The 140,305-nt window shown below is 50.7% G+C and overlaps 3 protein-coding genes and 1 pseudogene across 8 annotated transcripts; all 4 read left to right on the top strand.

Moving 5' to 3' along the window:
- The first annotated feature begins 25,977 nt into the window (after positions 1–25,977).
- Positions 25,978–28,458, top strand: LOC114507332 (annotated as a pseudogene).
- Positions 28,459–37,934: 9,476 nt separating this feature from the next.
- Positions 37,935–54,350, top strand: IMPDH1 (inosine monophosphate dehydrogenase 1). 5 transcript variants are annotated; one of them, XM_036010874.1, is made up of 16 exons: positions 37,935–38,222; positions 42,617–42,718; positions 45,020–45,068; positions 46,998–47,099; positions 47,234–47,308; positions 47,616–47,822; positions 47,958–48,045; positions 48,865–49,064; positions 49,718–49,808; positions 50,070–50,165; positions 51,485–51,628; positions 51,739–51,883; positions 52,180–52,323; positions 52,453–52,536; positions 53,083–53,099; positions 53,738–54,350. In XM_036010874.1, exons 1-16 carry the CDS (start codon positions 38,053–38,055, stop codon positions 53,836–53,838), a joined length of 1,815 nt encoding a protein of 604 aa, XP_035866767.1. In that variant the 5' UTR covers positions 37,935–38,052; the 3' UTR covers positions 53,839–54,350. The 5 variants fall into 5 exon arrangements, with proteins under 5 accessions (XP_035866767.1, XP_028381635.2, XP_028381634.2 ...); XM_028525833.2 differs by having other exon boundaries at positions 38,053–38,222; positions 42,620–42,718; XM_036010875.1 differs by lacking the exon at positions 37,935–38,222 and adding an exon at positions 41,039–41,055.
- Positions 54,351–75,375: 21,025 nt separating this feature from the next.
- On the top strand, positions 75,376–85,455 carry PRRT4 (proline rich transmembrane protein 4). 2 transcript variants are annotated; one of them, XM_036010873.1, is made up of 5 exons: positions 75,376–75,632; positions 76,893–77,615; positions 77,700–77,804; positions 78,162–78,281; positions 83,124–85,455. In XM_036010873.1, exons 2-5 carry the CDS (start codon positions 76,961–76,963, stop codon positions 84,947–84,949), a joined length of 2,706 nt encoding a protein of 901 aa, XP_035866766.1. In that variant the 5' UTR covers positions 75,376–75,632; positions 76,893–76,960; the 3' UTR covers positions 84,950–85,455. The 2 variants fall into 2 exon arrangements, with proteins under 2 accessions (XP_035866766.1, XP_028381692.2); XM_028525891.2 differs by lacking the exon at positions 75,376–75,632 and having other exon boundaries at positions 75,833–77,615.
- Positions 85,456–96,281: 10,826 nt separating this feature from the next.
- On the top strand, positions 96,282–124,042 carry RBM28 (RNA binding motif protein 28). The gene is made up of 19 exons (XM_036010871.1): positions 96,282–96,519; positions 99,653–99,811; positions 100,130–100,224; positions 100,620–100,695; positions 101,257–101,349; positions 102,355–102,431; positions 103,242–103,447; positions 103,612–103,754; positions 105,643–105,715; positions 108,439–108,548; positions 111,358–111,431; positions 112,212–112,347; positions 113,551–113,615; positions 115,560–115,718; positions 117,543–117,692; positions 118,028–118,102; positions 120,444–120,700; positions 121,299–121,398; positions 122,558–124,042. Exons 1-19 carry the CDS (start codon positions 96,402–96,404, stop codon positions 122,690–122,692), a joined length of 2,301 nt encoding a protein of 766 aa, XP_035866764.1. The 5' UTR covers positions 96,282–96,401; the 3' UTR covers positions 122,693–124,042.
- Positions 124,043–140,305: the final 16,263 nt, after the last annotated feature.

The raw sequence follows: 140,305 nt of genomic DNA, 5'->3' as shown, positions 1-140,305 counted from the left end.
GAGGGAGCCTTTGGGTCCTCTTGTCCTTGAGCACAGCGGGCTCCCTGACAGTGGGGGCGCCCAGGCCAGTGGAGCCAGCCAGGCCTAGAGTGAGCTTTTTGCTACTTGGCAAGTGGCCACAGGAGCTGCCGGAGGAGTCAGGTGTCCTGCAGTCTTCTCACGGAGGTGGAAGTCGGTATACAGGGCTCAAGAGGCAATGGGGTGCTCCTGATTTCTGTGATGTTTTCATTCATAATTACAACCCCTACTTCCCCCGCTTCTGTGTGTGGCCACACTCACATGCCCTATATTTGTACACACACGTGCACACAGTGGCTTATTCTGCCTCTTCCTGGCCTGCTGGCACCTTTGGCCTAGACACGGATGCCCGAGCATTTCCGCTGCCAGCTGACTAACTCCATGGCTGTGCTCCCAGTTGGCTAATGGAGGGCAGGGGGCCGTCCTGCTGCCTCCGATCCCAGCCAAGAAGGGCAGAAGCTGCTTCCAAGCAAAGACTCGTCAGTCAGAGCCTTTCCCTCCCCAGGTCCTCCTGAGCCCTGCCCCCACCAACCCCTCCTCCGGGGATCCTGAAAGGCAGCTAACACCCCTGGGCATGTTGGGCTCCCAGATCTCTCACTGGGCCCGGAAACCTCCCCAGTGCCCCCTCCCCTGGTGCTTATGCATACTGAAGTATCACTTCCTGACATCGTATCATTCCAGGTTTACTTAAGTCTCTTGGTTGATAATTATGTTCTGCCCAGAGAAACTCCTGTAATGTTCTTAAATGTTATTACAAACATTTTACTTGTCTCTGCTGTTAGATGGTAATCACTTTGAAAAGAAGCGTTATTTTAAGATTTAAAAATATATTATCCCTTCCTATATATATATCACGCTCTTACTCCTTGCCTTGTACAAGCCTGATACTCAGAGGTCAATCTCTTGTCACTCACAAGCACTAAAGGTCAGTAAGTCCCCTGGATTCCCTGAAACTTTTAGCGGGACTGAACCTGAACCCTTTCCACCCATCCCACCCACATCACCAAACTGAAACTCAGCCACACCCAGCCAGGAACAGCGGGCGAATCTCTTCCCCTCTCCAGTCTCAAGGTCCTCACTGTTAAAACAAACTGAGCTCCATAATGCTTTCACGGTCCTTCTAGTGGGTGAGATTCTATAACTCTGTGTTTGTATGGGGTCCTGGCCGCTTCCTGTTTCTCAGGCTGATATAATGAGCCTGTGTAGCTGTCCCTTGCCTCTTCTCTCTCTGCAGAACAGGGAGAAGTCCAGGAGGAGGATGAAAAGAGGACTGTGGAGAGTCTTCTTTCATAGCAAAACAAACCAGCAGCTCTGGGACTCACTCAACATGGGGGCTACCCTACAGAATGAGCTTGGTGGATAAGGGGATGTGTAGAGCCATGGGGGCTCAGAGTGTGTACATTGGGACAAGTGTGTGTACATTGGGACAGGTGTATATGCGTCAGGGCAGGTGTGTGTACTCCAGCTGCCTTGGCACTGTCAAGGCAGGTGTGTGTACTCCAGCAGCCTTGGCACTGTCTGTGGATTCGAGCCTATTGATGTTCTCAACGTCAGTGTGACCTGGTGCCCCAGGGGGCTTGAGCATGTGGCTTTCACCACCTGCTGGTGCAGGTCACTTAGTCAAGGGGCATGTGACTATTGATGTTTTCGTGTACGTGAAGCTGTGCTGGGTTCATACTGCAGGAAGTTCAGGTTCTTTGGTTGAATCACCCAGTAAACAGTAAGCACGGGCTTACCGCAGCTCCCTTCCTTGCTCCAAGCCAGGAAAGAGAGGAAGCCATCGTCATTTCCTCCAACTCCTAGAGACCAGCACACCTGCATGTCCCCTTCCCACAAAAGGGGTGCACTGTGAAAGTAACCCTATGTTCTGTGGATGAGGCCTCATTTATGAGGCCCTTAGGGGAAAAGCCATCAGGTCAAAGTCATTCCACAATCTGGAGACAAGACGAGGGCCTGGAACCAGCTTAGTAACCAACCCCGCAGTTGCTAAGCCCCAAGGTATATCACGTGGTTGACCATGGAGAGGGTGTTTTCATGCACTGAACAGGGCTGAGAAGTTGCTGCTATCATCAGAGCCCAGACTTCAACTTCCCTTGCTCCTGAGGCTGGGCTCCCCTGGCCTGTCAGAGCAGGACAGAGCTGGCTCTGGTCTGTGGACAGTGTTGCGTTCCTCCTCCCAGGGTCTTCTTCCCAGGACTGCTGTCCACCCGCCAGAGTTGGATTTCTTCCCCACAGGGTCAGTTCGCCCTCTAACTCCTTCCCGGTAAAGCCACACTTTTGCTTCCAAAGCAGAAAGTTCACCAGCGTACACTTCTGATTTTACTGGCTGCTTTCCCAGCTTGGGCCATCGGATCCCCGGGGTCAGGTCATGCAGCAATCTCCCTCCTGCCCTCCTGCTTGTCTCAAAGAGGTCGAATCCAGCTCTGCTGCTAAGCATTGTGCATTGCCTGATGCAGTCCCCTTCTCACCTACCTGAAGTCCACTTGTCCTCACACGGTCCCCATTGCTCTCTGGAAAAATTAATATGCTGAGTTCCGGGAGAGGTATCTCTCTCTCTAGTGGACCCCAACCAACTGTTCATTTCCTTGGCATGTCATTTTTTTATTAAAGAGTTTATATAATTCTCATCAATTTTCTGAGCTCATGGGATATTGGGATGAACCCTTTCCTATTGTACTTTATGAAAATATTTCCCTAAAAGCTAATTAAAACCTATTAGCTTTTAATTTTGTTTACAATTATTTTCCTCTTTTTATAATCATTTATTTAACAATGGCTTATTAAATGTCACTACAAATAACCACTTGAACAAAACATTTGGAGACTAAACTCCTTGTCTTTAGGACTCTTCCTCCTCTCTACCCTCCAATTATTCAACTTACAGGTCTAGAAGCTTGATAGTAGAGTCATACTCTTAGTTGATAAGACTCTGGGTCTTACCACTTACATTTTTATAGCCCTGGCTGGGTAGTTCATTTGGGTAGAGTGTCGTCCTGATACACCAAGGTTGCCGGTTTGATCCCCGATCAGGGCACATAAAGAATGAACTAATAAATGCATCAATAAATGAAACAACAAATTGATGTTTCTCTCTCTCCCTTCTCCTCTCTCTCTCTCTCTCTCTCTAAATTCAATAAATTAAAAAAATACATATAGCTCACATATAAAATTAATAAGAACTTTACACATGCAAATAGGTAACAGTAATGCAATATTACAAAAACTCATGAAATTGACATATAGACAGTAACTAACTTCCTCTCATTAAATCAGTGAAAAATAACCCTTTCAGGCCTTGGACTGAATGGTCAATGAGTGCTTTTTCTCCTCTGTACAAAAGTCTACCTGGGGCCCCAAAACGCAGCAGTAAGTAGCTGGTGGGAGAGGGGGGTTGGAAGGATCAGAGCTGGGGAGCTGGCTGGGGAATCCAGAGTGACCATCGTCAAGCTGCACCAGCTTGTTGTCCTCACTGTCCCTCCACACAGAGACACAGGAACAGGACCGGATGTTTCCACCTTGCTAGTTCAGGGTTAAGAGCAGCAGCTTTCAGGTCCCTTGGGCCGGATTTGAAGCTCAGCTGCATTACCTACTGATCGAGTGACCTCTGACAAAGCTACTAAACCTGCCCGGGGCTCAGCTTTTTCTCAGTTTTCTCAGTGGGGATGATGACACTGTCCCCATAAGCTTGTTTAGAAGACTAAACAGAATTATGTAGGCAAAGCATTTGGCACTGAAGTGCTGAGCAGATGTTAGTTATGTTTTATTACTATTATCATTGCCACTATTTTTATTATCCCCATGTTATGTGCCAAAGGCTGTACCAGGCGCTGGGGATGCAGCAGAGGACAAGACGGACAGTGTTCCTGCCCCAGTCGACCCTCAGGAATCTGATACCCTGATTCAACTCCCTACACCACGCTCAATCAAATGAGGAGTTTTCCGGCACCGAACTCAGCCTCCATTATACACGCGGCCTCATTGCATCCCATTTTGTACTGCCTGGTTGAGAAAAGTCACCTTAAATCAAGGAAAAATGTTAGCTTATTTCCTGTTCCACCAGAGTGCAACAAGGCACATTTGGAAAGTTGGTGAGTCATAATAATCCCTTATATACAGGGATGGCGGTCGGTTGTCAAAGCACTTTCATGCGTACTTCGTCTTGGACCACGGACGACCTGGTAAGTTAGAGAAACAGAAGGCATTTAAAAGATTACCTAGTAGAGAAGAGTCAATAAAATAACCTTAGAAGCTGTGATACCTAGAAGAGTCTATTAACCAGAATTCAATTACACATCTTCGTTTAGCTTTTTATTATGAAGAATTTGGATCAAACACAAAAATAGACAGAAGGGCCTCTATGCATCCAACACTCAGCCACAGGCATGGCCTTACCCCGTGCCCAGTGCCGCCCCGTTCCCACGTCCACGCACCTCCTCCCTCCTGTATTGTTACAGCTTACCGACTCACCTATAAACATCACGTATTCGTCTCTAAAAGCTGAAGACTCATTTTTAGCAAAGCCGCCCCACCATTACACATTACACATCTGAATACCAATAATTCCTAACATCATCAAACACTCAGTGTTCAGATTTCTAGTTGTTTCATAAAAAGACATTATTTTTGTATCTGCAAGAGTTGTGTGGTTCTGAGAAAAAACTTATAGGTGAGAATAAAGAAGTGAATGGAATTACCACCTCTTTAAAATCAAATTAGTTCTCTTTATAGAGGTCATTTGGAATGTTTATACTTTTAACTACTATAAACAAAGCTGTGATGAATATCTTTACACTTACATTTTTATATACTTGTCCAGTTTTTTCTTCAAGAGCAACTCCTAAGAGTGAAAACACAAGGGCATACCTTTGTCACTCGTGTTACATACTGTCAAAAAGCCCTCCCATCCCACTGTATGAAAATGCAATGTTCCATGCACACACAATCCAAATAGTATCATGTCCTTTTGCACATGAGGAAATGGAGCGGAGGGACAGAATCCCTTATGAGACCAGTAGGGCTGGGATTTAAGTGCAGGGTTGGGCTGCCCAGTTCGAACAACCAGGGTCACAGCGGGACGGGGCTGAACCTGGCTGCACCATCTTCTGCTGCTTGTGCGATGCACCGCCTTCCCACCTTCCCCCTGTAGTGATATATGTGCGGAGTGGGCAACTCTCAGGGCAGAAACTGAAGCAGTGAGTCAGAACCTCCAGGAACTCACGGTTCAGACCTCAAAAGGGTCATATAGAAACTAACCTCCAGGGTGATCTGATTATAAATTCCTAACTGGGCACGTCATTGGTGGTAGTCATGCCTCAGGCATATAATTTTTTTAGTAAGAGATTTATTTTTGCCTTAAGCAAACTCTGTGCCTTGTTTTCCAGCATCTAGGTTATCGCACCTTTGAAATTAGCATAGCCACCCTCAAGATAGCACATAATCTTAACTATCCTATAATCCAATTTCTCCTGCCTTTGCTCTGATCCTTCTTATATTACCTCCTTGATCTCAAATGCATAAAAATAACTATGAACCGTCATTCTTGTCATTCTTTTGAGCATTTGAAATCTTGCTTCCCGACAATTGTTACCACTTTTGGCTCAAATACACTCATAAAAATTCTCTGAAAGGTTGAATGTTTCTTAACGTCAACACTGTCAATCCTCCAGAGATTCTGGGCAAAACTAATTCCAGTAATTCCAGAAAGCAAATTAGGATGGTGCTTTGGGTGGAATGGTGTTTTGCGGAAATACATGTTGATGCCATAACTCCAGGACCCTGTAAATATGATCGTGTTTGGAAATAGGGTTTTTGAAGGTGAAGTCAGGTTAAAATGAGGTCATACTGGAGGAGGGTGGGCCTTACTCCGATGCTGATGCAAGTGTTTCATGGGTCTGGGGAACGGATAGTCCAGGACCCATGTGGGTTCTTGGCTTTGTGCAGGAAAGAACTCGAAGATGAGCCAGCACAGAGTTTCAAGTGAAAGTGAGTTTATTAATGAAGTCATGAGACAGAGTGGGCTACTCCACGGACAAAGCAGCCCCTGTTTAGTGGGATTTGCTTCCTCTGTTGGATTTCATTTAATTGCGGGGAGATAGGGTTTTCTATAAGCTGGGAGGGCATATTCAGGATCTTCCCAGGAAAGGGGTGGAGATTTCTCAGAGGAGCTCCGTGGGTCATTTTTCGATGGGCTTTTACGTTTAGTTCAGGGAGATGAGGGGTGTGTTGTTTAGCAGACTATTGTTCAGGCTACTGGTTACCATAGGTGGAATTAGTCACCATGTTGGACTGAGCTGGTCTCTGCCAGTGTTAAGTCATAAATCCAGTGTGCAGGTCATCTTCCTTGTTAACAGCTCCTGTAGCTTTTATTGATTACGGCTATTTCGTTCACCGCACACACTATCTCAGTGTGACTGGAGTCCTTACAGGAGGAAAATTTAGTCACAGACAGAGGACAGATGGCCACGGGAAGGCAGAGGCAGAGCTGGAGGCAGGCTGTGCCACCTCAAGGGATGGATTGGCGTTTCTTTGAAGAAACTTTGAACAAAGCTTCTCTGGAGAAGCTGCTCTCACCCCAGGCTTTGCAGGGATCTCGCACAAAAAGTGAGGACAAGTAAAGCTCAAATATAAATAAAAACTAAAAACAAAAACAAAGAAAAAAGCGGGAGGATTTGAGATCTTGATTCCCAGCAATTGTTGGTTTGGGCTCAAAAAAACTCATAAAAACTCAAAAAAAAAAAAAAAACCAAGGAAAAAAATCTCCATGAGCAAATATCAGCATACTCAGTAGACAGCTGCATAAGACCCTTACTAGGTACAAAGTTAAAAATAAGAAATATTTATTTATTTATTTATTTTAATTTTAAGTTATTTTTTTCAACATATGGCTTTTTGCCCTGGCTGGTGTGGCTCAGTGGATTGAGCACCAGCCTGTGAACCATAGTGTGGCCAGCTGGATTCCCAGTCAGGGCACATGCCTGGGTTGCAGGCGAGGCCAGGTCCCCAGTGGGGTGCGCAAGAGGCAACCACACATTGATGTTTCTTTCTCCCTGCCTTCCTTCTCTCTAAAAATAAATAAATAAAATCTCTAAAAAACCCCCACAAAACAAATAGAATTGAACATCTAAAAATAAAAGCCATAATAATCAATATTAAAAACTAAATGGACAAGTTAAACATCAGATTAGACAGAATGGAAGACATTATTGGTAAACTAAAAAATAAAATTAAAAAAAAATAAACCTAGCCCTGGCTGGTGTGGCTCAGTGGATTGAGTGCTGGCCTGCGAACCAAAGGGTCACTGGTTCGATTCCCAGCTAGGGCACGTGGCTGGGTTGCAGCCTAATCCCTGGTGGGGGTGTGTTGTGTGCAAGAGGCAACTAATCAATGTTTCTTTCACACATTGATGTTTCTCTCCCCCTTTTTCTCCCTCCTTTCCCTCTCTCTAACAAAATAAATTAAATTAAATGGGCAAAGGAGTTAAACAGATATTTCTTTAAAAAGATATACAAATAGCTAATATACATATGAAAATATGCTCAACATCATTAGTCATTAGGAAATACAAGCCAAAACCACGATGAAATACTACTTCACAACCACTAGGCTAGTGGAAAAATTAGAGCCTGATACATTGCTAGTGGGATTCTAAACTGATGGAGCCACTTTGGAGAAAGAGCTTGGCTCTTCCTCAAAATACTGAACATAGTTACTAGCCTGGCTGGGTGGCTCAGTTGGTTATAGTGTTGACCTGATACACCAAGGTTGCGGGTTTCATCTCTAGGCAGGACACATAAAATAATCATCCAATGACTGCATCAATCAGTAGAACAACAAATCAGCGATTCTCTCCCCTATCTTCTCTCTCTAAAATCAATCAATCAATTAATCAAATAAACACAATTACCATATAACCCAGAAATTCCACTCTTACATGCCCAATATGTTTGTATAAAAACCCGTGCACAAATATTTACACCTGCAGTATTTGTAGTAGCCAAAGAGAGGACACAACCCAAATGTCCATCAGCTGATGCATGGATGAATAAAATGTAGTATATCTATACAATGGACATAAAAAGAAATGAAGCTATGATGTACGCTACAACACAGATGATGAACCTTGAAAACATTATACTGAGTGAAAGAAGAGGTGATATACAGGCTTGAGCAAAGTAGCTTTACTGTTGTTCGTATGGAAAACAATACCGTAATTAATTATGTTACAAGAATCCACTGTTTTGTGTACTTACAACTATAAACCTACTTTTGACCCATCCTGTATTGCATAATTAATTTATAGGAGATGTCCAGAATAATATTCCTTTGCATGAAATTTTTAAATTGCACAAAAGATAATATCTGTGTATGTAGGTATGTATCTATAGATATACAGCTTTTCTCGGGGAAGATGCACCAGAAACAGTTACCAGTGGTGGCCTTTGGAGATGACCACCAGAAAACCTGTTGGATAGAGCACAGAGATGGGTTGAAGACTTTCTTTTTTTATTACTATTGAGATACAATTCACATACAATAAAATTCACTCTTTTAGTGTACAATTGCTGGGTCATATAGTAACTCTGTGCTTAATTCCTTGAGGAGCTAGGAAACCTTTCTCCAAAGCAGGGACATCACTTACATTCCCACCAGCCATTCACGAAGGTTCCACGTTCTCCACATCCTTGCCTAACCTTGTTATCCTCCATTTCTGTTTTTGTTGTTGTTGTTGTTAAATATTTTGTTTACTTATTTTTAGAGAGGGAATGGAGGGAGATAGAGAGAGAGAGAAACATCAATGTGCGGTTGCTGGGGGTCATGGCCTGCAACCCAGGCATGTACCCTGATTGGGAATCGAACCTGCGACACTTTGGTTCGCAGCCCACGCTCAATCCACTGAGCTACGCCAGCCAGGGTCTGTTTTGTTTTCTTATGGCCTTTGGGCCTGACAGTCTATGTGAAGTGACATTAAATCTTGCTTTTATTTTATTTGCACTGCAGGGTCCACAGGGGTAGAAGACAAGACTTCGTTCTCTTCTCACCCTTCTGAGTCAGGAAATCAGCTTTATCCGCACTAAAAAGGTCCCTGGAGCTATTTTCAATATTTCAAAAACCTGATGCAACCCATACTCTTCCTCTCAAGTACCGTTGCTAGGCTAACTGAAATGTCAAGTGATTTAATTTTGACAAGAACTATTTAAATTAGGTTTAGGCTGCTTAAGAAAAGAGAATGCAATTCCTTCGGGTTTTATTGCCACCTAGCAGCGCAAACCTGGCACACAGTAAATGCTGAAGTGAATGAATCAATAATTATTAGTTCTCACTTCTTAACCCAATTCTCTTCATGAGCAAAATTTTTTTGAGACAAAATCCAAAGGTGGATTCCTGGGTACAGGCTAATTAATGAAGTCCTTGGTGTGAGGATTGAGAACCTCTGCCTTTGGGGAACCCAGAAGTGTGGCTCATCCCCCAAAGTTGTTTCCTGGGCAACACTGATGGGGAAGCTTCTCTTCTAAGGCCTCTGCCTTCCCCTGGACCTCTGGTCCCAGCTCCACCCTGGTCTGACCCCAGATAGTGTCAACCCTTAGAAGCCCAGTGTCCCACAGCACTGCTCCCCATCCCTACTCCATGACCTTGTTCCCACCCCCTCCCCCATGATCCAACACAGCTTTCTGGGGTCCTAAAATGAGTTAATCTGACATATTCCTGCAAATGTGTAAATAATGCCAATTTGTGTTAGAATCTTTTCATCCCTATCTACACACCGCTCCACTCCACTGGTGTGAGTTTCCTAGGGCTGCCGTAACAAAGGACCACAGACCGGGTGATGGAAACAATAGAAGTTTGTTCTCTCATAGTTCTGGAGGCCCAAGTCCAAAGATGTCGGCTGGGCCGTGCTAGGGGAGAATCCTTCCTTGGCTCTTCCAGCTTCTGGGGGCCCCCTGCATTCTTTGGCTTGTGGCAGCGTACCTCCAATCTCTGCCTCTGTTGTCACATAAGTCTTCGTGTTAATCTTCCCGTGTTTGTTTGTTGCCACTGTACATTTCCCTTTCTTTTTTTCCCTTCGAGCTGTGCTATGCATTCAAAATATGTTTTTTAAAAAGGTATTTTGTAATTGGGAAGATTGTTGCATGGTCTAGTTCTTACAGCACCTGAAATAGAACTCCCGGGGGAAATGCACAAAAAACACACAACATTCAGTGCTCACAGGTCCACTGAAGTCCTTTATGGATCCCAGAAGATGAGTTGATCAGGTAATGGAATTCCTACTGCTGTTAGGTGGCAGATCTATTTCAGGTAACCTAGAACCTTGACAATCAGAATGTGTCACCCTTAAGAGGAATTTGATGAAGTGAAATCAAGGTAGGTAAACTAAAACAAATTATTCCACCAAGTTAAGCCCTGACAGAACTACGGCAATTACCAATAGCCCATTATATATAAAACAATGGTCCAGGAACTACCTTCACTTCTTTTAAGCTTGCTTTGTAGATCTAAAGCCAAGCCATCGATCACAGGACCAACTCAATACCTGGTTGGGAAAGTCCCTTCCTGCATCCCATAAGCACAATCCCAGAATGCTTCACTCCGCTGACATACGAGTATACCTGGACATCAGTGTTCCGAAAAAGAAAAAGCCTGCTAACCTACTCCCTGGTTGGATGACCACAGCAACTTCCGTGTTCCCAAGCCATAAAACCAACCCCTAAGCCCCACCAAAGGAATGCACAACCTGGGAACATATCTCGGCGTGCTTGCCCTCTGCAGAGCCTCAATAAACCTGCCTTTGCTTTTATCAGTGTCCCTGGTCTAAGTTCTTTTACAATCAGGAGACAAGAATCCAAACCTGTTCATAAAAACTTCAGTGTTAAATCCGTCAAGTAGTCAGGAAGACAGACATTAGAGACGAAGGTTGGTCTTTCTGAGACCTCTGAATCAGTCACCTTTCCTCCAATTCTCCCATAACATGGGGCTCTAGGGGAAGGCTTGTGCAACATGGTGCTTAGGACATAGTAAGTGCTCAGTAAATATTTGCTGACTAAATGTTGAGTGTGTTAGATGAGTCATTGCATCACAAGACACCTCCTTGGTTTGCTGCAGTAAACGTCCCTCTCTGTTGATGTGACCCACCTCTAGGCCAATGTTGGAGGAGTTAAAACACTGATATGGAGAAATGAAGTGCATTGGGGTTGTGTGCAATGAATAGTCATTTCAGGTTATTAAAAGGAAGCTTCTTATAGAGGGTGGACTTGGGGTTGAATGGTGGAAGAAAAAGGGGCTGCTCCAAAGCTTACATACGACTTGTAAATAAAAAATGTCTAGGAACATTTTGGATCTTGCTTCTCTGCAATTGTCATCAGTTTTGGTTCAAATAAACTCATATAAATTCAAAAAATGTATCTAGCATTTATGGAGCACCTACTATGTACCATTACTGTTCTATGTTCTCTTCATATGTCAATTTATTGAATCCTCCCAACAACCCTAGGAAGTGGGCACTTTTATGATCTTGCTTTACAGATGAAGAATGGAGGCATAGAGAAATTAGGTAGTTTTCTAATCAGCGATAGAGCTGGATTCAAACCCAGGTGGCATATGCCTCCCGTGGGGGCTCAGTCCTTGGACCCCAACTGCTTATGATGGGTACCGGCCTGGACTTCCTGCTTTTCTTTAGACAGGCAGCTCACTGGGACCATTCGTCCTGCCCCAAATTGTCGCAATCACCAGCTGGCCGTGACCGTGAAACACTGCAGATGGCTCGTCAACATGCGAGAAAAACATACACTGAGACAACCAAGTCCTGTGGGGAAGTAGGAATGGAATGGCCACTCTCTCCGGTGGGGAGAGCGCCCCGTTTCCTGCCCCCCCCCACACACACAAAGAGGCTTTTTATTGGTTTCGTTTGCATTAGAATTCAGGTAAAGGTCATTACTCATTGCTAGGAAGTAAGGATCAAACAATAGATAACAAGGAAGTCTGAGGGCGTATTTTGAGTCAAGGTCAAGGAGCTGTAAAACTTTGAGGAACAAACTTACTTATTCCTTGGAACCTTATCAGTTAATTGAGAGCATTCTAAACAAAGCAGGTTTCACAGGATTTTACATATTCTTTCTTAGGCCTGATCACCCAGGGAACCCGCCCTTTTCAGCACAGAGCTCCACCATCCTGTCATTGTTTCAGGCTTAGGTGGAACAAGGGAACTAAGGCAACCAAGAGATAAGGAGATTTTCTCCCGGACGATGAGGACTCGGGTTATGTCAAAGCCGAGGGGTGAGGGTCCATCACCCTCTCTTGCTGTAGCCCCCAAAGTCCTTTCTTAGGGGCCTCCCATGTGATTGTGCCTGTCTTAGGTTGTTCCCCCCTTGGGGAATCTTACCCATCATTGGCTAACCGACCAAGCATTGGGGCTCAGTTATGAATGAAGCAGCAAAAGCAGCGCTCCTGCCAGGGAGATAAGCTTGTCTTCTTGGTGGTTTTACAGTCCAAGGCCACTCCCTCAGCCTTAGCCTTGGCAGGGGTTACAGCTTCTGATACCAGGCAGGGTGGTCCCCAACACCAAATGATGGACCCGCCTCTCTCCCAGGACAAGTAAATCTTCAGCATCTATTCTAACACTTTTTGTTCCGTTCTAGGCCTCCAAAGTGGTTTAGAAGTGTGAGGCCTACCTCTGGCAACCCAGATAAGTGTGAAATTGCCTTTTTAAAAAATGTATTTAATTTTTTGAAATTGCCTTTTAAATTAAGATTCATCTACAGCCAACAATGCTGCATTTACTTCCACTAGAAGTTTTTCTGGAATCAATTATTTTAAAAAGCAACAGATTTTATGTTATTTCATAAATGTGTATCCATTTGCCCTATAGAAAACATAGTGATTAAAGAAAAACTGCATTATTAAAAAAAATCAAGCCATGTAGCCTGGGAGTTCACGAGCTGAGCTACTGTGCCACAGCGCCTCAGCCGGGACCTCGGTTCCCCCACACAGGGCTGCTTGTCGCCCCACAGAACGTGTCTTGTGACGCCACTGAGCCTTGACTGCGCTCCTCTCAATACCTGAAATTACCGATTCTTTCTCTACCTGTGCACTCTTATTCACCGTTTCAGGCTCCGCTGAGATGTTTGGTGCCTCCAGAAACCGACTCTAGTTTGGACAAAGGCAACAAGGACAAAGAGGAGGGGATGAATCTATACTCTATGATTTAAAAAAAAAAAAATCAGTAGAGTTGATCACATCAAGCCAACCAGGAGACATCCGTGCTGCCTCTTGGCCTGTGGCCCTGGGGTCCGGGCTGTAACCTTGAGTGCCTGTGCGCGTGCGGGCATGCGCAGATGGGAGCTGGGGTCTGCAGGCTTGAGGAGTTTTAGGAAGCGTTCTTCGCATCCCGATTCCTAGCTGGCCTTCGACTGGGACTGTTTTGTCCAGAAGGGAAACAAATAGTTGGTGGGAAGCCAGCCATGGTTTGCCTACTCAGTATGATTCGGATGGCGATACAGACCCCGCTTGCCCAGAGGTATTTTCCTTTTTGGGTGAAATTCCTGGCTTTCGGGGTAAAGCGTTGTCCCCTGATGGGCACATTTTACAGCCATGCACTGAGTACATGCTGTGTGCCAGATCCCATGCTAAACACATTCCATGTTTTGTCTATCTCAGTCTTCACCTTAACCCTAAGAAACAGGTGCAATGACAATTATTACACATTTTACAGATGAGGAAGTCAGCCTCTGACGGACAACGGGAACACAGCTCCAAGTGAAGGAATGAATGAAACCCGGCAAATCAGGACTCAAACCCGTGCTCTTCAAGATTCCTCACCTGCCCTCTCATACTTAAGCCTCCCGTGTACATATCCTTTCCCCGGTGCTTCCAGACAGAAGGGGCCGTCTGCAGGGACAATTCCTTTCTCAGCTGCAGGAGCTACTTCACTAGCGAAGGTGTGAGCGGGGGAGGAAGCGCTCTTTAACGCAAATTCCCCAGGGATACTAAGTTCGTCCCAGGAGGGAAGGGGAATCGAAGCCAGGCCCGAGACTTGCTGGGGTCAAGGGTTCGCCGCGCGGGATGCCGAGGATCTGAGAGCGCAGGACCCACGCGCCGGCTCTCAGCCCTCTGCGCAGCGGCCCCTGCTCGCTCCTCTCCCGCCGGTGCCAGCTGCTGCCCCGCTGCTGGCCTTCGGGCCATCGATCAGTCGATCAGTCTATCGGGTCCTGGGGCCACCGATCACGAGAGCACTGCCGCCCGGGGTTGCCCGGTGTGGGAGGAAGTGCGAGGGGAACTCCCTGCAGCTGAGCCTGACCCCGGCTGCGGGAGCCGCGCGCTCTCTCTCTCGTACTTGGCTGACTCAGCCGGAAACGACCGTGCGCACTCCGTAATGGGAAGGGAGGGGCCTGTCCTCACCTTGACCCTGGAACAGAGGCGAGGAGGCCGGGGCAGTCCCGGCAGACAGACCACAAATCCCAGCATCCCTGCTGGCCCGGCGGGACAGGGCTGGAGGTTTGGAGATGAATGGAAGCACCAGGCCCCTCAGACCGCAGGCCTGCCCCCTCCAGCCCCGTCACCTCCAAAACCACCTTTTTCTCAGGTTTCAGGAAAAGCCTCCCCCCCTCCCCCGGGGCCTGACTTAGACTGTCCTCCACGTGGAAGGGCCTCCAGAAGGCGATGGTCCCGGAACTCAGTGAGACAGCCGCTTTCCCTCCTTGAGGATGACCACACGGCAACCAGAGGGGGAACCCTAGGGAGCCCCCCAAAGCCTGGGCTAGTATTGTCAACCCCTCAGGGTGGCAGAGTCCAGTCCAGCTCAGGCTTCCGCCACCAGAGGAGTCCGGCTTTGTGCTGACGCGCGGCTGCTGCAGGGAAGTGAGCGCGCAGGAAGGGGGTGAAAGGTCCTTGTCCAGCTAAGCCTCCACTCACCTGCGCCTGTGAGGTCAGCAAACCTGGGCTGGGCAGGGAGGGCCAGAGTGACTGAGTCTTTCCCAAAACTGGGAGGGGAACAGGTCTTGCCCTGGTCACAAGCAGGTCAAGAGCTGAGCAGCTGGCTTGAAGCCTTCAGTGGCTTCTCAGAAGCACTGTCTCCTTGGGGATACTTCTATCCTGGCTAATGTTGCTGATGATAGTTTTTTACAAAGATGGTGGGGTGGTGAGGTTGGTGTTTTAGGTAACTCTGAATCCCAGGGTGGGGATAGGTGTGAGCATCAGGACTGGCCTGGACTGTCGTGCTCAGGAGCCACGGTGAGATAAACGGTAATGGGAAAAATACAAGAAAAAAGAATGCAAAGTAATTAATGATAATAATAATAATAATAGAAGCTACCACATGCATATTAGTGGGCAAGCGCATTGAGATTGGCTGCCGTGACACCACCCAGCCCAACCTCCAGCCTTGCACAACCTGGGGGCTCCGGAGACTTAAACGGAGTAAGCCAGTCAGTCATCCCCTCAACCTCAGACAGAATTCCTGTGTCCAACCCCCAGCTATGAAGTAAATACCATGTTCGCCACCTTTCTCCATCCTTAAGGTTCTGATAGGAGCAGTGAGTCATCTCCAGGTCTCTGAAACTCATGTGGAAGTAAGAATGTCCAAAACTGTAGGGGATTTTTATGAAAATTTATTTGAGACAAACAGAGAATACCCTGGAAGCACCATCTCAACAGACAAAAAAAAAAAGCTTCCAAGAAATACAGTTCGCAATTTCTTTGATGCATTTGGCATTAAGGAGGGAACTAAGCAAGGCGGGGATCGGGTTACAGGGCAGTAAGGATCTGTGCTCTCTTGAGGGTGGCCGTGCTTTAGGAGGGGCCCGAAAGGGGGCACGTCAGATGTGTGTTAACCTAGATGTGCAGAAACAATGGACAGGGCTTGCTTAAGGCAAAGGTAAACCTTTTACTAAAAGGTTATAGGACTAGGGCGATAAAAAGTTGCTCACCAGGACCTGCCCAGTTAAGAATTAATGATCGGATAAAACTACGAGGATACATAGGGTAGAACCGCTTTTCTGTCCACACTCAGGCTGGGTGTAGCGCCACCTTGCTGTCGCCTCACTTCTGACCCACTGACCCTGGTGGCTGAGGCGTTAATACAAGTACCACCCAAGACCAGCACTATCTCACCGGGGCTGCTGAAATGCACAGCATGGGGCGTGGGGAAGAGTCAAACTAGGCCTGCCAGCCAGGAGGGACTCCAGCCTGGGATCACGAGTCTTAGGAAGGTAGTGTCTAACTGCAGGGGGATAGGGAAGATGGGGGGTGGGTGGGCTGAGGCGGTTGTGGTGTGCAGGCGCCCCCCGCCCCTCCCCCACCCATGCACTTCCAGCAAAGGCTCCTTATACATCTAGGAGTTCAGTAAGTAGTAGTTAAATGAAAAAAATTGGTGAGGTTCTGGATCTAAAAGCAGTCATAAGTGTGCCCCAACCTTTTTGCATAGTTATGAAATACACCTAATTCTCAGAGATTTTGTTTTCCACCCCCGGACCTTTTCCTGTGCTGTCTGTTCTCTACCGAGAATGATCCCTGCCTCCTTAACTTGGCTGATTCCTTTTCATCGTCCTCTACCTTTCAGCCTAGGTGTTGCTTCTTCCAGGAAGTCTTTCTTGACCCTCTGAGTCTGGATTCTGTGCCCCTGTTAGGTGCTCCCATAAGGTCTACCCTTCCTTCCTGCATTAGCACGTATCACGTGGGATTTGTGGTGTCCTTCATTAGGCCATAGCCCTTGAGGGCAGTGGCTGCGTTTTGTCCATGTCCATGCCTTTGTGCCTAGCCCACAGTGGACACTCACTAGATATTTATGACATGAATGTGTGAGGGACGCTATTGCTTCTTTCACTTCCTCCCCAGAAGCTGACTTTGATTTCAACCACCTGCTGAGTGAGACACAGAGCCACCTCTTGCTGAAAGAGATCTATTTTATAAAAGCCTTCAATACCCCTAAACTCACATCTAAAGATGAAAACTCAGGCACCTAGGCTGGTGGAGGGCCTTCCTCCTGCAGATGACACCTGGGCCCGGTGGTTATCTGTTCTGGGGCTGATGTTGCTAAGAATGTGTGTGTGTATGTGTGTGTGTGTGTGTGTGTGTGTGTGTGCGCTGAGATGAAATGGAGGACATTTTCCAGTCATTTCATTCCTTCGTCTGGCAGCGTTAGGTGCGGTGATGTAACGAGCCCCTGGAAGGTGTGTGTGTGTGGGGGGGGGTGACCATGGAGTCTGCACAGCACCACAGGGCCGGCAGAGGATGCGTCAACAGCAGCAGCTATGCAGGCGGGGTAGGTGGAGAGAGGAGAGCGAGTCCAAGAATTTATTTTATTTGCCTCATTGTCCTCTCATTTTATTTTATGCCAATTTAATCAACCAAGGTGGTGAAATTATAGGGGGTAGGTATGTATAAATAATGTGCTTGAGGTTGAAGACTGGGCATACACAGATGGTGAGATAGAGTGTGTGTGTGTGTGTGTGTGTGTGTGTGTGTTTCACACCTCCACGGGCAGTCGTGTGTCCCTACGATGCCTTTGGGTCAATCATGGCAGTGAGGAAGGGTGACAGGGAAAGAACAAACACGTGCTGAGTGCAGATCTTATGATTTTTATCTCGTCTAACCCTCGCAACAGCTCTGTAGTATAGATTTTACTACCCCTGTTTTACAGACGAGGAAACTGAGAGTCAGGGACCGTGTATAACTTGCTAAATACATTGTAACAATTTGTGGTCCCGATAGGAAAGTCCACTTTATCTCTGCTCAATCAGTGCTGGATGACCCCTAACTCGATGTGTAGGGTTTAGCATCGAGGACAGGACCCAGAAGAAAAGCCCCGGCTGATCCCAGTTAAGAGGGATGGTTGGTTAGGGGCTCAGGCTCAGGTCAGACTGACCAGATTCAAACCTTCCTGCTTCTGCTTTCTGTGTGACCTTGGCATTGGGGTGGTGCCCTTAGTGCTTCAGTGCCTTTTTTTAAAAAAAAAAAGCCATAAAATTCCCTTTATTAAGTAACCTGGTCCAGACAACTTAACAAGTATTTATGTCCTAACAACATAGCCATTTGTAAAAACAATACACATAAACTGAAAGAAAAAAATATTTTAATTCTATTTAAGTTACCACAATTAAGTTAACACAATTAGATTACCACAATAATGAACGGGAAGTCTGTTGGGCACTGCGTTACTTTCCCAACTCTGTAATCAGATCCAGCACCGCCCCACGCATTTCCTCTTCCACAGTCGAAGGTGGTGGAAAAACCCAATTTCGCAAAGCCATGACAGACATCACTGATGGGACTATAGCACCATCTACTGTAGAAAAGGGGAACTGCCTTGAGCGAGCGGCTCACAATGTCTGGTATTGCGGTTTCCCTGAAAATTTACAAATACACTGCGGACCCCCACTGTGGCAACTCGGAACATCTTGGTGCACAGTTTGGGAATTGTGGTATCAGTTGGGAAATGTACTTACCCTTCCTGCAGCTTGGTTTCCTCACCTGAGACATGGAGATAATGCTACCTAGCTGATGGGATGGTGATGAAGTTTAAATCAGGTGTTTGTAAAGTACCCACACAATAGCGCTTGAGGCTGTACATTAGAACCCCCTGGAGAGTTAATAAAAACCACAAATTCCTGAAACCCTACTTACAGATTCCCTTGTAATTGGTGTGGGTGGGGCTCCAGCATGGGAGTTACTTTTTTAAGTACCCCAGGGGATTTTAATGTGTAGCCAGGGCTGAAAATCACTGACCCAAAATTTCAAAAATTTTCAAAATTTTGAAAAAGCAATTTCAAAAATTACTTTTTGAAAATAAAAGTAATGATTTATTAGGGTTAGGCAGAAAGAACACAACCATGGGTGCCCAGAGGCCTGGATTCCAGAACGTTTTTCTGCTTACCGGCTGTTTGATCCTGGGCAAATCACTTGCTGTCTCTTAACCTGTATTCTTCCATGTAAAATGAGGATAACGTCTGTCCAGCCTTAATTCACAGGGTTATTACCATGACGTGAAATAATGTGTGTGGAGCGGCTCTTTAAATTGCATGCATTGTTGGGAAGGAAAAGATGTGCTCTCTTTCCTCAAAGAGTAACAATAGCCCAGAACACTTAAGGGCCACTGCCCCCAGCTGGTCTGTACACCGCGGGGAGACCCTCGCACTCGCGGCTGAAGAAGATGGAAAGAGGTGGCCTTGATTCATCCAAGGCCCCTTCTTCTCAGCTGTGGCTGCCAAATAGCCCGCCCTCCAACGCAGCCACTGCAGTACTGGAAATTCCCAGAAGGGGGCAGCCTTGCCTCAGACCCAGACCCGGGTTTGCAATAGCCACCCAAGCCAATCTGTTTTGAAAAAGTTTACGTGAATGTTTCCAGATTTTGCGTTTTGATTAGCCACTGTATTATAATACATAAAGGAATTACAAACTCAAGAATTAAAACCACAAAGTGAAACTGTAAAAGAAATGAAAGCTTATTTCACTTGCTTAAGGCTCTTTGTAGACCTTAGCAAAAAGTTGTTTAGATTTCTGTTGTAATCATCATTTGGACTTTTGATGATTATATCTATATTCATGCTGGGCTTACATTTCATCCATGCAAGTTAGGTATGCATATATAATAAAAACAATAACAGTGCACTAGTTTTAACCAATTAACAATAACGCTTCATCTTTTCACACTAAAATAGTCCAAGGTTAAAGGAAACTAAGTCCCAGACCTCCAGAACTAGCTCTGCAGAGTTTGGTGAAAGTGCACAGGGCTTCTATTTAGCTCCAAGGATCACAATAATAGCTGCCATTTAGTAAGAAACTTCTATGTGCCAGATGCTTCATTTACAAACTCTACTCTTCATAGCACACTAATAGAGGTCATAGCCATCCTCATTTTTTCAAATGAAAAAACAACCCAGAGCCCTGGCAAGGTAGCTCAGTTGGTTGGAGCATCATCCCAATAAACCAAGGTTGCAGGTTCAATCCCTGGTCAGGGCACATACAAGGAGCAACCAATGAATGCAGAAATATAAGCGGAACCACAGACTGATGCTTTGATGTCTCTCTCCCCCACCAACCCCCTTCCTTTTTCTCTCTAAATTAAAATACATAAAGAAATAAAGAAAAGAAATAACTCAGAGAATTTCTGTCCCTGGTCACACAGCGGATATAGGGGAGCTGAAGTTCCCAGCAGGGCCTTCTGTCTGCTGAGCTCATGGTAACTCACGATAGCACTCAGTTGTTCTAATCCCCAGAGCTTTGGCTTGGAGACCCTCTGAAGTCTAGTCGAAGGCCTCAGGCAGGACTGTTGAGAGGAGGTGCCCTTGCCCACAGCTCCCTGCTCTGTCCTGCAGGAGCTGCCCTAGAACATGATGGCCCTGAGGCTCAGGGGTTACCTGGCACCCACTCCCAGAATGAAGGGCCATAGTCACAAATCAGAAGGAACTGGGGCAGGCTGGGATGTCAATATGAATCCTAGGAATGAAGTAAGGGACAGGGGCTTGAATTTTCAGTCTATTTAGGGACCTTAAGGAAATTACATTTATAAGCAGCATAGGCTTTTCCTGAGTTCAGGAAATAGGGCAGCTGGAGGGTCTGTCTATATAGTTGCAGGGCCTCTGCATGCGGCCAAGGCTTTCTGTGGCTACTGGCAAGAGGGTGTTGAAAATCCTGGATGGGACTAATCTTTAAAATAACGCAATGTGCCCTGGCTGATGTGGCTCAGTGTGTGAATTGAGTGTTGGCCTGGGAACCAAAGGATCGCCAGTTCGATTCCTAGTCAGGAACTGAGTCAGGGTACATGCCTGGGTTGCAGGCCAGGTCTCCAGTAGGGAGCAAACAAGAGGAACCACATGTTGATGTTTCTCTCCCTCTCTTTCTCCTTCTCTTCTTTCTCTAAAAATAAATAGACATCTTCAAAAAAAAAAAAGAATAATGCAATGCTTTGTATGAACGGGAACCCCTTTTCACTTCATGTTGCCCTGCACCTTCTAAGAAATCAACAATTATCTGTAATGCATATGGTAGGTATTACAGTTGTTCTCCAACTTGTTCCCCCTCCCTGTCTTCTGGCCCACTTCGGATTACGCTGCCTGGTGGCTGGTGACAGGGTGTGGCCAGTGGGATGGAAGTGGGAGTGGTAGCACCCCTTCCAGGCTGGAGCATGTAATTGTGCTGTGGCCGTTCTGAGCCCTCTTCCCCGCTGTCACAGCAAGTAGCCACGCTCCAGCTGGTGGCTGCTCCATTGGCCTGGGTTTGGGGTGAGGAGAACATGGAGCAGAGGCCCCATGTGACCCACAATGGATATGCAGGACACATGAGAACGAGACTTTGGTATTTGAAGTCACTGGGAGTTGGGTTACGGTGATGCAACCTAGACTGTTCTCACTGTTAGAGTGTGTTTCTAACGATGCATCACTCTGCCACGAGTCAAGGTGGAGCAAATGAATTGTTTTTTTGTTGTTTCATTTTGTTTTTAATGCTTGATGATCTCTGAACTTTTTATTGGCCTCCTGCCTCCCAAGGGGTGCCCCATTCTGCTGCCTCAGTGCCTCGGAACTTAGGTGTCGTTGACCCCAGACACCAGTTCGCCATCGCTAGTCCCCAGTCCTGCGGGTGGTGGTCTTTTGGACGGACTGCAGGGAGTTGCTGTTGCCTAGGGCATCAATGCGATCGAAGTCCTCCCTGTCTTCCAGCAGGTGGAGGTAGTTGGCGATCCCAGCCACCAACCTGAACTTGTCTCATGCTCCTGGGCCTGGTGCTGCCCTCTCCCCAGCTCGGGCTCCAGGGGCAGCAGGATCCCATTGAGCTGTTCCATCGGCCTGGCGCATTCTGAGCCAGCTCATCATCCTGGGCCCGGATGTCCACATGATCTTGCCGAGGTCCTGAGACTTGGGGGCACCCAACTCCACGGTCAACCCAGAGGTGGCAATCTGGTTTTGTAGACCATTTACTTTCTCCTCCTGGTTCTTCTTCACGAAGACCAGCTCCTCCTTGAGAGCCTCGATCTCTGTCTCCAGCTGTAGCCGAGTGATATTGATGTCATCAGTGACCTTTTGGAGCTCATTGATGCCACTCTCCACAGACTGGAGCAAGGCCAGCTCCGTCTCATACTGGACTCTGAGGTCACCTGCAGCAAATGGGCACCGTCAGTCTGCAGAACAAAGCAGGCACTGTCCACAGAATTTGTAAAGATCTGAGTCCTCGGGCCCTAGATTGCCTTGAGATAATGCCCCCAGTCTGACCAGGGGTCCCTTCTTCTCCAGGTGTTCCTGCGTTTTGCTCTCCAGTTGCCGATTACCAGCCTCCAAGCTCCTGAGCTTCTCCAGATGAGAGGCTAGATGCTCATTCAGGCATTCTATCGTTTCCTTCTCTCCTGGATTTCCCCCATGCCCACCAGACACCCAGCCATCCTCGCAGCCAGGCTCCTGAACCACAACTGCCCTAGATGCTGGAGGAGTGGGACACAGAGATCCGGGAGCGTGAGCCTGCATAGAGGCTGACCACGCTGCTGGATGGCCAGGCCTGGTGGCTGGGTGACTGCATGGAGTCCAGAGTCCAATGGTTGGTGGTGAACCTGGATCAGGTGCCGCAGCTCATGTTGTCGGGGTGGCAGTGGAGAACCTGGAGCGGGTACTAAATTCATGCTGTGGGGAGGAAGGCGAGATGCCAAGCCTCGGGTTTGGGCCACTGGAGTAAATGAATTGTTTGAGGAGCAGTATGTGCAGAATGACAGATAAATGGATTTTGGAGATGGACAGACAACAATGAAATATTAGTTCTGCTGCTCACCAGATGTGTGATTTTAAACAAGTTTTAAAATTGTTTTTATAGTTCTTATTCGAAGGGCAAACAGACTGCTCGTACCAAATGCAGAGCAACTAGAATGAAGGATGCAAAATGGTATGGATACTTTGGGAAACAGATGGGCATTTTCTTATAAAATTAAACATACACTTACTAGACATCCCATCAATCCCTCTCCTATTTAATCAAGGGAAATGCAAGCTCACGTTTACACAAAAACCTGTATGTGAGTGTCTATAGAGGGTTTATTCATAACCGCTCCAAACTGGAAACACCCCAAACACCTTTCCACTGCTGGGTGGATAAGCAATCTGTGATGCAACCACACAGTGGAATACCACTCAGCAATGAAAAAGGAACTACCGATAAAGGCCACAATAAGGATGACTGTTCAAGGCACCATTCTAAGTGAAAGAACGCAGACTTGAAAGCCTACATATCATTTGATTCCACATATAAAACCTTCTGGAAGAGGCAAAATTACAGGAAGAGAAAGCAGGTCGGGGCTGCTCGGGGTAGTGTGGCGGGGAACAACTGACTTCAAAGGGGCGGCACGAGGTGATGGGGACTGTTTGGTTTCTTGATCGTGTTGGTGGTTACGTGACTATACGCTGTCAAAACTCGGAACTGTGTGTCGAACTGAATTTTCCTGTATGTAAGTAAAAACTTTAAAGTAAATTAAAATCCAGACATAAAAGGCCACATATTTAGGGTCCCGTTCATATGAAAAGCCCAGAATAGGCACATCTGTAGAGACAGAAAGTAGATTAGTGCTTGCTGGGGGCTGGAGGGAGGCAGAATGGGCGGGGGGAGGTGACTGCTGGTGCGTGCGGGTTCTGTCCAGGGTGGCGGCAGAGTTTTGGCGTTAGTGGTGATGGTCGTCTAGTCCTGTGATTGTACTAAAAGCCACTGAACTGTATCCTTGAAAATGGTGGATTTCCTGATATGTGAATTCTATCTCCATTTTTAAAAGTCACTTCAAGATAACCTTTCTCAGTCAGTTTTCCCGCGAGTGGGGTCATCAGGCGCACCTTTGTACCTCGGAGGGAGCAAAGAGGCTGCTTCCCCCATCTCGCCCCCCAGTTTGCTCTTTCTGGTACTTTGGCACCATAGCGGTCCCCAGTGACTCCGGGCCAAGCTGCAGCTGCACCTAAGGGAGAGGAAAGCCATGCTGTGGATACAGCTCCAGCCTGCAGGTAACCAGGTGGGGCTGGAGGCCTGCGCAGGGCCCTGGGGGCCAGCCAAGAGGCTCAAGTCTCCAGCAGGAAACCTGAGCAGCCCTCGCACCTACCCTGAGGACCGAGCTAGGGTCTGAGTTGTAGTACTTGGGGAGAGGAGTGGAAACAGGAGACCTGATAGTTAGTTCCTCTCACGGGTCCCCTTCAGGTGGGTCAGAGGGGAGTGAGTGGGTGAGGAAGGGGCATGTGGGAACCAACCGGGTCTCCAGGCCTGGGAGCAGGGTGGGGAGGGGATGCTTCCAGAAGTGCCCTTGGGTGGACTGGGCAAGTGCAGAGAGAGGTCGGGGGAGTGAGGAGCATTGGGACTACGTCTCCCGTGACTGCCCTCCCTGCAACCTCCAGGCTTTCTCTGTAAAGAGGAGGCCCCTGTTCACGTCTCCTTCCCGCCCTCTGCCCTGCGCGCCCACTCTGACCTCAGGCAGGAGAGTCAGGGGCCTAGGCAGGCAGGGAGGGTGAGCTCTGTTCACACTCTCAAACCCTCATGGCATCCCGGGGACTGTAAAGTACCTGCAGCCGCCACTCCCCGGGCCAGGCAATGCAGTGACCAGGATGGGGGCCTGCCCTGGTGGCCTGGCCTGCACTGGCAGCACCAGGGCCCTGTCGCCTCTGCTCCCAAGCCCTGGGCAAGAGGCCAGAGTGGCTTGGGGTCAAGGTTGGGGTTTGTTGTGGCTGTGATAATGTCAGGGCCTTGCAGGCGAGAGAAGAGTGAGGTTTGCATGTTGCTTACACTCTTCTCATGAGGCCAGGCCAGGGAATGGTGGGAAATAAAAGTGGGGGAGGGTGGGTGGGCTACCCTCTTGTGTCATGTCTGCCCCGGGGGTGAAGGGCCGAGGATGTTGTTACCGTGGTGCAAGGAGATGCTGCAGTGTTGGCCCAGATGTTTCCGTGACCCCCACCTAAGGCTTCACTCCACCCACTCCGCTGCTCCAGCTCTGCACGACCCCAGCCTCATCCTCACTGGAGAGGCAAAAGCCCTGGAGGCCAGGGCTGGGACAGAAGGGGCGAGGGAGAAGAGTCTTAGGACCATGCCTCCTTACTTCTTTCTCCCATTGCCGCCATTGCTCGGACATGGTGGCTGGCAGGGGTGGGAGTGGGACCCAGCCTTGGGCTCCTTATCCTGCAGGACCTCTGATCCCTCCTCTCCCTGGCTGCTCTTTCCCACCTGGCCTCACCCCTCCCCAGTGTCTAGGGCACAGGTGGACGAGTTCTTTCCTCCGAGGAGCCTGTGGGCAACACCTGGCATCCCACTGGGTGCTCTCCCTGAATCCCAGGCCCCGCATTGTCTCCTCTGGCCTAAACCCCATCTCGTTCTTTCTCCTGCCCTTCACTCTCCTTTCCACCCCTCTCTGACCCTGCTCCTGGGTGCGGCTTCTGGATTCTTCCCGGGGCCTGGCTGCTCCCTCCTCAGGTGCACACCAGCCTTTGCCCCCCTGGTACCTTCACCTGGCTCCTCAGAGTGTCTGAGAGGGGAACTCCCCTCCTTGTCCTGCTCTCCTGTGCTTGTGGCTTCTTTGCCCATGGTGATGGTGCAGCAGCCGCCGCAGGCTGTTGTGTTGACCGGCGACATCTCTTCCCCAGCTCGTCTGTTAGCTGATGTCCGTGTCAGCTGTGTGCTTGTGCTCTTGGGAATGCGATTCCTTTTTCTACCAACTTCTCCATCTACTTCCTGCTTGAGAAGTGTGTGTGTGTGTGTGTGTGTGTGTGTGTGTGTGTGTCTAGGTTTCTGGAAGGTGTCTTTTCAAGTCAAGAGGCAGAATAGGTCAGCTGGATTCAGGGCAGAAGGGAGTTTTTGTTTGGGTGATGCCCTGCTGGTTCCATTTGGCTCCCGGGGGCAGATAGCAGGATGAGGTGGGGCCCAAGTGGACTCTGGTGGGGACAGCCCGGGTCCCAGGCAGGAGGAGGACCGGCTCCTAGCCCCAGCTGAGGGACCACCTGAAGCCTTCTGTGCTTTGGTCTCCTTATATGTCACATGGAGATGCCACAAGATGCTTGCCTGACCCGGCCCGCAGACTGTGGGGTGGACATAATGCTCTGTCAAGGGTGGCCTGTCCACTGTCCCAGAGCGTCCTGTCTCACTCAGCACTTTTGCTCTTGCTACAACCCCTGCTTGGAATGTCCCCTCCAGGCCCCTCCCTCCTTAAATCTTAACCCCTTTGAAGACCTACCCATTTTTTTCTCCTCTGTGAGACCTTACCGGTCACTCTGGCTGTCAACATTTGGTCTCTTCTGCCACCTCCCATAGCTCTCAGAGTTAGCATTACCCAGCTGCATGTAACTGCGTTAGATCAGGGCTTCTCGACCAAAGCACCGCTGACACTCTGAGCTGGGTAATCTGTTGGGAACCGCCCTGCCTGGTATCAGAAGCTGAAACCCCCGCCTAGGCTAAGGCTAAGGGAATGCCCTTGGAACCATAAGCCAGCAAGGAGACAAGCTTATCTCCCTGACAGGAGCGCCGCTTCTGCTCCTTCATACCTCACCCTGCCTGGACCCCAATGCTTGGTCGGTTAACCAATGACAGGTAAGATTCCCCAAGGGGGGAACAACCTAAGACAGGCACAATCACGTGGGAGGCCCCCAAAAAAGGACTTTGGGGGCTACGGCAAAAGGGGGTGATGGACTCTCGCCCTTTGGCTTTGACAAAGCCTGAGTCCTCCTGCTCTGCAAGAAAATCTCTTAATCTCTTGGCTGCCTTACTTCCCTTGCTCCACCTAAGCCTGAAACAATGACAGGGTGGGCTGCCCTGTGCTGGAAAGGGCGGATTCCCCGGGTGATCAGGCCTAAAAAAGAACATGTAAATTCCTGTGAAACCTTCTTTGTTTAGAATGCTCTCAGTTGAATGAGAAGGGTCCAAGGAGGAAGTTAGTTTGTTCCTTAAAGTCTTACAGCTCTTTGACCCTGACTCAAAATAGACTCTCAGAGTTCCTTGTTACCTATCGTTTGATCCTTACTTCCTCCCAATGAGTAATGTGCTATACCTGAATTCTTATGCAAAATGAACCCAATAAAAGCTGGTTTGGACGGTAAATCAGTGCGCTCCCCACTAGAGGGGGTGACCGTTCTGTCCCTACTTCTCCACAGAAACTGGTCTGTCTCTGTGCATGTTTTTTCTTGAGTTTCGATGAGCCATCCACAGTGTTCCGTGATCACTGCTGGCCTGTGACCCACGCATCAGTAATCCTTTGTTGTGAGGGGCTATCCTGCGCATTTTAGGACGTCCAGCAGTATTACTAGTCTCTACCCACTAGAGGTCAGCAGTACCCCTTCAGTTGTAAGGCTAAAAATGCCTCCAGATGAGGCTAAAGGAACCCCTGGGGAGAATTATGGGGGACAAAATCGCCCCAGATACGAACCATTACCTTCTCCACTATTTGGCTTTTAGTATTTCGTTGTCCTGGCTGGATTCTTTCATGTGCCCTAATGTGCCCAACACAGTTACCCATGTCACGTGCTCCATGACTCTGTTGAACAGACCAACAGATGTGTTTCAAGTGTTACAAGTACAAGCAGAAGTTATTATTACAGCTGACTTTAGGCTTCTTTGATACTTCTACAGGGTGGAGGTAATTCATATCTGCCCCTAAAAGGTCTGTCCGCTCTATTCCCGCAATCAGGTCTTAGGAACAACTCATTGTTAGCAAGGAACTTTGCTGTATCTACTGCAGAAATTTTGTTACAATAGGCACCTGTATTGTCCAGTTAAGCTTGAGCGGACCCAGGCTCTCCCAGCCGCCACTCACCAAGAGTGGAAATCCCACCGGCCCACTACCCAGCCCCCAGGGTGGTCCTGGTGGTGGAGAGCCACATCAGCTGTCAGCAGGGGCCCCCATGGGGTGTTTCTGGTCCAACAAGCCAGCACGGAGGACATTCCAGGACTTATGTCCTCCTGAGGAGAACATAAGTATTGCCTTAAGTTTTCTGTGGAAGGAATTGTCCAAAGACAAGTGACGGTGAACTGCTCAGTCAAAGTACTTTACCCACCCGTGGGACAGAGATTCTGTACCAGAGGCCACCTTCACATTTGAAGGAGAAATTGGGAAGAACCTGGAGGAAGAAGCTAACACATTTGATCAAAAACTCCAGTCCATGAAGGAACCACTGGAAGCATGAAATATTCCAGACAGTTTTGGAAATGTATCTCCAGAAATGAAGCCAGGGTTTCATTGAAACCTTTAGCCTGGTGGTTATATGGTGTGGCAGCATTCTACTGAAAATGCCTGGTATAAAATGGTAAAACTTCCAACTGTCAAGCAAGTGCAAAGAAATGAGGGCTTCTTGGAGTTAGACTACACTGTGCTGCTTCAGGACTTTGTGTCTCAGGAGGTCATGTCTTGGCAAATGTGAGTTCTCTGGTGTCCACAGCATGGCACTAAAGTAAAACATCACAGCTGTCCACCAGAGGAAGCATGACCGGAGTGACCAAAGACCTAGGCTCCCTGATGACGTGCACGTTCCTCTCACTGACGTCTAGCGGAAGGGGCCGAGCAAACCCCAGACGGTCACTCTGTGCAGATGAGTACAGCACAGAACTGTATAGCTTCCAGAACAGAGAGGGCCATGGTGTAAAAGCATCTCAATAACAGCAGTAGTGCTGCGTGTATCCCATAATAAAAAGCTCCTACTCCGGCCTCAAAAAAAAAAAAAAGAAATTTTGTTAACAATAAATGAAACCCACAACAAACATATTTCCAAGCTAAACTCCACATATTGCAAGCCACGCTTCTTCACATCGAAATCTGAATTACAAAATAACCCAGACCATCCTTCGAAGGCCACTGCAGCAGGCTGGGCTGTACCTTGTGTTAGAGTCCCCCGCAGAGGGTGTCAGCTTCCTGATGAGGGGAGAGAACACCAGGGTTACTAAGACGAGTTCTAAAGGCTCAGGTGGTGGAGCAAACAAGCCCAGGGCCCTAAATGGGCTCTGATAATCATCGCTCTCTGACTATGGACTGATGGCTTAACCTTCCCGAGCCTCAGTTTCCTTGCCTGAGAGAAACAGGCATAAATCATGGGAAGCGAGGGTTCATGAGAAAAGGATGCCAGGTGCCTCTCTTCGGGTCTGACACATATACACTCGATCTTGGTCTCCCTGCCGTTAGTTTCAGTCTAATATTATAGTTTTCCTTCCCTCCTGCACTGTGGGTAACTCAAGGCCAAACACTGTATCTAATTCCTCTTGGAGTGCCTCTAACGCTGACGCATGGTGCCTTCCCCACAGAGAATTTTCCACACGTGGAAGTCTGGAAGGTGAGGAAGTGCAGACAGACTAGTGCCTGGACTGACTTCCATCCCTCGATTTTATAGCCCCTGTATTAATTAATTGTGTCCTAATCCTATACATGTATTAATTCGTATACTTTGTTTTAAGCTGGAAGGGACTTCCCACAAGGTCTAGTCCCACGGTCTCACTTCTCAGGTGAGAAGACAGTCCAGGTGAGGATGCACAGCTCCTTCGTGGAAAAAAGCCTGCAACCATCCCTGGTCCTGCCAGCTTTAGGAAGATGAAATAGTTTTGATGGGAGAACTCAAGAGATGAAGACTCCAGCTTCAGTCATAGGTGACAGGCTCAAGTGAGTAATCCACGTGGAAAGCTGTTATTCCAGGAACTGGTATTCACGACCTACTTGATTCCAGGAGGTCGACCAGAAGTTCAACCTCTGTGCCCCAGGGGGTCTGCAAAGGATCCAGGTGGTACCTGAGCCCTTGGGTTCCAGGGAGGGAATGTTTGTGACACAGATGAAGAATTGTTGAACTCCCTGGCTGGCGTGGCTCAGTGGGTTGGGCGTTGTCCCACAAACTGAAAGGTCACTGGCTCAGCTCCTGGTCAGGGCACATAGTTGGTTGAAGGTCAGGTCCCCACATGAGGGCATGTGAGAGGCAGCCAATCAATGTCTCTCCACATGCTGATGTTTTCCTCCCTCTCTTTCTCTCTCCCTTCCCCTCCCTCTAAAGATAAATACATAAACTCTTTATTGAAAAAAGAATTGTTGACCCACAGGTAAAGAAGTACCAAGAAAATTGCCTCTGGACTGCAACTCTCATCCCACTAACCTTTTCCCAAACCTCTTACCTACCCTTTGTTCTTCTTATAGAGAGGTCGGCTTGCAATGAGGTGTTTAGACAGATTTTATGGTACACAACCCACCATCTTCTCAGATCATGTCATCTGAATAAAGTGCCCATAAAGGTTCAATCCTCGTCTCTACTTACTAGTTCTGGTAATGACAGACACACGACCGCCAACTTTCTGGTTTCACATTCTGGAGACTCTGGTGGGACACTCGTGGGACTCTTCGGTAAATCTGGGTATTTGGCAGGAGTCCCATTGGCTGTCTGCACTGGGGGTGCCACGGCGTCTAGATTTGGAGACTCCCTAGCAGCCGCCAAGTGATTCATGTGGGGACTCTCCTCCAGTTCTTGGCACTCCCTGTCACCTTCACTTTTGCCTGAATCGCTGCCCTTTCTGGTTCAGGATCACAGTCATGGGTTACAACCTAGAACGCTCATCAGGGATTAAGGCGCCTTCTGGTTTGTGTGATATCACGGAGCTCTGTCTGGTAGAATTGGGGGAGGGGAGCCTGTGTTCTGGGAAACGGCCCTTTGGGGTAAATTCTGGCTGATGGGTTGACCTTGCTTATGACCCCAAGAAAATGTTTTTTTTTGTTGTTGTTGTAATACTGCTTGGCTTATGTATAACCTGGACTCAGGAGAATACTGGCTGCTGAATGGGTCTTTAAACTACTGTACGGCAATTAGAATTGTTTTGTCAAAGATCAGGGAAATGGGACAAAATACCTTGTGTACAGGCTTTTATACCTTTGTATCATAAAGATGCAGAAGTGAAAGGAAATAGACTGATGGCCCGGAGAAGAGCGAATTTGCTGTGGCAGATGGCAAAAGCGCGGAAGAGAGGGACCAGGAAGATCAGGATGGCCTCCGGGAGCAGGCTTAGGGCTCCCATGGCCCCGCCAGCCCTGCGGGGTCCTCCCCCTAACTTGGCAGAGGGAGCCGAAGGAGGTGAGGCTGAACTGGTCTCTCCATCCCGAACCCATCAAGAAAGCACAATTGGTGGAGGACAAGCCCTTCCTGGCGCAGAGCAACCCCATACAAGGGATCAGGCCACTGAAACAGCGAGTGCCCCGAGCGAGGGAAAAGGGCACTCAGAGTCTGAGAACTCAGGTAAAAGCAACAGTGGGGGGCGGGGCAAATTGACTGATACCCTTTTGACTGACACCAGCGCAACGTATTCTGTGGTCAACAGATCACCAACTGATCTGGAACTGGGATTTCTGGAAGCCCTCAGAGCCACTTTTTCTTGAAGCCATTAGAATGTGCTGTGGGAGATACGATTTTCACCTTTTGGGAAGGAATTTCTCGTCAAAACTCCGTGCTCAAATCACTTTCTCTGCAGAAGAAAGATAGCTCCACCTACAGTTCCCTCCAGAGCATGCCTGGCAGTTCCGTATAAAACCACAAGGAGAAGGAGAAAAGCAACCCTGGCCAGAAGAAATTGAGAAGCAGGCAAGCCCCATGGTGTGGGCTGCTAGAAGGGTAGGGAGGGCTAAACGAGCCTGCCCTGTTAGAACTGACCTCAAACCAGGGGCGAGGACTCCCAGTGAGAAGCAGTATCTCTTGCCAAAGGAGACCCTAGAAGGAATACACCCAATAATTCAGAAACTTCAGGCATATGGACTCATTTGGCCCTGCTGCTCCCCATACAATACAAGCTTTAAGGGCCATGAATGACGTTGTACAGAACGGTACACCCAGGACATCCTCTGATATTCCGTGTTGGACTTAAAAGATGCTTTCTTTTGCATTCTGGTTCACCAATACTCTCAACCACTGTTTGCTCCTGGATGGAGGGACTCGGAATCTCGGGTCCAGGTTCCCTACTGCTGGACAGTCTCACCACAGAGTTCAAGGACTCCCCAGTAATTTTTTTTGGGGGGGAACCCTGAGCCAGAACTTAAAAGCTCTAAAACCAGAAGGAGAAATTCTGTTACAATATGTAGACCCATTATTTAACTAATAATATGGCTACCTGGAACCCTTTGGCATTTTGTGGCCATGAAGTATCACCAGCACAGAAGGCCCAGATTTGCCAATAAGCAGTGAGGTTTCTTGGGTTCCTGCGTGCACCTGGCAAAAGGAGTCTTACGGGACTTGCCAGAGAAACTATAGCGCAGTGTTCCCGGTGGCCGCCTGCTTGACAGCTGTGGCCGCCACCTGCAAGCTCTTACAGGAAGCTGGAAAGTTTTTCTTGGGACAACTTATTCCCATTGCGCACGCCACCAAGTGCTGGGCTTGCAAGAGCAAAAAGGACATTGGTGGCTCACTGCTGGGAGGATGAGCAGGCACCAAGCAACTCAAAACTATAAGTTAAATCCTGCCTCCCTCCTCCCGGAGTCTGACTCGAGTGCGCTAACGCACGACCGTGCTGAAAAGAGAGGGAAGTGCGTCTGGAAAGAAAGAGGGCGATTACCCTTCGGTAACAAGGAAAGTAAACGTGCAACAGAAAGTGTAAATTATTAGAGGCTGTTCGGGGACCTTCACAGGTGGCAGTGGTGCACTGCCCCAGGCGCCAGAAAGAGGACCCTGAAGTGGCCAAAGGGGACAACCTGCCCAACGGAGCAGCAGAAGAGACTGCTAAAGGGACACTTACTTTTTAAAATTTAATCTTTATTGTATTTTTTTCCCATTACCATTTACTCCCCTTGTATATCCCTGCCCCTAGCAATCACCACATTCTTGTCCATGTCCATGGCCAAAGGGACATTGAAATGCTTTTGGTGCCTATCCTAGACTTGTCCCAGCCCAACCCTGAATATGTGACTGCAGACTTAGAGAAAGCTGAGAGCTGGGGTTCTGAACCACCTATATCAACCGCAGCTCACAGGTCCTGGGATTTCTAAAGCCCCGTGTGCCAGAAGAACAATCCCAACACAGATGCCCATCAGAAAGGAAGAAGGGAAACGATATCAAGGGCAGTGCCTGAGTGAGGACCAGCAAACAGACTTGACCCAGATGCTGAGGGTCCAAGGGTGGAAAGTATCTGTGAGTTTTCATGGATACTGTTTCCGGATGGTAGAGACCTATGCTGTTGGGACTGACAGATCCCCGGAGGCAGTGAAAGCCCTACGAGAGAAATAATTCTTGCTTTGGTCTAACCAGCAGCATCCAGAGCAATAATGGACCTGCTTTCGTTTCAGAAATTACTCGGAAGGTTATTAAATTTTTAGGGATTAAATGGAGACTCCACACAGCACAGAGACCTCAGACTTTTGGGAAGGTAGAGAAGATGAATCACACCTTGGAGAAAAATGTAGCCAGACTGTGTCAAGAAACTCATCTCCATTGGGATCAAATTTTACCTATTGCCCTCCTCAGGATGAGGGTGGCTCCTCAAAATGGGGTTCGATTGAGTTCTTTTGAAATTGTGCGCAGGCGACCTTTTCAGGCTGTGATTGGAGTGGGAGGTATGTATGGAGACTGAGACGTGAAGGTAAAGAACTCTGTGCAACATTTAAGTCAGACCTTAGCTGTCATTAAGACCTTGCTGTATTGGAGATCTCTCCCCCACAGGTTTGCTGCATTTTCTTGAGCCTGGAGATAAGGTGCTACTCAAGACTTAGAAAGCATGGCCTGACTGGTGTGGCTCAGTGGGCTGGATGTTGCTCCACTAATTGGAAGGTTGCTGGTTTGAATCCTGGTTAGGGCGCAGGCCAGGTCCCTGGTCAGGGACATGTGAGAGGCAACCGGTTGATGTTTTTCTCCCTCTCTTTCTCTCTTCTTTCCCCACACTCTAAAAATAAATAAATAAAATCTTACCAAAAAAAAAAAAAAAAAAAAGGAAAGGCTTGAGGACAGGATCCCCAGAAAGCCAGCAGGAAGAAAAGAGGACTGGAAGTTGTGTTGAACACACTTTCATTTCATGTCTTGCAGGCATTTGTTTCCCCTGATAAGGTCACTGGAGACCTGTGGGAACTCTAAAGGACAGGGAAATGTTTTCTTTAAAAAAACAAAACCAAAAAAATGCTAACATAGCCCCAGCTGGAAAATGTGCAACTGTTGTCAACCGTGCTGAAAACTGTTGTAGATGAATTGCAACACCACCACTAATGTATCTTATGCCTTTAGTCACATCAAATCGCAGGATGGTTTCTCATATGGGGAAGGACTATTTTTTCAACAGCAAAGTGATTTTAAGTACTCTTACCTGCTTTTATGTTGTTTTAATTTGTATTTCTTTAATTAAACTAATCTTATAGAAATAATGTAATTGGAAACCAACGGGATAAGGGTGGAACTTGAGTTAAAGCTTTAGCTTCAGTCATAGTTGATAGATTTACGTGACGGAGGCATGTGGAAAGCTGTTACTCCGGGACCTGGAATGCATGACCTGTGTGACTCCTGAGCCATCGTGTTCCAGGGAGGGAACATCTGTGACGCAGACAAAAAACCGTTGACTGGCAGATAAAGAAGTACCAGGAAAATCGCCTCTGGACTGCAACTCTTTTCCTACTAACCTTTTTCCCAAATGCTTTACTATCCTTTCTTCTCCTTATAGAAAGGTCGGCTTGCGATGAGATGTTAAGACGGATTTTAGGATACACAACCCACCATCTTCTCAGACCGCTGGCATCTGAATGAAGTGCCCGTACACTCAGTCTCTGTCTCTGCTTACTGGCTCTGCTTTCTGGTAGTGACAGGCAGCCCAGATGCCAGCTTTCCTGTTTCAGCTTTGCTTTAGTTCTGGCTTCTTCAAATAGTTCCTCGGGATCGTGCTTCCCTCAGCCTCTGCACCACTGACTTTTGGGGCTGGGTGACTCTTTGTTGCAAAGGGCTGTCCTGAGCATTGTAGGCGTTTAGTGGCGTTTCTGGCCTCTACCCACTAGACACCAGTGATATGCCTCCTCCCTCCACCTGAGTCATGACCATTGAAAATGTCCCCAGACACAGACAAATGTCCCTGTGAGAACCACTGCTTTAGACATCACTACAGGTAAAATCTTCATATGACATGGCAAGGCCAGCCCTCGGGTTATCCCATCGAAATGTGATTGTTTTAATGAATGGTCTGCTAGCAAATCTCATTTGCAGTCAACGCACTCTGGGGAAAAGACAGAGCCACTCTATGGCGAGCACCAGGTCTCGACTGGGACTCGGGCCCACGCATTCTGTGTCATTTATTTACCGTATTCTCTCTCCGTCCAGGGGCCTTTGGTGTGGAGCCTGACTCATTTCCTTCTCAGAACAACTGCCCATGTTTTGCGTGGTGCCCATGAGTCTGGGCTGTATGGAGGGGTGTCCCCCCCACCAGAGCCTCCTCACATTGTCTTCCGAGTGCCGGTTTGTCTCTCTGCCCCAGTGGACTTCAAGGCCCATGACCGCAGAGAGGATGACCATCTTGTTCACTGTTGGACTCTCAGCATCTAGGTGGAATGTGGGAGGTACCCAATAAGGACTTGTTGAAGGATGATGTAATAGGAATGATAATATATTGCATTAGCTGTGAGTCGGAAGTACAGAATTTAGCTACAGCTTACTTTGTTTATAATAATCATTACTTCTGTTTATTAGGAGCCTACTACAAGCCAGGAATGTTATGTGTTATCTTGCTAATGGTAAGTCAACCTTATGAGATAGATATTGTTGATCCCATTTGAAAGATGAGGAAACTGAGGCTCAGAGGGAGTTCACGATTTAGGTGATTACATAGTAAGAAGCCCCGATTTGGACCTATGCTCAAGTAACTGCCAGTCGAGTCCTCTTTGATAGGTTCTAGACCACCCTTGCCCAGTCAGAAACCTGTGTGTCAACTCTTTTGTGTGTAGAATGAGTGGTTCATGAATAGGAACCAGAAAAATGACCTTATCATTCTATACAACTTAGATCTGCCCACTTCTGCCTCTTTGAGAGATCTGCAGGGACGTGGAAATACTCTCGTCACGCAAAATTGTCTTAGTCCATTTGGGCTGCTGTAACAAAAACACCACAGACTGGGTGACTTCAACAATACTTACCTCTCACACTTCCGAGGCTAGGACGTCCATGAGGAAGGCACTGGCAGACTCGGTGTCTGGTCTGAGCTCACTTCTTGGTTCATAGAATTGTGACTGCCTGGCCAAAGGGGCAAGGCCACTCCCTGGGGTCTCCTTCCTAAGGGCACTCATCCCATTCAGGAGCGCTCCATTCTCACACCCAAAGCACCTCCCAAAGGTCCCACCTCCAAATGCCAATGCACAGGGCACTAGGTTTTAACGTATGAATTGTGAAGGGTCGAAAGCATTCAGGTCAGGCCCAACAGCCTCAGCACAACGCATGGTGAGTTCTGAAGCTGGGATGGCCCAAAGCACTGTGTCATGTTGAGCCACAAGGGCCAGGCCTTTAACCTGTTTTGATTAGAAGTGGGTCACTCCCAGAAGAGGATGGGTTCCACAGGTGGGCCCCCACAGGTGAGGCAGTCCTAGGAAGGGCTCACAGCTGAACACTCCCAGCTGCCAGGACAACAAGGCCTTCCCTGAAAGAGCTCCACGTCCATCACCTTGAGGAAATGCCTTTATGCTTCTTACCAGCCAGTGCTCACCCCACCAGGGCAATGGCTGTTTTGGATATTTATCACCATGAGTAAGTTTGGGTTAATCTTGAACTTCCCATAAACAGAATTACAAACTAAAAAAAAAAAAAAAAAAAAAAAGAAAGCATTCAGGTGATAGCAAAAACCTTGTCTACAATAGCAGTAGCAGTGACGAGGTTTCACAGGGGGCCAGAGTCAGAGAAACTGCTCTAATCTGGAATCTGGGGAGTGGGTGTGTACCTGTGTAGGAAAAGAGACCAGGTGGGGATAAACTTGAAGATCTTACCATTGCATAAATTCCATTTCTTTGTGATAGAGTTGCTGATTCGTATCTCTGCCTTTTTGAAATGCATTCTCAACCATCCAGTGATTATCATTTGCTTCCTCAGATTCTCAGTTTTTTAAAAAGAAGATGGTGTAAAAATTGTTAACTTTATTTTATCCATTGTCTTCTGAAAGAAGTTGCCTGACAGCAAGGACTTACTTCTGTTTGTCACCTCTGCTGGGTCATGGATCACCAGTCAACAATGATTAACAACGGTGTGATAGGAAAAGGTGTGCTTTCCCGGCAGTAGGTGGCCAAGTCCGAGGCCCTGTGCGCTCAGCCCCACTCCCTGGTTGTGGGGAACCTCGAATGAGGGCAGGTTCGGCCCTTTCCTTAAGGAGTCTGCGGCCTTATCTCTTTCTTCCTCAGGTAGTGGCGGGTAAGAATGGAGGAAAATCTACTTTCTTCCTGTTTAAGGATGTTTGGGGTTTTTAAAAAAGATCTTATTTATTTTTAGAGAGAGGGGAAGGATCTGAGAAAGAGAAGGAGAGAAACATCGACGGGACACCCTGACCTGGGACCCGGCAGCAACCCAGGCATGTGCACCAACCGGGAATCGAACCTGCGACTTTCTGCTTTGCGGGCCACACCCAAGCAACTGAGCCACACGGACCAGGGCTAAGGATCCGTGTTGAACAGGCAAAGGGGGCAGAAGCAGAGGGAAGTGAGTGGTCCCCGCCCATCTAGCCCTGACCAGCTGGGCCTGCTGCTAGCTGGTCCGAGGCGCTCCAAAGGAGCAGGCTCACGCTTGTAACAGGCACAGGGGCGGGCACAAAAACACGAAGAAAACCCCGGGCTCTGGAGACACGTTGCCCTCGTTTCCTTTTCTGGTTTTCCTCGGAAGGGACCAGGGGAACCTGGAAGGCTTGGAAGGCGGGGAAGGGGCAGGGGTCTCCTCACCGATTCCTGGTTGGGAGAGACCGGCTGAGCCTGTGCAGACGCGTGGAGGGCCCCGGAGGGGCACCGGCCGGGGCGGAGTCCAAAGGACTCCGGATCCTCCCTCCCGGGAGTTGCCCCGCCCTCGGCTCTAGATCCCCGTCCCGGGAACCTAGGCCCCGCCGCAGAGGCGCGCTCACTCCCCAGCGGGGCCGGGGCAGCCTCCAGAGGAGAGGCTTCTACCCTCCCCAAACCGTGGGCTCTGCATGGAGGGGCCGCTGGCTCTGCCCGCCGGGTCGGGGCCACTCCCGCCGCTGGTGCCGGGAGGCGGAGCCGCCGCTGTTCCGGAGCCTGGAACTCTGCAACACCCGGGACCCGAGACGGTGGCGCAGCGGTGCGGCGCCCGCCGGCTGGAGGCCGGCTACGAGCCCGAGAGGTGACGCCCAGGGCGAGCGCGCGGGGTGCGACCGGGGCGGGTGCGGCGACTGGGGAACCGGCAGCGCTGCGGGGAGGGGAGGGGAGGGGAGGGGAGGGGAGGGGCAGACCCCACTACCCTTGCCCTCTGAACGGCTCTACCTCTAACTTCTGAAACCGGGCTCAGGTGCCGCGCACCCAGCTTTGGTCGGGGCATGCAGGCGGGCACTGTGCAAAGAGTTCGGTGCGGCTTTGCACCGGGGAGCAAATCGGAAAAACGCTCCTGGAATCTTAGCCCTGGATCAGACCTCGACTACACACCGGACGACACCTGGCCCAAGTGGCTTCAACTACAGGGGTTCAAAAGGGCCTTGTTGGAGTCCCTATCCAACTTTGCTTACTCCTTCTTAGCTGTTTCCTCCTAGAACTATCTTCAGAGCCTTCTCACTGGCAAGTGTAGGTGTCCAGATGGATGGCTTCCTCAGAGCTGGGTGAGGATACAGTCCCCTCCCCACCATTCACTGAGGTCTGATAAGGCTGCGGGCGCAGCTCACTTCACGGCCTCTCCTTAAGCCTCAGGACCCTCTCCGCTCCTCAGTCTGCTGGGGCTTGTAAGGAGCATTGGAGGAAGAGTGGGGATGTTGAGCTGGGCGCGGGGGGTGGGAGGCTGGCTGAAAAGGAGACAGTAATCTCTAGACTGTATCACAGCTTGAAATGCAATCCCACTATCCTTCCGGTCCAGAGGATTTGGACTTCTCTCTCTGCTCCATCTGTTGGTGCTCAGCAGCCTGGGGAGGTGACCTGGAAGCTGGGTTTGCGGCTGCGGGGGAGGGGGGGGGGGGCGGGGGGGGCGTGTTAGGGCGGAATTAGCCCCGCAGCTCTGCCCAGGGGCTGGCTTATTATGTAAGAACTTTTAAGGGCTTAAGGGGCTGCTGGGCGAAGCCTGGCGGCTCTTGCCTCTGTAGGTAGGCTGCCTCTTTAGAACTGATTCAGGTTTGGGCAACCTTATCCTTCCTGCCAACCGAGAAACCCAGCTACTAGGGCTCAGGGTCCAGGGAGATAGGGAGAGGCCACGGGAGGTGAGGGAGTGGGCTGGAGCACCTGGAGCCTGATGGAGGCCGTGCCTCGGCCACAGCAGGCATTGTAAAGCTATCATTTCAGAATTATTTCAGAATTCAGACCCGGCCCACATAGGAGCATCCCTTCTCTGCCCCCAGCGGCCATCCCCACCTTACACCAGGCTCCACGTAGCCTGTGTAAAACCTGAGCCCCAGGCAGGTGGTGTAATGAGATTCAAAACCTGCTGGCTAGACTTCCATCTGCTGCCACTGGCTTAGAGCTGTGGCACCCTTAGAGCTATGGAAGAGGGCAGGGTTCCCTGAGAAGTCCGGGGCTTGGGGTCGGAATTGTTGCACTCTGGCATGTGCTTGGGCAGCCCTGTCCCCTGTTCCAGCTCAACAAGGCCCATGTTGTTATTGCCACCCCTCTCTGCCACCTCCCCACCCCCCTGAACTCCCCCGATCCACCTCTTAAACTTGTTTTGAAATCTTATGCATTCAAATAACCCAGACCAGATAAAGACCCGCATGGACCTTGGTGCCCAGCTACACCAGTCCCCTGCTACCCCGAGGAAGGGGCTGGAAGGGGCTTAGGCTTGCTATCCTGCCCTGTTGCCCTCACAGCTGCTAGGTGGGGAGTCTCAAGGGACCAGCAGCCCTTCCTCGGGCTGAGGAGGCCCACTGGTTGCCTGGGTGTCTCCTCCCCACGGAGGAAGTAGCTAGGGAAGATCAGGAAGAGGGAGGAGGAAAGGGGGGAGGAGGGGGGCAGAGTGGATTAACAGTCTCTGGAAACGGACAGCCTAACCCAGGGCTGAGCCCAGCAGCTTAAGAGTAATGAGGAGCCTTGACATAGGTCAAAGCTGAAGGGAGTGTGGGGCAGCAGAAGGGGACTAAGGCTGCGAGGTCTGTTGTCACCAGGAAGGAGACCCTCCCCACAACTCAGCCTAGCAGCCTCCTCCCCTGGGGCTGAGTTCTAGGCTTGGGCACATGTCGCTGGAGATGGCAGAACCCAGCTGCTGTCCTGGACTGCAGCTCTGGGGGAACCCTGAATAGGACCCTAGCCATTTCTGACCCAGAGCGAGTTCCTCAGAGACCCAGGGAGACCTCATGGACAGCCTGGGCTCTGTGCCTGCAATGCCTTTACCCGGAGTAACTCTGACTGGCCAGGGTGCTTTCTCTGGCTGGTCCCACTACCCTGCCTCCATGTGACCAGTAAGAGGTCCTAGAGCTAGTCCCCTTAGGACAACCCCCGTCCCACATATGGCACATGCCCTCTACCTGGGTCTGTAAGAGCTGAGGACTCAGAAGCATTCCCCAGGCGTCCTTGGCAAGCTAGCCTTGCAGAGAATCCCAGCAGGCTGGCTCTCTTTCTGCCAACGCCAGAGGGCCTTCAGAGGCCCCCAGTAGGAGACCTCCTTGGAGCTCCACTCACGGGTGGGGATGGTGTGCACTGTTGCCGACCCCCCAGTAAGAGGGAGGGGACGCTGTGGAAATCTGTGAACTACTCCAGCACTCCTGGCCTCATGGGCCTCATCGCCCTAGCTCTGTGGGAAGCCTCCTGCCCCCTCTGCATGCAGCTGGAACAGTCAGTGTTTTCCTGGTGGGGTGGGGGGTGTCACTGGGTGAGGCTGGGCATCCCAGGGAGCCTCCCCCGGGCCTGGCTGCCACCACACTGCTGAGAGGTAAACAAACCCAGCCTCCCAGGGCTGGGGTGGGAGGGAGGGAGCGCCACAGACAGCCACCTTGCCAGGGAGAGGACTGTGTTCCTACCCAGCCTTTCTCTCACCTTGACAAGAAGTGAGCTGTGGGGACCACAGGAGGACGGGAGAGGGAGGAACAGGGGAACTTGGGTGGGGGATATACCCTCTAGCTTTGGTCAGAGAGTAGCACTGGCAGTTCTGGTCACCTGGGAGCACAGGTGGCAACACAAGCCGAATTCGGCCCTCCACCTTGCTTTATCCACCCCGGCACCTTGTTTCTTCCCGGTGGTAGCGCCGAACTCTCGCTTAACTGTTAAGGAGTAATTGCCTTTATACAGTCCTAAAATTACATTCGGCCCTTTGACGGCAACCACGAGGCTGATGTGGCCCTCGGTGAAAATGAGTTTGACACCCCTGCCTAAGAGGGAAGGGTCTGTCCCCTGCCACCTCACCTCCTCCCGTGTGGATCAGTTTGCTGTCTAATCTGCCTGCCCCCTGGTAGGAGTCCGAGTCTTGCTGGGCCCATAGGACCACCAGATGTCAGCTTTGACTACTTCTCAAAACTTCTCTAGGCTCTGTCCTGATTTGTGTGCATACTTACCTGCCTAAGTCAGACCTGCAAGCCTCCTTCTTTTCCCACCACTCTAACCTCCCAGGAAACACATTTCTGCCTCTGGTGTTCATACTGCTTTCTGAACTGGGGACAGGGATGTCAGACTGAAGAATTGGACAAGAGTCAGAGGCAGTATCCCCCACCTCCTTGCTTTCTGAACTGTGGTTTTGCATCTGTAAAGTGGGGATACCTAATAATTAACAATTAATAGATTATAGAATAAATGTGATCATTTATGAAAAACGCCTTGTAAACTGCAAAGGGCTTTCAAGGCCACCCTAAGGTCAGGGAGTGTCATTGTTAAGAGTGTCTTTCTTCTAGCAATGATGTAGGGTTGATTGCCGGGGTGGGGGGCGACGGCGGGGAGCGGGCAGGCTACACTGCAGGGAGTGTGCAACCTCAAACTCCTGTGTGATGGGCAGCTGTTGGTCCAGGCAGTTCCTCGGGGCTTCGGACTTCTGATCAGAGTCTGGGCCTAAGTCTTGGGGAAAGGCAAACCTTGTTAGAGGTACCCCTGGGGGTGGGGAATAGGGCCAGGGGAGATGGAAGCCGGGTGGACTGGGGTGGCCCAAGCAGGAGGCAAGCCTGGAGACGCGCTGCAAAGGCCTAGGAGGCGGGACCAGGAGCGCTGAGGGGGCGTGTCCTGCCCTGGCTCAGCCCCCACCCCCACAGGACTCGCATCCCTTTTCCTCAGCCCCGGGCCCCCGGGCCACTGTGCCACTGCAGGTGGCTCAAAGTGCGCGCGCGCTGGGCGGCGGCTGGGCCGGGTTCCTCCGGGCCCTTTGTGCGGCGCTGGGCGGAGGCAGCGGACTCCCAGGGGAGGGACTAGAGCAGAGGGCGGTGCCCAGGCCCCGCCCGGCCGCTGCCGCAGCCCCCGCCCCCGGCCCGCCCGGCCCGCCTCGCCCGCGGCCGCAGCGTGTCCGCGGCGTCAGCAGCAGCAGCAGCAGCAGCAGCAGCAGCACCAGCACAGCAGCAGCACCAGCACACAGCAGCAGCGGCGGGGCGGCCCGCGCGGATGTTTATGTCGGGCCGCGGTGTCTCTCAGCAGCATGGCGGATTACCTGATCAGCGGAGGCACCGGCTACGTGCCCGAGGATGGGCTCACTGCGCAGCAGCTGTTCGCCAGTGCCGACGGTCTCACCTACAAGTAAGCGCAGGGGCCTTGGCCCCACTTGGGTTCACGAACCAGCCCCGCGATCCCCCGACTCCGGCCCTGCACATGCACCGCTCCCCCTTCGGTGACAACCGCGTTCCCGGGCCGGATACGGGGCCCCTTGGGCGGGGAGGGGCAGTGGGGAGGGCTGAGCAAGGGAAGGAAGGCCGCGAATGCAGAAAGCAGACAGACGTGGCAAAACGACAGAGCGGCCCTAGGTGCCATGCCCCGTTTCTGGCTAGATCCGGTCCCCTCCCCCTCTCATGGGCATCTTGTCTGCACAGAGGGGCCTTGGGGCGCGTGGGAACACGAGATGTGGGAGTTACAGAGACTTTTACCAGACCTTGGTCCAGGACATCCTCTCTCTGTCTCACTCGCAGCGTTGTGAGGAGGGGAGGGTGGTCCTGGGGCCCAGCTATGACAGCTGCTTGGGTGTAGCCCCCAGGAGATACCCTGCTGGATAGTAGGGATGGTTCCTTTTTTTCCCCACTGCCCAGCCCTCTTTCCACTTGGTCCACAGGTTAGCACTACTGCCCCCACGGGCATGAGTATTCTGTAGCTGCCACCCCCAAGCCCACCCCACAGGGGAATTTGGAAGAGATGAAGATCTATTTGCCTCTGGCTTAGTTTGCTTTTCCATGGGCCCTGGGCCAGTTGTCCTGCCTGCTGCAGGCCTGGCACTAGGTCTCCTGGCTGCAGGACTGTGCCCATGCCAGGAAGGAGCATCAGAACCTCGGACCCGGGTGGAGTGGGGATGCTGGCCAGCCAAGAGCACCGGCCACCCCTGTCTCCTGCCAGTCCCTGACCTTGCTTGTGAGCACTCCTGCTGGGCAGGCAGTTTCCCTAGACACCAAGAGCCCCAGTCACTCCTGAGGAGCGTCTCCTCCTGCCTGCCCGTAGCTGGGGTGCGGGCCAGGTGAGGGGTGTGTATAATACCTAGAAAATGCTAACCGGTCCAGACTCTTGCATTTCTTCTCTGGCCTCTAAGTGAGCCGCACAGCTTCTTCGCTGTGCAGAAAGAAGGGCTCCCAAGGGGCAGGGGCAGTTAGGAATTTTTTCTTTGCTGGTCTTTGATGAGCAGGGAGAGAGTTATCTCTTTGATGTGTTTTTTCACTGGAGTCTGCCAAGGAAACCCCCTGAGGAGATTTCTAGGAGTTGCTCTTGGCCCTGAGGCAGGTTAAAGACCCCGCCCCTCCCATTCACCCTGTTGCTTTTCCTTCCTGTGCTGGGGTGCCTGCTGCTTTGCTTAGTCAGGTTGGGAGCATTCCTGAAATGTGGAGCATTTGCTTTGCAGTGTGTCTGTCAAGGCCTTGTGATTTCAGGTGTATTGAGCCCAGGGGAGCCCCTGGGCTGTGGCACTGTGCCTCGCCACACCTGCGCAGGCTTCCACCCCGCTTCTGGGGCTTGCTGTGACGACCGTGGCCCACTCTTCGGCCGGGGCCCCAGAGTTCTGGTCCTAACCGTAAGGCCCCTTCCTCTCCTTTCCCACCTCAGGCCACGTCTGTTGGTGGCTCCAGTCCAGCTGGGCAGGCCCTCACCGATGCCTGCTCTGTCAGAACATGCCCTGCCCTGGTGCAGCCTGTGTGAGCTGTGCAGCCCTGACCCTCGTCTGCACACTTCTCCTGCGTGGTGTTTGTGTCCCGCTGCACTTCTGAATTGTTCTTGCGTTCATTCCGTGTTGACTTATAGTCCCTCCCTATCACGACTGAGAAGTTTTGCCCTGGCTGGTGTGGTTCAGTGGGTTGGGCATCATCCCACAAGCCAAGGGTCACCAGTTCAATTCCTGGTCTGGGGACACATGCCTGTGTTGTGGGCCAGGTCCCCCAGCTGGGGGCATACAAGAGGTGGCCCGTCAATGTTTCTCTTGCACATTGATGTTTCTCTCCCTCCCTTTCCCTCTCTTTAAAAATAAATAAAAATTAAATAAAATCTTTTAAAAAAGATGGAGAAGGTTTCAAGGGCAGGCCCTGTATCTGCCATGCGTGGCATTGTGGGAACTTCTGTGTCCCTTGAGGAACTCTGAGCCCCGGAGGCAGTGGACGCCATGGGCAAACTGCCTTGGTGGCGCCCTGGGCCCACAGGCCTTCCTGTGGCTGTAGCTCTCTGAGCTGGAGTCAGCAAGATGTTGGTGGGGGGAGCACAGGGGTGCTTCAGCCCTAAATGGGCAGCGGGGGTCAGAGGGTCCCAGTGTCTGCCCCTCTCCCCAACTCCATGCTGCCTCCCACAGTGTGGCAGGCCCTGCCCCTTTCCGGTACCCCTTCTCGCCCAGTAACACTCACTTTTCTCTCTTCATAGCGACTTCCTGATTCTCCCAGGATTCATAGACTTCATAGCTGATGAGGTGGTGAGTACTTCTTCTGCTGACCAGGAGGAGAGGGGCTGTGCATGCGATGGAAGAGGCTGATTTCTTGCTCAAGAAGGGGGATGTGGGAGAGACTTTTCTTGGGAATGTGGTGGCTGTATCCTGTATTGCTGCCAGAGAAGCTGGCACAGTGCAATAAGTTATGCTCAATGGGGCAGGGGCAGCTGTGGGGACGCAGGGGCATCCTGAGTGGTGGGCCTGGCCTAGGGCCAGAGGGTTCTCCTTCACTGACAGAGCCAGCCGTGAGGTGCAAAAGGTCCCAGGAGGGGGTGGGCATGCACATGGCTGCCTTATTATCATAGACCAGAAGGGTCTGGTTTTGCCTGCAGTGCTGAGTAAGGACATGATAGAAGTCAGTAAAATTATGGAGACTTTGAATGAGGGGGACAGACTCGTTCATGGATCCAAATATGTAAGAACTGGCAGGAGGCCGAAGAAGTTGGATTTTCGACCATTCCAAGGAAACAGGGGTCCTTGCTCGCTGGAGGGGCTCAGCTGTAAGCCATGTGAAGGGACATTGCCCTTCATGTAATTAACACATGACAAACTCGCAGAATCCAGGGGGTAGTGCTCACGGCTGTAACTCATCTCACAGCAGTCAGCCTATGCTGACTTCATACACACGAAAAAAAAAATCGTTCCCCTTGTCGCTGTTACCGCTGATGTTTACTCAGGTCTGGTTCCGTGAAAGGGCAGAGGGCCTGCGTGTGCCCGGGTCACTTACATGCCGGAGAAGCGTACTCCAGGCTGTGTAACCGGTGCTGACATGAACAGATTTTTAAAGGGAAATTTGGGCTGTTCTTGATATTTGCCTTATGACAGCAACCAGGAAGCCTTCTTGGCTCAGCTGTTCAGCTTAACAAAGGTTACCGAGCACCCTGGCTTTGTGCCAGGCCCTGGTCAGGGTGCTAGGAAAAGAGAGAGAGAAAAGATCCCTCCCGGCCATCGACGGTGTCCTGTCCTACGGCCTCTGATGGCAAGGCTGTGCTCTTCTGCGGTGTGATGGAAAGGGACAAGGAGGAATTTTCTAGACTGTGGGTTCAGGGTTCTGAACCAGGGATGTGGATGGACTTCAGGGGCTTGCGAATTTCCAGAAATTATATACCAAAGTCCGTGTCTGCGTTCCGGGGTCTGGGATCCATAGCTGATGGCCTGGGTGCCAGGATCTGGCCCTACCTACCTCTCGTAGGCAGATGGCTCCCGAATGTGTACTTGCAGCCTTGACCTTTCCTTGAACTGCAGTGCCTTAGTCATCTACTCTCCTGGCCGCCTGAAGTCTCCCTCTCCTGCCTCGCCTTCCCAGGCATCAGCATTTCCCGCATGGACCTGCCTCTCTTCTTCCTGAGACACCCCCCACCCCCCCAACCCCGTGGCATCTCTTCTCAGAATCTAATCTGAGCTCCTGCCCTTGGCTTTCACGGTTACAGTCCCTTGCCCCCCACCCTCACCTGCCTCTGTTCGCCCCACAGCCCCTGACTCTCTCCCTTCCCTCTACTCCACCAGCCCTTTTCTTTCTTAATCACACCGCGGGGAGACTTGGACTCCGAGACTGCTTTCACAAACGGCTCCCTCTGCCAGGAACGACAGTCCCTCAGACTTTGACTGGCTTTTACTTGTCATGTTCCCAGAAAGAGGCTTCCCTGGCCACCACATTCCTCTTCCAACGAGCACTCCGCCTTCTTGCTTTTCTTTGGAGCTTTCGTCCCAAAGGAAATCATTTTGTGCATGTGTTTCATGCCTGTCTTCTACTTCCAAGAAGAATTTAAGCTCTGGGAGCGACAGCAGGGGCCTCATCCATTGTGTTCACTGCTATATTCCCAGGCCTGTCCTGGTGCCAGGTGCGCGCAGAAGCTTGGTAAGTGTTTGCTGAGTGAATGATAAAGCTCACATAGACCGTGCCTTTACCCCCAGGACCTGACTTCGGCTCTGACTCGGAAGATCACGCTGAAGACGCCGCTGATCTCCTCCCCCATGGACACTGTGACAGAGGCCGACATGGCCATCGCTATGGCCGTGAGTTGAGCACCTGGGTGGGGATCCCAGGGTTGAGGGGGGGCCGGCATCAGAGAAATGGGAATCAGAGGTGGGGTGTGCAGAGCGAGGAGGGTGGGGCCCCTGGCTCTGACCCTGCTTCCCCTCCACCCCAGCTGATGGGCGGTATTGGTTTCATTCACCACAACTGCACTCCGGAGTTCCAGGCCAACGAGGTGCGGAAGGTCAAGGCAAGTACCAGACCCGCCCCCAGAAAGGAGATGCCACCTGGCGGCCCCCCAACTCACAGACCCTCCCGGCCTCCCTTGCCAGCCCCGCAGGCTGGTGCATTCCCTAGCTGATCACAGTGGGGTCTTGTCTGCCCTTCTCCATGTGGGGGCACAGGGCCCAGCCCTCATTTCCCATGAGTCCCTCATCCCATCGAGGGCCCTGGCTCCTCTGTGGCGAGGCTAGGGGTCCCTCTGCCCACCTATGACCAGGCCGTGCACCACCTCCAGCTACCTCTCAGCCTTTTCCTTCCTCTGCCTCTGCCCACAGAAGTTTGAACAGGGCTTTATCACGGACCCTGTGGTGCTGAGCCCCTCGCACACTGTGGGCGACGTGCTGGAGGCCAAGATCCGGCATGGCTTCTCTGGCATCCCCATCACGGAGACAGGCACCATGGGCAGCAAGCTGGTGGGCATCGTCACCTCCCGAGACATTGACTTTCTTGCAGAGAAGGAGCACACCACCCTCCTCAGCGAGGTACCTGCCGGGCAGGGAGAGCGTGGCTGGGGCAGAGAGAGGACCCCCAGGTGTCTGTGACCAGGGACCAGAGGGAGGTCTGGCTCCCTTCTCTCTCACCTGCCAACCTGCAGGCAAATGTTCCTGGCCCCACAGGTGATGACAACGCGGAATGAGCTGGTGGTGGCTCCAGCAGGTGTGACGTTGAAAGAGGCAAATGAGATCCTGCAGCGCAGCAAGAGAGGTACCAGGAAGTAGGCCGGAAGCCCGAACTCCCCCCACCCCCCAGCCCTGGCATGGCTCCCTGTGCTTCAGGCCCCCAGTTCCTTCGCAGCCTTGCAGGTTGCAGCCTTGTGGGTTGTCCCAGCAGCCCGACCGGGCCTTGGGGAAGGTTTCAGTGACCGCAGGCTGGAGTGTGATTCCTGAGATCCTTTCTTTGGCTTAGGAAAGCCTGCCCCTTAAGCTCAGCATCTTCAGAGTACATCTCGAAAACTACTCCTGTGAAATGTTCATCCTGAAAAAAAGGGCTCTTACAAGTCTGAAAAATGCCCTTGTCTCTCTTCCCCATCTTTCGTGAAGAACTGTCCATTCACTTATTGAAGGCTCAGAGAGGTCCTGCAGTTGGATGTATTTGACAATATTCTCTAGGTCCCTGTGGGCCGCACTGGGACATGCTCCCCTGGCCCCCACTGGAGTGTTCCCTGGGGTTGGAGTTGTACAGGGCGCCTGCTCTTCCCTGCAGAACGGCCTCACACTTGTGCCCTGGCTGGGTGCTTTCAACCACGGTGGCCCAGCAGGTGAGAGGCGGCCGCTGTCCAGGGGCTGCCCACCCACGCCTGGTCTGGCCGCAGGGCAGGAAGAGCTCCAGGAGCACACTGCCTGCAAGGTTTCTTTGCTCCCGGTTCCTAGAGAAGAGGTCCGGGTCCCGAGGAGCGTTTGATGAGTGGGTGCTGTCACCTAGTGGCTGGTTTGGGTACTTCAGTGGAATCTCTGGCATGGGCCACTGGCCACCCCTCAGCCCCCAGAGGCTGCTCCTTCATCTCACCTCTGCATCCCCCCTCAGGGAAGCTGCCCATCGTCAACGATCAAGACGAGCTAGTGGCCATCATTGCCCGCACCGACCTGAAGAAGAACCGGGACTACCCCCTAGCCTCTAAGGATTCCCACAAGCAACTCCTGTGCGGGGCGGCTGTGGGCACGCGCGAGGACGACAAATACCGCCTGGACCTGCTCACCCAGGCGGGCACCGATGTCATCGTGCTGGTAGGGGCACAGCCCTGGGGCTGGAGGGCTTCAGTGGAGTAGAGGCCTCGGGAGACCGGGTTGGCCTCTAGTTAAGCCTGGAGTCAGAGCGAGGGGAGTCAGCGGTGCTCTGGCAGCTGCGGCCAACTGCGGGCCCCCTGAGGGCCGCCGGGCTGCTCCCGAGCCGACCCTAGCGGTTATAGCTCACATCACGGAGAACCTCCCACTTGCCAGGCCCTGCAGGCAGACCCTGTGTCTCATTGAATCCTCCCAGCGGCCCCCTGGGGTCCAGTCACCACACCCCTTGTCAGATGAAGAAACAGGAGGCTGAGGAGGTTAAGCACTGGCCCTCCAGGTGGTGGGAACGCGATAGGCCCCAGGGAACCCCGCTGTGCTGTGCGGCGGGTCTGCGGGCGGAAGGTGGGCGTGGAAGGGCTCGTCTGCCCTCCAACCCTCCACTAATGGTGCTTAACCTTTTGGGGAAGTGGGCTCTTTTGAGAATCAGCCGAGAGCTGTCAAACGCCTTTCCAGGGGAAGAACGAAAAGATCATTCTCAGAATACTTGTTACGCGATTTCAGGAGTTTGTCCACTCAAGACACTCAGGAGTCCCCCCCCACCCCCAGGGCAGACCCTCAGCCGTCATAGCCTGAGCTGTCCTGTCCCCTCCTCCCAGGACTCGTCCCAAGGGAACTCTGCGTACCAGATCGCCATGGTCCACTACATCAAGCAGAAGTACCCCCACCTTCAGGTGATTGGGGGGAACGGTGAGTGTGGAGCCCCCCCTCGCCGCTGGCCCTTGCCCCGTTTCTGTGTGACTTCCTGTCCTTCCGCATCCCAAGGGGGTGGCACCACTTCTTCAGGGGAGGCAGGGGGCTGAGTGAATAAATGAGTGGGCTTTGGTCACCATGAGTCGGGGAGGGGGGGCCAGACTGGGGGGCCGGGGAGCCCCGGGGCAGGGCAGGGCAGGGCAGGGGCATGCGGTCCTCACACTGTTCCTCTTCCTCTGGCGCTCCCTCCCACCACAGTGGTGACGGCCGCCCAGGCCAAGAATCTGATCGACGCTGGTGTGGACGGGCTGCGCGTGGGCATGGGCTGCGGCTCCATCTGCATCACCCAGGAAGGTGGGTGTCAGCAGCAGAGTGACTGCCACTTGGAACGCCCCACTGGCTTGTCCCATGGATGTATGCTGGGCGCTTGCTCCGCCAGGCCCCTTCCTGGGACGGTGGGTTCAGGGGTGACCGGGCCTCGGACTCCACCTGTCTGGCCCGCTCACTTGGGAGGAGCGAGGGTAAGAGGAAGTCGCTGAGGGATTTAGGTGTGTGCCAGCCTGCTTTGCAGGTTCTGGTCACGGAGGCCCAGGCTGGAGGCCCGAGGCTGGTGTGACTGCTCCTCTGAGGGGCTTGTTGGAAGCCTGCTCAGGGTTTGTTTGGAGCAGCTCTGGGACAAGGCAGATACTTAAGCCAGGGAGACAGCATGTCCTTGAATGCTCAGGTTATACACCTTATCGCCATGTGGTGATGGGGAGGGAGGGGTTCCACTAGTCATCAGGCCCCTTTGCAGGAAAGATTCCTGGACATGGAGAGAGGGAGAGTGGGACCCTGACATGGGTCCCCATGTGGCTGAGGGGTGCTCCCTGCAGCCCGGTGCCTGACCAGTTGGTCCTTGTTTGGCCCGAGGGAACGGGTCTGGCCCCTCCAGTCCCAGGTCATTTCTCCAGAACACGGGGTGACCCGCATGGGCTTCTCTGCGCGAAATGTCCCCCTTGCTGGTCTTCAGAGCCTCTGCTTCTCAGTGTGTGCCCTTCACCGTGGCTGGCCACCGTGGTGACAGCGGGCCTTCCACTCAGTCACTTAAGCACTAATTGGGCACCTGCTGTGTGTCAGGCCCAGTTCTGAACCTTGGGATGCAAGAGGGACAGAACGGAAGACCCTCTGGAGGAGGCCTCTGCCCTGCTTTGTCTGGCCTCGGGCCCTTGCCTGGATAAGTGCTGGTTCTTAGAATTCCCACTTAAAACCTCGCACTTAAGGACCTTGGGCAATTGAACTTAAACAAATGAAGGCTGATAAAAGCCAGAGGAGAACAGAGTACTTAGTAGCAGGCTTCGCATGTGAAAGCCTTGAAGGGGAGCTTGTATATGGAGAGAGGTGAGGCCGGGGACCACTGGGCCTGGGTGCGCCTGTGTGGAGGGGGCACTGCCCTGCAGGCCAGTACAGACCCCTCCCCCATCAGAACTCCTCAAAACGCCGTCCTGAGTGGGGTGGCCTGGGTCCTTGGGATGACAATCACCCTGGTGTTATTTGCTGCCCCCTGTCTTGTGCCCAGGAAACATCATCCAGCCCCGCCCCTTTTCCTCCCCCTGGAAGAAGGGCGCAGGGAGGAAGGGGCCTGCCCCGGCCCCTCCGTTGCCTCTGACATGTCTGTCTTGTGTCCCATCCCACAGTGATGGCCTGTGGGCGGCCTCAGGGCACTGCCGTGTATAAGGTGGCCGAGTACGCCCGGCGCTTTGGGGTGCCGGTCATAGCTGACGGCGGCATCCAGACTGTAGGGCACGTGGTCAAGGCCCTAGCCCTTGGAGCATCCACAGGTGAGGGGGTCTGCCGGGCACTGGGCAGGCCCGTGGGGGGCTGAAAGCTCGAGGGGCAGCAGGAGGGCTCTGGGCTGGGGGCACTGACCCTGCCCCTCCCTCCCCTGCAGTGATGATGGGCTCCCTGCTCGCTGCCACCACGGAGGCGCCCGGTGAGTACTTCTTCTCCGACGGGGTGAGGCTCAAGAAGTACCGGGGCATGGGCTCCTTGGATGCCATGGAGAAGAGCAGCAGCAGCCAGAAGCGATACTTCAGGTGCCCTGCCCCTGAGCCCTGGCCCCAGGCAGATCTGCCCACAACCCTTCAAGGGTCCATACGTGCCTTGGACTTCCCAAGATGGCACTGAATCTCCGTATTATATTTCTGGAAACTGAGTCACAGGGTACAAGTAGCAGACCCGGGACCATACCTGGGCCTCCTGACTTGGTTTTTCATGCTTTAGCCCAGGGAGTGGCTGCTTTGGGGGTCCTTCTGGGCGGTACCCCCGAGAGGTGGGGTGGGGTCCCCTGAGCCATGGGCTGCCTGGCTCAGTCTCCCCGCCCTCCACGCAGTGAGGGGGACAAGGTGAAGATCGCGCAGGGCGTCTCCGGCTCCGTCCAGGACAAAGGCTCCATTCACAAGTTCCTGCCCTACCTCATCACAGGGATCCAGCACGGCTGCCAGGATATCGGTGCCCGGAGCCTGTCTGTCCTGCGGTGAGTGCTGTGACCGGAGGCAGCCGGTGGGGGGCGCCTGGGCGGCTCCTGGCTGCCCATCCTTACTTCCCTCTCTCTCTTTCTCCTCTGCCCTTGGTGCCCTGATCTGCTCCGTCGACCTGCCTGCAGGTCCAGAATGTACTCAGGGGAGCTCAAGTTTGAGAAGAGGACCATGTCGGCTCAGATTGAGGGCGGTGTCCACGGCCTGCACTCGTAAGTGGTGGCCCCTTGCCCCAGCTGGCTGGCAGGGGGTCAGGCAGGTGGGCTGTGGTGCAGGGACCCCGTGGGCCATCTGCACCAGAGATGGGTGCTGCTGCAGGATGTTCCCATCACCCTCTCCTACAGGGCCCAGCCTGCCCTCGAACCCTGCCCTGTGCCACTAGGCAGGCCGGCTCCTCCCTTCCCCTCAGGCATCCCCCCCAAGCAGGGCACAGGAGATGCCCTCCTAGGCTCCTGGGCCCCTCCTAGGCTCCCTGCCCCTCGCTCGCTTAGAAGCTTGGTGGCTGGTGGCAGGAGCTGGCAGTGTTGTGTTCTTGCTGGTGGCGGCCCCAGGCAGGCAGGTATCAGCAGGGGCGTGATCCCTCCGGCAGGGTGAAGGGCAGAGAGACAGATGCCAGGGCCAGCGCGCAGGGGCGACCATGGGTGGGGGCAGTGCTAGTAGCAGGCATGCGGCCCCGCCTGGTAGAGAGGGCCTGTCCCCCGAGGCATCGGCGGGCATCGCATCTAACCTGTGTCTCTTTCTGCCCCATCCTCCCATAGATATACCTTTCTGCCGTGTAAGTAACTGCGCTGCCCGGGCCAAGCGTAGAGTAGAGCAGGGGCACTTCGCGTGGGGGCCTGGGCTGGGGCAGGGGAGGGGCACTCCACTGGGGGTGACACCGGGGTGTCATCATGGGACATGGACCCTAGGATTAGCCCCTTCTAGCACAGCAGCGGCCCCTCCTCCGGCAGACACATCCCCTTCTGGAGCACAGACAGATGTCCCTGCCACGGGCCGGGGCTGCCCTGTCTTGGACTGGACCTGGTGACCACAAGGGGCCTGGGCCACTGTGTGTGCAGGGGTTGGGTGGAGACTTGGGCAGCAGAGGTTCAGCTTGGTCTGAGCTTGCTCTGTGAGGATGGGCCATGCCTTCCCGAGCGGTCTCTCCACCCCAGTACCGAGGATAGTCCGCTCTGCTGCGCCTGTGGCCAGAAGGAGCGTGGCTGTCTCAGGACGTGGGGTGGACGGAGGCACAGGGGCTGCTGTCTCCTCCCTCCCTCCTGCCCTCCGTGGCTGGGCGGCCGGGCTTGCGGTGCACTGCCTCTCCTGTATCTGCGGCCCCCGGCACCTCTGGGTGTGGGCTGGTGGGAGGATCTGGGGAGAGAGCAGGGTCCAGTGCCCACTTTCAGTTCCCCTCTTGCCTTGTCCCCACAGTTACGAGAAGCGGCTGTACTGAGGACGGTGGTGGAGGCCGAGGTGGTGGAGGGGGTGCACCCCAGGGCCCCGCTTTAGGCACAGCCTCCCTCCATAACTGAGGAGTCCACAGATTTGCACTACAGGTTCCCCAGCTCCTTTCAAAGGAGTGAGGAGGGGAGGCCCCGAGGGTCCATGGCCTCTCACTGGGCCCCCCCCACACACACAGTCGGGACTGCTCCCAGGGCCTGGCTGCCCCGGGAGCCTCCGGGGTCTCCCTCCTTCAGTCTCCCTGAGCCCACCAACGGGGCTCTCAGGCCCCGTGCCTGCCTCAGGTCTTTCTCGCCGCAGCCTGCTCCGCCCGGCTCCCTCCCCTGGGGCAGGCGGCCCCCTGGCTTCTCCCGTAGGGTACCTCCCTCCCCACCCCCTCCCCAGAAATGGTGCTCTCCTGGCCCTGCCTCTGGCCCCTTCCTGGGCTGCTGCCCCCCCAGCCATGGGGCATGTTTGGGCTCCTTACCTAGGCCAGAGGGAGGTCTCTGCCCCCTTCCCCTGGCCCTAGGCTATCTGCTCCTCAGGCCACACCCCTGTTCCCCACCCTGGGGAGGAGGCAGCCGTCATTCCCGACTCCCTGCCATCCCCGACTCCCTGCCATCCCCGACTCCCTGCCATCCCCGACTCCCTGCCATCCCCAGGCGTACCATGCCTGCCCTCTCCTCTCAGCTGCAGTCGAAGGCTTTAACTTTGCACACTTTGGGTCACAGTTATGTCATTGTATATTAAATAATCTGAATAAATCAAGTGGTCGCAACTCCTCTGCCATCCTGTTTTTGTCCCTTGTCCGCTGGGCAGCTGGGCCCCACGTGCTGGTGGTGAGCTGGAGCCCAGAGCTCCATCAGAGTTGGGCCATGGCGGGGTGGGGAGCAGGCCCAGCCCCCTGACCTGAAAGGTGATGAGGGCGTTTTGGTACTCCAGGGGCTACTGGTGCAGGTGGGCCACACGGCAGGAGGTCCCCAGACCTGCTGCCAGCTGGCCAGCAGCTCGTGCAGACGGGCAGTGCTGTAGAGGGGGTCGTCGAGGCTGTGGAAGACAGGCATCGGGGCCTCCCCTCGGCTTCCAGAAAGCACTCAGCACCGCCTTGTGATGGCAAACAGTCCAGCCCAGCACAGGTGGGGTTGGAGCATGGCTGTGGCCCTGACCGCCAGGCCTAGTGCCTCGGTGTCATGCACTGAGACACCCCTGTGGGTACCAGTTAGCGGGGGTGAGCTCCCACTGTTCCTGGGCAGCTCGGGACCCGCCACCAGCCCCGAACCTCTCTTGGTGGGGCAGCCCTAACACGTGGGCTGCTGAACGTCCCTGGAGTTGGGGGTCCCAGGACTTCCACATTTTCTTCCTCTGCCTCCGATGTTGTAGTTGGGCAGTTCTCACGTGGCTGTCCCATTGAGGTACAGACACCACTTGGGCAGAAGCGAGGAAGATGGCCTGGGGTGTTGCTGGGAATGAGCAGAGGGTGCAGACGGCCCTTGTTCACAGTGAGGAGCCAGAAACATTCTCATGGCTGCGGCGGGGGTAGGGGCAGGGCTGCCACGGCCCACATGTGGCCTGCATGTAAGTACCTGTCCACGCCCTCCCCCCCACCCCTTCCTTTCGCTGTGGCACTTTCCAGCTTGGTGGCATCATCAGGGGTGAGAGGGAAAGAGTGGATGGCTGGACTGTTGGGTGGGTTCAGAGCTGGTTCAGAAACTGCTCTAGGAGAGGTGGCAAAGTGGGGGGATCATTGAGTCCCCGGAGGCCCGGTGCCCCGGAGTCCATGGCTTCTGTGAGCTCCTGGAGTACAACGTGATCCAGCTGGGCGGGAGGAGGATGCCCGGAGACCAGGGGATGGCAAAGATGAGGGGTGTTGAATCAAAATGAGGTGGTGCTTCATGGTTTGCCTCGTACACTGGCTCACCAGAACCGTCCAGGGAGCAGCCTGACCAACCGCTGGGGTGGGAAAGGTCTGAGGCTTTTTAGAGAAATGCTGTGTCTCTCTCCATCGAGGGTGTGAGTGGTTCAAAGGGAGAGTTTTCCTTTTGAACGAGACCTGATTGGCCGATTAGAGCCGCCCAGCAGAACGGTTTACCTTGTACTGGGACCTCGCAGTGACCCAAGGGATATTAGCGTTGGTTGGGCCCTTCCAGAGGAAGTTGAAACACCTCAGTGCGGGTCAGACTCACCTGAAAACCCAGAGGCCTGGGCTTACAGGAGTAGGATGGGGTCTGGGCCCCGGACTGCCCCTCAGCCTCAGGTGATCCTGATGCACACCGAAGTTTGGGAATCACTTTTTTTTTTTTAGCTTTAATTTTAATTTTTTAAAATATATTTTTAAATTTTAATCATTGTTCAAGTACAGTTTTCTCCCTTTTACTCCCAATCCAGTCCACCCACCCAACCCCCTTCCCTCCCATTACCACCCTCCCCCTAGTTTTTGACAATGTGTCCTTTAAATTTGTTCCCTGTAAATCCTTCCCATTGTCCCCTGAAATTCCCTCTTCTCTCCCCTGTGGTCACTGTCAGCCTGTCCTCTATTTCAGTGTCTTTGGTTATATTTTGCTTGTTTCTTTGTTTTGTTGTTTAGGTTCCTGTTAAAGGTGAGATCGTATGGTATTTGTCTTTCACTGCCTGGCTTGTTTCGCTTAGCATATGCGTTCCAGCTCCATCCACACTGTTGCAAAGGGTAGGAGCTCCTTCTTTCTTTCTGCTGCATAGAATTCCACTGTGTAAATGTACCACAGTTTTTTGATCCACTCATTTCCTGATGGGTACTTAGGTTGCTTCCAGCACCTAGCTATTGTAAATTGTGAACTACCATGAACATTGGGGTGCATAGGTTCTTTTGGATTGGTGTTTTAGTGTTCTTAGGATAAAGACCCAGCAGTGGAATTGCTGGGTCAAAAAGCAGATCCATTTTTAGTTTTCTGAGGAAGTTCCATACTGCTTTCCATAGTGGTTGTATCAGTCTGCAGTCCCACCAGCAGTGCACTAGGGTCCCCTTTTCTCCACAACCTCTCCAACACTTGTTGTTTGTTGCGTTGTTTATGATGGCCATTCTGACTGGTGTGAAGTGGTATCTCATTGTGGTTTTAATTTGCATCTCTCTGATAGCTAGTGATATTGAACATCGTTTCATGTGTCTTTGGGTTTTCTGTATGTCCCCCTTGGAGATGTGTCTGTTCAAGTCCTTTGCCCATTTTTTAATTGGAGGGAATCACTTTTAGAGGAGCTTTGCGCGTCCACTTACCTGACTGACTGCTGAAACTCTTTCTAAGGCACGTGCCCTACCGCATGGCTCCACGTAGGGAGAATGTGAGATGACGCATGAACGCTCGTAGTTGCTTGGTAAACTCGTCTTATTGTGTACCGTTTGGCTTCCCCTTCCCCAGAGAAGGGATGCCAGGCTGGGCCCAACAACACGCTCACTCTGGATTGTACATTCAGCCACAGTGGTGGAGGTCCAGGTGGGAGAGAGTGGAGGAAGGCGACAGCGGGTGGTGGACATTCAGAGGCAGTCCAGAGCCACATTTGGGACCAAGATCACGGACCGCACGGTCAGCAAAACATGTCCACTTGGAGTTCAGCCTGGTTCGTGTGGCCCGCACGCCCTCTTACCCTCCCCCAGCATACTCCTCCCGTGCCAAGTGCAGCCTGCCCACCACTGGGCTGTTGAAGATGTGGCCCGGCAGGTGTTGGGCTATGTCTGGGTCCGGCCCCTGAGCAGCAGCATCTGCACAAAAGTGCAGCCACCCAGGGAGTGGGGCGTTCAGCCACAGAAGGCACTTGCCAGGGCCCCAGGCCGAGGCAGTGCCAGTGCTGGTTGGCCTGCCCCAAAAGTGGCTCAGCTCGCTCTCCATGCTGGCTCTCCACGCCAGTGAGTCAAAGTCTCTGGCCAGGTACCCCTGCAGGTACTGGGCTTGCAGGAGCAGGAGAAGCAGCAACTGTGGCCCAGAGGACCCTCGGAGGTCGGGCTTGCAGTACAGGTGGGTGGACTGGGAGAAGACCGTGGCTGTCACACTCTGGAGGACAGATGTAAGAAAGTGGTGGGTGGCCTTTCACAACAGGCCCGACTTCTCCTTCCACATCCCCAGGCCGAGAACAGGGGCTCTCAGGTAGCAGGACCAGGCAGCTCAGCAGGCGCCGGACGAGCCCTTTGAGGGCCCTTTCAGCTTCTCCTTCCACCCTTACCCTGAGCTTTTTGTCCCTTCAGAATTCCTCCTGGCTTGTAAGGACCAGCCTCTCTGGGTCCTCTCCTGTTTTACATACAGGCTCCCTTTATTATGGGGCGAGGGGCCAGTTTTGTCTACCTTCCCCCACCCCCCCAGCAGCTCCTCTGCCTTTAGCTGAGGAGACTTGATCAGCAGGCCGCCTGGTCAGAGGGCAGTGCCAGGGTCAAAGCGTACAGCTCTCTGGAACCTCTCTCAGGCTCCAGCCCCACAATCCTGCTCCCCACACCCGCTGGCCTCTGGACAAGGCCTGTCACCTGCCAGGCATGGGAGTCTCCTCCACCAGGCTCCTCCTTTACCTTCCATCTCAGCTCAGGAGGGAGACCCAGGAGCCTTTGGTACCCACTCTACCCCCTCTTAAACCCATCAGATACAACAGCCTCCAGGTGCCTGGGTCCCTCCCTAGTCAGCTGTGCCTCCATCCAGCCCAGCTAGAGTAGGGGAGGTAACACAGCACAGTGCAGTCAGCCTGAGACAGATACAAGCCAGCCTTCCTCTCTCTGTGTGCCTCAGTGTCTCTACCTGTGATCCTCACAGAGGGAAGAGGAACAATCCCCACTGCCCTGCTGGAGGCATCCCAATAGCTTCCTGTCCTTTGACCCCTGGCAGCAGCTGCTCCTCTTCGCCCTGCCCCTTTCAGGGCGGGCTGAGCTCCGGGCGCACCAGCCGGCATCCCCCAGGAGGCCTGGCCTCCCGCAGCGGAGCAGCCTTCTGCTTCTCCCTAGCGCTCCCTTTGAGGCGGGATGATCTCACAAGCTGTCAAGGGGCGTGGGAAGGTGCTCCCCAGAGAAGAAAAGCGAGGTCAGGAGTAGAGACACCACGGAGCAGAGCTTCGGGGAGGCAGGAGGGAGCCAGCAGGGTGTAAGGACCTGGCTGTGACCCCGCACGTCACTCCCATCCCCAACTTTAACCTCTTCCTGCACACCGCTCCCTCCCTGTGCAAAGCAGGCTGGTGGGGAACAAAATGTGTGTTTGCACTGCGGACTCCGACTTCAGGAAGTCGGTCGGGGGAGGGGACTTCATGCAGACCCCACACTGCCAAGAGTCCTGCTCCTCTGTCCTCAGGCCTTCTGTGAGGAAGAGCATAGCTGCCACCCCTCCCTGTGGTCTGTGGTGCTTCCAATTCCTTTCCCTGCCTCTGGTCTCTGGCAATATCTAGGGACAAAAAGGAGGAAGGATCTTTTATGATGGAGACGCTGCGGGGAGAGCCGCAGCGGGGGTAGAGGGTGTTCCCAGCTCCCGGCGCGGACTCCCAGGTCCGTGTGCTGTAGGAGCAGTGTGGCACTGAATCCAGCAGGTGGCGCCAGGACCCATCGACCTGTGGGACCCCAGGGAATGGGAGCAGGGCAGTTTCCTAGGCAACAGACAGCCTTTCTAAGAGCCCTGCCCTTGGCAACCATTCCCTGGTTGCCCACATCCAGAGTAAAATATGGCTTCTGAAGAACAGGGGAGGCATGGGGGTACAGTAATCTAACCTCTCAGAAAAGAGAGAGGCTGGCGGGGGTGGGGAGAGGAGTCTGAAAGACCTGCTTTCCTGTCTGTCTTGTGTCACTGAGCCCCAGTCACTGACAGGTGCGGCTCAGCGCATGTGAGGCAGTGGCACGTATGGATTTATTGTGGGTGGGAAAAGGATGCTCAGAGCCTCAGAGTGACTTCCCGAGTGACAGCTGGTAAGAGGTGGACCTGGTGAGGAGCCTGGGCCTGCCTCCATGTCCTCCCGTCTGTCCACTCCACTCCACCTCCTGGTGGGTGTGAAGTGTCCAAGCCCCCACGGGGCAGAGAGTGAGGCCCTCTGTTAGGGGACTGGGAGCAGCATCTGTGGATCAGGACAGACAAAACCAAATCCCTCTTTCCAGCCCAGTTTTCCTTGCCCTGCCTGGGGGGTGGGCGGGGGCAGGGGGTGCCCCTCTGTCAGAGGACCACTGAGTTGGAGGGGAGGACACTTAGGAATTCCGGAGCTTATGTGAACCCTCTGAAGAAACCAAGGACACGAGAGCTCTCCAAGAAGGACACGAGGCTGGAGCCCTATTCTGGGCAGAAGAAGCAGGAAAGGATTCCATTTCAGCAGTTGTGTGAGGAGAAAGCCGGCTTCAACTGGGTCAAGGGACTGAGCTTTGGAGGATTCAAATTCAGTTCAAGATCTAATCGACCCTCACTCCCTTGTGATCACATCGCCTTGCTCACTCCACCTCTCCACCAGGATCTCACGCTGAACTCAGCCAACGCCGAACTTCTGACTCCCTGTATTAGTTTGGCTCCCCAGAGAAACAAAACCAATAGGAGAAATAGTATAAATATATGGGTGTGTATATATACATATATATATAATATGAATATATGAAGTGGGGGTTATTGTCGTCTCCATTTCCAGAGGAGAAAACGGGCTCAGAGATGCAAAGTGATTTGCCCAAGGTTGCCCAGCCACTCCACGCTGCACTGGGACGAGGTTGTAACCCCGTCACTCACTCTCTAGCCCCAGAGTACCTGCTCTGCCCACTCTCCCAGGGGCGAGACCAGGGTTGGAGAGGGAAAAAGAAGAGAGGAAGGGAGTGCTTCTTGCCCAGCAGGAGAGAGGTAGGGCAGGACTGAGCTAGCAGGGGCCCTGGGCGACTCAGTACACTGCTAACCCCCTGCTGGCCGCCTCCCTCCACTCATGTGGCCTCTGCAGCTCCGGGGCTGATTGGGCTGCCTCGCCTGGCACCAGCCTTCTTTGCCACATCCCACCTTCGCCTGGGGCCTGGCTACACTGCGATCCCTTTCTGGCCCAGTGAGGCATGTAACCCCGAGCTGACAGGCGTCCGGATGCCAGGGCAGCTGTGGCTGGCCAAGGCTGAGGTCACAGGCTGAGCACCCCGTGCTGGCCTCTGTTCGCAGGCTCACTCCTTGCCTTGCCTGGCTGCAGAAATTCCCCTCTCATCTCCCTCCTGCTCCATAGTTTCACCCTGGCAGGCTCTGCCTCTTCCAGCAAGGCCCAGTGTATTAGTTCCCTGCTGCTGCTGTAACAAATTACCACAAATTTGGAAGCTTAAAAACACAAATTTGCCCTGACTGGTTTGGCTCAGTGGAGTAGGCGTAGGTCGTTCTGCAAAGCAAAAACCTGCTGGTTTGATTCCTGCTCAGGGCACACGCCTGGGTTTTGGGTTTGGTCCCCACTTGGGGTACATGTGAGAGGCAACTGATCGATGTTTCTCTCCCTCTCTTTTTCCCTCCTTGCCCTCTCTCTAAAACATAAATGAATAAATAAAATCTTTTAAAAGCACACTCGAATCATGAAAAACACACACACACGGATTTACTATCTTACAGTTCTGAAGGTTGGAAGGCTAAAATAGGTCCTCCAGGCTGTGCTCCTGGATGTCATAGAGGAGAATCCTGTCTCTTGCCTTTTCCTGCTTCAAGATGCCCCTTGAATTCTTTGGCTGGTGGCCCCTCCCTCCATCTTCGCATCTCCCGGTCTTTCTGACCTCTGCTTCCATTGTCTCACTTACTGTGACTCGGACCCTCCTGTCTCCCTGTATAAGGGCTCTCGTGATTACGTCGGGCCCACCCAGATAACACACAATGGTTTCCCCACCCCCAAATCCTGAGCACAGTCACATCTGCAAAGTCTCTTTTGCCACGGGAAGTAACTGTACAGGTTCTGGAGATTACGACGTGGACTTTTCTGGAGAGCCACCCTTCAGCTTCCCACACATAGCTAGGATGCTCACCTCCTCCATAGTTAGAGGGAGTATTTGTGGCACATTTACCACCATCGGCATTATGTCACACCATCCTTAGGGGGTGGGCACGGATCCCCACTGTGAGAGCCTGGCCAACTCCAGGGCCTGGGGGCTTGCCGTGATCCCAAGACTGCTCCCCGGACTGGGGATGAACCCCTCCCTCCTGAGAACTCTGCACAGCCACCTCGGCTTTGGCTTTGAGTCCTTCAGGTTTGCCTCTCGGTCTGGCCTGTAAGCCCCCCGAGGCAGAGCTTGTGCCTTAGCCCCCGGGGCCCTGGCCCGGGGCAAAGAGGAGCAGGTACTCGGGCAGTGTCTGGGCAGAAGGAGAGAGGATTTTGTGGGCTGGGGTTCACGGCTGGGCTCTGGAGGACCCAGGGGCCCCTGCCGTGTATGTACAAGAGCGTGTGTCTGTCCACGTGTCTGGGCACAGGGAGCAGAGCTTCCACCGGGTTCTCAGGAGGGGTTCCACACCCCGGGATCAAGAAGCCCTGTTCTAGGGTCTGCCCTCACTCCCTTTCCGGGGCTCCCTTCTCTGAAGCCGCCTTTTACCAAAGCTCACTCGGCCCGGGACAAGGGCAGGGGAGGCTGGGAGGAGGTGTTCAGGGAGGTGCTGGCCTGCTGGCCCACCGAGCTCGCTGGGAGTGGCGGGGACCGAGGGGACCCACCACTGCCCCCTTCTCCCCTGCATCCACTCAACGAGTCAATATTTTTTTTGCACTCTCACAATGTCACCTCTCCCCACCCCAGACAAGGCAGTGAGGGCTTGGGCAGGAGCAGCTCACCCACGTTCCTCACTGGGCAGAGTCCGGCCCCTCAGGGAAGTACACAGCCTTGCCTGGGGTGTCCGGATGAAGCAGCCTCTCCTCCCCTCAGCTCCTCAGTGTCGGCCTCTGGGTCTCCTCAGTGCTTCCCAAGCTCCTGCCTGCCCCGAATCTCCCACGGTCCCCACCCTCCAATCTCTTCCTGTCCTTGCCCTGGCAGACATGACTTCACCTTCCTATCAGTGGTGACCCCTGCCGTGAGAGAAGGGGTGGGACCTTCTTCACAGCGCTGCTCCAGACGGGACCAGCGGAACACAGGCCTCCCCAGTACGGCTGATTCAGACTCATGGTTAGGATTTCAGAATTTGGGATAGAGTTCGATGAATGGCTTATCTCACCTGGTGAAACAAGAAGTGTGTTTTAAACCATCTGCTCCAGTAGCCAGAGGCAATGGCGTTTCTAGTTAGGCCCCTGCCCCCGAGCCCTTGTTCCTGGAAAGGTTCCAGGAGGTTCCAGGTCCCTTCCAGAGGGGGTTCCTCTGGCCCCCGTCCTATAGGTAACCCCATCCGGGGCCACACTTGTGGTGAGGCAGGAAACACGCAGGACACGAGCCTCTCGTCCCCACCACCTGCTCTCCAGATATCAAACTTCCCACTCACTGCCGAGGACAGAGGGCGAGAGGTGGGGAGGATGAGGGAGAGAGAGGACCTGAGGGCACCCAGAAGGGGGCCTCTCTTCTCGCCAGCAGCCCCAGGCATAGAGCATGTCCCCTCCCTCGTTTCTGGCCCAGCCCGGGCCCCTCTGGTAGGTGAGGTCCTTGAGTGTCCTCAGCATCAACTTTGCCATTTAGTAATTCTGCCATTTACCTCCCGGAGGCCTCAGGTATCAGGACACAGGGAGAGGGCTGAGATGAGGACCAGAGATTGCTGTGAGGTTCCTCCTGGCCGGTGGCCGCAGGGAGCAGGGAGGCCTGCACAGGTGGGCTGGGGGAGCCGCACCTGTACTGGGGCTGCTGGGTTCCCCCCTGGCAGCAAGGGGAGAGGGTCGTGCCTCCCCCCACTGACTGCACGCATGACACCTGATGCCGTGGCAGCTCTGTTGTCGTCCTCCCCCAGCCCGACAGTCCCTTCAGCTGCTCTTCTCTGTCCTCTGTCCTGGGAGCACCTGACAGATGAGGACATTACCAAGGAGGGAGGGTCACAGGCCAAAGCATCTCAGGGCAGTAGGTCTCCAGGCCCCTGCTGTGGAAGCAGCTGAGTTCCTTAGGCACTTGTGGGAAGGCTTCAGGCTGTCAACAGGCAAAACCCAGCTGGGGTTTGCTTGTACTGGAGTCGGCGTGGGAGGAGGGGCTTGGAGCAGGGCAACAACCCCCCTTAGCCGCTGACCTATCATCCGCCCCACCCCCAGTCCTTATCCTGGGTGGTCCGTGGGTCTGCCCAGGGTGGCAAGTTCAGATGAGGGGACCTCTGCTCTAAGCAGGGACTGTGCTTTTTCACAGGGATGTGAGAACCAGGACACTTTTCCCTGGGGCCTCCTCTGCCCTATAAAACTTAAACAGATCAACTTTGCAGATGGCATCACAGCTTTTACCAGCCACAGCCTCGTTCCCTTTACCCTCTGGCTGGAGCGTGTCTCGCAGGCCGATCCAGGCAGGAGTCCTTCTCTCCCGGCCACTGTCGTCCCTTCCTTGCCCCCACCCAGCTCCTGGTCCCCCTACTCCCCACCAACCTCTTCTGTTTGCTGCCTCCCAACTTCTCTGCCTCCTCCAGGACCCTCGGTGGCTTTATTTGTCATCACTGCTGGCACCGTGACACCAGAGTAATGTAAGAGCAAACACGTCCTCCGTAGGATTTGTATGCGCCAGTTTTGTGTGTTCAAAGCACTTCGTGTACATGAACGTTTAGTGTTCCTGATGGCTCTGTGAAGGAAGGGCTGTTACTATCCCCATTCTGCGAATGAGGACTCTGACACACTGGAAAGCAGTAAGGTTGAGTTACATCTGAGGGCTGCAGAAGCAAGGAGACCGAGACCCACAAAACAGACACTTGGAACAGCTGTCCTTGTTAAAAGAGGAAAGCATCATTTTGTGTTGTTTTTTAAATTACAAAGCAAAGTGTGCATCAGAGCTCCCTGACCCTTGCCCTATCCACTGTAATCCCCCAGGGCTAGAGACACAAAGGGATGAAATGCTGGGACTGGCTGGAGGGACCCTCTGCCAGCCTACGCCTTCTCTCACCACGCACCCCACTCCCACCAAGGAGCCAGTCACAGGAGGGAGCCAGGGTGGGGACCAGAGCAGGGGAGGGCCCTGGGTTCCCATCTCTCTTGCTCAAGCCTCATTCCTCTCACCACTCTGCTTCTCATGCACCCCCATTTTCTCCATCTCTCTTGGAGAGAGCAGGCAGTCACCTGCAGGCACTGCGTTCTGGGTGCTGGGAAGGCATCCCGACCTCCTGGAAGGGGATAGCCCCACCCCAAATCTGTCTCTTTTTTGTTAATTCCTTCACCCTGTTACTCTTCCCTCTGCCTCTCAGGGCCAAACCAAATTCCACTCCCCAGTGGCTAATGCCTGAGTCCCATGCTGTTCCTGGTCCACTGTGCCCTCCTAGCCGTACCTTGGGAGGTGCACCCTCTGTCCTGGGAGAAGGGGCAGGAAGTCTCTCAGCATGGGAGAGAGGGCGTGAGAGAGAACAGCGAGCTCAGGAAGGCGGGACAGGAAGTGGCTGCAGGGAAGGTGTTTGCCAGGCCACTGGGAGGAGGCGAGGGGGATGCTGGTATGGGATCCAGGAAGACAGACAGGATTCTTGGATGATGGAAGGGTTCAAGGTGTTGAGACACCCACTTGGGTGATGTGTGTTGTATTAATTAAAAAGCAGTCTGTGGACAAATCACAGACTGGGAGAAAATTTCTACAAAAGACATCTAATAAAGGATTGTTATCCAAAATATATGAGGGAGATTCCCCCCAAATGCAATTCATTTATAAAAAATTGTGCATTTATTCTTACATGTTTAAACTTCAGTCACCTGCAAAGTACTCTCCATTTGATGCAATACACCTATCGAGACTTTTTTCCATTGCTTGAAATAGTTTTTGAAGTCATTGATTTTGATGCCTTTTAGCGCTTCTGACATTTTTTTTGTTTCACCTTTTCCATATGGGCAAATGTTTCACCTTGAGGACTCTTTTCATCCAGGGAAACAAACAAAAAAAGTCACTCAGAGAGAGACTGGGTGAATAGGGAGAGTGGGGCATGGGGGTTGTGCTGTTTGTGGTCAAAAACTGCTGAACACTCAGTGCAGTGCGGGCAGGTGCACTTGTAAATTACCCATCACGGGCGAACGCATTGAAAGAATCTTTTTTAAAAATTTTATTTTAATTGTTGTTGCAGTACAATTTTCTGCCTTTTACTCCCATCCTAGCCCACCCACCCAGCCCTCCCTTTCTCCCTCCCATTTCCACCCCCTCTAGTTTTTGTCCTTGTGTCCTTTATACTTGTTCCTGTAAACCCTTCCCCTTTCCCCTGAAATTCCCTCTCCTCTCCCCTCTGAACACTGTCAGTCTGTTCTCTATTTCAGTGTCTTTGGTTATATTTTGCTTGTTTCTTTGTTTTGTTGTTTAGGTTCCTGTTAAAGGTGAGATCATATGGTATTTGTCTTTCACCACCTGGCTTATTTCACTTAGCATAATGCTTTCCACCTCCATCCATGCTGTTGCAAAGGGTAGGAGCTCCTGCTTTCTTTCTGCTGCACAGAATTCCATTGTGTAAATGTACCATAGTTTTTTGATCCATTCATTTACTGATGGATACTTAGGTTGCTTCCAACACTTGGCTATTGTAAATTGTGCTGCTATGAACATTGGGTTGGTGTTTCAGGGTTTTTAGGATATAATCTTAGCAGTGGAATTGCTGGGTCAAAAGGCAGATCCATTTTTAGTTTGAAAGAATCTTTAAAAAAATTTTTTTGCTGAAACCAGATGCAGCCTCTCACAGCAACACCAGTTGGTACACTGATACAGATGGGTTCCCAGAACACTAACTTAGTGGGGGAAGCCTATATACTATAAGGGCCTGCCCTCCAGAAAATAATTCCATTTTTTGGGGGGTGTCCCCTCGTACAAGAAACTCTTAGAATTCGACAGTAAGAAAATGAATAACTCAGTTTAGAAAGTGGGCAGAAGACTTGAACAACGGCTCACCAAAGAAGATGTACAGATAGTAAATAAGCAGATGAAGTGATTCTCCATATCATATGTTACTAGGGAATTGCAAATTAGAACAATGAGATATCACTATGCACTTATTATTATGGCTAAGATCCAAAGCACTGACACCACCAAATGCTGGCAAAGACATGGAGCAATGGGAGCTCTGTGTGGGAGTGCAAAATTGTGCAGTCACTTTGGCAGACCGTTTAGCAGTTTCTTACACACTAAACATACTCTTACCCCACAATGCAGCAATCTTGCTCCTCAGTATTTACCCAAAGCAGTTGAAAGCTTATGCCCACAAAAACCTGGTGTGGATGTTTATAGCAGCTTTATTCATCATTGCTCAAACTTGGGAAGCAACCAAGACATTCTCCAGTGTTGGGAACCACCCTGCCTGATATCAGAGGCTGTAACCCCTGTCTAGGCTAAGGCTAAGGGAACGCCCTTGGAACCATAAGCCAGCAAGGAGACAAGCTTATCTCCCTGACAGGAGCACCACCTCTGCTTCTTCATACCTCACCCTGCCTGGACCCCAATGCTTGGTTGGTTAGCCAATGACGGGTAAGATTCCCCAAGGGGGGAATGATCTAAGACAGGCACAATCACGTGGGAGGCCCCCAAAAGAAGGACTTTGGGGGCTATGGCAAAAGGGGGTGATAGACTCTCGCCCTTTGGCTTTGACAAAGCCAGAGTCCTCCTGCTCTGCAAGAAAATCTCTTAATTTCTTGACTGCCTTACTTCCCTTGCTCTACCTAAGCCTGAAACAATGACAGGGTGGTGCCGCCCTGTGATGGAAAGGGCGGATTCCCTGGGTGATCAGGCCTAAGAAAGAACATGTAAATTCCTGTGAAACTTTCTTTGTTTAGAATGCTCTTAGTTGAATGAGAAGGGTCCAAGGAGGAAGTTAGTTTGTTCCTTCAAGTCTTACAGCTCTTTGACCCTGACTCAAAATAGACCCTCAGAGTTCCTTGTTACTTATCATTTGATCCTTACTTCCTTGCAATGAGTAATGTGCTATACCTGAATTCTTATGCAAAACGAACCCAATAAAAGCTGGTTTGGATGGTAAATCGGCGCGTTCCCCACTAGAGGGGGTGGCCGTTCTGTCCCTACTTCTCCACAGAAACTGGTCTGTCTCTGTGCATGTTTTTTCTCAAGTTTCGACGAGCCATCCGCAGCGTTCCGTGATCACTGCTGGCTGGTGACTCACACATCACTCCAGTAGGTGAACGGATAAATTGTGGTTCATCCAGATGATGGAATATTATGTAGCATGAAAAAGAAATGAGCTGTCAAACTGTGAAAAGACATGGAGGAACCTTAGAACTTAAGTGAAAGAAACCAATCTGAAAAGGTGACATACTGTATAATTTCAACAAAACGACACCTGGAAAAGGTAAAACTAGGAAGACAGTAGAAGGACCAGCAGTTGCCAGGGCCTGGGGAGAGGAAGCAGAAATCTCAGTGAGACGATGATGGTGATGGAGAGCAGTGAGGGGCAGTGATGTGAGAATGTTTTTGGAGAGAAGGCTGCCTGGACTTGCTGATGAATGAGATGTGAGGCTGAGAGCAAGAGAGGGATGGGGCACAGCAGCTATAGTTTTGGTTAGTCAACAGAGTAGGGAAAGGTAGTACTGTTAAATAAAATAGGAAATAATGGGGAGGCCGAAGGGAAAGTTCTTTTGGTGACATTTTTTGTGGGGGAAGAACGGTTGAGGAAAGAATTCTATTTTGGACAAAAAGTTTGAAGCATCTCTTAGTAGAGATGTTAGGTAGGTTGCTGAACAATAAGAGTCTGGAGCTTGGAGGTCAGAGTTGGTATTTAAAGCTGTGTTACCGGAAGGGGTTACCTGGGTGAGACTGCATGCAGAGGAGGCAGAAGGGAAAGGAGGAGAACCAGGCAGGTGCAGTGTCTCCAGAATCAATAGGAGTGAGTGTGCAAGGAAGAGAAGTGACCGATGGGTCCATTATGTCTGGAAGGTCAAGGAAGAAGGCTCAGGCTCTTTGGACTGGGCCATCTAAAGGCCATGGCGACTTGACAAGAGTTGTTTTGGCAGCGCTGGACAGGACGAGTGGACGGGAGTGGGAGGTAAGAAAGTGGCCAGGATGGTGTGGACAGCTGGGAGACTGTGTGCTGTGAGGAGCAGAGCAATAGGGCAGCAGTCTGGGCGGCGCCTCTTCCACTTCCTGTGACCTTCCAGAATCACTGTTTCGTAAAAAACCATTGTAGCTATGTAACATAGCCTAATATTTATTTAAGTTATTTTTAATTATTGTAGCTATGTAACATAGTTTAATATTTATGTAAGTGAATACATACCCAAAAGGAACAAGTTTTTGCCATACATTCTATTTGTCACTTTTTTCTCCAAAGGTTCTTTTTCTTAAAAAAAGATTTTATTTATTTACTTTTTTAGGGAGAAAGAGAGGGAGAGAAGCATCAATGTGTGAGAGATGCATGGTTGCCTCTCACACACGCCCCCTGCTGGGGACCTGGCCCACAGCCCAGGCATGTGACCTGACCGGGAATTGAACCCGTGATCCTTCCATTCGCAGGCCAGCACTTAGTCCACTGGCCACACCAGCCAGGGCTTTCCAAAAGTTCTTAAGAATTTTTGCCTGTTAGTCTTCCAGATGTGCTTTAGAATATTTAATCCAAATTTTACAAATCTCATTGATGTTTTATTTTACTTGGAACAGTACTTAACATATAAATCAAGAATTTGATGACCTCATAAAATATTGAGGAACTGACCCAGAAACAAGACCTGTTTCTCCATTTATCAAGACCTTTTCCTTTTTTCAGCTTTCCTGAGGTACAGTTGACAAACAGAATGATAATATATTTACACCGTGTCACGTGAGGAGTTGGCACACACACACACATTGTGAGAGGATTTACTGAGGCCTCTGTTATATCTCTCAGTGAAGTCTCACAGTTTTTCTCCACATAGATTCTTTTATTTTGTAGAAAATTTCTTTCTTTCTTTAATGTATTTTGCCTATGTAAAATATGACTTTTCTTCCAACCCTTGTATAGAAAAGCTATTGATGGGGATACTTAGCCTTAATCTAATTACATTTTTTCTAACGTTTTCCAAGTGTTTCACAGTATACTGATATGTTCGCTTCTCCTTTACTCTTTTCCAATATTTTATACTTGTTATTACTTCTCCTCCTGCTTTTCTTCTCATCTTTTTGCTTTGGCAACCGTGCACAAATCGAAGCTAAATGTCAGCGTGAGGGCAGAATTTTCATTTTTAATTGTAAAGGAAATTTTTTATTTCATTGTTAAGTATAGAATCAGATATTCTTTTGAAATAGAATTTTTGTCATTTTAGGAGATAGCCTTTCATTATTAATTTTTGAATACAACTTTTAAATCTCTATTAAAATGATTATGGTTTTCTTAGTTGGCCTATTGATATATTATTTAATGTATTTAAATTGATATTGAAAAAATGTACCACCATTCAGAAGAGTTCATAACAGTGTATATATATATATATATATATATAATGTATATATTTTTTTCTTTTGTTACTGATTTGAGACAGACAGACAGACAGACAGACATTCATTGGTTGATTTTTTTTTAGGGATTTTATTTATTTTTAGAGAGGGGAAGGGAAGAAGAGAGGGAGAGAAACATCAATGTGTGGTTGCCTCTCATGCGCCCCCCACTGGGGACCTGGCCTGCAACCCAAGAATGGGCCGTGACTGGGAATCAAACCAGCGACCTTTTGGTTCACAGGCCGGCACTGACACTCAATCCACTGAGCCACCTCAGCCAGGGCTCATTGGTTGATTCTTGTATGTGCCCCGACTGGGGACTGAACCCACAACCTTGCTGTATCAGGACCAATGCTCTAATGAACTGAACTGCCCACCCAGAGAAAAATTATATATATTCTTTAAAAAATAATAATAAAATGAACACCCATGTATCCACCACAAAGGGTGAGAAATATGATAGAACAGCACCGCGATCTTAGAAACCCCTCCCCCAGCCGTAACCACGTCCTTGTTGCCTCTCCCACTGCAGGGAAGGAGTCTCTTGACTTGTAGGTTAGTCCTCCCCTTGCTTTTGTTTATGGTTTCAGCACATGTGGGTGTGTTCCCACACAATGCTAAGAAGCGAGTATAATCCTAACTGTGAAAGGAAAGGACGGTCTTGTGTGTGCTAGATGAAGACTTAGGGGAGGAAAGATGCTACAGAGCCTCTTCTTGGTGTGGCTTTGGCTTCTATGAGAGCTTACAGGGGCCTTTTCTGGGACTGTCAGTGGGCGAGGTCATCAGTGAACCCCGGGAAACAGAGAGCTCACTGACGCGAGGGCTGCGGTGTCTACCAGGCGGTGGATGTCTGGGTGGAATCCTGTCGGGGGCAGTGGGCTGCTCTGCGCTCTCTGCTTCTGAGCTCACTCCCATGTCCCTCTCGCAGGAGCAGGTCAAAGTGGGGCATTGCCTGAGCGGGCAGCGGGGCACGGAGGGGAGAACGGAGGCCTATTGTACTTGGTCAAGACAAGGCAGGCACCAATAAGAATCAGAGCAGCCTCACCCAAACATTTGGACCTGAGGTTCCAAAGATGGTACCTGGCATCAAGGATCCTAATGATGACAGTCATCAATGTCTCCTGAGTTAGTCTCACTGCTCCAATCTGAACTGGTGTGCTCGCGGTGGACTGCTGACCTCCCGGTGTCCTCTCCCCGCCTTCGGCGGCGCTATCTGCCTCCGCCTGCGGTGACCTCCTGGGACTGCATCCCACGCTTTCCGCTTGCTGGGTTTCCTTTCTGGTTTCGGTGGAGTGCGCTCTTTAGTAGCTTTTCCAGAAACTATGCCTGGAAGGTAAACATTTTGAACTCTTCTGTGAGTGAAAATGTATATATCCTACCATTTTACTTGATTGATGGCTTGAATGGATATAAATCCTAGGTTAAAAGTCCAGCCCATTTTTTTCAGTATTTTGAAAGCATTGCTTTTAACTTCTAATGTTGCTGTTGAGAAATCTAAAGACTTCCTGACATCTAATCCTTTGTACATTACTTATTTTTTTCTTTTTTTTTTTCTGGGGGTTTCTAGATTCTTCTCTTGAATTTGCATTGGTGTGTGTTGGTTTTCATCTCCACTTCTAGGCCTTAGTGGACTCATCTTATGGTCCTGTGATTCAAGTCTTCATGTCTTCATGTTCGAATTAGTGCACCGGAGATTTCTACCCTTCAATTTCCCAATTTTTTTTTTCTTTTTCGAACTTCTATCTGAATTCCTAGAATTGTCCTCCAATGTCTATATCTTTTCTCTCCTGTATGTGCTACCTCTTAGCACATTTGCTTTACTTTCTAGGGAGATTTAATCGACATTACCTTTATCTCTTTCTTTTGATGTGTTTGTTTCTGCCATTGTGATTTTATTTTCCAGACATAATCGTTGCCGTTGCTGTTCTTGGAATGTTCCTTAGCATTGCACCTTGTTCTGGTTTCATGGACGCTGTACCGTGTCTTATCTGTCTAAGGCTATTCACGATGGTCTTTTTGACACTTTCTTTTCTCTGGAGAACTTGCTCACTCCAAGTTGCTTTCTCTGGTTGGTTGTTTTGTCTCTCTCTTCTGCATTAGAACATTTCCTGGGCAGCTGGGAATTGTTGGCCATGATGAAGGTTGCAGGGCTGGGAAGGTGGCTAGGCAAAGACTGAGCTCAAAGGTTGGGTTTGCCACCTTGGGAGAAATGCCTGTGTCGGCATCCTCAGGTCTTTCCCTTGGGCTAGCGGCACACCAGCACCCCCCCCCAAGGAGAGGCTTCCAGTTTCACAAAGGTCCTGCCCCCAGTGCTTTGAGAGCCTGGTGGTGGGAGAAGGCTCAGGGTCTCTGCACTCAGCATTTTACCTGAGGTCATGTAATCCTCTTGCTTTCACAATTTTCAGTGTGGTACCTCCACTCATAACGGCACTTGAAGCTTCTCCAACCCAGGTACCCTCTATCTTACCTTTGTCAGAGGGAAATGCTCTGGTGTCTGGCTAGGATAGGGGACCGGCTGTTCCCAGTGACTTGGAGTTGGGGAAGAGATCTAGAAATCTAACTCCTCTTCCTGGTTCTATTTGTTGTTGGTGGTGGTGATGACGTTATTACAGATGTCCCCCACTCCCCATCCTTTGTCCACCCAGCTCCCGGCCCCTTTCTGGCCCTCACCACATTGTGTCTGTGTCCATGGGCTTGACACATGCGTATATGTTCTTCGGTTAATCTCTTCCGTTCCTCCCCTTGCCCCACTCCTGGCCCTTATAGTAGCAACCTTTCCCACAGTTCCAGAGGTACCTTGGATTGCCAATATCTGTGTCTTCCGAGAACCTTGCTATGTAAATCAAGCTGGTTCTCAATTTCCCCCACTGCCAGCTGATATCTTTTTCTTCAGGGCTGATAAGTCTGTAACTACATGGGTGTTTGCCATCCTGTTTCAAAAATTTTGTGGCTGCTGTCTCTTTTTCTGTTCTCCCCATCCTTGTAAGTTTATCTCTTGATTAAAAAACCTCTTTATTAACCTCATTATTAATATTAGTGGAGGTTTGGGAGGGAGTGAAATCAGAAGTATGCATTCAATCACTATCTTAACCCAGGGCCCTAACTTCCCTTTTCAATATATTTTTAAAAAAATATAATTCCTGGGAATAACCCTACTTGGTTATAGAGGGTGGCTATTTTAATGTGCTGGGGTTTGTTTATTTCTGTCTTCCCATTTAGAAGTCTTTAAGTGACTAGCAGGAAATGAGCCATTCTATAAGGAGGGTTGAAGGAAAATGTCTCTAGTGGGATAAACTTCATTCAGTGTATACGAGAAGACGGATGCCAGTGTGCAGGCTCCAGGAAGCCCCCGAGCGGCCAGACCCTACAGTGAACGCTGAGGGCAGACCCCCTGAGTGTGTTGTCCAGGCACCCAGAGTCCATCTCAGGCTTCACCACTGAAAGTCCCTGGAGAGGGGTTCAGCTGGTGGGCTGATGTTATCTTTTATCAGTTGGGGGAATTCTGTGAAAAAAAACAAAACAAAACAAAGCAGTTCTGGGTGCCTTTTTTAATTTAAAAATCCTGTTGAATTTATCGGGGTGAATTGGATAATAAAGTTATATAGGTTTCAAGTATACATCTGTATGTTTCGCCCAAAGTCAAATTGGATGCCTTTCTAAAATGCAACCCTTGCCCACTTGGGCCCCAGAATTAATTCATTCGTTTGTTATTCGCTTATTTAATATTCACTGAGCATGCGCTGTGGGCAAAGTGCTACGTTAGCTTTCTATAGCTGAGAAAGAACATGCCCCCTAACTACTTAAGCACCGCCTCCCCCAAGAACCTTGGAGAGCAGCTACGGAGGGGGAGATGGAAAGGGGGGGGGGGCGTCAGGTTTACATCCAAAGCTGTAGCATGGTGTCAGTAATTTTTCTCTTTCTGTGGCTTGTGGCAAGGAATAAGTGAAGAGACTCCTAAAGCATCCAGCATGATGTTTGGCACACAGTAGCATGTCCGGATTTGGGGAGCAGCTTTACGTGGTGCAGGAGTCTTGTTTTATGTCCCCACAGTAGCGTTTTTTGGAGGAACATTTTAAGGAATTTAGAGACTCGAGACAACATAAATGAGGCAGTCCTACTTAAACCGGTCACGGTGGCAGCCCAACAAGGGCCATGAAGTATTCACAGTGCGCACCCAGCCCCTCGGTTGCTGTCACCCGGGCGGCAGCCTCGGCCAGGGCTCTCCGGTGCGCGAGGCCGCGCACTCTCTCTTTGACTCCGCGGTTCCCCTCCTGCCCCTGGTCGGAAACAAGTTGTAAGCCTCCTCTCACAAGCAGCTTAGCTCACTATTCTCTCTGGCAGACATTTCTGAAAATCTAAGTATTTCTGAGAAATCAGTTTTAGCAAAAAAGAAAAAAAAAAGTTACACATAGGAAGCGACCATCGCCAGTCCGCCCTGTCGGAGGCGTCCCCGCAGCAGGGCGGCCGCTGGAGCTCCAGGTGGTGGGTGGAGAGGGCAGCAGAGAGGCTGGGGTCCAGGCTCCGCCAGCTGCGGAACCTTGGGCGGATTCGTTACTTTTCTGAGCCTTAATTCTGTGAAATGGGGACACGCACAGGGTTGCGGTGAGAACTCATGAGAAAAAAGGTGAAGTGCCTACTACACTTTAACTCGCGGCTTAATAAACGTAGTGGGGCCTCTGGCTTGGGGTGCCATTCTGGAGCCAGCGGCCGTGTGTGTGTGTGTGTGTGTGTGTGTGTGTGAGAGAGAGAGAGAGAGAGAGAGAGATAGGTTGTGAGTCTGTGTACACGGTACACGAGTGCGCGCGCGCGGTGCTCGGCCCGCGGGTGTGTTTCCCGGGGAAGGCGTGCGTGTGGATGGATGTGTGTGATGGGCCGCCCTGCGAGAGTGTGGCTGCCGCGCCAGGCTGAGAACGAGGCGCCCGCGCCCGCCGCGGCTGATCGGCAGCCCTGGGTGAATGAGCGCGCGTGGGGGAGACTGGCACAGACGTGCGCGCCCGCCTGCCGGCCGGGGTGGGGGGCGGACCGCGGACCGCAGACCGCGGTGGGGTGGGAGGAGGAGGGCAGAGGGAGGGAAGGGCGGGAGCGAGGGGAAGTGGGCGGGAGGGCAGTCCGAGCGTGGCTGCCGCGGAGCCCCGGCGCGGGCTGCTCAGCCGCGGAGCCAGGCTCACAGCCAGGAGGCGGCGCCGCGGGGAGCGAGCGCGGCGCGGGCCGGGCCGGAGCGCCCGCCTCGGGACAGCGCTGCGGGCCGCGGGTCGGGCCGGGCCAGACCCCGGGCAGCGCGTTGGTGAAGCCGCAGTTGCCTGGACGAGCCGAGGGGCGTCGGGAGCGACCGAGAGAACCCGCGAGACCCCGCGGATTATCGCCCTGCTGGGCGCCAGGGCTGCCGCGACCGCCCCTTCTCTGGGGACTTGGCAGAGGAGACTCCCCTTCGGGAGGGGGCCAGAGGAGCAGGTTGGCCAGTCGTGCAGGGTGTGTGTGTGTGTATATGTGTGTGTGCACGCGCGCGCGTGCTCTCGCGCCTGCAGGGTGTGTATGCATGGGGGGTGTGTGTGGGGGTGGGGGGGGATGTTGTGTGGAATGTGTCTCTGTAAGGGGTGTGTGAATGTGTGTAGGGGCGTGTGCCTCTCAGTGTGACTGTACATATTGTGTGTGTCTGTGAGGTAGGGGTGTGTGTGTGTGGGTGTGTGAGTGAGACAGCCGGGAGGCTGGGAAGCTCACGGAGCTCCGTCTGAACATATACAGGAGGGAGGGGGCCTCGGCAGGACTGAATGTGTGCGCGCACTTGTGAGCAGGGCTGTGTGAAGGGTGAGTGGGTGAGTGTGTCATGGGTGTTAGGTGTGGCTGTGTGTATGATGTAAGGGTGCCAGGTGCACGTGCATCCCTGGCTCACCCTCACCCACCCTCACCAGATGTGTGTGAAGGGAGGGGGGTCTGGGCAGTGGAGTAGGAGTCTCCTACAGCAGACTCCTGCCCAGTTTTTTTGCCTTGCCATCTTTCCCAGGAAGCCAGAGATAGCCAGGCTGCCCCTCCCCCAAATACTCCCCTAGGGTTAAGGGGAAGGGAGCAGGCCCAGCCCCAGGAAAGAGGGGAAAGGCTGAAGGGACAGAGCTTCTGCCAGACCAGAAAGCAGGACTGCCTTCTCAGCCTCGGCCAGATCACTCAGCCCTGTGCTTGCTGCCCCGCCCCCCTCAGCGGCCCCCAGGGCCCCCGTGTTCCTGGGTCTGAGTGAATAGAGGGCCAGCATCTTAGGCAGGGGCCCAAGGTGGGGGTGGGAGTAGGCTGAGTCTCATCTCTGAGGGTTAGCTTGTTCACAGTTGTATTACCAGAAGGGTGCTGGGCACCTAGTAGCCTCAATGCATATTTGAGGGTGGGAGGGAATGCTAGAGGAGAAGGGAGGGATGGGATCTGTGAGTCTGGCAGTCAAGTCTGTCCCATCTACTATCAGTCAAGGATGAGAGCAGCTGGTTGCTGTCATACACCAGCGCCCAAATTGAACAGGTCGGGGAGGCAGGGACGTAGGGAGAGGGAGCCTTAGGGAGACTGTAGGGAGAGATTTGTACTGGGGCCTGAATGGAGGAAGGAGCTGGCAACTCTTCCTGGGCAGAACCCTTTGCATCCTGTCACCAGCACCTGCTCCTCTGTGATCAGAAGCGTCTCTCTGAGGCACTCTGTCCAGGTAACCAGGGCTCATGGCGCCTCTCCTCTCTCCAGGACTTTCGTGCTCAAAAGGTGCTGGAGAGTCCCCTGCCTGCCGAGGCCACCTGAGACCAAGTAGGGCCATGGCCGGGCATGGCTGTCTGGGGCTGGGGCTATTCTTCGGGGTCGTGCTTGCTGTTCCTGTGGGCCCCCAGCCTGCTTCCTCCGTCCCAGGTCCCCCTCTCACCACTTTGACCCCACCACCTCAGAGCGAGGACTCGATGCTCTCTCTCAACCTGGGACTTAACTTCAAATTTCACCTTCGGGGACCGGCTGCTGCCTGGGGGAGCCCTGTTACGGAGACCCAGCCACTCTCTCCTGGGCTGAGCCAGGAGCTGGAGGAAGAGGTGGTCAGAGGACTGAGGACTGACCCCCTTTGGGAGCTGCTGGTGGGCTCCCTCGGGAACTCCCCCCCAGAGTGGGGCTCTGCTGAAGGCAGCCCTACTACTCCCTGGGCCTCCTCCCTGCCTCTGGAGTCCACATCTCCCCTCTCTGAGCCCAGCGACAGGCCTACTGCTCCCTTCCGGCCCAGGATGGGCACTGTGACCTGGGATACTGCTCTGACAGCCACAGCACCTTCATCCAGTGTCCCCAGGCCCCACCAGACCGAGCTGGAACTGAAGTTTGACATGGCGCTGAGAGCAGGTGCCGCCCCCACACTGGGGCACCGCACGTTGCCCCTGCTGCCCAGTCTGCGGGCCAGCCTGGCAGAGATCGCCGGACGCCTGGGGCCCTTCGGTGAGTACCCGCTCCATCCTGAGGAGAGCCCCTGCTGGGCTGCCTGGCAGGTAGAGAAGGCTTCAGCCAGGGCTCCTTTTGCAGGGTTCTTTGGCACCACTCTGTCCCCACTTCGGAACTTCTCAGGTGCGAGCCCCCCAGGCCCCACTACACCCCCAAGCTCTGCCTCCAGAGTCTCGGATTCTCCAGGTGGGTGTTTATTTCATTGCAACAAATGTTTACAGAATATCTCTACACTTCAGGCACTATACTAGGGGCCGAACCAGCACTTGCCTTTCCTTTTGTCCTTGACTCAAGGGAAGGTCTGCGTTGCTTCCTCCAGGCCCCGGGGCCTGGGCCACTGCTCCCAGGAGGAAATGCCCTCTTTGCCATAATGAATCTGGTTTGGCCCTTGGAGTTAAGCTCCTGGTGGATATGTGGCTATAATTCCTGGGACAGTGGCTCTCTTAGGGCAAGTTCTGGGGAAGGACAGGCTTTTCACCAAAAGTCCAGAGGCCAAGGCTGGCTGGTAAGGTGGCACTCAAACCCCATGTGCTCTCTTTGCAGGGTTCTTTGGTACCACTCTGTCCCTGCCCTCATCCTTCCCGGAGACAAAGCTCCCAGGCCCAGGCCCACTAGACCCAACTGCTTCCCTAAGCTCTGCCTCTGTTGCAACAGCATCACTAGGTAAGTGTCCCATTCGTTTGAACTTGACAGTTACTTATTGAGCACTTACTACATGCTGGCCACTAATTGGCATTCCGGGACCCTTTTGTTTCATTGTCATCATAATTATAATCACCGTTCCCTTCATCATCGCCATGGAGATACATATTAATCATGCGAGAACAAGTGGTGCTGGGGATAGTCCCACGCAGAGTTGAGTAATGGTCCTCTGGGAGCTCTGCAACCGCAGGCAGAGCAGGATTAGACGAACGCATCAGGGCAAATGGACACACAAACTACTTTGAGATGTTCACAGCCTCAGCACCAACCCCACGCCCCACTGCAGCCTGCCTGGTCCGATTCCCACCCCCACCCCAGCCTGGGGGCTCTCTCCCTTGCTGTCTGATTTGACATGACGTGCTGTCTGATTTGACATGATGTGCTGTCAGATATGGGCAGAGCCAGGCTCCTCACTGGGAAGAGGCTGAAGATCTTGAACAGACAGACGCCATCCCTGTTCAAGAAAGCACAAAGACGGGCTGGGGGCGCAGAGGACAGCCCAGGGTCTCCAGAATCTTGAGACTTGGCTTTAAATCCTGATTCACTTACTAACCAGCTTGGTGACCCTGGGTCAGGTTATTTGGTGTCTCTGCGCCTTCATTTTGCTCACATATCTAGGGTTTAATAATAGTACCTATTTTGTTATTGTGAAGCTTCCAGATACTGTAAGCTCCTGGCATGAGGCTGGGCACAAAGTAGAAGCTCACTAAACAGTAGCTGTTAACCTTGCTTCTTCCCCCCCTGCATCTCAAATACACTTCCAGACCCTACCTCTCAGTCACCGCAACCCCAGGATGAGACAGGATAGCATTTAAGCCACCGGACAGAAGGCACACTGCTCGGGGAGAGGTTCTGGTGGGTGAGGCTGAGGGAACCATGGAGAGGGACTTCCAGACCCAGCTTTGCTCTGTAGGGGGTTGATGGTGCCTGTGAATCCTCTCAGCCACCACACACTAGGAACCACCAGTCTCCCACTTCTTGCAGATCTGGACTTGACATAGCACCTGCCTCTGGCTCACTCCTGCACGCTCACTGCCCTCCCCGGCATGTGGGTCAGGAGGCTGCCATCTCCTCCCGCTGCAGCCCAGTGTGTGGCAGTGGCAGAATCTGCTGTGGGGTTGGGGCCAGGCTCTGTGGCCTTGGGGGAAGGATACTGGCTCGCAGTCTGTCAGCCTGGGGACAGACAGCACTGGCCAGGCAGGTTTAATGAGTCTGGACAGTATCAGAGGCAGCCCAGCTCACCCGCCCCACCCGCCTCCCCCTCCTCACTGGCTGCTGCAGGAAACCAGCCTCTCCCTGATCACTCCTCTTGGAGAAATCCCAGAGAGCTACGGTCCTCTTGGAGAGCAGGCCAAGGGGCCCTGCTCGAGTCAGCAGCATGTGTGGGGAGCAGTGTCAGTTAGGGGACAAAGGGAGTCGCTCTGAGTCTCCTCTAGCATCTTTCTAACTTACGAGCAGTTAACCTTTGACCCCAAGGCTTCTGTTCTCTTTCATTAGGTCCCTTCACCTTGGGCAGAGCTCATATTCAGCCAGTCCACCCAGAAACCGTTGTATAGGTTGTTAACACATTGAAAGGCCTTTACCCCACTTGATAAGTACCCACTGCCCTTCGCCCCCTGAGCACTCCCCTCCACTCTCTGACCACCCTGGCTGGCACCTGTGCCATCTCCAGTTGTTCAATATTTCAAATGTTATCCTCACAAAAGTTATCAATCCTCCGTAACCCTGGAGGTGGGGGTGGGGAGAGGGACAGCGCCAGGCCACAGAACAGGCTGCCGCTGCCGGCATCCAGTGTGGAGCCTGGGATCCTCCAGCCCTTTGATCTGGGCAGCTGGTGGATAATCAGGCCTGACTTTCCCATATATCCGGCCAGCCCCTCTCTTCAGCTCCTCCCCAGCTAGCTCCGACCTCTGCAATTACATCGACCGACATACCATCTCCTCCCTGTCCCTGAGGTCAAGAGGGGCCACAGGGCCAGAGTGCGACCATCTTGTCAGGGAGGCCTGCTCAGGAGAGGGATCCTAGGAAGTCACTGTCTTCTGGGCTATTCTGGGGGAAACTGAGGGAGGTGCTTCTAAAGGGGAGACAGGGGCTGAGGTCAAGGGGACCCTTTTAAAGGCAGAAGCTGGGTCTTCTTCACGGGTCCCCACCCACACGTGGCCCAGTTCTGGACAAACGGGGCATGTCCTGCCCCGTGGGAGCAGTGTACCTAGTTAGAACTCCCCCCTCTGACACCTGAGCTGTGCCTATACTTTGCCTACTTTCTGCTTTTTATTCTTTTTCTGGCTTCTTCGGAATACTGAAACTTGCTCTAGTTCCCATAGTGCTTTGGGACAGAGGTGAGAGATGGGGCTTCCTGTGGCCCTTGGGTAAGAAGCGGAGCAGATCCGAGAGCTGCGCTTGTCTGCACAGGGAGCGAGGTGAAGGCTTACCGGGTGGCAGGCTGGCTCGGGCTGTGGGGTTCCTGGGTGCCGTCTTTCCCTGCAGAGCCCACCAAGGCCAAGGAAAGACCAGGCAAACTCACCCACTTTGTGGGTGAAGAAGTGGGTTGGGCACGGGCTTCTGAGGGGACCAAAGAATGAGGACGAGGGAGGGTGCACGTGTATCTGGTCCTGCCAACATCAGACGGATGCCCGCCACTCATCTGCAAGGCATCTTGGCCGTGTCTTTAACTCATGGCTGTGTCTTTGTTAGGTGTCCAGGGATGGTCAGTCCATCTAAACAGTGTTCTTCCAACAGGGTTCACACAGTGAGCACGTGTCGCTGTTCATTCATTTGACTAATTGTCGATGAGTGAGTAAGTTCAGGATGTGCTAAGGGACAAGAGTCTTTTGTTAGTTAAATCAAAAACTAGTTTGAGGCCAGAAGTGGTCACAGTCTCACAAACACCAACTGATGATTGGTGATAGACATTATCCGATAATGATGACACCGATGACAGTCATATTTTCATGCTTATTATGCACCAGGCACAAACGGCTGTGCACACCACCCATTTAGCCTCTAACAGCCTGTGCGGTGGGCACTCTCCCCACTGCAGACCCGAATGTGATGGAAGGGGAGCCAGGGCGCCTGCTGCCGTTCGCAGGAGGCGTGAGCGGTGGATATCTACTTTTTTGGCTGCTCCCTCTCCACCCTCCACAGTTGTCTGCTCCTGTCTCACCCTCCTCTCTCTCCAGAGCCCCTTTCTGCCCTCCTCACTCCTTTTCCTTGCTCTCAGGACTGCTCCGTTCTGCATGTCCCAGCCTGAGCAGGCATGGCCGTGCTCCTGGGGTCTTCCTGTATTGCCCAGTGAGGCATGGTTAGACAGGGCCCAGTTAGGCAGTTGGCGCAGGAGTCTGGTTGTCAAGAGACCCTCCCCCTCATCCCACACCTGCCTCCTGTGCACCTCCCTGTTCCCGCCAGGCTGCCTCCGTCCTTCGCCACCATCGTCTGCTTCCATCCTCGCCTGCAGCTACAGTTCTGCTGAGACTGCCAGGTGGAGTAAGGAGAGGCGTCCTCCCTTGCTCCTTGGCCACGGGGAGAATCCTTGGGTCTAACTCCTTCTAACTCCTCTTGCTCCAGGGGAATAGAATTGGAGATCGTACTCCTCACCCTCTCTTGCCTGACTGTCTAGCCTTCAGGAGGTGGGGAAGAGCGCAGGGTGAGGCTGGGGAGTCTGAGTTAGCGAAGCCCAGAGCAACCCCCGAGGGGCTCACTCACTCCCAGGGCACTTTATCCCACTGTGATCTCTGCAGCTGGTCTCTTCTAGGAGTTCAAGGGTAGTCCCAAGACCCAGGGCCGTTCATCTCAATGTCACCTTCTATACAATGGGGCTTGAAGCAAAGGGACATCTATATTAAGAGCCTTAGACCGATGGCTTTGTGACTGAGTCAGAATGAGACCACCGCCACGGGTAGGCCAAGCTGGGGGGCAAGGCAAGCAGGAGGGCCAGTGACCAGGAAAGGTGTTCTCCTCAGGGTGCTGGGTGGGGACACGAGTGTCTCACCTCTCCTCCTGCTGCACGTATGTGTTTGCCTGCACAAGAGTGTGCCCGTGTGTGTGTGTGTGTGTGTGTGTGGAGGGGCTTTTCCTGAAGAGACAGGGAGAAGCGGGGAGATCTGAAAAGGGTCGGGGGAGCTCCTCGTGGCACCAAGGCGGGAGCTGGGAGTTAGAGCTGCAGCACGAGAGGTGAGCACACTAGTATTAGTCACGGGCTCTGGAATCACGGAAAGGGGCCCAGACTTCGGCTCATACATGGATTGTAGTAACAGCTCTGCCATTTGTGACCTCGGACGAGCCATTTTGCCTCTCAGCGGACCCTTACTATCTTCATCTGGCGAATAAGAAGATGCATTGATTCACCTGCTCAGTGCCAGTTCCGTGCCAGGGGCCTCCAGGCACAGGGATTCACATGTGAGCGAAGCAAACCCAGTTTTTTCTTTTGAAGCTTCCTTTCTGGTGCAAGATTTGAACTAGAGGGGGCTTCCACAGTCCCTCCCAGTTGTAAAATTCTGGGACTTCTTCAGGAAAACTTTTTGCTGTGGAATCGCAGAGCAAGGAAGGGAACTGAACGCAGCAGGGACCTGGGGGTGGAGTAGGGAAGGGGCGATGAGAGAGGAAACTACTTCTTGAAGTGCTTGGTGGGGGAGGGGAAGGTGGGTTGCCGAGAGGAGAGAGGTCGGTGAGCCTCTAGTTTAAGACCAGTGTGTCCTGGATGCTATGAGGACTCTGGCTGGCAGACAGGCTCCTGGCTGCGTGGGGAACAGGAGTGGCAGGGGGAGGGCTGTGCAACTGTCTCAGACAAATGTTCTTTGACCACAGACGCCACCGTCCCCTCTTCTGGCCCAGATGACCCCTCTCCTGCCAGCCTCGGGAACCCTTCTGTGCAGCCAGAATGTGGACCAGGGTCCTGCAGCGCCGGAGAATTGCCTGAACGCGAGGGGCAGCCTCCTGCGGCCCCGCTGCCCCTCTTTTTCCTCACCTTGGAGGCCGACTGGGCAGAGGCCAGGGCTCGCTGGGGGTTGGCCTGGGAGGCCCATGTGTACGGGGTAGGCGCCCTCTTCGGTCTGGTGGCCGTGCTGGCACTGCTGGCTCTGGCCCTCTTGCCCTGGCGCTGCCCGCCCGGCGCCCCCTGCCTGGCGCTGCTGGACGTGCTTCTGCTCTCCGCCGGGACCACGCGGGCTTTCCCGCTTTTCTACGACGCCTATGGGCATCGCGACCGGCTGCCCGCGCTCGCCTGGCTGCTACTGCAGGACCTTCCGCTGCCCTGCCTGGCAGCCGGCCTGGGCCTGGCCTGCCTGCTGCTGGCGCGGCCTCGCCCGCCACGGTGTCCCGCAGGCCTGGCGGCGCTGCTGCTCCTGGGTCTGGCGCTGGCGGCCGCCGCTGCCCTCGGGAGCGCCGCCCACCGCCGGCTGAGGCCCCTGCGACTTGCCTCCCGCGGGCTGCACGCCTTCCTCGCTGCCCTCCTATCCGGGCTCCTCCTGGCGCTCTCCTGCTGGAGGGGTCGGCGGCGACGAGCCGGAGCGCCCCTGGGAGGGTCCGGCTTCAAGGGGGCCACCCCACTCCCGCAGGTGCGCAGCCCCTTCGCCCCGCGCGATTCCTGGCGGCGCGCAGCGCGCACGGCCCCGGTGGCTGGAACCTTCGGGCTCCTGAGCGGAGCCTTGCAGGGCTACGAGGTGCTGCACGCCCTGGGTTACGGCGGCCAGCCTGGCCTGGAGGGGCCCTGGCCCTGGTGGGCCTTCCAACTAGGCCTGCGTCTGGGCGAGGTGGGCGTCGCGCTCCCGTTGGCTCTGCTGGGCCTCTACCCTGCGCTCTGCAGCCGGCGCGTCCCGCCGCGCTGCTGGGCCAAACTCTTCCGCTTGTCTCCGGGCCACGCGGCTCCGCTGCTGCCTGGACGCTGGGTCACCGGGCCCCCAGACAAGGAGCCTCTGGGTAGCGCCATCGCGCGGGGCGACGCAGAGCTGCTGCAGCTGTGCGCCTTGGCAGGGCCTGGCCCGGACCTCCTTCTCCAGGGTGGCGCCTGCCGGGGCCTCGACGGGGCAGCGGCCAACCCCGCTCCTTCCCCGGCCTCCTCCCCCTGCAGCGACTACACAGTGGACTTCCGCCCGCCCTCCCCAATCAATCTGAGGCGCAGCATCGAGGAGGCCCTGTGCAGCGAGGCCTTGCTCACTCCGGGCCTCTTTCAGGGCCCTGCCTTCGAAGAAGCCCTGCCTGGGCTCGGCCTCTATGGCACCACTTCGCTGGGGGCAAAGACCGAGGCTGTGCTCAGTGGGAAGTCGGAGGAGGCCCCCGACACCCTCGCGCCCCTGGAGCTTCCCTCTCCCGGGGCCTGGCCCGCGGGCAGTAGCGCATCGTCCAGCTCCCTCTGCGGACTCTCCCGGGACAGCTCGTCCATGCTGCTATGCTCCAGCCCAGACAGGCCCCCGCGCTGTCCGCTGGTCTGCGTCCTCAGTCCCCCACGGCCCTCAGGAAGTAGCCCTAGCCTCCCAGCCTCAGGATCCTACCAGGCCCTGTCCCCACCCTCTCGCGACTCCCCAGAGCCTGCCTCTGAGCTGCAGGGCGAAGAGGCCTCGCTGCAGGAGCAATTCCTGGACGCCTGCCGACAGATCGACGAGCTGAGCACGGGCAGCGACACCATAGACCTGTGAGGAGGAAGCCCCTCCGCGCCTGCTCCTCCGAGACCTGCACACTGTAACCCTTCCCCCGTCTTGCCTGGTTCAGATACCTCTCCCCGTCTCCTTCCGGGTCCGGGGGCTCCTGGGTGGGTGTTTTAGCAGCCAGGCTCTGTTGATTGGGAATTAGTGCCACCTTCTCTGGAGCCCTGGGTGCTGATGCCCTCAGCTACAGTTCTAGGCTGGCAGGGGTCCCTCTTTCCTTGGCATTCACCAGCAATAAAGCTCCAAGGTGCTCCACTCCTGACCACCACTCCCCACTCCTGTGCTGAGTGAGAGGAGCTATCCTCAGAAGACCTCGAGATGGCCCTCAGTCCCCATACCCACCTCTGCCGTGCCCAGGAATCCCATCCCTGAGGGAGTGAGACTTCCTGTTCTCCACATGACCCTTCCCTACAGAAGGGTCCATGACAGATCTAGGAGACTACAGCTGTTGGGTGGGAGGTGAGTGCTATTAGAGTTAATTTATCAATAAAATATTTTCAGAGGAGAAAGCCTGACCTTCTTGGAAAAGCTTAGGTGAGGCCACAGCAGCTTTGGTTCTAGAAGAGAAGCAGCGTTTGTGTGGGGCGGGTCTATTTCAGACCCCAGGGACCTCCATTCTCAATGGCAAAGAGTCATGTGCTGTGGCTGGTTGAGTGAGGGTCCTGGGAGCAGCCCCCCGAAGACCCGTCGACTCTCTGGGAAGTGGCTTTTGCAGAGACAGAACATGGCCCCAGGAGGTGATGCAGAAAGTCTCCAGTGTTTGGTGGAAGTGTCTGCTGTCCTAAGACAGCAGGCCCAGGTGGGCAGGGGGCTAGGGACTAGTTAGTGGGAAAGAGCTCCATGGAAATGTTGATACACATATCAAGGGCTTGATCACCTTGAACTGGGAACCCCAGCAATCTTTCAGCCACATTCCCAGAGGAATTCACACCAGCTCCACCTACTAACAGGGCCTCTTCAAGGTTAGATATGCAACCCCCCTACCCCTGCAGGACGCTTATCTTCCACAGATGCAGATCCCCCTGAAGAGAGCCTGTCTTCCCCAAACTCCAGCCCCATCCTACCTTCCAAAGCATAACTCACAGTGTGGAGACCCGTGAATATATCCAAACCACCAGCATTCTGTAATCCCTCCCTTGTCCAGGGCATTTGGCTCTGAGCTCTGGAGCGTGCATTTATTATTTGGCTAAGGTGCAGAAAGTTCAGAGTGGCACTAAAAGAGGGCCGTAGATTAGGTTTGAAAATGAAAATCTGACAGTGGTTTGGCAGCTGTCCTGCACATTACAGAGAGACCTACAAGGGAACACATGCTAGACTTGAAGAGGAAAAAGAGAAATAGGAGTGGTTTTTCTTCCAACTCTGCCCATCAGCTGGTGGGGATTTGAGAAGGGAAGGGGGCGGGGGCAAGAGGAAAGCAGGCAGAGAGATCGGGTCCAGTGCACTAGTGGAAGAATTGAAATACTGCTCCCCTTGCACATGAAGATCTGTTCTGGCCGAGAAGAGGGTTCAAGGCCTGGGACCTCAGAATGCAGAGATGAGTCACTGACGTTTGGGGGGTGGGCAGTGAGGAGTCACATTAGGGAAGAAAATGAGAGGGGGCAGGCATGGCTGAGGGATGGGACTGGAGTGGTTCTGACTGCATCTCCTCCATCACCTGGCTCAGCTTGGCTCAGAAATTCTTGCTGCATCGCCACTCTGGGCTGAGGCCCAGAGAACTGCCAGCCTCCTAATTACAGGCATTTCTCACTGGTGTCCCGGTGGCTGTAGCGCCCCAGCATCAGAGCTGCTTTGTGTCATGGAGGGAGTGCTTGCTGTTTGCCTTTGCCCACACTCAACTTCTCTCTGCCATCTCCTCCTCACCCTACTCCTCGACAGCTGCTCGCTCACTGCTCCCGTCAAGGGTTTTTGGGTTCATGCACACACCTCATGACAAAGCAATCCAAGCCTAATGTACCCCAGTCAGTCTCTGTCTGCTTCTCTCTCTCTCTCTCTCTCTCTCTCTCTCTCTCACGCACACACACAGCTTTTCTGTGTGGAAGCTCTGAATGGGGCTGATGAGACGAGGGGTCGGTAGGGGAACACAGCTGGTTGTTCACCAGCTCCAACACTTTTTCCCAGAGAATTATCTTTGCTTTATAAAGGGGCTGAGATTTTGGTGAGACAACATTTCCCTTTTGTCTCATAACTCAGCCCTTAAAGCAGGTTTTCCAGAGGAGTCCAGGTAATCCTGACACATACATACACCCTTCAGTTCCAATTCTTAGTACAGTAGAGAAATGAGAGACAGACAGCTTCATTCATTCAATTTCTGTAAAACATTTTATTGAATATGTACAATGTGTTAGGTCCTGGGGCCAGACAGGTGAACAAGGTGATGCTGGCCTTGAACTTAACAAGTGGAAGATCCTTTGGGGAAGGCAGACAATAAAGAGTTACTCTTAAAATTATTACAATAGAACAAGTAACTAGTAACAGTTGTGAAAACTGCTAAGAACAAGAAGTATGCAATGATATAAGAAGGTTTTGTTTGCAAGTGGGAGTGCAGCCAGAGGGATGGGACTTTTGGAGATGCTGGCTGAGAATAGCCCAGGCCCCTCGCACTTCCTTTCCTGGCTCCTGCACAGTGATGGATGAGAGAGAGGCCAGTAGTTTATTTCCCCTGGCAGCCGCTTTGCTGGTATGGTACAGGGTACCACAACTCCTGCTATTTAATAAAGAGCCCTGCATGTGTCCTGGGGAAATGGATGAGCAAATATTTCTGATCGAAGAACCATGTGGTGTTCCTGATATGAATGGACAGGAGGGGAATGGGGCTGAGGCTGAGTCTGGGAGACCAGGATGGGGAGCCTGGTCTGAAATCTGGGAGCTGTAAAACGTGTCAGCTGCGGTGTTATCCTCCGCTGGGGCACACAATTCCTCCACACTGTGGGTGGCTGCTGCCCCCTGATGGGCACAGGGACACAATATCATTTTGTCCTTTAAGGAAGGTTTGGGTCCTAAGTACTTAAAACGTGGCATTGTAGGGGGTGTCCTAAAGGAATGTTGGATCAGCCTTCTTTGGGTTCTTTCCTGGTGCACACTGCAGCCGGAGCTGGGAAGGCCTCCCCCTAGCTGGGCCCTGAAGCTTGTGCTGAAATCTCTGGGGATGGAATTTTGATTGCTAAAGAGGTGAGGGGGCAGGAGACGAGGGGGAAAAAAGGGAGGAATATGGAATTTCACCCCATCTTTATTTGAATAACCTATCCCATTTCCTTTGTTTATTTCTGTCTCTTTATCCTGGATAGGATTAACCCTATAGCCTTAAAAATTTGTCTGGTATTTCAATACTTTCTCTCCTGAGTTATGTATTTCAAAACATCTGTGACATTTTCTTTTAAGTATATATTTATTACTTACTTGGAGCTAGGGGGTTGTTAATCTGATGTTGTGTTCTCCCTTTCCCCCCATTACTATCAACCAGCCATCCATCCACCAGGATTTACTGAAAGTAAATGGGGAAAAGGAAGTTTACTTTTCACTGTACCGTTTGTACTTTTTGAATTTCACTACCATGTGTTCAGGTTATACTATTAAAAAGTACTTACACCTGGCTGGCGTAGCTCAGTGGATTGAGCTCAGGCTGTGAACCGCAGCATTGCAGGTTCGATTCCCAGTCAGGGCATGTGCCTGGGTTGCAAGCCACAGCCCCCAGCAACCACACATTGATGGTTCTCTCTCTCTCTCTCTTTCTCCCTCTTTTCCCTCTCTAAAAATAAATAAATAAAATCTTAAAAAAGAGAATATATTTAAAAAAGTGCTTACTAAAAAATGCACTGGGCACTTTTAAGCTGCATGTTCTGCAGGGTGCTGCAGCCTTGCCCACAGGCCAGTTTCCGAGCCCAGTGGGATAGCAAACATTCTCTGTGTTTCAGGGTCCAGGAGCACCCAGATCCCCTTACCAGTGAGATCCCCTTAGCCTCGTGTCTGTCTGATAAACTGACTTGAGAGATCTTCCCCTCTCTCCGGGGGGACCTAGTTACAGGTGTCTGTCTACTCACACCGACTGTATTCTCCCTGAGGGCGGGGACCCTGTCTTTTGTTTTCTCACCAATTTTATCCCTAGTGCCTGACACATAGTAAGAACTCAGTAAAGATATATGGAAAGAGTGATTGCGTACGATCCTTTTCTATGTGTACTTTAGCAGCTGTAATTTGTGAACCGTTATAAGCAGTGTATAGTTCTCTGTTACAGTGTGACAGATGTCTCACATTCTCTGAGAACTTGAGAATTATTTGATGTTTGTGATGTACTGTGTCCAAGTGCATTCCGGCTACTGTAAGATTTTTCCGCCGAGGAAGAAAGTCAAACCAGCCACAAAGGGGGCAAAAGCAGGATTTTATTGGGGTTGCGCTTCCCCGAGAGGTTCTCTGGTCCAGAGTCAGGGGGCCAGAGAAGTCGTGCCCCAGGTAGAGCGGGGGACATTTTTATACATCTGGGTGGGGCAGGCTTGTCGAGTCTTAGGCGGATGAGGTGCTGTAGTCTCTGTGGCAGACTGAGAATGGCTGACCACTTAGGCACTTGGTGCCGGGAAGATTTTGGCGGTTGCTTAGCTTGCAGTTTTCTTTGTTTGGCACCTGCGGTGGGCGTTAACCTTTTTATATCCTGTCCAACCCAACATTCCTACCTCTTTGATATGATATGGAGTGACGTTTCTTTCTGGCTACTTCCTGCTGACCTGGGGGCGTCGAGGGGATTGGGGCTCTGAGGTCAAGGTTCAGTTGGGATAGGAGGATAGGGGTGAAAGAGCATTTGACCGAAAGCTACCCGGGAGCCTTCTTGAATTTGTGCCTGTAAAAACTCTAAAAAACAGGGACCAAGCATTAGTAGTATGCCATTGATCAGAAGGGACCCCAGAATTGGGGCCAACCAGGTGGAAAGGAGGTTTTTCCACCATGGGGTAATATGGTTTGGGAATTTTCCCGGTGGAGTTTGTCCCATAGATTTTGTAAGGTGTTTATGTTTTTTTCCACTAGGCCGCCCTCATTTAAGTAGAAGCAGCACAGCTCCTGTCTCTGCAGAGAGGCCAACGAGGTAACTGAGGCATCAAGGGTCTTCTCCAGTTTAGGCCATGGGCTGGCTAGTATCGTCTGGTTAAGGAGAGGAAGGAAGAGAAGGGTGGCCCATAAGGGAGTCATGGTGGGAAGCCGGGTTCTGGGTGAAACCGATCCTGGCGTCTCCCAGGATTTTGGCCGACCACTTGCTGCCAGCCAGGCCTAGTTTAAGGCGGGAGACATGAACCCAAGAGGGAAGGTCTAAAAGCTTGGCTGCTGTAGGGGTGGTGAGTATTACTGTACAGCGTCCCGTCCACTTAGGCTGGAGTGGTCGGGCTTCAGCTCCCTGAGCAATACCTGGTCCCCTGGTTGGAGAGGAATTGTGTGGTCTGCTCCTTGTTGTTCTCCTACCGGGGGGAGGGTTCGGTCAGCATGTTCTCTAAGGAGATGTCTTAGGAGGGAAAGGTAGGGCAGGTAGGAGGCCAGAGGTGGAGGGGAAGCTGGCAGATTATTGTTGATTAGAAAAGGCCTACCGTAAAGCAATTCGAACGGGCTCAATCCTGACGGCTCCCTGGGGGTGGCTCTGATTCTAGCCAGGACTCATGGGAGGAGTGTAGGCCAAGAGTTTTTTGTTTCTAGGGTAAGTTTGGTTAGGTGTGACTTGAGAATCCCATTGGCGCGTTCAACTTTCCCCGATGACTGAGGCTGGTATGGGATGTGAAACTTCCAGGTGATGCCCAGCAAGGTGGAAACCTGTTGCACAACCTGGGAGACGCAGGCAGGGCCATCATCTGACTGGATGGAGGCAGGCAACCGGAGGCGCGGGACAATGTGCTCGATGAGGAGAGCAGCAATGGTGTCAGCTGTTTCCCGAGCAGTAGGGTAGGCTTCCATCCAGCCTGAAAAGGTATCAACAAAGGTTAAGAGATAACGGTATTTCTTGTGTGGAGGCATGTGAGTGAAGTCGATTGGCCAGTCCTGGCCAGGGAGAGGTCCTCTCATCTGGTGAGTTGGAAACCAGGGTTTAAGGCCTTCCTGGGTTGACGTTGTAGAGCAGACCGAGCATTCAGCATGCACCTGCTTGATGGACTGGAGAAGATCTGGGAAGGAGAAGAGGGGATCTAGGAACTTGAACAGAGCCTTGGGGCCCATGTGCAGTGACTGGTGGATTTCTGAGAGGAGGGGGACAGCCTGCTGCTGGGGAATGGCAATTTTTGCATTGAGGAAGATCTAACCTCCATCGCCAATGCAGCCACCCCTGGCATACAGGGAAGAGTATTCCTGAGGAGTATAGGAAGGAGGTACAGGGGTGGGCAGGAAGAGTATGGGGGAGGGAGAAGCTCCAGTCATCAGTTTTTGTGCTGCGGCATCAGCCCAGGCATTGCCCTGGGAGACGGGGTCTCGTGAGGTTTGATGCCCCTTGCAGTGAACAACAGTTACTTTTGCAGGTAATTCTAAAGCTTGGAGGAGTTCAGGGATTAGAGACGCATTAATGATGGGAGAGCCTTTAGATGTGAGAAACCCATGTTCCTTCCAGAGTAGAGTGGCTGTGAACAATGAGAAAGGCGTATTTGGAGTCTGTGTAGATGGTTACTCGCTTGTGGGTTTTTTTTTTTGTTTTTTTTTTTTTGTTTTTTTTTTTGCCAGAGAGAGCTCAGGTGAGAGTGATTAGTTCTGCTTTTGCGAGGTGGTGACCTCAGGCAGTGGTCGTGCTTCTAGGGTGGAAGCAAGGGTGACACCGTGTAGGCCACTCTCCACCTTCCGTCGGCCCCACCACAGAACTGCCATCGACGGACAGAGTGAGGTCAGCATCGGGGAGTGGAATGTCAGACACCCTGTCTAGGGGCTGCCCAAGAAAGTCAAGATCTTCGGGACAAGAGTGAGTGGGTTCAGGGTCAATGGTAGGCGCTGGTAAGAGGGTGACCGGGTTGAGCCGAGGGGAGAGGTGAAGGGATGAAGCGGTATTCTCTATAAACAGAAGGTGCAGCTCTTGGAGGCATGAAGGGCTCAGCAGTGAGAGAGCCCGGTGTGAGGGCAGATCAGTAAGGCAGTGGGGTGAGAAAATGACCACCGGCTGGCAGGGAGTCAGCTTGAGGGCCTCCTTGCTTAACTCTGTGGCACTGCCCAGGGCACAGAGACATGGCTGCCACCCCCGTAAGGTTGCACCCAGCTGCTTGGAGAGATAAGCAACCGGATGGTAGGAGGGGCCAACAGGTTGGGCCAGGACCCCAATTGCCTTGGCATTCATTGGTGAAAAGGTGAAATGGACAGGTGGGATTGGGAAGGCTTAGAGAGGGGGCCTGCAGGAGTCTGTCTCGTAACATGGTGAAGGCTTTCTCTACCAGCTTGGGAGAAGTAAGGGTCCCCATAGGAGTTTCTTTTGCAGCGTCGTACAGGGGCTTGGCCAAGAGGGCAAAGCCGGGAACCCAGTGTCTGAAGAACCCCACTAATCCCAAGAAGGAGAGAATCTGATCTCCATTGGTGGGGGGTTGGAGCTCACAAAGGAGGCGAGTGCGGTCTGCAGCGAGACTCCACGTGGTAGGGGTTATGGACAGGCCTAAGTAGGTGTCGGTCTGTGTAGAAATCTGAGCCTTGATGGGGAAACCCGATATCCTTTGTCTGCTAACAAGTTAAGGAGGAGGGCTGTGTGTTGTTGAGACTCTGGTAACGAGGGACTGCACAGAAGGAGGTTAGGACAGTGCTTGAGCCTAAATCACAGGCAGCAAGATCCCGGGCAAGAGCCTGCCCAAAGAGATGGGGGCTGTCTCTAAAGCCTTGGGGAAGGACTGTCCATGTCAGTTGTTGTGAGAGGTTGGTGTCAGGGTCAGTCCAGGTAAAGGCAAAAAGAAAATATGAATCCTGGTGGAGGGGGATAGTAAAGAAGGCGTCTTTGAGGTCCAGAACAGAAAAATGGGTGGTGGTAGGCGGGATGCGGGAGAGGAGAGTGTAGAGGTTTGGGACCACCGGGTGGATAGGGACTACTGCTTCATTAATGAGTCTTAGGTCTTGGACTAACCGGTATGCTCCTGATGGTTTCCGAACTGGAAGAATTAGGGTGTTACTTGGGGAGTTGGCCAGAATTAAAAGTTCCTGCCCCATAAGGCGGGAAATGATAGGTTTGAGACCTTTATGATGGGTTTCAGAGATTGGGAACTGGGGTCTAGAAGGAAAGATGGTGGGGTTTTTCAGCGTGGTGGTGACGGGGGTACGGTGAGAGGCCTCAACAGGCTTGGAGGTGTCCCACACCTGAGGGTTGACTGGGGTGGGTGAGATTGGAGGTTGGGTTAACGGGGTAGGGTCTTCGAGCAGAGGAAGGAGAAGGTGAGAGGAGGGGTTTAGGCTCGCTGTGACCTGTAAGGAGGCCCCTAGGAGCTGCAAGATGTCTCTTCCTAGGAGTGGAATGGGGCAGGAGGGTATGACTAAGAAGGAGTGTGTGAAGGGGACATTATCAAGGCTGCAGTTTAAAGGAAAGATACGAAGGGGGCGTGATGGAGTTTCATCAACCCCCATGACCGATATCTGGGAAGGGGTAAGGGGACCAGAATGTGATGGCAAGACTGAATAGCTAGCTCCCATGTCCACTAGGAATGAGATGGACTTACCCACTATCTGTAGCATTACCCTGGGCTCAGCGAGGGTGATGGGAGTCCTCAAGTCTGGGCCGCATCAGTTGTCCATGAAGCCAAGGAGCTCTAAGGCCAGAGAGGAGTCCTCACCTTGGCTGCCTGGTCCCCCGCGGGGAGGCACCAGGGCGCCAGGAATGAGCCTTTAAGGGGACAAGCATCTCTCCAATGACCGAGCTGCCAGCAGTTGGAGCACAGTTTGGTGGGCGGTTGAGGGTTTGGACATTGGCGGGCCCAACGTCCTTCCTTACCATAGTTGAAGCAGGCTCCTGGCAGCATTCCTTTTGTGGCCCAGACTTTGACTTGGCCCCTGGGTTGTGATGTCCTGGGTCTTCGGCCGGCCTCAGGGTTGCTACTATAGCCTGGGTCTGCAGGGCTACTTTCTGCTGCAGGTGGGCTTGGCGAGCAACCTCAGCATTTTTGTCCCAGTTGTTAAAAACTTTAAATGCCATGTTTACCAGATCTCGGATGGGGGTTTGAAGACTGTCCTCTGCCTTTTTTAGTTTTTTTCCGAATGTCTGGGGCTGACTGAGAGATAAAGTGGGTGGCCAGCACAGTGGCCCCTGCATTGGATATAAGACCTGAGTATGGAGAACCATAGCCTCAGTGAGGCGGTTAAGGAACAGGGCTGGGTTCTCTTCCGGGCCTTGGGTAATTTCTCTGAGTTTGTCATAGTTAACTGCCTTCTGAGCTGACTGTTGCATTCCTGCTAACAGGCACACAACCATTTGGTCACGGCGCTCCTCTGCCCACCTGTGCCGTCTGAAAATCCCACCCGGGGTCTGCTTCAGGGACAGCATCCGCCCCAACCGGCATGAGGGGGTTGGTAGCGTGAACCTGGTCGGCGTGTGCCCCAGCCGCCGTTCAGACAGGGTTGCGCTCATCTGGGGTTAGGGTAGATGTGAGAATGATGTGTAAGTCATGCCATGTAAGATCATAGGCCTGGACCAAATACTGAAATTCTTTGATGAAATCTGTAGGGTTGGTGGAAAAGGAACCTAGACGTTTTTCGATAGAGGAGAGAGAGGTCTGACAGAGAAAAAGGTACATGAACCCGGACGACTCCTTCCTCCCCGAGACTTCCCGGAGTGGGCAGAGGAGGGAGTTTGGGGGTGCTGGAGCCGAACAGGAGCGCGTGTGTGCGCTAACCGGAGAGGATAAGGCATCCTCGGGAGGGAGAGCGCCCGCGGGCCGCGGTGTGGGGGCAAGGGGTTCGGAAGGAGGCGGGTGGTAAGGAGGCAGAGAGGAAAGGTCTTCGGGTGGGTCAGTTAAAAAAGAGAGGTTGGGAGTGGACGGTTTAGAGGGGCACGAAGGTTCGGGTGCGCTCCTGGCCAAGAGGACCTGTGCCAAGAGGACAGGAAGATTAACCGCTCTCGTTTCAGACCTGGGTCAATTACGGGCAATTTTCAGCAGACACCCTAAAGGCATCTTGGGGTCTATTTTGGAATCCTGTCCTCCCATAGTCCCTGGCCCTACAGCGATTGGGGATTGAAAATTGGCGTCCCGCAGATCAATGCACTAACCTTTCAGGCAGGCTGGGGTTCGGCGCCGGGGACGTCTCCACAGGCAGCCGGTTACCCCGAGAAGCGGAGAGCAGTCTCTCCAAGGACTGGGTTACCCCGACGCAGCTGCGATTTTCAGACGGGGGCCCGGAGTCAGAATAGAGTCAGGGAAGAAGGGAAGAGGGACACTCACCCTGGCTGTCCGAACTGGTGGAGCGGTCGCAGAGGCTTTCCTAGGGGAGACGGGGAAGAGCGGCCCCAGTGGACAACTCCTCCCGGGTTTCGGCACCAAAATGTGAGATTTTTCCGCCGAGGAAGAAAGTCAAATCAGCCACAAAGGGGGCAAAAGCAAGATTTTATTGGGGTTGCGCTTCCGGGAAGGTTCTCTGGCCCAGAGTAAGGAGGCCAGAGATGCTGCGCCCCTGGTAGAGCGGGGGGATTTTTTATACATCTGAGTGGGGTAGGCCTGTGTCTTAAGCGGATGAGGCGCTGTAGTCTCCGTGGCAGACTGAGAATGGCTGACCATTTAAGACACTTGGTGCCGGGAAGATTTTGACGGCTGCTTAGCTTGTAGTTTTCTTTGGCGCCTGCGGTGGGCATTAACCTTTTCATATCCTGTCCAACCCAACAGCTACATTTTATGTACGTAATCTGGGAGTCTGTGGCGGCACTTCAGAAGCTAATATTTATTTAAACATCTATTATATGTCAGACCCTAGGTTGACCACAAGCAAGAACGACTTCTGTCTTCCCTGGTAAACTGTGGAGCAATGTCCTGGAAATGGGATTTTTTAAAAAGGATTTTATTTATTTATTTTTAGAGAGGGAAGGGGGGGAGAGAGCGAGAGAGAGAGAGAGAGAGAGAGAAACATTAATGTGCGGTTGCTGGGGGCCATGGCCTGCAACCCAGGCATGTACCCTGACTGGGAATCGAACCTGTGACACTTTGTCTCCCAGCCCGCGCTCAATCCTGGAAATGGGATTTTTAAGCAGGGTAAAAACCAGTGCAGTGGCGGCGGGAGACGGGTGGGGGTGGGTGGAGCGGTACTTGGACGAAGGGTGGAGCCCCGTCCAAGAAGCTCCGCCCCTGGAGTCACTTTTTTTTTTTTTTTTATTCCGGAACGTTTCTTCCCCTCCCACTACGTTTTCCGTCGGTCTCTTTTGAGTAAAGAGCAACTTCCGGAATCTCTGAGCTGCTTCGCGTGGTCTCCGAGCTGAAGCCTGCTCTTTGATTTGGGTGCGCCTGTCTGGTTCATTCGCGGTCCCTCCAGCTTGTTTCCCGGCTTCATGGCGGGGCTGACCCTGTTTGTGGGCCGCCTCCCTCCTTCCGCCCGCAGTGAGCAGCTGGAGGAGCTGTTCAGCCAGGTGGGGCCGGTGAAGCAGTGCTTCGTGGTGACTGAGAAAGGTAAGGGGGCGGGGTGGTCGAGGATGGGGCTAGGTTCCTGGGAGCGGGGTGGAGGGGGGCCGTCGTGGGGACACCCTCTTAAAGTCCAGCGTGCGGGAATTCTTTATCTCCTCCTAAGAGAAGGGTCTGCGAATTGAGTTTCTTTTACAAACTGACTCTGCCCTAAATGAGCCCATAAGGGTCTTCTGTTTCTGAATGTCAAAGTGCTTTCCGTTTATGATGCACGCTCACATACAAGATCTTAGTGTAACTGAAAATAGCAACCTTGCAGTAAAATCTCGGTAAAGCGTACCGATTGCCAGGTATGATGCTGAGTGCCACACGTGTTATCTCATAATTTTCTCAGCATTCTTGTTAGATGGAGAGTCTTAACCCCATTTTACAGACGAGGAACCTGGAGCTTAGGGAAGTTTGGTAAATATAGCTTGAAGTTTGTACAGCTAGTAAGTAGCAGACTCAGAATATGATCATCAGACCTGGAGTTCTTAACCATTATGTTATTCATTTACTCAGTTATTTATAAATATTCATTGAATGCCCACTATGTGCCAGGCACTGTTGTACGGTCCTGGGGATACAGCAGTGCACAAAACCAAACACCTTGCTCTTATTTATGTCTTAGAGGTGGGGAAGACAAGCAATAAACAAGCAACATTTGTAGTGATAATGGTAAATACTAAGGGGAAAAATAAGCCAAGGAAGAAGGATAGGGAGTGTGTGTGTGCACACTCACATGTGTTGGGAGTATGTATAAGGTGTGCAGAGTAGCATCGTTACAGATAGAGTAGCCAGGGAAGGCCTGGAGGTGAGAAAGTGAACATGTACCTTTCAGTGGGGAGGAGCAGTCTAGGCAGAGGAAACCGAAAGCTCAAGGGTACTCCCCTGGCTGGTGTGGCTCAGTGGATTGAGTGCTGGCCTGCGAACCAAAGGGTTACTGGTTTGATTCCCAATCAGGGCTCATGCCTGGGTTGCAGGCCAGACCCCCATAGGGGGTGCATGAGAGGCAACCACACATTGATATTTCTCTCCCTCTTTCTCCCTCCCTTCCCCTCTCTCTAAAAATAAATAAAATCTTTTTTAATCTTTTTCTCTTTTTTTCTTTAGGTTTTATTCATTTTTAGACAGAGGGGAAAGGAGGGAGAGAAACATCAATGGGTGGTTGCCCCTCATGGGTCCCCCACTGGGGGCCTGGCCCACAACCCAGGCATGTGCCCTCCCTGACTGTGAATTAAACTTGTGACCCTTTGGTTCCCAGGCTGGTGCTCAATCCACTGAGCCACACCAGCCAGGGCACTAAAATCTTTTTCTTTTAAAAAAAGGAAAGCTCAAGGATGCTATGTGACAGGAGTGAAAGGAAGAGAATTAGGAGGTAAAATCTGGGTATCAGATCATGTACGACCTTACAGGCCATTGCAAGGACTTTGGCTTTTACTCCAAGGAGATGGGAAACTACTGGTTTTGAGCAGGGACTGGTAAGTACTATCTGGCTTTCATTTTGAAAGATGCTGTCAGGCTGTTGTGTTGCGAATAGGTTGTTAGAGACTAGGACAGAAGCAGGGAGACTTCTTGCAATAATCCAGATGAGAAATCGTGGTGTTGGACCAGAATAGTAGCAATGGGTGGTAAAAAGCAATTGGAATATGGGTATTTTGAAGTTAAAATGGAGAGGATTTGCTGATGGGTCAGTTGTGGGGTAGGAGAAAAAAAGGAGTCAGAGTGAAGTGTGAGTCCAAGGCTTCTGGCTTGGGCCATTTACGGACTTGTGGAATACTGCTGTATGCTCCACATTCTGTTTGATGCTCATCACATCACTGTGAGGGAGGGTTGGCATGTATTAGAGTGAGGATGAATTGTAAGGGTTTCGATTGTAGAAACATTCCTTCCTCTTACCAGGACTTCAAGGGGTACTTGAGATAGGCACCCGATGTTACCCAGAACATACATACATTTAGTTCTCTCCTAAGTCACCAGGCTGTCTCTCTATGTGGGCTTTGCCTTTCAGCAGAACAACCAGTAGGCACTGGCATCCTGGGCCCCTCCCCCATGGTGTCTGAGTATGTGCTTCCCCACCCATGGTGTCCCAGAGAAAAGAAACCTATCTCCAGAACACAGTATACTTTCCTAGTTTCAGGTGTCAACTTTAAGTTTAGGTGAATCAGTGTCCTGTGTTTCAGGGCTTATAACTGAAGCAGCTTTAAGTGTAGTTGAAAAAGAAGCAGAACATGTGAGCTGTGTTTCTTCTTGGAGTAGTAGACAGACTACCTGGTCCACCTTTTTTCTTTTTGATACAGTAAATTACTTAAAATTTTACTACCAAAAATGTTAACTTAAAAACATAGCAAAAAAAGGCAAAGGTGGGTTATAGTTTTCATTTTGTAGCTATTCATTTGCTTGGTTCTAATATTCTTCTCTGTGGCCATTATATTGGTGGAGTCCCATGGAAAGAGCATGAGGCTGGTCATGAAGAATTAATTCAGGTGCTAATACCCTGGGGGACCTTAACCAGTTCACTGACTTTCCTCTATGTCAAATTATTGATTTGGAAAGAAGGGATGATAGTATTTCCTTTACTTACCTTAGTGTGTTTTGAAGGTAAGGTGAGATAAGATATTTACAGCTGCTTTGGGAAGGTTTAATTTGATATTGATCACTAAGGGTTGGTAGTAATGGCGTCTACAGGCTCCCAAAGCACTGTTTATTGTTTGATGTTCTTTTGTCAGGGCCTTACTCCACCATCATTGCCGATCTGTTTCAAGGAGGAGCTGCATCATTACATGTGATTTTCAAAGCTACCAAACTTACTGTTCCTACCCTCTGTGGTGACGTTCCCTTGTATTTAATGTTGAGTTCTTCTTTAGGGTGTAATTTTCATCCTGGATCTCCATAATCTTGAGATTGTCAGGAAAGGAGGAAGAAGAGGAGCCACCAGCAAAGACACCAAAGTAGAAAAGGAAGCCTAACAAGTTCTGAGCAAAGTGGCAAAGGGGCCACCGATGTCAACCTGTTTCTACCCTGCCTGAGGATTTTGGCAAACTGATGCCTAGCAGTGTAACTGCTACTTGAGAGCTTTGAGAATGGACTTGTTAGGGCTCCTGGCTGATGATTCTCTCTTCCCCACCCCCTTACTGCTCAGGGAGTAAGGTGTGTCGAGGCTTTGGCTATGTCACGTTTTCTATGCCGGAAGATGTTCAGAGAGCCCTCAAGGAGATTACCACCTTTGAAGGCAGCAAGATCAACGTGAGCATTGCCAAGAAAAAGCTGAGGAACAAGTCCAAGGAAAAGGGAGGAAAGGGTGAGTTTCCAGAAACCGAAGGGAGCTTTCTGTCTGGGTGAGGAGAAGGTGGAAAGGGCGGTGGAGGTGGAGGGACCTTCTAAATTTAAAGCTTCCTGAATTTGCTTTTGATATCCAAAACCGTCTAATGTATTTTGTTACTCATTTTAGTCTTTTGTTTACTTGTAAGTCTGGAAAATCTGGTGGTCCTGGGGGTTGCCATATTGAACCCCGTGTAAATGCCACCTGTTGCTAGTAGCTTTTTTCCTGTGATGTTCTGGGCCTAGAGGTGGGTGGTTGTGGAGCACAGACTTAGTCCATTCCCTCCTGTTTTTCTAGAAAATTCAGAGTCCCCAAAGAAGGAGCAGAAGCCTAAAAAAGCCAAAGTGGCACATAAGAAAGCCAGATTAATTATTCGGAATCTGAGCTTTAAGGTGAGTGACGGAGAACAGTGACGCCACCTGTCCTCAGAGCTGCTGGTGCTCTTGGGTGGAACTCCTCGCCGAGGGTGTGGGTTGGGCGTAATGCATTTTGGGAATGAACCCGAGTCTTGTTGAATGTGGCAAATGGGCCTGTGTACACAGAACTTATTAAGACAGTAAGGGGATGCCTTCTTGAGAAAGGGTGGGAGGAAAAGCTCTCTGTTATCTGTCCTTTTTGCTTCATAGCTACCAAGTAAGATGTCTTCTATTTAGAAGTGTTTGTCCTAATTTCAAAAGTGAAAAAGGAATAAAAACATTCAAGTTGTTATTAACAAATTAATTTAGTCATTAGTGTTTCATGTTTATTTGCTGGGATAATTTCTTTTTCTTCTTTACTTTGTCCTCAGTGTTCAGAAGACGACTTGAAGACAGTGTTTGCTCAGTACGGAGCTGTCCTAGAAGTTAGCATCCCCAGGAAGCCAGGTACCAGTAGACCTTCATTTGGTGTGAGTGAGATTGATACTATTTGACATAATGGTTTTTTTCTCTATCGCCCTTGAGCTAAGCACCTAGAACTAGAACTACAGCTGGGTGGAGGTGGGCAAAGGGAAGGGAGAATGGGGGACATCTGTAATAGTGTCAACAATAAAAAAATTAAAAAAACAACAACAACTAGAAATGTGAGCTCCAGATGATGTGATATATATAAGGTATCGGGCACAGTGTCTGACAAATAATAAAAACATATGTAATAGTGCTGGTGGTATTTTTAGTTAGGTGTTTTTAGTTTAGGTATCCCCCATGGTATTTTTAGTTAGATCAGAACGAGTTTTAGAAGACAAGTCACACTTTGAGAAAGTGCACTGCTCTCTGAGCCCAAGACAGCATGCACGCAGCAGGAGGACATAAGCTTTGGCGAAGGGGCTGGCTGGTTGGCAGGCTTTGGGCCATCTCGCCACCCTGGAAATTACGGCAGTAATTTCCCTCTTAGGTCTGTTGGCTCCCCACCTGCTGCTTCTAACATCTTTGTACATTTGCACACAGATGGAAAGATGCGTGGTTTTGCTTTTGTTCAGTTCAAAAACCTCCTAGAAGCAGGAAAGGCTCTCAAAAGTATGAACATGAAAGAGATAAAGGGTAAGTTTTCTATACCCATACCATTGACCCAGGTATTTCTGCTGTTTGGGTAAATTAGCACAGTAACCCACTTTCTACATTTTCAAAAGGTATTTGCATTGTTGAGAGTCTCACTGCTAATATAGAAGCTATTTTGGTGAAATACCCTTGATACTTGATCTAGGGTTAAACTCAAAAGAACTCATGCCATTATTTTCTTTTCTTTATTTGGTGATGAGTGTTCTTTTAAATCCCTAGTGAAAAACTATCACAGAAAAAATCACTGGTAGATGTGGGTTGCTATCCAGGGCATGTGGGATTTGCGGGGTTTTCCCTCTTGGTTATCGGCATCATTCAGCATCCGTGGGCAGTGAAACTGACAGTGATGCTGCTGTGGGTATTGGTCTACCAGGCACTAAAGAAGGGCTTGGCTCAGAGACGGTCTCACCTCCAGTGTGGTGCAAATTACTCTAGTGTGCCCGTTTTGCCTCTTGCTAGTCTACCCGGAAACTTGTTGATCTAACTGGAAGCACTGTGCTAATTATTTTTTAAAATTCTATCTTATCCCAGGTGTGATGGCTGTGTAGAAAGGCAAACTTTCTGTTCATTGATAAAAAGGTTAAAATTTAAAAAGAATAGATAGCTACTTGCTGTTTTATTTTATTTTATTATTTTTTAAATTTATTTTTAGAGAGAGGGGAAGGGAGGGAGGAGGCAGGGAGAGAAACATCGATATGTGAGAGATATATCGATATGTTGCCTCTTGCATGCTGCCAACTGGGGACCCAGCCTGCAACCCAGGCATGTGCCCTGACAGGGAATTGAACCAGTGACCTTGTGGTTCATAGGCTGGCACTCCGTCCACTGAGCCACACCAGCAAGGGTTCGCAGTTTTGTTTTAGGATACCCATCTTCTGAATTGGCAGGAAATTTTTCTTTTTGTTCTTTACTGTCTCTTTGATGAATAAGAAGTCATTTACAGAAGATAGAAATGTTAAAAAGATGTTCCTTTTCTGTCCTTTTCAGGGCGGATGATAGCCGTGGATTGGGCCGTGGCAAAAGATAAATATAAAAGTACACAGTCTGCCTCTGCCCCAGGTAAGATGTGGTGCTGGGTAGGGGGGGGTTGCATGTTTTGGGGTGAGTGCGGAGAAGACTCTACTATAAAAGTATAAGGGAACCTGCCTGTCAGTGAGAATATTGGGCTGGAGATACCAAAAGCATAAGATTACTCCTCGCCCTGCCCCAAAATGAGACTGAGGAGTAAGAAAAACTTTGAATTCCTACTGGCTCAGAAAGTCTGACCTCGTTGTCAATTCATACAGTCCTATCTGGTGATCTGGTCCCAGAACATAGTCTAAGCCCACTCCTGAGTGTGGATGTGAGTGAGGAGTCGGTCTGAGTTCACTGTTCCCTCTACTTGCTCTCCTTTCTCAGCTTTTCATGACAAGGAATGATGGAACATTAAGAATAGGGAAACTTAAAGCTTGCATTTTATTTAAAAACCAAGTGGCTTTAGGCTTCCAGGAGCTCAGAGAACAGAACTCACCGAGGTTGAAGTTCATGGCTGGGCTCCGGTGTGTGCGCTGTGCTGGCTGTTGTGTGCAATGGTGGGCTGTTTGTGAGGACTCAGCTGCTGTTTCTCTCATTCTGAGCCAGGTCGCCTTCAGGCTTTCGATGAATGAATGGGACAGACTCTGAAGGAATCTCAGTGATGAGGGGCTTTTGCTATTGTTTGATTTTTTTTGTTTTCTTTGTTCATACTTTCTTTTATTCTATACAGTGAGAAAAATACATGAGATTTTATAAGACTAAAGAAACTAGAAATTGGAGGGTATTAGTTACTATTGTTAAAGTAACCTTATTTTAGATACTGAATTAATTCCTAACTTTCTTTACCTCCCTGTGCAGCTGAGAAGAGACCTGAACCTAAACATCAGCAGTTAGGTAAAGAGAATGGCAGGAAAGCAGAGGGTAGAGGAGAAGAGGATGGTGATGATGATGGTCATATGGAAGAAGAAGAAGGTGGTGATGATGATGATGATGATGATGATGAAGAAGAAGAGGAAGAGAAGAAGAAAGAATCAAAGGTGGCCAAGCCTGTGCAAATTCACAAGAGGTAAGCAACTCAGCTTGTTCTGAAACAACAGAGGAAGATTCGGGACTGTCTCCGAGGGGAAGATGCCTTCTCCGGCCCCCATCATTGCAGACTTGCCACGTGTTAGGAAGCGGGATAGCCCCCTCTGTCCTGCAGGTCCTCAGTTCTGAACTGTGTCGTTGCAGAGCCGCCAAGAGAGCAGCGCCCACGGAAAGCAGCGAGGAGGACCCGTCTGAGGAGGACAGCGACCTGGAGGACAGCGATGGAGGTGATGGTGGAGAGGAACTGGCTCGGAGCGACACCGACACGGAAGGGCAGGAGGACGAAGGTTTGCCTGCGGCCTTTGATCCCCACTGAGGCAGGCGCATCACTGCAGCACAGGCCCTTTAGGTCGAGCCCTGGGGTGTTCTGTCAGATGGACATTGAAATGCTGAAGACGAACACTTCGAATTCCTTCTGAAGAGTTTTTAAAATGAGTTTGAAGTGGTGTTTGAGGGTCAGGATTTCTAGAGAATTTAAAACGAAGCTTAATGCTGAGGCACTCTCTCTCTCTTTCGATTATCCAAGCTGACTGGCTAACTGGATACACAGGATATTGCATCTAAGGTGAAGGTGGATTTTAAACAATTCTGAGTTGAGATGGGGATAAAGGACCCCTGGGGGTAAACCCTGTTGCTTGCTACATTTATCAAGAATGTTGAGTAAACTCAAGGCATTTATTGAGGGAGGAAGGTCATTACAGAACGAGGAGTGGCCAGTCGCTGGTCCTTTAGTTCGTCTAGATGGAGGTTTTCATTCACTTACCAGGTCACTCCCTTCTGCTCCTTCTCTGTAAATCTGGCGTGTTGGTCGGCCTGTATAAGAAATCTGAAGAAATAAGCTTTTTCCATGAGGAGAGAATGGTAGATACCTTAGAGTCAAAGACACTTTTATACTGAAGGGACTATGAGACCTTGCATTCTATAACCAGATTCAGCTGTCTATTATTGTTCTTTCACTTGAAAAAATTATAGGGCTAGTACATAATAATGAGAGAACATTAATAAAAAATACACTGTGGAAGAGTATAGTATAGAAAGTAAAACTTCCTCACCAGTCCTCCCAAGGACCCCCAAAGTAACCACTGTTGTTTCTTTTGTGTCTCCAGAAAGTTTCTGTGTGTACATAAGCATGTATGTCTTTTGTTAAAAACAAACAGGGAGTCTCCCTTACAGCTAGATCCTCAGCCACTCAGGGTCCCTCCCCAGAGATGACCATTGTTGTACATTTCTGGTGTATCTAAAGGTAATTAATACCTTTAAAGGTAAACACGCATATACAATATAGTGTATATTATGTGTATGAATGTCTGTTATTTTTTTCCTTCTCAAATGTTCTGCATGGTTTTTTTTTCTAATCCTCACCCAAGCACATTTTTTCATTACTTTAGAAGGGGTGGGGGAGAAACAGAAAAATATCGATGTGAGAGGTAAACAGCAGTGGTTGCCTTTCGTGTGTGCCCTGAGTCTGGATCAACCCTCAGCCTCTCAGTCTGCAGGACGATGCTCCAACCAACTGAGCCACACTGGCCAGGGCTGTCCTACATGTTTTTGATACACACACACACACACACACACACACACACATACACACATACATATTAAATATATATATATTTTTATTTTTAACTTCATTATACTTTTTAAAAAGATTTTATTTATTTATTTTTAGAGAAGGGGAGGAAGGGAGAAAGAGAGGGAGAGAAACATCGATGTGTGAGAGAAGCATCGATCGGTTGCCTCTCGCATGCCCCCAAACCGGGACCTGGCCCACAACCCAGGCATGTGCCCTGACCAGGAATCAAACTGGCGACCTTTTAGTCTGTGGGACAACATCCAGCCACTAAACCTCACCAGTCAGGGCTACATGTTTTATATTTCTAAAAAATTTACATTTCCACAGCAGTATATGGGATCTTTTTTTCCCCCCACACCCTTACTACATTGGATTTTATCTTTTTGGTTTTTGCCCATCTGTTGGTGAAAAATAGTATCTCATTTCTTGTGTCCTTTAATTATGAGTGAGTTAGAACTTCTTTTAGTATATTTGCATATCCTTTGTTCATTTTTAATTGGATTTTAATTGATTTATGCAAGATCTTTATCTATTTAAGAAGTTAGCCCTTTGCTGTATGGCTTACACTCGTATTTTTAAGGTTGTTCTTCATTCTACTTTAGGTGTACAAGTCTCAAAGAAAAAGAAGCGGAAATTACCCTCTGATGTGAATGAAGGGAAAACTGTTTTTATAAGGTATGCCTTTTTACTCCAAGAACTGTTCTATTTGTGCCGCCATCATAGGTTTCTCTTTCCTCCCTCCCTCCCTTCATTTTTTTTTTTTTGCACTAGTTTTATAAGCTAGGCCAGGATATTAGATGCCTCCATGACCATTGGCACATCTGCCCCTAGGAACATGCCAAACAGTGAGGAACCTAGGCGAATCAGAACTATAGATGGAAGGTACATTGCAGGGATCATCATTTTCTGTCCCATTTATATTTCATTCTCCGTAGTTGGCGTGGCATCATTTGTAACAAATCAGTTCTTCAACCACGGGACACATTCTGCTTGCTGGCCTTCGTTTTGAGGGGAGTCCTGGGGAGGGTGACACCACTTGTCCCAAACAATTCCTTTTTTCATTCCTCACTTACCTTCTAAAGTCGTGTCCAGAATAAAGTGAGGTATCCCATCTGTTTCCAGGGAAACTGAGGGAGGGAGTCGGATGGAGCTGCGTTTTATTTCATGTTGCCGTTGCTATTTTAGGCCCGCTGATGGCGATAGACGGGCATTTTCAGACAGTCGGGGTATCTTCAGCGTGCCTCCGTGTGCCTTCTTGTGCGTTCTGAAGTGCCAATGTGCAGGACCATTTGAATCTTATTTTAGAGATGTGTATTTTATCCTCTTGTACAATCTTTTAAGATTGTTTGTATTGTACAAATAATTTATGTTTAGTGTAGGGTATTTAGGAAATAAATGTGCAAAAAGACACACATGAAATTAATTGTAGTCACTACTCAGAGAACACCCCCACACATGCCCACACCGTCATAGTTACAAGATGAGTTCAGCCTGTACGTGCTGCGCTGTAACCACTTTCTTCCTTGCGGCACGTCCATAGTTTCTTTCTGCTGTGTTCCATGGAATTGCCATGTAAATAATTTTGTACTCATAGAGGATTCTAACAGGAAGGAAGAAACTTCACACTTAGAAGCCTGTGGCCTCAATACCAAGGATGCTGTTCTGTGTGCATCTAGTAGATGAACAAAGAACTTTGGAAGGTAAAGGGATGGAAGAAGGAAAACTATGCACATGATGAGGCAACTCAGAAGGAGTCATGTAGCTAGGATGTGTCTTACTGCAGAACATTTATTTTGTTAATCTTAGTTACTCTGTAAGGTAGAATTTTTTTAAATGGTAGCTATTTCTTTTTTTTTTAAGATTTTATTTATTTATTTTTAGAGAGGGAAGGGAGGGATGGAGAGAGAGAGAGAGAGAGAGAGAGAGAAACATCAATGTGCAGTTGCTGGGGGTTATAGCCTGCAACCCAGGCATGTGCCCTGACTGGGAATCGAACCTGCGACACTTTGGTTCCCAGCCCGCGCTCAATCCACTGAGCTACACCAGCCAGGGCAAGATAGAATTGTTTATGGGGACGTTAACTGAGTTTAAGAGAAGTAAAATTGTGGATTTTTATTTGGGACTTCTTCTCACCCCTGGAAGGCTGTGCACAGCTGGGGAAGTGAGGACTCTGCACGGTGTTGGGATTTAGTGAACAGAATCTCCTTCCGACGTGTTTTAAATCCCACAGAGATAATATGTGGTTTTCTTTTTTTGCACTTAGCCACTAAACTTTACCCTGTTTGAGTTATTTTGAAGGATTTCTTTAAAAAAAAAGAAAAACCTCTTAATTGTTTTTTTAAAAAATTTCAATTACAGTTGACACTCAGTGTTATTTTATACTAGTTTCAGGTGTGCAGCATAGTGGTTAGATGTTACAATTTACAAAGTCATCTGCCCGGTGAGTCTGGTACCCCCAGCACCGCACACAGTTATTACAGTACTACTGACTGCATTCCCTGTGCTGTACTTTACATGCCCGTGACTGCTTTGTAACAGCCAATTTATACTTTCTAATCTGTTCACTTCAAGGATTTTCTGACTTTTGTAAAATTTTAACTGAAACCTGGATTTAGTAGCAACACAGAGGAGAAAATGGCTTATTGAATGTAAGACACATTTGACTTATTAGTTTACTGTGAGTTTTCTGTAATGAGGGAAGCTAATTTTCATAGTGAGGGAAACTAGTTTTGGCCAACTTACGTGAGAAAGCATGTTTGTTGGAGAAAGGTTAGGTTAGCACACAGAACCCGAGTTGTCAAACAGCAGACCTCGAGCAGGGGATGAGACCGCGGGCGTTTCTGGCCCTCCGCTGCAGGAGGCCGTGGGGCTTTTCCCTGAGGACACCCCACCATTGTTTTAACTTCTTAAGGTATTACAGATTTCATAAAGTGCATTAATCCGTGCGTACAAGTCAGCAGAATTGTTCATATTTACACACACGAGCATGTATCTGCAGTTACATGTACATGTTTATGTATGGATGTATCCCCATACCCATGTATCCACTACCCAGGTCAAGATACAGAACCTTCTCGGCTCCTTGGAAGTTTCCCTTGGGTGGAGCACTGCTGTTTGAAGTGAATCTGCACCTACAGCTTCCGCTCTTTGTATATGTCTTTTCGAATTTTAATTCCTGGGAGAGGGAATCTGACTGACCCAGGAGGTCAAGGGCCAGAGCCCCATATTAGAGACTTGGCCACCGGCGGTCACCCCTTTTGGTGCTGCTCCTGACGAGGGAGTGTGGTCATGAGCCAGGGAACCACTCTGGTTGGTGTCTGACTCACGCATGCTGTGACCCGAGCACAGGGCCTCACTTTTGTAATTGACCTTTCTTGTGACCTAATTGTTTTCCATAGAAACCTGTCCTTTGACTCAGAGGAAGAAGACCTCGGCGAGCTCCTCCAGCAGTTCGGAGACCTGAAATATGTCCGCATTGTCCTGCATCCGGACACAGAGCATTCCAAAGGTATTTGCCGTCAGCGGGTCAGGCCCTAAAAGAGTGGAGGCCACTGCCAGGGCACTAACGCGATTACATGAGAGCCTCGTGTGTGCCCTGGAGGGGTCCACGTTCAGCCCAGGGGTCTGCGGTCCACCGAAGCACTAAGAACGTTCTGAGGTGGTCATCCACGATAGCAGATTCAGCATCTTTCCTGGGGCTGCCGGCCATAATTTTCCTAGCTCGATAAGGCCCTTGCTTGTTTACTTTAGGGTAGTGAATTCCATTTGTCGTTCTTTACATTTCAAGTGTGATAGCATCTCATGGGTATTAATCATTCCACGTTGCTTGACGTTACTGAGATCTTTTTTAGTTGCATTTGGGGGAGATGGAAGCTGACAGAAACTTCCCTGCAGTGGTAACAGTCAGAAAGAAAACCATGCAACAGGATGCCGCCGCAGGTTCTTTCCCCTAAAGCTGTTTCTTTTGAGCTTCCAGGGTCAACCACTCCTTATTTCAGTATATTGTTGTGAGGAGACATCTTTTCAACCCATTCATAATCTCTGATTTCATCAGTTGCTGTCGTTCTCCTAAAGCAGTAAATTCTTAATTCATTTTGATTCTTGATTCCTTTGCGATCTACCAAAAGCTGTGAACTCTCTCCTCAGAAAAATGCCACTTCTGAGGGTTTGTGGGCTCTGTGGAGCTTATCCGTGGATTAATAACCTACATTCTAAATCTTCTTATTTTCCAAACTGATGAGACCTGAGCATTTTCTGGGTTTTACTTGGCTAAGAAAGATGTACATTAGGCGGTGTAATGGAAAGAAATGGAACCGCTTCCTGGAGATTAGCAATCTAATCCCAGCTAAGCCATAGGCCAGCTGGGTGATTGTTGGAAAATCATTTCACTGCTGGGGGCTTCAGTTTCTTATCTGTAAAATTAGTGGGTTTAACTAGAGTAATCACTTAAGGTCTTTTAGCTCTGATATTCAATTATTCTTCTTGGACCTTCTCCACTGTCAGTACGTTTTTCTAAAAACGGGCAACTAGAGTTACATAGAATGTCCCAGGTATGGAAGGGCATTGCTTTACTGTGATGTCTTTTGTCCTTTTTTCAGTGCAGCATATATAGGTTGGTATTTTCAGAATGTAGTCTGCAGTTGATGATATTCTCTACAATCTCTGTTTTGGTCTGCTAATCGTAGATGAGAGTTAATGATCTTAGGAAGCATAGTTTTCATATTTCTTAATGTATGGATGGATGCCTTTCCCTAGTTCACACTAAATTTTTCTGGCGCTTTTTCTGCCTGTTCACTCATACAGCCTCGGCCCCCTCCTCCAGTTTGTCCCTGTCAGCATGCCCTTTTGCTGCCCGGAGGAGCCAAATATTATGTGCAGACTTTTAGGGAAGTGTTAGCACTGAACCCAGTACTGACTCTGGAAGTTCCAAGGATAAAATTCTTACCCACTCAGAAGTATTCATTTTTTCCATATTAGACAAATAGGCTAATCTGCCTATTAGAAACATTCCCTCCCCATATTTCTTTATTATTTGTTTCTTTATATCGAATATTTATGAATGCCAAGCATTATGGTAGGGGCTAGGGATATAGAGACAGCCAAGAAACATGGCCCTTATTCCTGAGGTGTCCAGTCTCTTTGGGAAGACGCCACCTGACCGGTGCTATGACAGAAATGTAAATGAAGGACTGGCAGGGTGGGGCACTCGGTCTTTCCCAGAGGTGGCAGGAAAGACCTCACTCAACGGTGGCCCTTGGGTTGGCCTGCTGATGCATTCCTTCAGTTAGTCTGCTGCCAGTCATTCTTTTTTTTAACCCTCACCTGAGGACACTTTTTATTGCTTTTAGAAAGAGAAGAAGGGAGAGAGGGCTTAGGAAGGAAGGGAGGGAGGGAGAAAGAAAGGGAAAGAAACATCGATTGGTTGCCTTTCATTTGTGCCCCGACCAGGAACTGGGCCCTCCACCTAGGCATGTGCCCTGACGGGGAATCAAACCAGGGCCTTCCGTTTGCAGGACAGCACCCAACCAGCTGAGCCACACCGGCCAGGGCTGGCATCCATTGTAATGGGGGACAAAAGAGCAGGGCCCCAGTGGCTTTAGGAAATGTAATGTTCCCGTATGTGAGGGAATACTAACCTAATATTATGAAACTTATATATTTTTTTGGAGTCTACCAAAAGGTGAACTTCTTTTTTTCTTTGCTTATAAAAGCTGCTTTTTATCAGTAGCAGAAAATCGGGTGGGCTGATTGACCCCGCGTCTACCTAGTGAGGTGTACCTGTGGGAGCTCTGCAGCGAGTGCGGGGAGCGGAGCGCACGGTGCCCGCTCACTGCTGTGTTCGTTCAACAGAGGCCGGGGCCTCTGACTCCCGGAGGCGGGTGTCCCCTTGTCTAACGCCCCCCAAGGGACAATGATGACAGTGAGATCTGTATCGATTTCAGGGCTAAGTGATCGCTGCCTCAGTTTCTAAATCCTTTGACTGGCGTGCAATAAATGATGCCTAATAAAATGTGAGGCTGGAGTTTCTCCAGCATTTCCTGTGGATATTTGTTATTAAGGAGAGACATGAGAGGACCGAAGTTCTAGGAGCACTGGAAAAGATGAAGGAAGTAATAAAATCTCACTTGGGAGCAGGTGTGCTGCTTTGTCTCTCTTCGACCCTTCAGTGCCTGGCACAGTGCCTGTCTCACGGCGTCTCACTGAAGGACGCCACTGCCACCCCACCTGCATCAGCCTGCCACCTCCGAGCATTGTCTGTGGCTTCCTGAGGGGGTGTGGGGGTGCAGCAGCTCACTTAGTTTTGTCTCCCCGTGCAGGCTGCGCGTTTGCTCAGTTCATGACTCAAGAGGCAGCTCAGAAGTGCCTTGCAGCTGCTTCTCCAGAGGCTGAGGTAAGGAAGACGTGTCCTCTACCTGTAACGTAGGCAGTGGTGGTTCCTAGCGGCGCCAGCTGGTGTTCATGTAGTGAGTAGTAAAGCGATAATACTAAAGTTAACATTTTTTTTGAACATTTAGTTAGGTACTCTCATTAGATAGGCATATACATTGCCTTATTTAATCCTCATATCAGCCCTATAGGGTCATATGAGGTTGGTACCATTATTATCCCTATGTTATAGGTGAGAATGGGGAGAAGGATGTACCTGGTACTTATTGACCACTGTCTGTGTGTCAGCCTCCATCCCAGGCCGGTGACACGAAGGACTGGGACGAGAAGGGAGTGGGCCGTCTGCGAAGTGTGATTGGGTGTTTGCGAGAGAGTGTGGGTGGTGCAGAGTTTTTCCATGTGTTCCATAACCAAGTGTAAATTGTTTTCAGATAGTTATATGTTATCACCATAGTCTCAAATTTTTTTCAGTAGAGTTAACACTACCATTTCATAAGGTTTCCTTAGATTACTAAAAATTGTCCAGTTTACAGATCATTTTCCTCAGTTTGGGCTTACTTTGGGCCTGATCACCACCCATAAAATAAATTGCTGACTGCCCTGAACACACACGTGCCCTTTCGCACAGCTTTAGTAAATACCGTTAGCTGGGCCAGAACGTCTTGGGGCTGGGCTCCATGGCTTAGTTGGGGTGCACTGGTTCCCATTCCCAGGTGCTCCTTGTCAGGGGCTTAGCTTTTATGTATGACGTGTTTTAAGAGAGAGGGTTGCAATGTGTTAACAGGGTGGTGGGCTGAAACTGGATGGCCGGCAGCTCAAGGTGGACTTGGCAGTGACCCGAGACGAGGCTGCAAAACTCCGGACCAAGAAGGTGAAGAAGCCGAGTGGGACCCGGAACCTGTACCTGGCCCGCGAAGGCTGTGAGTAGCGGAGGGGAGACGCAGGCTGGGCATCTGGGGAGCGGGCCTTGTGTGTGACAGGGGCCCGGCGATGTTATGCTGGGGGCACGTTCACAGTGAAACCCCAAGTGCCCTCTCAGCAGCGTTATGTTGTTATTCCACTTCAGCGATGTCGCTTTCCTTTAGGAAAGCCGTACCCGATTTGTAAGTGAACCAGTCTCGTCGTCTTTTCTGCCCGCTTGCCTTTAGTCCCTTTCCTCAGAGGGCAAAGAGGGAGGAAAACCTCAAATTACCTCTGCTTCCTATCATCATTTTTAATAAGAGGTTTTCTGAAGGGGTGAAAATTATGGCTAAAACTACTCTTTTGAATATTCATGGGTCTAAAATGTGCACTGAGCCCTGGCTGGTGGGGTCAGTGGATTGAGTGCTGGCCTGCGAGCCACAGGGTCACAGGTTCGATTCCCAGTCAGCGCACATGCGTGTTGCAGGCCAGGACCCCAGCAGGGGTGCATGAGAGGCAACCACACATTGATGTCTCTCTCCCTCTCTTTCCCTTCCCCTCTCTAAAAATAAATAAATAAAAATTTTAAGAAAAACAAAAATAAAGTATACTGAGTGCCTTCCCCTTAATTCCAGGAAGATGGTCAGAAATTAGGTTTGATTAAAAAATAAAATAGAGAATCCCTGCCTCCAGGCCATACAGTATTTGTCAGCCCACTTGCTGCACAGCTGCACAGCCCGGACTAGTGATGTTAGGTCACTAGCCTTCCGTACTAGGCCTGTATATGGTGACGTGGCTGTTTCCTGGGCTGGCTTACTTCACCACCTAGTAATGGCCCGCAAGTACGTGAAAAGCAGTGAAATTCCGAGGGCAGGGTATAGGTAGAGCAGTTTTGCAGTCCACATGCCTAAAATGTACTTGTTTTCAGAACTTTAGGCTTTTCCATCTGATATTGAGCATGTTGATGGAGCTTCTTTGAGGGGAGGGAAGGAGAAGAGGAACAGAATTACAAAATGTTCAGAGTGTGTGTTCCTGAGAACAGCCCCGAGCTGAGAACGTAGCCCTGTAGCCTATTTCTGGTCCTACCCAAATGCCGCTGTGTCCTGGCCAGCGTAGTCCTCTGGGCCCTGTGCAAAGAGCTTGCATCATTCAAATCACATTCCTCTTGTTGCTCAGTGAAAATTCCCTTGCTGATGTCCTGGCCTTTTTCCTTCTTTCTGCAGTGATTCGTGCTGGGACGAAGGCTGCGGAGGGTGTGAGCGCTGCCGATATGGCCAAAAGAGAACGGGTGAGTAGGTCAGGCATCAGCCTCCAGGATTTGCACGAGGTATTATATACATCAACAGATAGTAATTATTGAATCAGAGGTGCTCCTCAAAGAGCTGAGTCTCAGTGACAAGCTACACTTATACTGTTGTTAGAGAAAAAAGAAGCACACAGGTGAGACAGCAAGTAACCCAATATTACATGAGCGTATAACATTCTGTCAGCATTATATGCCATTATACAAGCTGGATCTTGATTTTTTAAATTTATTTTGAGAGAAAGGGGGAAGGGAGGGAGAGAAACATCAGTGTGTGGATGCCTCTCACATGCACCCTACTGGGGATCTGCCTGGTCTGCAACCCAGACACGTGCCCTGACTGGGAATTGAACTTTGATTCTCAGGCTGGCACTCAACTCACTGAGCCGCACCAGCCAGGACACAGGCTGGATCTTATTCTTTGTTTTCCTAATGCTCAGCAGTAAATATTTGCTGAATAGTATGCTTGGAGATTGATCATACAGCAGACAGAGGCTAGGGCTGTGTATTCAGTATAATTAGGTGTCAGTGTAAATGCAGGATAACCTGAGAAAGGAAGTTCAGAGTGGACTGGAATAAGTAGGGAGAAGGTCGATGTGAGTCTTGGGATAGTTAATGTGTCCAGTTGGGGAGGAGAATGATGTCTCTATGGATTATAAAACCATTTTTGGAAAGCTCCAAGTTATGAGAGTTTCCACTGCTAACTGATGCCATTCAATTCCTCTCCTGCCTGGTAATGTCAGTACCCTGTAACTTTTACTTTTGCCATATAGCCTACTTTTAAAAAGCTAAGCCAACCTGGAGTGGCAAAGATGCATAACCATTAACAGAACTGGCTGTGACACCTGAAAGTGCAGACGATGGTGGGCTGGGGTGAGAACGACAGTGAGAGGCAGTGCGTCTCTCTGTGTTTGGTTTCCTGCCTAGAGCTCTCGGCCTTTTTGGTAGAGAGCCCCTGGAAAGGATGGTATTCGGGGGCACTGCACGCCCTTTTCCGACCGTAATGCAATGGGGACACACTTAATTTTCTCTTAGAACGAACTTTTCTAGCAGAAAGCTCACTAGGTGATCTGCATTGTAATTCACAGCAGGCACAGCGGTTCCTGGAAGGAGTGTCAGACTGTCGACCTGAGGCCTCTCCAAATATCCCTTTGCTGTTCATTTCCAGAGTATCTGTTTATTTTGTGATTTGTTAGTACCTTTGCCAGACAAGGAGCAGCAGGAATGAGAGGCTTAATTAATTTAAAACTTTTCTCTACTAACCTAATTTTAAAAACAAATCAGGAGAAGAGTGTAACCCTTTTGATTTTAGAGACAGGCCGCGCTGGGGTCCGTGCTCTGTGCAGCGTGTGGAGGCTGGTGCTCTAGGGGCTGACGTCGGTTCCGTGGTCATGGTCAGCCCTCTGCCTCAAGGTGGCAGAGTGGAGACGAGACAGTGTTCTTTCAAGCACTTAAACACATCGAATTTCCTTTTGGAAGGACTAGGTAGTTTGAGCTGGCAGGTCGATCAGGACTGCACATAAATGTTAACGGCAGTATTGTTTATTATTTACTCTGGACCAAGTTTTGAGGTCAGGATTTTATGTATATTTCCACATTTTGGCCTGGCATTACTGCTAAGTTACACTTTGATCAACAGTTCTACTTAGTAGGTGAAAAAAAATTGTGGCTTAAAAAACTTACAGATAATTTTACCATTTGGGCTGGGTTCTGTCTGACTCTGCCCATGACTCTGTCAGCCTCTCACCATCTCGCCCCCTGAACCTCTCTTTCCTTGTGCTGGGCATCAGAAGGCTGCAGGGTGGGAGATTTCCCTCCTTTTTACGTGTCTAGTTATTGGGTGGGGTCATGGTTCTTTCCTTTTGGAGGACTGTGAGCCTGCATTTTTAAAGGGTGGATCGGACTGTTAACAATTCGTTGTTCTTTCAGTTTGAGCTCCTGAAGCATCAGAAACTGAAGGACCAGAATATCTTCGTCTCCCGCACCAGGCTCTGCCTGCACAATCTTCCCAAGGCTGTGGACGACAAACAGCTCAGAAAGCTGCTCCTGAATGCCACCAGCGGGGAGAAGGGGGTGCGCATCAAGGAGGTGAGAGCTGGCCCCGCCTGCTCGGAACTCTGGTGCCTGTCCTGGGTGAGACCGAGCATTGATTTTCAGGCTGTGCTGCCAGCAGATTGACAGATTTTCTTGTGGACACATTGCCAGCAGACAGGGCTGAGTTTGGCAGTTTTCATGCCTGTTTTTTTTCCTCTTCTAAGAACTGCTTTTCACATCTGACCAAATTGCAGTAGAATGTGAGGGTGTCTCTGCCCTAGTGAAGTATTTTAGCAAGCATTTATTGAATCCCTGCTGTGTGCTCAGCATTATACCAGGTGCTGTAATGTTAATTTTCTTGCAGAGAAAATAATCTGTGTGCTGTGCTGTTTAGAAGAGCATTTTATTACCATTTACCTTGGCCTGTGGTAGGCATTCCCAGGGCCCCGTGCCGAGCGCAGGGAGCCGCGCAGGTCTGCAGCAGCTGTGTGGACAGGCACCGGGTTCACACCACCGAGACGTGGTCAGGCACTGTGGGAGCGGAAACCTCTCTGCTCCCCCACGGCGCCCTTTGCCCCCCCGGGCCATAGCGCTTGCCTATTACACCGTCCTGAGATTGTCAGCCGTTCCTCCAACCAGACCGAGCTCTTTGAGGGCGAGTGTCGCCTCACTGTTCCCAGTCCTTGGCACGGCACCCGGCACATAGTGGTCCTCTGGTCGGTGTTTACTGAGAAAGTAACGGAGCCAGTATTACAAACCTGCTCTGCTCTGTTTCATCATTATAAACTTTTCCTCATCTCGGAAAGCCACACCCAGATGTCTGGGGTTGGTGTTTGGGGAATTACGTGAGAGAATGTGAACATACCAGCACGCATCTGACGCTGCTCCTGACAGAGAGAGCTGTTTGGGGTGGTGCGGGAACGGGGGCAGTTGTGGTGCTCCTCGTGTCAGCATCCACAACACTTAGTGAGTGTCCATGTAGTTAAAACCTATCGTCGTCTGGAGAAATTATGGGTTTTACAATATTTTCATTATACTGAATTTTCTCTGTAATTCTTTCATAGGTGTGTGTGTAGCATCTCCCCAAGATAGTAAGCTTCTTGAGGGCAGGAACCCCATTTGATGCTTTTCTTGATTTCCCTGCAGGAGATGGCACAGTTCTAGCACAGAGCAGGTACCAGGCGTGTACCAAGTGTTCCTAACGCTGGACCTCACCCATACATGACAGTTGCAGCTTCCAGGAGTAATAGCGTGTGAACGATCAGTTTTCCCAGAATTCCTTCCTGTGCCTCAGTGCCCCAGGACGCCTAGTATATTCAGCTAGAGGATTTAGGGAAAGGTCACAGCAGAGAATCTGGTTGCCAAGCAAAGACAGCTGAAGCTGGTTTCTGTCTTTCTGAGACTGCGTGTTGGGCAGGCTCTTCCCCATGCTGGAAATGTGCTTCTTATCTGAAGCCATCAGGCCCTTCTTCATCAGTCTCCCTTCTGAGTGGTTTCTACAGTGACGGGATATGGGGACTACACTTGATCCTCAGTGCTAACTTACTATGCAGCTTCAGGTGCCACGGGCCTCTCAACTTGTGTATGTTGTCAATAGTTAGCTACTATCATTTTCCTTTGACAGGTTGGTTTTAGATGCACGCTTCTCTGTAGGTTGGTGTTAAACTCTTAGAAAGCCTGACAATATGAATTTAATTTGTTCTGTGCTCTCAGTAGTGCTGTTCCGCCTAATGAGACGGACAGTCACAGGTGTCATTTCAGTACAGCTCTGGTGGTGGCGATCTGGATGAAGAATCTGTCCGCAAAACAGATTCTTGTTGAATCTGTTACGGCCCTTCATCTGGTAATTACTGATTCTTTTTCTTCTTCTACTCATAGTGTCGGGTGATGCGGGACCTCCGAGGAGTTCGTGGGAAGATGAAGGGTCAGTCCCTGGGCTACGCCTTCGCGGAGTTCCAGGAGCACGAGCACGCCCTGGCAGCCCTGCGCCACGTCAACAACAACCCCGAGATCTTTGGGCCTCAGAAGGTGAGCCTCGTCCTGAGGGGAGGGCTGTCCCCCTGAGGGCCGCTCGCAGAAAACCGTCCCTCTCCTTTGCGCCTGGTGCCCTCTTGACACTTGAGTGATGGGAAACAGTAGCAAGCCGACGGAGGCAATGAGCAGTGGCTCAGGTAATGAAATGATTGGCAGGAACTCTAAACCGGCTAGGCTGTTTACACAGCTGGCCCCTTACCTCTGAGGAGAGTGAGTGAGCAGCCACCTCTGCCTTGCAGAAAGGGAGGGCACTGATGAGGGCAGCTCAGCTCGTTGCACTCAGAGATTAGGAAATCTAACAAGTGACGTTCTGTCTGCTTCTGACGCAGAGGCCAATAGTGGAGTTCTCTTTGGAAGATCGAAGGAAGCTTAAAATAAAGGAACTGAGGATCCAGCGCAGCCAGGTACAGAACCAAAGTGTTTTTTTTTCTGCTTTTGTTTTGTTTTTAAATTGTGGCTTGTTAACACATAGCATAAAACTTAACTGTTTTTAAGTGCATAGTTCAGTTAGAACGACTTTTAAAGGCCATGTTTAAACTTCTGTTCAGTTTGTGGTCCTGTCCCCTTGAAGTAGGTCTCTACCTCAGTAGGTTCTTTGTCACCCTTGACTTTCAGTTCCCTAGCGCTCTCCAGGCCACCTTCCTCTCTTCCGCCTGTCTGGTGACAGCTCCACAGGCGGGGGCGAAGGAGGAAGGAGGAGCAGACCGATGTTATTCCCAACCAGCAGTTCTCGTGCAGTGCTGGCTGATGGTGCTTGTCAGAATAATAGTTAAGATTAAAGTGTTGCCTTACTTGTGGATTTAAGCTGTTTCTTTCATAATTCATTCTTTCTTCAGGCAGCTGCAAAAATGTGACGCTTGGTAGTCTCAGTGCTGCTTTTAATCCAGTGTGATATGGAGGGAAGAACAGGGACTGTGGGGACGGAATACTTGTGTTCAAACTCGGCCTCTGCTGCTTGCTTTCTTTTTTAAGATTTTTGTTTATTTTTAGAGAGAGGGGAAGGAAGGGAGAAAGGGGGAGAGAAACATCAGTGTGCGGTTGCTTTCTGAGTGCCCCCCCACGGGGGCCTGGCCCGCAGCCCAAGCATGCACCCTGACTGGGAATCAAACCTGCTGCCCTTTGGTTCCCAGGCCGGTGCTCAGTCTGCTGAGCCACACCAGCCAGGGCTGCTTTCCGAGTTCCTCGGCAAGTTACTACTTTTCTCAGCTTCATTTTCTAGTTTGTGAAATGAGATTAATAGTGTTCGTCTCGAGTGCTTAATGAGGATTACATGAGTTACTACATGTAAGTTGTCTCACGTGTGTATGGTCCGCACACAGTTCATACTCAGTCTCTTACCCACCCTCACCCAGGGCACGTAGGACCAGACGATTCTTGATACCAACGCTCTTAGAGCTGATATGGCTGCTGTACCTGAGCATGCACAGCGCCAAGCATTCGCAGCCTCTCTGGTGCATAGTGTGGGCATGAGCCACGGAGGGCAGGGTAAGGGGTCAGTACACGCCCTGGGTGGAGAACCTGGATGTGGTTTTTGTGGAGGACAACTTTGTTATCCTGAGTTTACTTATGCCTTAGGTCATTGCTTCAGGTGATTCTGAAGCTGCTGACTTAAAAAAAAAAAAAAAAACAAAACCGTTCTGATGACTTTATTTGACAACATTTATGTCCATACGGCTCTTTGTGTAAAAGCGCCCCGGCCACCTGACCCGGATTCCATCTTCACACCCAGTGTCCTTCCTCGGGGAGCATTTCTCCGCCTCCCTCAAAGGAGATGCGATCTCATTATCTGCACCTTCGCGAACTTCCTCAGACTCTCCTTTAGTGTTCACTTCGCTGTATTGTGTGTGTGTCTCTTATCTCCATGAGTCTGACACTGATCTGCCACCTGCGCCCTTCCCGCTCTGAAGCAGAGACTGGCGCGTAACAGGCATCTGGCAGGTCTTTGCGCATCGCTTCGCCGATCTCAGTTTCCAGGTGAAAGCGCAGATGACAACAGTAATTTCATGTGAATCTTCCTTTTCTTTTTCCACTTAAGTGCAACATAAATACGTACCAACCTTGATGCATTTATTCATTCTCTGAGGTTTTCTGTATGTAGGTTCGCGTTCCTAACCTGGGTCCTTTTTCTTCTCTGAGGAATTCATTTGGCATTTTTCGCAAGGCATGTCTACTGGTGACAGATCTCTTTTAATTTCATTTGAGAAAATCTTTATTTTTCTTTCACTTTTGAGGGATAATTACACAGAATAGAGAATTCTAGGTTGGTGCATTCCCCCACCCCCACCAAACTTTAAATATTTCACTCTGTTCTTTCCTTGTTTACATGCTTTCTGAGGAGAAATCCAGTGTAATGTTATCTTTGTTTCTCTGTAGGTAAGGGGTTCCCCCCACTCTTCTTCTGTTTTTTTTTTTTCCTTCTCCTGGTATTCCCATTACACACTCGTCACACCTTCATAATTGTTCCACGCTACTAGCCTTCGTTTTCTTGCCAACTTTGCTCACACCTGGTGCGTGCATGTGCTTTCCCCGTGTCTGCACATGGAAGGGGCAGTGGCTATTGTGTGCCCCACCCAGCAACCAGCTCTTCCCATATTAGGGCCTGTGAACCACTTGTATCCACTTTCCTGTAGTCTCTGTCTTGGGCCAAACTGTTTCACTAAGCTCACACAAAGCTCCTCTTGAGCTGAGTGGTTCTAGCATATAAACCACATCCAGAAACCAGATGGTGGTCTCTTGTTTATGCAGCAACAAGTGAAATCCAAGTCCACGGCTGGTGAGCCCCAGCAGGAGCAGCGGGGGCTCGGGAAAGACCAGCAACAGAAAGCAGCTCAAAACCACACTGCGGAGCAAAGCGAGGCCCCCCCAGAGCGGAAGGGAAGGGCGGGCTCTGCGTCGTGGTCAGGATTCCAGACCAAGGCCGAGGTGGAGCACGTGGAGCTGCCCGACGGGAAGAAGAGAAGGAAGGTGCTGGCACTCCCCTCACACCGAGGCCCGAAAATTAGGTGAGATGCAGGACGGCGGCGTGGGACACGGGTGGCTTCGGAGAGGGTTTGCTTCTGCTTAGCTCTTTTCCTCTTGGTGGCTTCCATGTGGACGGCCAGGGTGCTTCGTGCTGCGCCAGTGCCACGTATGAAGGGTTAAAACACAAGCAGAGGGTTGTTCCTGGATCACACTGAGGCCAGAACGGGACTGGCAGCGGGGGGGGGGCGGCCAGGGAGACTCCCAGGGCGGGCTTTCACGCCATTCCCTCGTCTTCCGGAGAGCCGCCTCCCGTGCAGGTGGCCGTCTGTCAGCTGAGGTTCCCCGCGGTTTCTGTTTGGGGCAATGGTTGAGTGCTATGAACAAAAGTTGTTCTTTAAAAAAATATTTGTTAAATAAAGGTTTTTTGAGATTCTCTTGAGGTTTTAAACCAAAACAAAAACGAAATATACAAACGTTGAGTCATAGGACGTTCTGTTGCAGCATCCCTTTTTAGAATGACTTATCCTAGGCTTAGAAGAGGCCAGGGTGAGAAAAGGCATTTTATCTTCCTGGCTGAGCGAACCTCAGGAGTACCAATTAGAGGAAGAACTCGGGATGACTCTTGACCGTTTGTTTCAGGTTGCGGGACAAAGGCAAAGTGAAGTCTCTCCCTCCCAAAAAGCCAAAGCCCCAGGTAAACCAGCGGCAGCAAGAGAAGCAGAAATCCTCCTCCAAGCAGGTGAGCCTGTGGGGCGCGAGGCTTCGGTATGACAGGCCTGCGGGGGCTGGCGGTCACTCCTGCGCCCTGATGAGTCCTGGGGAAAGGAAGCGCTCTGGACTGCAGCCACATGTCGGGCTTCAGGGGGTGTGGAGGTGCGCGGTCCTGAAAGTGGGGAGAAGAGGAAAACAGGCCCCCACACATCAGTTACTGTGCTTCCACAGTTACCTGCCTCCAGTATATTGAAGTAAACTTCACGTCACCTGTAAAATGTGCCTCGTGCGGAAATGGATATTGCTCAGAAAAATACCTCAGAAAAATACCCCAGAATGCATGTACAACTGATCAGGCCTTAACCACACACACAGAACTTCACATCGAATGAACTTTTAATAAGAATCCTTAAAGTCTAGTGCACAACCATATTAAAATGTTCCCAATTACCCCAAAAATGTTTTATAGTTGGTTTGTATGAATCGGGATTCAAAGTGCACACATTAATTTGGTTTTTATATCTCTTAAATTTTTCCCCTATAAGATCCGGTTTTCCTCACCAGCCCCTGTTCTCCCATGCTGTTAGTTTGTGGGCGAGACCGGGTCGTTTCCCCCTTAGAATGTTCTGCGCTTCGGGTGGAGCTGCTTTGCTCCCTGTGGCATTGTGTAACTCGTTCCTGTAGCACCACGTGTTGTCTGCACACTGGTAGCGAGGTCTAGAGGCTTAACTGGATTCAAGTTCGTTTTCTTGGTAAAAGTACCTCATAGGTAATGCTGGGTGTTTTCTGGTGCATCATATCCTAAGGCATCTAACATCTGGGTGCCCCGTTTTTGGTGATGCTCAAATTCACCTGTGGGTTTGGGGATTGTCTGCCTCGTCCCTCCATTTGCGAGGTCCTCCGTCAGCCTCTCACCCGATGGCTTTGGCACCACGGAGGGCTGCCATTGAGATCCATCATTTCAGTGTGGGTTGCCGAGTAGTGATTTTCCAATTCTGTCGGTCCTTTTTGCATTTTTTAGTAGAATTCCAGAACAAAGAATCTTTCCAACTTTTTGGTTACCGTGAAAGACCACTTATGTGGTGGTCAAGAACTCTACTTGTTTTCTCTCTTGGGCGGCCTTAAGGTAAGGGGATACTTACTGCTTGAAGTTGACTGTCTTTTGTTTCCTTACCTGTCGTTTGTAGGTGCCTAAGAAGAAAGCTAAGGGAAATAAGACAGAAAAGCGCTTCAACCAGTTGGTGGAGCAGTATAAGCAGAAACTATTGGGACCTTCTAAAGGCGTGCCTCTTGCAAAGAGGAGCAGATGGTTTGACAGTTGATGACGCCAGCAGACTGGACGAGAAGCCGGACTGCGCGCTTCTTGGTGAAGCTCCCTGGCCCCACCCACCCCTCCCCTCGGTGTCTGTGCTCAGGGAAAGAAACCCCCTGAGGGCACCGCCAGTGTGTCGGGGGCTCCCTGGGCTGCACACATCCGGACTTCGTGCGGTTAGTTAACCGTGAAGAGAGATATCAGAAAAACATTGTGATGCTTCTTGCACATTATCCAGGTTATCATGTGAACTTGTGTCTGTAGTTATTGCCCATTTTAATTCTCTGTTTCTCAAATGGAAACAACTGTAAAATGCATTCTTGAGTGCTGAATTTTTAAGATGTATATTTTTAGTGTCTTCTCTAAATAAGATATTTTGTGGCTTTTTGAGTAACAGCCTCTCATTTCTACTATATGTGAGTCCTTTATTATTTATGAACATTTTTGACAATCTAACTCTAATTCAGTTTCAGAGTCCTATGTGCTGCAGGAATTGATTAAGAAGGAGCAGAGAAAAATCATTTCCAATCTAATCTCTGAGGGTGGAGAAATTCACTCGGAAAGTAATTGAGGGCAGCAGGGCCTGGCAGAGAGCAATATCTGATAACTGTTTGCCAAGTGAGTGGGTTATTGGTAGTTGACAGGAAGTCAGCTGTCAGTGGTCTGCAGACTGCAGCCTGGCCGGTGATACCCAGCGTTTTCTATCACTGGGCGCCTCTCCCTGGGGACGTAGGGGGCAGAGGTGGCCGACAGGGCAGTGAGCTTGAGGCCTGGGCTGTCGCCTGACCGGCCTTCACCTAACGGATGGCCTGGAACCAGACACGGACCCTCTGGGTCTTAGTTTACTCACCGATGCAATGAGGAGTTTAACTAAAAATTTCGTGTGATCCTTCCCAGCCCTAAACTCGATTTCATACACATGTTCATATTCTTTCTCTTACTAACCTCTGAGCAGGGAGAGATGACTTTCATTACTTTTCAGAATTTGCAGCGTCACAAAAGCTGGGAGGGAGGGTGAACACTAAGAGAGTGGAGGTCCGAGAGGATCACGATAGCCTGGAGGGACGCAGTGGGTTTGACCCGATGGAGACCACCGGGAACAAACGTGAATTCCCTCTGGTGGGAGGGTCTGAGCCTGCGTTGTGCAGGAATAGCACGGCTGCCACAGTGTAACGGGCTGTGCTGGCAGACGTGGGGTGTCTCCAGCAAGCCTCTAGTTCTCTGCGCTGGCCAGACCACACCTGTAAGACACGTGTGATGATGGAGCTGGCCAAGGAAATCAAAATGTCACATGGAAACTAAACTGGTCATGAGTTGGTTGCTCTTGGTCATGGGTAAATAAAGATTTGTTATACTATTCTCTTCTATTCTCTCTGCTTTTGTGAACGTTTGAAGTTTCCCATAGTAAGAAGTTAACAGTCAGATGAGCAACTGCTGCTCACCTGCCTGAGAAGAGAATTCCTGCGGTGTGACGGCTGTCGGTAGGGCCCAGGAGTGTCGAGGGGCGATGACTCTAAGGCAGAAGGAGTCAGATTTGGGCTGAGAGTAAGGAAGACCGTTCGTGCTGTTGGGGCGCAAGTCTGTCTCTGGAACAGCCCAAGTGTACAGTGTAGTAGGCCTGTCGTGCTGCCCAGAGCATTCCGGTACTGGGGACTGGGCTAGAAGCGGTGCCAACGATCGGTCAGCTCCTGCTGTTTGGTTCCAAGGTGACCTGACAATGGCACATGTCCTACCCCGGTCCCTGAGGCCCCTTTCAAGAGAGCACCTGACCATTCTCTGTGTGATGCCCTTCGTGTGCTTGGTCCTCCCTCAGTCTGTGCCGTGGTTGGGGTGGGGGAGCCCCTGCTTACAGCCTCCGGTGGTTTCTCACTCACTTTTTTTTGAGGTATAAAAGTGAGGGTTTTTTTGATGGACATACAACATTGTATGAGTTTTAGGCATCAATGTGATTATTCACCATTTATATATACTACAAAATGGTCGTCACAGTTAGTCTAGTTAACACTCGTCACCATGCATAGCTTACAGAGTTTTTTCCCCCTTTTGACGAGAACTTGCAGGATCTGTTCTCCTAGCAGCTCTCAGCTTTTCAACACGTTACTGTCACTGGGGTCACCGTGCTGCACATGACATCCCTAGGGCTTATTTACCGTGTAACGGGGAGTTCGTGCCTGTTCACGCACCTTGTGCTCCCCCGTCCCCCCAGCTACCAGTCTCTTCTCTATGAGCAGAGAGCCTGTGGGCTTGGGGCTTTTTTGTTTGTTTCTGTTTTTTAAGATTCCACATATAAGTGAAATAATACTGTGTTTGTCTTTCTCTGAACTTACTTGTCTTAGCATAATGCCCTCCGAGGGCATCTGCGTGATTGCACATAGCAAGATTTCCTTGTTTTTTATGGGCGGATATATTATATATTCACCACATTTCCTTTATCCATTTGTTGGTTCTCATTTCACTGTGACTGAAGTTTCCCCTTTTCCTCAGAGCATGCGATGCCCTGGGCGTCTGGCCCCCGTCGCCCGTCCCACGTCCCACCTGATCTTCATCCACTCCGCCCCTTTCACTCGTCTATGGCCGCACAGGCCTTCCTCAGTGCCTCGGACTCTCTGCCACCTCAAGCCTTGGAATCTGTTTTCTCGGCTTATCACTCAGATCCCCACTGAGCTGTCACTGCCTCCGGGAGCTGTCCCCTGACGAAAGGGGGACTCTCCTCCTCCCCTCTGTCCTGCCAGCACTGAATTCTGTTACTTCCGTTTACTTCTTTTTCTAGCACTCACCTGTCTCTGCCTGGAAGTGTTTGTCTCCCCTGGTCTGTAGGAATTGTGAGCGGAACTTAGTCCTGGAGACACAGCACCTAGAATCGAACCCAGCACACAGTAGGTATTGAGTAAATATTTTTTGAATGAAAAAAATAAAGGGGCAAAGGAAGAAACAGTACTCAGCAGGCCAGAGAAAGAGTTAAATATAGCCCAAAGTTCTCGGTCCCCTCATCCAGCCTGGTGCTGTAATAAATGATGCTTCTTCAGAACTATTGCTGACCCAGGGATATGGCTGTTTCATTGCGGTGCCTTGGGAAACCAATGAATGCTCAAAAAATGCCCTTAATTGGTTTAAAGATGGATAAAGCAGAGACCATTGAAAAGATTTAAACCTTCTGGGGAGAACTAAAGGACGGAGCTTTATTTCCAGGTGCCTTGAGACAGCATGCGTTGAGGAGTTTCCAATGTTCTTGCAGTAACTTGGCAGCGTGACACCTTTCCCGAGTCTGGGCGCTGTGGCGGGGGCACAATGCTTAACTACAGACCCACACGGAGCCTGCGCAGCCTGCCTGTGGGCCAGTCAGCTCCCCACGGCCAGGCCTGGCTGCTCAACAGACGCTTTTTCCTATGAATTAACATTCAAAAATACATCTGAATATTTAGCATAGATGAGAATCAGTGTTCATTCAGATAGTTTTGCCAGATATTTTTAGGTCTTGATATTTCTTCTGTCAGCTTTAGCAACCCAGGGTGTTTGAAACATTCATCTGCTTGAAGTGTTCTTTTAAAAAGTAGTAGGACAAAATACCCACTTTCTCCACAACCCGGTTCCTGGTGTGGTGTCCTTTGGGTGGTCTGGGCAGCCCCACTGCCCCTGGCCTGGGGAGCAGTAAAGCAGGGAGTTGCGTTCACTTCCTTACTTCAGGGCCTGACTTTGGTGGGTTATTAAGCATGAAGGTGGAGCTGCAGACCGTGTGGTTCAAAACAGCCACTGCGTTGTCAGCCTCCGAGACCGAGGGCTGTCAGTGAAAACTGTCAAGTTTCACTAGTAATTTTCTGTTTGGTTATGCAGCAGTGTGGCCCCGACATAGTTTCTTTAAATAAAGAGTCTTAAGGTTGTGCGCTTGCTGTTCCTTTGTGGCAGGGGTGGGGGCGTTGGGGGGTGAGGGTGAGTGTTACCCAACAAAGTGGAATTTGGCTGCCAGCCAGCCGCCATACACAAGCACGACACCATATTGGTGGGGAAGGAAAGGGGTCTTTATTAAAAGGTTGCCCAATTTGGGGGATCTGGAGGCTCCGCAGTTCCAGGCCATTCTTTTCTGCAATACACAGAAAGAAGCCAGCCTCCCCCCTCCCCCGCCCCCCACCAGAACCAGTGTCCAGACCCCCTGCTCCATTCTTATGGGTCCTCCTGGGGCCCAAGGCTGTTCCGTGAACAGGTCTCTGTCTCTCCAGCCCCAGGCTCTCTCCCTTTCCAGGGTTCAAACTTGTGGGGCCAGGGTCTTCATCGCTGTGCCACAACTTCCTCCCCTCCTGGAGCCAGGGCGCACTGCCAGAGCACTGCAGCCAGTTGTGCAAGGGGCTCCGTCGGTGGGGCCTCAGTGTCCGAGGCTGCTTGTGCCCTGAGGGCTGGTGAGTGCCCTTGGCCCGCACATCTGTCTTCCGCTCTCAGAGCGAGAGATGGGGCAGCCCAGGACCCCTGCCATGAGGCAGGGGCTGCTGCAGGCCTGCTGCTGGCAAGGTGTGCATCTCGTGCAGGACTCTGCCTCCACGAGCTGGCTCCCGATCGTGCACACGAGGGGAGTGCAAAAAAGGGGATGAGTTTGCCCTCTCCTTTAAATGTTCCAGCCCCAAATCCCACACAGGGTGGAAGTGTCCAAATTTCCAGCCAGTCTAGGCCAGCATCCCCCACACATGTCACCCTGCACAGCGTCTCTGCCCCTCCTCCTGCCGCCACTATCCGGAAGTGGGTAGGAGAGTGTCTAGTCGCGCACAGGGGCACAGCGTCTCTGTCCAGGTAGGGTGTCACCATGTTCACCTCAATGATGTACGTGTGTTGTGACCTTTGCAGCTCGTGCATGTGATGTACAACTTCGAGCCACTTCAGTTGTTTACACCCTTCCTTGGGGTACGGAAGCCTGTCGGTTTGCAATTTCAAGCCTCTGCCTTTGGCACTTTCCGACCCCTCTCCAGGGTCCCTCCCCCCTGCCCAGCCACATGGCCAGACTTCTGTGTTTCAGGGGTTTTTATTTTTGTTGTTTGGCTGCTGGTGGTTTTGAAGAACTGCTCCCTGGCCTGGCCCAGGACGTGCAGTCCCTTCCTCCAGACCCAGCCCACGGCAAGGTGTGTTCTTCCACTGTCTTCAGATGAGAGTTCCGCTTCCTCTGTTACTGAGTTAAGGCATATGAACTCATTCTTCAAAACACTTTAAACATCCTTTGGGATGTTTTTGCCTTGAAAAGAGGTTTTCCAACTAAAAATTCAGGGCCCAGAACCTCAAGGCTTGAGCTACCTGCTTCTCACCATGTATGTGGCCTTCAGTCATCTGAGGAAGCAGGGGCTCACACACGCTGCAGTGAGTGCTGACCGCCCAGAGGCTGACGCACTCTGGCTGACTCCACTAGGCCGTTCTGCACTTGGTGCCCCTGCAGCTCACTTTTGTGAAGGGACTGACAGGCATCTGCCAGCTGTCACGGAAGAAGCAGCTCTGCCCATGCAACGTGGAAGGTTCTTGGCGTCTCTGCAGCCCGCTCACGGCAGTAGCCACATCATCACACTCTGAGGATGCCCGAGGTAAGTTCGTGTTTCAGTTGGTCTCAGGCGATGCCCAGCTCCTGCTTTCCCCTACTCCGCCCTGACCGGTGCTTTAAGGGCCAGGATTAGGTCACTTTGTCTCTCTCAGGCCAAGTAAAGCCTGCCTTCTGCCCAAGATCGACCAATTGAGAAGTTTACCACATGCGTTGCCTTATTTTGCTTCTTTCACTCCTGTCCTCTTCCTTTGCAGAATTAATTGCAAAGGAAGCAATTCCTTGGTGGCCCAGCCACAGGGGAGCTATCGGTACATCTGCAAGGACTATGGCTTCTGGTTCTGAGCTGGTGCTCAGGTGCAGGCAAGCCTGTGCTTGTGGAGGAGTATCCCGGGAAGGCTGTGAAAGGCACAAGACTGACCGAGCCTGGTAACCGATTCCAAGAGAAGACTGCAGGGTCGCTGATTCCTTTTGGACCACCCCCAAGTGGAGCATCCTGAGAGCGTAAACCCGGTTTTCTTTGGACTGGTCGGTGCTGTCCAGAGTTCGCTGCCTTTTATTAGGTGTAGGACTTCACTGCTGTAGAGTCACCTGGAACCTCCTTCACGGGCCATCGGACAGAAGCAGAATCCTCTCTGTCCTTGAGGGTAGGGGCCATATTTTAAACTTTTCGGCACATCTTGTAACACTTAACAACGATTTACACATAGCAGAACACCATTTAATTCCACTGAACTCACCAAAGGCCATTTGTCCCAGGGCTGAGCTGGGCTTGTGAAGGACAACAGAGTCATTTCCTGAGGTGACATATGTGAAAGGGCCCTGAAATACACAGTGATGGAAAAAGAAAAATAAACTGCTGGTCACGGTCCCTTGAACACACCACCTGTGTTCTTTTCGCACCGCCCTTCTATACTGATCAGTCTGTCTCAAGTGCCATCCAGAATTCAAGTTCAGGCTCAAGGCCCATTCCTCCCTGGTGGCCCCAACCATCCCAGGATAATGTGACCCTCTTCTTAGTCCCTGACACACTGCTTGGCAGCCACTCACTTGACAGATACTGTGACTGGCTTGTCATTTCTTAGTAAGTCTTTCCCCCCAAGTAGACTGTGAGCCCCCTGAAGGCAAGAATTCACACTCTGCCCTGGCTGGTGTGGCTCAGTGGACTGAGTGCCAGCCTGCAAACCAAAGGGTTGCTGGTTCGATTCCTTGTCAGGGCACATGCCTGGGTTGCAGGCCAGGTCCTCAGTAGGGATCCTGTGAGAGGCAACCACAGACTGATGTTTCTCTCCCTCTCTTCCTCCCTTTCCCTCTCTCTAAAAATAAATAAATAAAATCTTTAAAGAAATAGAACTCACACCCTGCAATCCCAGCCCCAGGCCTGGCACGTGGCTGTCCTTAGGAGTCGGTTCCTGAGGAAGAGGAGGAGGAGGAGGTGGAAGGCACTAGACAGTCATCTGCGGCAGGGATCTCTCCCCAACCTCTCATTTGACATGTTCACTCTCTCTTTTCTCACTTAGCCTCCTTCTTATAGTAGGTGCTCAATAAAGTTTGGTTCCTCTCTCTCCTTTTCATCGTCCCTGCACTGCCTGGGCCTCAGTCCACCAGCAACTTCCCTCAGGTGCTGCTTAAAGCTTCTTGTGGCTGGAGTCCATCCCGCTCCCATCCAGCCCTGCTGCCCAAGGGACTCCGGAGAGACTCAGCACTCACGCACAGGCTGCACACGGAAGGCTGTGTGTGCAAAAAGCCTCCTTGCAAGGAAGTGATTCTCCAGTGTCCCCTTCTCACTTTCGGTCTCTCCGTTTTCCCTTCCTTTCCCCTTTCCTGAGTTGGACACTGCCTTGTCTGCCTGCACGTTTCAACCAAAAGATACCCAAGCATTGTGCTTTTGATGAGGTTTTTCCTTTGGATGCTACAGCAGGAAAGATGGTATCTTTGTATTCTAGCCCACGTTGGGGAAGGTGGCACCTCAGGAGGGGGTGAGGTCACTGTACTATTTGCAATGAGAGGATGAGACTCAGGTACCCCCTTCTAATAAGATAATATGGTATGAGTTATCATGAGAAACATACAGTATATTTGGTCTTTGCCAGGAGAACCAACCCTGTGATTAGAGAACGGGAACTTTCAGTCCCACCCTTGGACAGGAGGAAAGAAGGGCTGGATGTTGAACCAATCACTAATGGCCACTGAGTTAGCCAATCAGGCCTATGTAATGAAACCTCCATCAAACCCCTAAAGGACTGGATTCAGAAGGCTTCTGGGTTGGTGAACAGGTGGAGATTAGGGGAGAATGGCGCACCTGGAGAGGTCATGGGAGCTCATACCTTTCCCCCACATCTTGTGCTATGCATTGCTTCCATCTGGCTGTTTCTGAATTATATCCTTTTATAACAAAGCATGCTGGAGTAAGTAAATGTTTCTCTGAGTTCTGTGAGCTGCTGTAGCAATTAATCGAACACAAGGAGGGGGTTGGTGGAACCTCCAATGTTGAGCCCATCAGTCAGAAGTACAGGTGGGGACCTGGATCTTCAATTAGCATCCGAGGCGAGATGAGGACAGTCTTGTGGAACTGAACCCTTCAGCTTTGAGATCTGATCCCATCTCCAGGGAGACAGTGTTAGAACACAGTTGATTGCAGGGCATCCAGCTGGTATTGGAGATTTCCTCAGAGTGGGGACAAAACCTGGCACGTCAAAATTGGTTGCAGAATTGAGGCTGGGGTCAGAGTTACAGCGAATTGGCTTTTTAAAGTGCCCCAACAAATGTCCCCACTCCAGGAGCACAGTGGCCATCAGTTACCAGAGCATGAGGCTGGCCAGCCCTCAACATCACCAGCTCCACAGCAGGGTTCTGGGGAACGGAGCAGGCTGGTGTCGCTTCAGAGGTGGGGAACACCTCACACGAAACGATGTGCAACCTAGGGCCCCTTGCAGCCAGCAGTGGCCACTTGGAATCCAAAAGCAACCTCTCCAAATCGGACCCCAGACCCTCCTCACGCGTTAGGCAGATTGATGACTCTGGTCTCCATTTCAAAGATGGGAAAACTGAGGCCCGGGCAGGGAAAGAGCACGGTGTGCGCCCAGGTGTCGTACCTCCCAGGCCCGTGCTCTATTCTCATCTGATCTCTTTTGCCCTTCCTTCCCAGGGGCCTCATTTCCCCTCTGGTACAAGAATTTCCTGAAAGAGCATGGGCTTCTCTTGCCCTGCTTGTCACCAGTTAGTTCATTGGTGATATGGCCCGTGGCTGTTGAGATGGGGCAGGGACATAGCTCCAGGCTCTAGTTCAAGTCCAGCATGGGCAAACACAGGGCTGGGGGGCTGCCAATCAACCTCAGCTTGGTTCCTGGGGCCGTTCTGAAGTTGTCCTGGGGCCCTGGGGCAGTCCTGGGACCTGGGCCCTCTCTATGCCTTGGGAGAGCCCCAGGGGCTGAGTGGGTTAGGCATGGCAGGCCCCTCCACCCTGCTCCTGGCTTTAAACTTTTCTCCAGATGGGAGAGGGAGAGCAAGGGGAGCCGTCTTCCTCCCTTCTTCCTGCACCTTCCTCGGCAGGGTCAGGCAGGCTGGCGGTCGGAGAAGCGGACGTGGCTTGCCCTAGGAAAGGTGAGCGGGCTGTGACGGGGGCTCAGTTGAGAGTCGCAGAGTTCTGGTCACGTTGCCCCCATGACGGGGGCTGGGTTTGAGCACTGCTCCGCTCAGGTGAAGACTGGCTGAGCAGGGCTTGTCTGAAGCTTCTGTATCTCTTCTCCCAGGTGATCTTGGCAACAATTCTGACCACTGTGTCCATCCAGCCTCATGGCTGACGGAAACAGGATGTCACCCTCCTAAGATTTCTTGGCTGCCTGAGCAAGAACCACAGCAAGGCTCTGAGCTGGCCCAGAGCTCTGTCTCGGGGGCCTGTTTAAGGAACTTTGTATCTGGTATTTGAAAACACTTTTTGCCAGCTTCGCCAAGTGTTTTCAGGGTTAAAAAGGGCTTCTCTTTTTCCTATCACGTGGTAAGAAAAGGAAGGACATTTTTCCTCCCAAGGACATTTTTCTTCTCACGTGTTCTTTGGATGGCAGTGAAACCTTTTAAAACTTCCTGCGTGCAATCAATAATGCCAGGGCTTTATAACAAATTATTAACTTAAAAATGAATTCCGTTGCTTGACTAGCTCCTTTCCCCCCAAGTCCTGGAAGAAAGAAACTAGTCATCACATTTTTAAAAAAAATCAATCAATTAATTTTTTAAAATTACATTGATTTGAGTGACATCGGTTTCAAGGGCAGACTCCTATGATGCATGGTCTGTGTACTGCATCGTGTGCCCACCACCAAAGTCCAGACATCTCCCATCACCATCTGTTATTCATCACACAGTTTCACAGCGTGTTTCTCCCTCTCTGTGCCTCTCCTGTGCCATCACAGGCCACTTGTACCCCGTTTCCATAAGAACCGTAGGTGAAAAGAGAGTTTGAGCTGCGAATACATTTATTTTGTGGCTTCCTTGGCAGTCGCCAGAGCTCCATACCTTGGCTTTGGGCTGCGGTTGCCGATCCCCAGAGGGTGCACTGGCTCTTCCTGGTTTTATAACGGCCTTTCCTGGAATTTGCAGACATCCTCATTCCCCTGGAGGTCAGATCATGGCTATTTATTTTCCACAGTTATGAAAACCTCTGGGGAGAGGCATGGCACTCTGACAAGGACTATTAAAGGGACGTTAGGATTGAAGTGAGTGCTCCGGAAACCACATACCCCTGCTTCCCTGCCTGTGGGGACCGCTGCCAGCCGGGCGCGCCTGCCCCGCAGCCAGCTGCGCGTGGGTGCACCTGGCCAAGGGGGAGAACCCTTCGCCTCTGCTCTCCTGCTCTCCCCGGGAGGACGGGCGCTCTGGACTCAGACAATAGTTCCCAAGCAGCTAGCAACTGCTGAGTGCGCAGCGTGTCAGGGGCGAGCTGAGGATCATCTCCTGAAGTACGATGCGTGTGCCGTCCCCACCCCCACAGCCAGAGGCCCAGATGACGACTACAGAAGGGAAAGCTGTGCAGAAAAAAGCAAGAAGCCCCTTTGCCTCTGCTCGCAGACCTTCTGGGACAGGAAACCCACTGCCGGCCTGAGCCCCCCACGCATCCCCACCAAACCTGGAACACATAGTCCATCGGGAACTTGGGCTAATGAACTGAGCGAGTCCCCTCTACACGCCTGTTACTCAGCAAAGTGGGATTCAGCTGCCTGCTGCTGGACACAGGCAAACTCTGGAGCCAGAGGTTTGATGAAAAACGAAAGGAGCCTTTTATTCAAAAGCTAAATAATTTTGGAAGAGTGGTGGGCTTCTGCCTGAGAGCCCAGGCCCTTTGAAAACTCCAAAGAAAAATAACCCTGCCACTGCCCCTCTTGCCAGGCCAGACCAGTCCTGGGCTGGGCTCGGAGTTCCTTCCTTCAGTTAAAGATACCATCATCCTCTAGGAAGCTCAGGGAGCTTAGCTGTCTCACCGTCGCAGTCCTGCTTCAGGCAGGCGTCTTTTGGAATCTGTGCACATACGTATCCTATTCGCCGCCTGCGGCCCTTCCTGCCGTCCGCTGCCTGCCGGCCCAGCACCTGTGCCCCCTGCCTCCAGCTGTCGCTCGCCAGTGCATCAGTGCGCCCAGCCGAGCAGGACCGTGGAGCGCAGTGCCAGTCACCTGTGCCACCGCCGCTGCTTGCGCAGGGAGGGGACTCACTCATGCGCTGGTGCCCGCTGTGGCTTCAGTCCCCGGCTGCCTCCAGTGCCTCCCAGCCCCTCTTTCTCTGGGGAAGGCAGGCTCTCGTGCCACCTCAGGGTCTCCCCCCCCCCCCGCCCCCGTCTCTCCAGCAGTCTAGCCAGCACCCACCCTCCCCCGTAACATACCCAGAGCACCTTCGGATCCCTCAAGGGCCACTGAAATTCTTTTTCTGGTGTTGTCCTCGCTGCTGGGGTCCAAGCTGCAGGAGGGTGGGTGGGGTGGGTTGTACTTCTGTCTGCCCAGGCCCCAGGGCATGTTTGCTGGTCAGCAGGCACTTAAATGAATATGATGTGACCTTCATGGCCCACCCCACTCTGTGGTCTGGGGGTGGGCTGAGGATTGGGCTGTCTGATTCCAGGAAGTACAAACGTTCCTAGGGCTGGACAGCCGCGCACCTGGGCCAGAGCAGGGCCCCTGAGGCGCCCAGGCCACTCATGGCCACTGGGTTTGAGGCACCTGGGTGAGATTTAGACAATTTATTTATTTTTTAAAAAGATTTTATTTATTTATTTTCAGAGAGGGAAGGGAGGGAGAAAGAGAGAGAGAGAGAAACATCAATGTGCGGTTGCTGGAGGTCATGGCCTGCAACCCAGGCATGTGCCCTTGCTGGGAATCGAACCTGCGACACTAGATTTAGACAATTTAGTTTTAACCAGGGACTGGTGTCCTTGCCCAAGGAGGCAGTGAACCATCTGAACCGTTCCAGCTTGGCAAGGGGCCAAAGGGGGGAGGTGAGAGAAAGGCCAAGTCTCCACCAAAGAGATTTAAAGGAGGGCAAATACATGCCAAACCATGATGGGTGTTTTTATTAAAAAGAATTATTTATTGATTTTTTTTGTCCTAATTATTCATGCATTTGTTGATTTATTCTTGTAGTTGCACTGAGCTGGGATCGAACTCACAACCGTGGCATATCAGGGTGATGCTGTAACCAACTGAGTTCCCTGGCCAGGGCTACATGATGGATCTTGAAATTGCTGTGCTAAATATCTTACTCCATTCAAGGTGCTGTAACAGAATTGCATTGATTGGGTGGCTTGCGAAAAATAGAAATTTATTTATAATAGTTCTGGAGGCTGGGAAATCCAAGATCCTGGCTACAGCAGGTTCTGTGTCTGGTGAGGAGCAGCTTCCTCATGGATGGGCATCATTTCACTGTAACCTCACCCGGCTGAAGGGGCAAGGGATCCTCTGGCGTCTCTTTTACGAGGGCACTAACCCCATTCATGAGGCGTCCACCCTCATGACCTAATGACCTCCCAAAGGCCCCACCTGTTAATACCATCACTTTGGGGGCTAGGATTTCAACAAATGAATTAGGTGGGGGGCAGTGACATAAACATTCAGTCCATTTCACTAAGTGAAATTAGCCACCAAAGGAAAATATTGTGTGATTCCACTTATGTAAGGGACCTAGAACAGACAAATGCAGAGAGACACAAAGCAGAATAGAGGTCGCTGGAGGCTGGAGGGAGGGGGGAGTGGCGAGTTATTGTTTAATGGGTCCAGAGTTTCAGTTTGGGATGATGGAAAATTTCTGGAAATAGATGATGGGGATGGTTACACAACATTGTGAGTATATTTGTTGGCCAAAAAGTCTGTTCAGTTTTTTCTGTAAAATGGAAGACACATCTTTCATTTTCACCAATAACTTTACTGATTTGGATATTTGAGTATGTTGGCTATCTTCTGCATGGTATAATGTTGATTGTTCTCAATTAATGTCTTTCTTTAAAAAGGTTTTATTTATCTGTTTTTAGAGAAAGGGGGGGGAGAAAGAGAGGGAGAGAAACAGTAATGTGTGGTTGCCTCTCGTGTTTCCCCAACTGGGGACCTGGCTTGCAACCCAGGCATGTGCCCCAACTGGGAATTGAACCAGCAACCCCTTGGTTTGCAAACTGGCACTCAGTCCACTGAGCCATACCAGCCAGGGCTTGATTAATGTCTTGATTTGATCACTGTCAACTTGAACTGTCTACCTGACTGTGGAGCATCATCCAGCAAGAAATCTCCAGCATAAAACTTTGTAAACCACTTTTCATATGTTCAGTCACATGCCTTCTCCATACACTGCACAAATCTTTTTTGCATTTCAGTTGAATTTTTACTTTCTTGAAATGATAAAGCATAATATGCCAAAAATGTCGCATATCTTCTTCCATTTCAATAGTGAAATGTCTACAAGAAATTTGCCAAATTGATGTTTTTTTTAAATGAACACTGATATGACAGCTGTCACAATACAATCAAACAAAATTGTTTCAAATGAAGTTAAAGACAACCAAGCACTACTACAAGCCATCTTATGGAAAAAAGCAAACAAACTATTTGGCTAACCCAATATTTAATGTCCATGAATTATACACTTAAAAATAGTGAATTTTATGTTACATATATTTTACTGCAATATAAAAAATGTAAAACCATCCATAAATCACACTGTCCGGAAGAAAAGCTAAATATTTTGGCTGAATTTAATACTTTTTTTCCCCTGAAGGTATGTGTTTTATAAAATTTGGTTTATAGTACATATATAATAGTAAGATTTTTAGTTTTACATTTTTATTGTGAATATTTTCCATGTATTTAAATAGACTGAAATCACTACCTTTAATGGTTGCACTATTTAACATTTGTGTGGTTGTGCAACAATTTTCATGTTGCTGGACATTGAAGTTGTTTGTAATCTGTCATTATTATAAATGACACAGTGATGAACATCTTTGTAGATAAATGCCTGCCTGTATTTTAATTGTTCCCTTAAGTTTGATTTTAGAAGGAGAAATACCCCGTCAAATGTATGGGTGTTTAAAAGTCTCTTCATACCTAGCACCAGATTGCATTCTAAAGAATTTAGACATTTATACTTTGACATGGAGGGGAAACAATTTTTACTGCACCCCTTACTGATAGCACTATCACATGAAATATCATTAAGGTGAAAGGTAAAAATTATCATTTAATTTACAAGGATCTGATTATTAATGAAGTTAAACACGTTTTTATGTTTACAGCCACACGCATTCTATGAATTGTCTGTTTCTGATCTTCACCCAGTTTTCTATTGGGGCTTCAGAGTTCTCTTTATATATTAAAAATAATGGTCACTTGTCATTTTATAGCAACTACATCTCCCACATGTTTGCTATTTACTTTTGAGTTTTGGTAAAGCTATTTTTTTATGTAAGTTTAAGCTTTTTAAAAGTATGTATAAAGTATTGATTTTTTTCTTTGGATTTTTTCCATTGCTTTTATGCTTATAAATTCCTCACTGTTTTTAAAGCATATATATACACACACACAACTATATTCTCTTTGAATAATTATTTATTTATTTAAAAGATGCTATTTATTTTTAGAGAAAGGGGAAGGGAGGAAGAAAGAGAGGGAGAGAAACAGCAACCTGTGGTTGCCTCTCACACACCCCCTACTGGGGACCTGGGGTACAACCCAGCGAGGCACCCAGACTGGGAATGGAATGACAACCCTTTGGTTTGCCGTCCGGTGCTCAATCCACTGAGACACACCAGCCAGGGCTATTTATTTATTTTTTTAAAGATTTTATTTATTTATTAGATAGGGGGGAAGGTGGGGAGAAAGAGAAAGAAACATCAGCCTGCAACCCAGGCAGGTGCCCTGACCAGGAATTGAACAGGTGACCTTTGAGGTCGTTCACTGGTTTTCAACCCACTGAGCCACACCAGCCAGGCCTGAGTTTTTAAAATATTTCTAAGTTATACATTTGTATTCATTTCCTTGGGCTCCTGTAACAAAATACCACAAACTGGGTGGTTTCGAGCAACAGAGAAATTTATGGTCTCACGATTTTGGAGGCCAAGAAGTCTGGTGATAGCTGGGCCGTGTTTCACCTGAAATTTGCAAGGGAGGAAGGACCCTTTCTTGCCTCTTCAAGCTTCTGGTAGCCCCAGAAGGTACTTGGCGTGTGGAACCATAAAGCTCCCATCTGTCTTCTTACCAGGTTACCAATCACAGTGGGTTAGGTGTCTACCCTACTGTAGCATGACCTTATCTTAATGACCATATTTTGCCATGTATAATGCACATCTATCGTTTTTGTGCACATTATGCACGGGATTATTATACCCATGGTGTGTAATCATTATACCCATGCATAATGCACATCCTTATTTTTCCCTCAAAAATATGGGCAAAAAAGTGCTCGTTATACACTGCAAAATACAGTAGTTATATCTGCAACATTCCTATTTCCAAATAAGGTCGCATCCTGAGGTACTGGTGGTTAAGACATCAGCACATCTCTTCCCTTAAAGGATATAATTCAACTCATAAAAAACATTTAACACTTTTATCACCTGGACTCTATTTATTTGGATGTGTGGTGAGAGAGAAAGCACCTTTTTTCCTCTGAATGGTTAGCTAATTGTCTGTATACCATTGATTAAATAATGCGGCTTCTTCTGACACGACTGTGAGATTGCCTCCTTCGTTGGACACTAGATTCTTGCACACTAATGTCTGCTTGTAAGTGTGACCCCCACCCTCCCGGCCTGTCTGCCAACTCATATCAGAGCTACACTCTTCATTATTTTAGCTTTATTGTATATGCAATATCTGGTAGGGCAAAGTTCCTTCTTATTCATCTTCAAATACTTTCCTTAGCTATTCTTGTCCGTGTATTTCTTCTGCTAAACTTCAGAATAACTGGCGTGCTCAACAGCAACAAAGCAACAAATCTCTTTAGACTTTTAACTGGACCATGTTAAGTCTGCAGATTAGCATACTCAGTCTTCCTTTAAGAGCATGGCATGCCTTTCCATCTACTGTATTTTGCTGTGTATAATGTGCACTTTTTGCCCAAATATTAGGGGGAAAATAAGGATGCACATTACCCATGGGTATTACACGAAATATCTTGTATCTGTTCTTGTGTTTTGTAATTATTTGTTACATAAAATTTCTTGTACCATAATATGTTCAAAAATAAATGCTAAAATTCCTTTATAATAGAAAAAAACAAGTATCTAAATGTAAATAAATAAAAATTCAATTAAAAAATTAAAAAGAGATTTTTTTCTCTGAAAGTTTGGGCCAAAAATGTGGGTGCGCATTATACACGGCAAAATAAGGGTCATTGGTTATTTCATGAGTCTTGGAGAAGTGAACACATTTTTAAGATAGTTTTCCCATTTGCCAATCCGTAAAGCCAATCCCCGGTATTTTTGCTGCTGTCGATACCATTGTGGCTATGCTCTCTGCTCCCTTACCCCACCCACCCTCGTTATATTTCCTAATTGGTTATTGCTAGTTGATGAGGAAGCTATTGAATTTTGCATATAGCCACTTTATTAAATTCGCCTGTTAGTTGTAATAGCTTTTCAATTTATTCTTCTGGGCTCTCAGGAGCCTTCTGCAAGACCCAATTCAAATGAATAATTAACTCTCCAGCTGAATCAATGACCTTCCCTAAGTCATGTCTCTCATAAGTTGAGGAGTTTTGCTGAAGGAGGCTGCTGTTTAAATGCAGTGCGGCCCTGGCCTGGTGGCTCAGTTGGTTGGAGAGGCGTCCCACGCACCAGTCAGGGCACACAGCTGGGCTGTGGGTTCCACCCCTGGTCGGGGTGCATGCAGGAGGCAAGCGATAAAGGTTTTTCTCTCATACTGATGTTTCTCTTTCTAAAAAAAAAAAACAATAAATAAAACATATCCTCCAGTGAACATTAAATATAAATAAAATAAAAAATAAATTAAGTGCAAATAGGGGTCTTGAGAAGTTCTGGCAGCCTTGAAAATGCTTATGTTCTTTAATTCATAGTTTCATTGCTCAAAATATGTCCTGAAGAAAGTGATTAGCATTGTGGACCAAAGAATTCAGGTGTCAAGATTTATTGCAATATTTTTTATTTATAACAATGAAAATTGGAGACAACCTAATTTATTAACAATAGCAGATTGGCGAGGTCAGTGTCTACTTTGTTTTCACCTGTCTCCTGACCTTCTCGTACAACCCACTCCGTCACAGGCCTCCACCTCTCCCTCACACTTCAGCCTCATAAGCCCCGCTGCCTGCAGAAGGCTCTGCCTACGTTCTAGAGCATATCTAAACCTGTACATGCCCCCGTCGGAGCTCAGCCTGGTCCTTCTCTGACTAGGTCAGGCTCATGGGAAACACTTGGAGACAGAGATTTGTGCCTGATTACTGGGGAGAACTTTGACAGCAGCATCTGTAAGGGAGTGAGGGGAGAAGATTGGACGGGAGAAGTAGCACTGTGATGTATAGATTGTCCCCTACGGTTTTTCAGTGTTAACACGGTGAAAAAGCAAAACACGTTCAGTAGAAACTGCGGATGCAGGTAACACTTCCTGAGCACTTACTCTGGGTTAGGTAGTTCTA

This window comes from Phyllostomus discolor, chromosome 10 (genome assembly GCF_004126475.2).
Source record: "Phyllostomus discolor isolate MPI-MPIP mPhyDis1 chromosome 10, mPhyDis1.pri.v3, whole genome shotgun sequence".
Classification (NCBI taxonomy): domain Eukaryota; kingdom Metazoa; phylum Chordata; class Mammalia; order Chiroptera; family Phyllostomidae; genus Phyllostomus; species Phyllostomus discolor.
This window is presented reverse-complemented; position numbering and strand designations above follow the sequence as displayed.

Bases quoted from the DNA above. Each gene is read 5' to 3' on its own strand.
- RBM28 (XM_036010871.1), top strand. From the start codon at position 96,402: ATGGCGGGGCTGACCCTGTTTGTGGGCCGCCTCCCTCCTTCCGCCCGC. The intron at 96,520-99,652 runs GTAAGGGGGCGG...CTTACTGCTCAG, and splicing joins CTTCGTGGTGACTGAGAAAG to GGAGTAAGGTGTGTCGAGGC. The intron at 117,693-118,027 runs GTGAGCCTCGTC...CTTCTGACGCAG, and splicing joins AGATCTTTGGGCCTCAGAAG to AGGCCAATAGTGGAGTTCTC.
- IMPDH1 (XM_036010874.1), top strand. From the start codon at position 38,053: ATGGAGGGGCCGCTGGCTCTGCCCGCCGGGTCGGGGCCACTCCCGCCG. The intron at 38,223-42,616 runs GTGACGCCCAGG...GGTGTCTCTCAG, and splicing joins GCCGGCTACGAGCCCGAGAG to CAGCATGGCGGATTACCTGA. The intron at 47,309-47,615 runs GCAAGTACCAGA...CTCTGCCCACAG, and splicing joins ACGAGGTGCGGAAGGTCAAG to AAGTTTGAACAGGGCTTTAT.
- PRRT4 (XM_028525891.2), top strand. From the start codon at position 76,871: ATGGCGCCTCTCCTCTCTCCAGGACTTTCGTGCTCAAAAGGTGCTGGA. The intron at 77,616-77,699 runs GTGAGTACCCGC...CTCCTTTTGCAG, and splicing joins CGGACGCCTGGGGCCCTTCG to GGTTCTTTGGCACCACTCTG. The intron at 78,282-83,123 runs GTAAGTGTCCCA...CTTTGACCACAG, and splicing joins TGTTGCAACAGCATCACTAG to ACGCCACCGTCCCCTCTTCT.